The 139,883-nt window shown below is 36.4% G+C and overlaps 4 protein-coding genes and 2 long non-coding RNA genes across 11 annotated transcripts; 5 read left to right on the top strand and 1 right to left on the bottom strand.

Moving 5' to 3' along the window:
* Positions 1 to 25,549: 25,549 nt before the first annotated feature.
* On the top strand, positions 25,550 to 29,038 carry LOC128615890 (uncharacterized). Its single transcript, XR_008387310.1, has 3 exons — positions 25,550 to 25,804; positions 26,022 to 26,059; positions 28,983 to 29,038. It is a non-coding gene; the product is annotated as an uncharacterized LOC128615890 (long non-coding RNA).
* A 14,244-nt stretch (positions 29,039 to 43,282) lies between these two features.
* LOC128615770 (uncharacterized) lies at positions 43,283 to 64,832 on the top strand. The gene is made up of 17 exons (XM_053638092.1): positions 43,283 to 43,527; positions 43,629 to 43,742; positions 45,085 to 45,141; positions 45,322 to 45,441; positions 46,394 to 46,507; positions 47,942 to 47,986; positions 49,382 to 49,445; positions 51,554 to 51,669; positions 53,166 to 53,225; positions 56,455 to 56,580; positions 57,120 to 57,236; positions 57,786 to 57,842; positions 60,248 to 60,370; positions 60,877 to 60,990; positions 61,956 to 62,003; positions 63,358 to 63,405; positions 64,482 to 64,832. Exons 1-17 carry the CDS (start codon positions 43,390 to 43,392, stop codon positions 64,578 to 64,580), a joined length of 1,560 nt encoding a protein of 519 aa, XP_053494067.1. The 5' UTR covers positions 43,283 to 43,389; the 3' UTR covers positions 64,581 to 64,832.
* Positions 64,833 to 76,308: 11,476 nt separating this feature from the next.
* Positions 76,309 to 87,687, top strand: LOC128615272 (membrane-spanning 4-domains subfamily A member 4A). Of its 2 annotated transcripts, XM_053637211.1 has the most exons (8): positions 76,309 to 76,620; positions 79,046 to 79,233; positions 82,250 to 82,360; positions 82,537 to 82,593; positions 83,778 to 83,930; positions 84,196 to 84,309; positions 86,051 to 86,131; positions 87,005 to 87,687. In XM_053637211.1, the coding sequence occupies exons 2-8, from the start codon at positions 79,072 to 79,074 to the stop codon at positions 87,086 to 87,088; spliced, it is 762 nt and encodes a 253-aa protein (XP_053493186.1). In that variant the 5' UTR covers positions 76,309 to 76,620; positions 79,046 to 79,071; the 3' UTR covers positions 87,089 to 87,687. The 2 variants fall into 2 exon arrangements, with proteins under 2 accessions (XP_053493186.1, XP_053493187.1); XM_053637212.1 differs by lacking the exon at positions 79,046 to 79,233 and having other exon boundaries at positions 76,312 to 76,620.
* A 10,154-nt stretch (positions 87,688 to 97,841) lies between these two features.
* Positions 97,842 to 108,610, top strand: LOC128615273 (membrane-spanning 4-domains subfamily A member 4A-like). Of its 3 annotated transcripts, XM_053637214.1 has the most exons (9): positions 97,842 to 97,859; positions 98,262 to 98,439; positions 99,274 to 99,461; positions 101,186 to 101,296; positions 101,399 to 101,455; positions 102,299 to 102,436; positions 102,707 to 102,820; positions 104,640 to 104,720; positions 106,543 to 108,610. In XM_053637214.1, exons 3-9 carry the CDS (start codon positions 99,300 to 99,302, stop codon positions 106,624 to 106,626), a joined length of 747 nt encoding a protein of 248 aa, XP_053493189.1. In that variant the 5' UTR covers positions 97,842 to 97,859; positions 98,262 to 98,439; positions 99,274 to 99,299; the 3' UTR covers positions 106,627 to 108,610. The 3 variants fall into 3 exon arrangements, with proteins under 3 accessions (XP_053493189.1, XP_053493190.1, XP_053493188.1); XM_053637215.1 differs by lacking the exon at positions 97,842 to 97,859 and having other exon boundaries at positions 97,895 to 98,439; positions 101,252 to 101,296; XM_053637213.1 differs by lacking the exon at positions 97,842 to 97,859 and having other exon boundaries at positions 97,896 to 98,439.
* Positions 108,611 to 109,996: 1,386 nt separating this feature from the next.
* Positions 109,997 to 113,282, top strand: LOC128615278 (uncharacterized). Its single transcript, XR_008387180.1, has 3 exons — positions 109,997 to 110,698; positions 111,597 to 112,029; positions 112,159 to 113,282. It is a non-coding gene; the product is annotated as an uncharacterized LOC128615278 (long non-coding RNA).
* Positions 111,942 to 119,206, bottom strand: LOC128615271 (toll-like receptor 8). 3 transcript variants are annotated; one of them, XM_053637209.1, is made up of 3 exons: positions 118,846 to 119,206; positions 118,672 to 118,754; positions 113,882 to 118,087 (listed from the first exon to the last, which is right to left on the bottom strand). In XM_053637209.1, the coding sequence occupies exons 2-3, from the start codon at positions 118,672 to 118,674 to the stop codon at positions 114,977 to 114,979; spliced, it is 3,114 nt and encodes a 1,037-aa protein (XP_053493184.1). In that variant the 5' UTR covers positions 118,675 to 118,754; positions 118,846 to 119,206; the 3' UTR covers positions 113,882 to 114,976. The 3 variants fall into 3 exon arrangements, 1 of the variants encoding a protein (XP_053493184.1); XR_008387178.1 differs by lacking the exon at positions 113,882 to 118,087 and adding an exon at positions 111,942 to 112,021 and having other exon boundaries at positions 118,672 to 119,206; XR_008387177.1 differs by lacking the exon at positions 113,882 to 118,087 and adding an exon at positions 111,978 to 112,232 and having other exon boundaries at positions 118,672 to 119,206.
* Between the last annotated feature and the right edge of the window lie 20,677 nt (positions 119,207 to 139,883).

Raw genomic sequence — 139,883 nt, 5'->3', positions numbered from 1 at the left:
GTGAGAAAACATTTCACTAAGCAGAATAATGTAACAACTTCTTAGAAGTTTTCACCTCAGTGTTTTTATAAAGAAGCTGAAAAGCTGTTATGAAATGAGATGACAAAATCCTCCACTTTCACAGTAAATAGTGAAGATTAATTAAAATTCTGTAGGTCATTCAACAGAGAAATGGACTTATATTACACAAATACAGAAAACAATATAGTATGGTGACTGTTCATCTCTAATTCCACCTCAGCACTGTTGAATTCTGGACTCAGGCGAAGGCACGATCACTTGGATGTTGTTCTTATAGCAAAGGCCATGATTTAAAATGCTCAGTCGTTTATGGTCATGCAGAAAAGAGAAAGACAAAACAAAATGTTGTGCTCTTGCAAAATACAGAAAACAAACAGGATGCACTTTCCGCTGCATCCATCTCTGTGAACGTTCTGGAGCACATCACAAAAATGAACAGAAACTCAATATCTAAATATCTCTTAACGAACCAATTTAAATCCAAAACAAATATTCTCTGATTATGCAATGTGCATGAAACTAATGATAGGTGCACTTTTTCTGTCTACGCTCATTAGCGTGGATAGACACATCCACCCTATTCATTTGGTAATGACCCATGCGAGCCGAACAAACATGGTAAAAGCCCCCCATCGATGTGAAAAAAATGGCATCAAGCTTCATAAGATTCATTGACTTTTCCTCACTTTTGGATGATGGCACGCTACACAGTGAGGAAGCTCTCCAGATGGTCCTGGACAGTGAGGAAGAGTTTGATTATTCCTCAGAAGATGAACGGATGCATTTTGAAGAGCGACTCGACCCAGCGGAGGAAATAAATTTGAATGAGTAAGTCATTTATTCTTACTTACATTAGTTAACGTGTTATGTTTTGTTACGAAGCGTAGACGGAGACAAGCGCGGGCGAGCAGAGGAATGACGAGAGGAAGAATCCAGAACGAGAATCGAGTCGGGCCAGGACAGGTAAGCTGTGTATCAGGGACATAGGCAAAAGCGTAGTGAGAGACGAGCGTGAAGTCGAGCACTAGGGAAAACACTTCTAATGATATCGGCTTGGTAAACAAACAGAGACGAGGCTGCTGAGCGGTTACTTCGCAAGCGGCTCATTCTGGGAGGCCCTTATATAACCTTAGGTGTTTGCAGGTGTTCGTAATTAGAACTCCGGCGAACTCGAGCGCGGGTATGACTGGGAAGTGTAGTCCTCCTCAGCCACGTCCCTGGGCGGCACTACACTTTGTGAGCTGCCGCGCCGAGTTCGCCGTGTCGTAACAGTTTAGATAAGCAGGTACACATTTTACTAGTCAGGCTATTTCCCAAATATATTGCCAGACGGAAATCAGACGTTATTTCGAGTGAAATATATTGTCAAGGATATAGGCAACTTTTCATTACATCTAAATGTCATACAAAACCAGTATATAAATTTCATGCAGTATAATATGATAGAAATTTGATGATATGTAATATGATATAAAAATAATATGAATGTTTAAACTATATTTAATTGGCCTAGTTTTGGCTAGATTATGACCAGTGTTTACTGTGTTGCTTGCGCCAGGAATGGCACAAAGGTGTGTGACAGTGTGTTCAAATCTCTGTGCTCAAAAATGTGCCTTTGACCCATGGCCATAGCCTAGCATTACAGCCTCTCTAAAACAAAAAGTGTCACGCAAAAGTTAAATCAATGCCTTGTTTAATTGTGAATGGATGAACAGGGTGGTTTTCACAAAATGTTGTAGAAAAGACTCTGGCCTACATAATCCAGTACTCAAAAGTCTTGTGGAAATATATTTAAATATATTTGTGTTTATACTAACAAAGTTAAAACTTCCTATTTTAAACAAAATGTATTAATTTTTTTAAACAAAAGTTGTGCTGCATAATGCAATGAGACTTTTGGCATTAAAATGCTAAAATTGAAATAAGAACAAATGTCAGGGCATGTCAAAACATCTCCAGGATCCAAAAAATGCCTCTGACAGCTTTAGAAAGCCACTGGTGGTTTCTTTTTTTTTGTGGTCAGACTACAGCTTGCAGTTTTAACACACACTATGCTGAGAAAACATTTCACTACATGGAATAATGTAACAACTTTTAAGAAGTTTTGACCTCAGTTAAAAAGCTCAGCATTTTTATAAAGAAGCTGAAAACAGCAGTGTGATGAAATGAAGGTGAAAAAATCCCCCACTTTCAAAGCAAACAGTGAAGCTTTATTAAACATATGCAGATTATTCAACAGAGAAATTGATTTATATTACTGATATACAGAAAACAATATGGTTATTTTTGGTTGATTTCTAATTCCACCTCAGAAATGTTGAAATCTGGACTGTGATTGGTCAGGAAGTGTTGATTAATTTTCTATAAATTGACAGCATTGAGACAGGTTCCTAGCCAACATTGATATCTGGGCACAAAATGGGTTATGGGTTCCCATGTGGGCATGCGCTGAAAATGGGCAAATTATATGGGTCCGATATGGGTCAATATAAGTATGACCATGCTGGATGATAATATCGGTCCTTCATAGGATCTATGTGGGCAAAATGATTTTAGGGCTGCGACTAACGATTATTTTGATAATCAATTAATCGGTCGATTATTATTATTATTATTTTTTTTTTACGATTAATCCATTAGTTTGTTTAAAAGGCCAATTTCTATTTCCTGTATTTCTTCAAAAAAACACGCTATTTCACATTCTGCCCAATGTTGTCCTTCAAACATTGTACAAATTGAAGGCTATGAAAAAGGTATTAAATGTATCTATGTGGGCTATGCTGTGAATTGTGCAAAGGATTTAAAAAAAAAAATTAACATTATATTTTAATAAAACAAAACAAAAAAAAAACAGCTGATTGTCCATAAGCTTTAAAGTTAAATCACTACATTAAAAATGCTAAAAAAGAAAACAAAAGCACAAACGAAGTGTTAACGGGTAAGAGGCTAAATGTTCTGAAGTAACACACACATTCACTCATTTGAACACAGTAACATGTTGTACATTCTGGGGGGTGTAAATGCAGTGTAAGGACACATCTGAGAAAGTGCTGAAACTTACACCTTATTCTGGCACTGAGAAAAGCTGATGAACACAGTCTGGCTGAAGTTAGCCACTTCCCTGTTCCTTCCCTGCGTGTGTGTGTGTGTGTGTGTGTGTGTGTGTTTAAGAATCCTGCAGTGAGGGAGGGAAGGAGAGAAAAAAAGAAAAACACATCTCTGAAGCTCCTCTGACACTGTCACAGATTCAGCCAGCATACCATCAACACCAGGTCCTTTAGCGCCACCTACCCGTTCACAAGACAATTGCTGACCTTTACCTAATAGTAAAGTGCTTGTTGCTGCATCTGCTGCATTCCTTTCTTGTCACTACACCCTGGTCTAATTTACTCACGTTACAACCCGTTTAGGGGAGGGGGAAAAGGGTGCAACATGTGGGCCACCAGGCAAGACCTGCAGGTTGACATGGCTCAAGACAGCAATGTGTGAGTGGAGAGCTTGCCTTAAATAGATTCCGGTACATGTGGCGCTGGTTGCCACTGATTATAAGCTCGTCTAACAATGTTTCTTGTGTCTCTCTGCCTCCCTCTAGTGATGGAACCAGAACGAGCTGGCTGTCCCTTTACAATGCAATAAATTACTTACAATGTTCTAACATCTTTAGGCAACAGGTTACTCCTCCAGAACTCAACAAGAATCATGTGAGCTTTAACCAGTTTCAGAAAACCACTGGTGTGACTTACACATTATTATTATTATTATTATTATTATTATTATTATTATTAAGATTTTGTCAGGGCAAAATTTGCTGTTTGATTACACACCCTGCTGAAAAAAAAAATCACTAAACAGAATAATGTAATGTTTTTATTACATTTTTTGTTTGTTTTAATTTATATATAAGATTTCAGCTTAATTACAGCTTAACAGCTCAGCGTTTTTATAAAGGAACTGGAAACTCAGCTGTCATTTAGCATTAAATAATCTTGCATGCAGAAAGTGTCACTTTGCAGTGTGATGAAACGATGAAATGAAAAAATCGTCCACTTTCACAGCAAACAGGGAAGTTTTATTAAATATCTGCAGGATAAAATTAACAGAGTGAAATGTATTTACATTACAGAAATACGTAAAAAAAAAAACATGGCTACCACATAACTTGTTTCAAAAACAGTAAATGCAATTACAAATGGATAAAAAGTGTGATGTCATTCTTTAACACAAAATTGCAACTGTAACAAATTGCTGTGGTATAAGAAGAATCAAACACTTTGGGACGTGCTGTTATTAGAAACTAATCAGTAATCAGTGTGTAGCGGTAACTCCGCTGCGTCACACCACCCCGTCACTGATTATTTTACTACAACACCACCACACATGCTGTGTTTTATTCTTTACATCTCTCACCATTAAAGAGCTATACGATCCCTAAAGCACAAAGCAGGATAAGTGTTTCTACAAGCAAAGTAAAGCACACCAAAGCAGCTCTGCTTCATTAAAACGTTTTCATTGTTTTTGCTTTTGGAAGAAGTGGATGAAGCAGTTTTAGGTCTAACTAGAGAACTACAGGGAATGAGCTCGGACGGTATGAAGTCATACACAAACCGCCAAAAACACTGAAATCTTGTTTATACAATGTGCTGAGGCGTTCATTCAGCAAATTAACACTCATCTCACTTAATTCATAAGTCTTGTAGTTTGGTTCATTTTGCCGAGCGAGGTAGGCCTTTGAAAATCTTTCCTTCTTATTGATGTCACAACAGAAAGCAGTCCAGTAATAACTGGGAATGTTAACACCTTTGTCAATTGTTATAGGTTTATTTTTTTCAATTCTTGTTATGTTTATCCATGTATTTCCTGGAACCACTCCAGTCACTATATAGGCTGGTTTTGCACGATTTGGCCTGCACTTGGTCTCTATGTCTCTTATCATTGGTGTCTCTACTTGTTCTGCCCATTTGCCATTGCTATGTTGTGTTTGTGGTGCTACATTGGTAAACGTGAAGGTGGAATCTGCCTGATCCTCATCAGCAGCATACTGACGTGGAAACACATGACCTCTAGTATAAGAGATATTATTATTTCTGCTCTCTTTATAGTCTCTGTCCACAGCCTGGTGAACAAATTCGTTCATCTCAGCATCAGAGATCTTCTTCATTTCTGGACTGTTCTTATTGTTTTCCAGCTGTTAGGAAGGAAAAGAGAGTGGAAGGAGCTGTTAGTCAGAAAACCCATTAACATGTCCTTCATGGGAGTAGGAAACAATAAAATTTGCAGCACAGGAACGTTTTAGCTTTCAAAGAGAGTTTGTGAAAAAGGTTTTAACTGATGTTTACCTGAACTGAACACACACTGAAATGTGAAGTAGGAAATGAAATAATGGAATGACTCAGTGACTGATGCCGATTCATTCAACTTAGTGACTCATTCAAATGGTTTGTGAAGAAATTATGCATTATGATTGGATGTTTTTGAAAGGGCAGTCAAACTCAGCAGCTTCACTCACCTGAGGCTCATTTTTCCACTCTTCATTTCGGATATTTTTAGAAAGAGACAGATTCATGGACTCTTTTTGACCAGAGAATGTGTAGGCTGAGTAGACGGGGATCCTCCGCTCTGTGTCATAGAGTGTTGCAAATCTGTATTTGCTGTTCCAGCACTGACAAATCTGCTTAAACTGGTGCCCCTTGAAAACAGTCGGGGTGATGATGGTTTTTTTATTCGGTCTTCGGATGAAGAACTCAGAACACCTAGACCTGTCAAAACCCTTCACAACTTCTGACAGAGCCAGTGAGGAGAAAGCAGAGAGCAGGAGCACCAGAGCGAGGAGCTTCATCCTGATACACAGTGGAGGAGTGTGAGAGGAGTGTGTGAGGTGTGTCTGAGGTGATGGAGAGCAGAAATCTACCTGAAGACAGGAGAACACAAGAACCAACAATTTAAAGACAGACAGTTGTCACACTAAATATTGACTTTGTTTAGCTTAAAGCAGAAAATGTTAAATTGCATGATTTTGTTTTACAGAATTTCTTTACATGCACCTAAGACTTCTGTACAGTATACGTACATATATATGTATGGTTGTAGTTTAGTGAGTGGGACTTTCTAATTTTTGTTATGCACAAGCGTTTGTTGATTTAAATAGTGCATGGTGTTGTTTATGGGTATATTAGCTGTTCTTAATTTGCACTCATGCATTTCTTTTTTTCTTGTGTGATAAGTTTTTTCTCCCCACGAATGTCATGATATGCAGTTCATTCTGTACAGCATGTAAACAAAAACATGAAGGGATATACTGTATGTACTATTTGCAAATAAGGTCAAAGTTGTGATTTGTGCACTTGTTCATTATGAAGGTAATGATGTTGGTGTAATGTGAATATTGTGTTTGTCATGCATGCAGACACTTGGACTGCAAGGTGCTGTTTCTTACTGAGGTAAAGCTAGTTTCATATTCAGAGACTCTGTTTTTTGTGGTCAGTAGCTCACAGATGACACATCTAACCTATTCTAAGTTAGGAAACTTTTTCATGTGCTACTGGGTAAAGTTGGTTTCACATTTTGGGGTGTGAAAAAGGTTTCACGTTTTGAGATGTGAAAAGTTAACATGTGTAACTTACTTAATGCTACTTACGACCAAGACAATCATCTGAACTTATTTTCTCCACAACAATAATTGATACATTTTGTAGCAGCAAGGAGAGCGAAGGGAGCATCTGCAAATTACGACAGGCTTAATTTGATGTTAAAATCCTTAAGGTAGTGAAAGTGCTAAACTGGGCACTAGGAAATTAATCTGATTAGATATTCATCATGATGTAATCAACATGTACCCACTATTATGTTTTACAAGATTACAGCTTACATTAAATAGACTGGCTATTTCTATCTATATCTATATCTGTATCTTCTTTTATCTATAGTAATATACATATATTACTGCTGTGATTTATAGATACAATACAGGAAATTTCAAATTTGCAAATACTGCAAACAAACAAAATTCTGTGTAGATGATAATACACAGAAGTTATTATTTTTGTACAGACTCATTCTGAAACAAATTCCATACGCTCAAGTTGGTCCATAATACATAATCAAAATTACATAGTCTTAATGTAGCTGCTACTAAACTGCATATGTAGCCAATGAAGTGAAATAAAACACAAGCCACTACTACTTTACCATTAACCGAGGAAAACTTTGGGATTTTTTTTTTTTTTTAATGAGTCAGGAGTGAACTTATTGATTCCAATTAAAAACAAACAAGCAAAGAAATAAACAAACAAGCAAAAAGAAAAAAAAACTAATTTGACACTGAGAGTACTGTAATTAGCCCTTATGGTTTTTTCTTGCCCATTGTATTGAGAAGTCAGTAATATGGCATTAAATCTAATTATTATTATTATTATTATTATTATTATTATTATTATTATTAAAAATCCACATTAAATTGTTTTATTCAATTTCACAGAATTCTTGAGAAGGTCTTCAACAGATACTCAGTACATGACTTTCATATTTTTGAACTGTAGGAAATTAGAATAATGGGATGGCCCAATCTTCTAAAAATGACCTTTTATATCTATCTGTGTCGCATTTCAAACTCGAATCAAACTTGAACTGCAAATTTATTAGACTATTGAAGATGACTTAACAACTTGACATGACTTTCATGCTTTTGTATTTTTCAACTTGTATTTGAAAATATGGCATGGGAAAGTCCTCCATTAAGCAATAAAAGTCAATTAGGAACAGTCCTGTTTTTCTGAAACATTCTTACCTACACACAGAATTATTGAATGTTAGGGTAATATTGGTTTACAGGAGATCATGCCTTAAATAATTAAATGAAAAAATAATACCACAATTCTGCTACGGCCTGGCGTCCAATTAAACTGCATAAGCGCACCACACTTATTGATTTATTCATATAGATCATGCAGGGATATTATTTAACATATTTACTCATATCTTGAAATTACTTCCTGGTCAGCATAAAAAAAAGCATTGAAGCTGGAATTGCAATTGGCAGCCTGTAGGGTAGTCCACACGGTGTCACACACAATGTGCAATAATTATCTGTAAAAGTTTATAATCAGTACAAAACTGAGAGAGACACACACACACACACACACACACAGAGAGAGAGAGAGAGAGAGAGAGAGAGAGAGAGAGAGACAGAGAAAGAGAGAGTTTCTCACCACAAGCTGCTGGAACTTGATGTTGAAGTTCAGTAGAAGATGTGAGATGATCGCAGGAGATCTTAGTAGAGAGATCTTTATCTGTGGATGGACCGGCTGGTCTTTTGTTCTCCTGTTTCACACACTCACCTTTTTAAAACACTGTTGTCACATACACTTGTGGTCATTATTTCGTGTCTATCTAACTCCTGTAGAAGTTGTGGTTACTGCTAGAGCAGGTGAAACTGCCATCCTTCTTCCTTTTCTTTTTCTTCTGAATTGTGTGGAAGGTACTAAAATGAAATAATAGAATGACAGTGAACTATACTGAATCTTTCAACTTACTTGTTCATTCAAAAAGACTGAATTGTTTGTGAAAAATTTATGCATTATGATTGGCCGTATTTTGTTAAGGGCAGTCAAACTCAGCAGCTTCTCTGTCACACAAACATATACACTGCTTCACTCACTTGAGGACTATTTTCGCACTCTTTGTTTCAAATGTATTCCGAAAAAAAAAAAAAAAAAAACAGATTCACTGTTTCTTTTTGACCAGAGAAAGGGTGATGGTGATGTTTGTTTCTGGGTTTTGGATGAAGAATTCAGCACACTGGATCACCTTCATAAAATCCTTCACAGCCTCTGAGCTCAGGAGCTTCATCCTGATGCACAGTGGTGGAGGGTGTGAGGAGTGTGTAAGGTGATGGAGAGCAGAAATCCACCTGAAGACAGGAGAACACATGAACCAATAAATACCTGCAATACAGTTAACATGGAGGTGAGACCTGTCTGCTGCTCTTAACTATAGAGCGATAAGGCAGTTTTGTGGCTGTAGCTCAGTGCTAACCCTGTGAAACACAAATTTCTTGCTTTTGAATTGTATTAATTGAGTTTCTCATCACAAGCTGCTGGAACTTGATGTTGAAGTTCAGTAGAATATGTGATATGATCGCAGGAGATCTTAATAGACAGATCTTTATCTGTAGGAGGACTGGCTGGTCTTTTGTTGTCCTGTTTCACACACTCACCTTTAGATACACTGCTGTCATGCATATGTGTGGTCATGAGGTTTTGCCAACCTAATTTCAGTAGAAGTCGAGGTTACCACTAGAGCAGGTTAAGCCATCCTTCCATTTGCAACATTCTACTTCTTCTAAATAATATTTTTTCCCTACTACTACTACTACTATTATTATTATTATTATTATTATTATTATTATTATTATCTGGAAAGCAACTTGAACTTCAGTACAGAGAAAAAGTACGAAACAAAGGTGAAAGTTTTCTTTTTTAGAAGCACTGAACTGCAGACTGAAGTGAGTTTCGGTATGAATCATTTACGTGCATGAGAACAGATCAGATCTTTTCAGATGTGACCGCACTGACCAGGACACACAGGTTTGTGAGGTACATTTTAAGTTAGTGTTTCTCCTCTGCGGGGAAAAAAGTCCAGAGAAACAATTCATGTTAAACTACTTGTTAAAGTATGGAAGTGAGTCAAAATCTTATTTGATTCAAAGTAGAACTATTGAGCCAAAAATGAGTGATGCTCAAAAAGGATCAACATTAAAAGTATTGCTGCATGCGCGGCCCTGCATTGTATTTTGAAGCCACTGAAAAAAGCTGGTCATCTGTAACAGCAGCCACCAGTAACCCAGTAACTCTAAACTCCAACCACTGGGAGCCCAGACCCCAGGAACTCCAGCCATCTGTACCACAGCCACCCTCAAACATGATAAGATCACTGAAACACAAACCAAACACTAAATAAACCAGTGCTATGTCTGAAATTTGTCTCAAACTTATGCAATCTTCTAGACAATAACTGAGTAGTAACACTAACTGGTTTTCCTATTAGAGTCAGTGTTTATATAAAATTAAACCTCACACATCAACCTCACCTTCCAATCTACTGAAAAGTCTGGTTTGTGTAACAGTATTTAGGATTTTCTGGATTATTATTATTATTTTTTAAAATTTGATTTTATACACAGATCATAACAGCAATCATGAAAACAGCAGAAAGTTTTTTATTAGAAACAGAGCTGTGTATTTAACATTGCTGTGCATGAAATCACTAAACATTTTACAGTTCAATGGACAGGGATGTTTTAATGCTGTTCCACAAATTCACACTTCCAGACCTCAACAAGTGTCATTTTCACCTTTAACCAGTTTCAGAAACCCACTGGTGTGACTTACATAGAGTGCTATTTTACATTTTTGCAGCCTTTTCTTTATCAGGCCTTTGGAACACTGACCATGCTGAGAAAACATTTCACTAAACAGAATAATGTAATGGGTTCTTAGAAGTTAAACAGATGGTCCACATACATGGTCCAAAAACATGTGTGTAATACCCTGGTGGTCGGTGTGATGGAACTGAGGAGACGTGATTGCAGGCATGCCTTCTGCTGACTCCACCAACCAACCCTTTCTTCGAGAGAGAGGACATCTCTCACAGTTATCTGCACCCCGTACTGTAGATCAAATTAAATTAACTGGCTGAAGTGGCAGGTACCAAGGAATAATCCCTGCATTGACATCCTTCATCTGGTGGAACCACTGGAGTGAGGTGTGCTCCAAAAGAGGGCGAATGCCCACCTTATCAGATAGTATTGGAGAGTGAGGACCAGCCAGTTGGTGTTATAGTGCTATATCTTCCTTATGGAGAGTTTACAGCTGATGTACAGCATTGGGCACTCCTTCCCCCTGTTGATGTAAGAGTGGGCTACCATAAAGCACAGCTTTCACTAAAGGTCTATTAGCATGACTCCATCAACTGCATCGGGTTTGGTGCTCCCTTTTTAGTGAGGTCAGTCAGAGGACTGGGTACGTCTGAATTATTATATAGGAATACAATGGGATAATATCCCGGCAGCCCTTGTTGATCTTGGGTTTTGAGTAGACAGCAATCACTACTGGCTTGTAATTTTGGGGATGCACTTCCAGTTCCTGTTCAGTTCTTTGGCTTTGCTGCCTGTCTCAAGGATCCCAGGACAACCCTCAGATGTTAAATCACTGGGTCTGCTGCCAGCCCTTGCTATAATTTTACAGTTATCTAATATGGCCAATGCTTTTATCTTAAGCAAATTAAAATTGTAAATGGATACAGCTGAGCAGTGGAGAGTTAAGGGCCTTGCTCAGGGATCCAACAATGGCAGCACTGTGGTGCTGAGATTTGACCTCATGACCTTATGATTAGAAGCTCAGTAGCCCAATGCCTTAGCCACCACTGAGCTGCTATAGCCTTTAAATAATAATGTCATGCATAGAGAGGTATATGTGTGTCAAATTTAGACACCTCACTGATTTTCTAAAGTTCTCACAGAACTGACTGACCTGTCTGCTATGGGAATCAGAACAACAGGGCTAGACCACTCACTCTGGGACTCCTCAATTAAACCCACATTAAGACCCTATGATTGAGCTGTTACTATGGAAACAATGACGTATTAGAATGAGCGCATTAATATAAACCTGTGATTTGCAGCTGCACTAATTTCAGAGTTGCTGTCACCAAAAATTAAGCACCTTCAGCTTCAAGTTCTCAACAGCATTGTGGTAATATTAACATTAACAATTGTTAATCTCCAGCAGAAATAAACCCTAAGCAATGCTACAATAGAAAATTAAGCCATGTTATAAACATCAGTGTTAAAGAAATTTGTCTGTATCGACTGTTTATTCAAACCATGACAAAAAAAACAAAACAAAACAAAAAACGACATCATATTTCTAAAAGTTGATAATGTCCTGAAGGATGTAACTGAACCACCACTACAACATAAATTATGTTGACATGAACTAACAACTACAGTGTTATAAGTAGGCAAGGGTGATAAATCAGCCCTCCGGCTTGAGACAGTAGATCCACCCTAAGGGCTCAAATGGGGCACCCGAAAGACCTTCCAGGACCACAGAAGGTCCCAGGAAGGTATGCGCGGCCTGCAGATGGGTCTCAACCGTCTGACACCACGCATGAACCTCGAAGTTAGAGGATGTTGCCCCAGAGAAGCTCCATCAACAGAGGCATGGCTGGCCGAAACGGCGGCCAAGTAACCCTGATTGTAGAAGGAGCCCAGCCCACTGAGAAACATTCTTGTAAGAACTCCAGGACTGTAGCTATTGTGCAGTTCACTGGGTCTAGCTGACGTTCCTCACACCACAAGACAAAGAGCTGCCACTTGAGTGCATACAATTTCCTTGTGGATGGTGCTCTAGCATTTAACATGGTTTCAACAATCTCAGTTGTGAGACCAGAATCCATGAGCTGGTGCCCCTCAGGGGCCAGACCCACAGTTTCCGTAGTTCTGGCAGAGGGTGATAAATCAGCCCTCCGGCTTGAGACAGTAGATCCACTCTAGGGGCTCAAATGGGGCACCCGACAGACCTTCCAGGACCACAGAAGGTCCCAGGAACGTATGCGCGGCCTGCAGATGGGTCTCAGCCGTCTGACACCACGCATGAACCTCGAAGTTAGAGGATGTTGCCCCAGAGAAGCTCCATCAACAGAGGCATGGCTGGCCGAAACGGCGGCCAAGTAACCCTGATTGTAGAAGGAGCCCAGCCCACTGAGAAACATTCTTGTAGGAGCTCCAGGACTGTAGCTATTGCACAGTTTACTGGGTCTACAGTGGATCTCTGTGGACGGGAATCTCCCGAGGAGTGCCATCTCGTAGGAAAATTATCTCTCAGAACCAAGTTCGAGCGGGCCAAAAAGGTGCTACTAGCAGACTGTCTTGGCGAACTCTCGCTAGAGCTTGTGGGAGCAGAGCGATGGGGGGAGCAGCATACAGATGTGACCTCGGCCACATGTGTGGACTCCACCCCAAAAGTCTCCCAAGATCCAGCTTTATCTTGCTCAGTGTTGATAGGATTGACACTATGCATATTGGGGATAGAAATGTACTCATCGTAGTAGAATCATATAACCCCTAGAAAAGTTGTCCTCTGCACCGGGGAAAGCATACTTTTCTGAGATTCAACCTGAGCCCCAAGCTCTTCATGTGGGCGAGAACAACATCTCGATGTTGAACCACCAGCTCCCTGGATCATGCTAGAATTAACCAGTCGTCCAGGTAGTTTGGTACACAGATGCCCTGGAGTCCCAATGGAGCCAGAGTGACATCCATGCACTTTGTGAAGGTGTGAGGGGATAAAGCTAGCGATATTCCTACGTGGAAATATGAACCTTTTAGATCTATCACCACAAACCAGTTCTCGAACTGAATCTGTGGCACGATAAGTTTGAGCATCAGCCTCTGAACCTGTATGTCCGAAGAGTACGGTTCAGATGACGCAGATCTAAAATCGGCCGCATACTCCCACTTTTTTGCGGAACAGGAAATAATGGCTGTAAACCTCCCCCCCTTCGGGAACGGGGTACATGTTCTATGGCCCCATTGTCCAAAAGGGAACTTACTTCCTGCGCTAACGTCTGCCTCTGGTCTGTGCTGACTGCTGTGGTGAGCACATCTGTGAACGGGGGGAGGGGGGGGGTCGTCGAGCTATAAACTGTACCTGGTAACCCTTCCTACAGTAAACAGAACCCATGGAGACGCATTTGGCAGTAGTTTGCACGCTGCCCGATGGTCTTTTAGTGACGTTAACTATTCCACATTCTATTGGAGGGAAAGCATCAGATTTTCGTTGCCCTGTGACAGCTCGCTGACCAGAGAACACTGAAAACTCGGGGACCGCCTTGGCTAGGGGAGGCCCTACAGTCGCACTGGGGGCTACCTGCCCTAACAACCTGTCCCCAGATACATCCCTCCACGGCCCCTCAGGACCGCTCTTCTGTGCCTGCATGGCCTTTATGACCATTTTCAGATCAGGCCTAGTAGCAGACCGCGACTGTGGCCACCCGGTTCCCCTGGCTGTCTGTGGGGGTTGGCGGGCTGCCATACTCACCTTCTGGGTCTCCCTCACACTAGTGCTGGACCAGGCTCCATTCGTGGACGCCCGGGTGAGCTCGAGACAACAGGGAAGGAACTGGCTTTTTTTTGAATGCCGCAATATGTCGAGCGCACTCAGCAGGTCTGCTTGGTAGGCCTGCAACACTGTCATTGTCTGCAGTGACCCACAAGCAAGACTACTACTGCATAGGCTTGCCCACCAATGCCACGGTGGCCTTACATGGCTTGGATGCAAGCCGGCCCCCGTAATTACCTGCCGTCGGCTAAATAGCCATGCCGTTCATTCCCACAATGGCCGAATAATCCAACATCGTGGGGTTGTGAATATGGCTTATGCATGGTTTTCCCCCAGAAGCCTGAGATTTTGTCATGCCCTTCTGGAAGACAGGGGAGTTTCTGCAGTGTGAGGGATTTACTTTCACTGGGTAATCACTTCAAGCAGCTCTCTATATGCTGCTCTCAGCTTTTAACACATCCTTCTAACTGCTCGGAATCAGAGAGGAATTATTACCTTTTGGTGTTCCATAGAGGAAGGAGGAGTCGCGATGTGAGCTCCAAAACCCAGCGGAGAGCCGAACCCAGAAGACAGAGCAAGAGATAGAGCAGCGCTCATCTCCGGCTCCTCTTCCGGATCCATAAGAGATCTCCCGAACCTCAGACGGCAAGCTGCCTCGGCAGAGGCCGGCCTAGATCCGCGAGGCTCTGAAACCCAACTCGCTTCGGCATCCGAGAAGAGTGCGAGTCGAGCTGCTTAATGTAGGCGTTACAATGCGCAGCCTCTTGAGGCTGCCATCGCATGCTACACTCCTAAACACTTCACCCAGAAAGTGTGCACTTTTCCCCGTGATGAAACGGGAGCAAGCCGTAACACACTTCCTGAATTCTTTCTCGCTCATTACTCACCTCTCTTTTCCTCTAAAAAAAAAACATAAAAGTTAAGAGATTTTGAGAAAATATCGAGAAGAAATGAAGCTGCTTTTTTTTGTTTGTTTGTTTATTTATTTATTTTTTTTGGTCACACAAACAGCAGCAGTCTCGCTGAAGATAATAGAGTCTGGCAGCGTGGTTCACAGGTGCCATATATATCATGCGACGCACTTAATTGCCACATCACCTGATCATGGCAGGCCTATAAGTAGAGGCATGATTTTACACAAGCTTCAGATACCGGTCACGCGCGCTAGGCGTTCCCATACTGTTATGCTAAATGCAACGTCGAAGTTCCCTTTGAAAGGGAACTTCTTGTATTCAGAAAGTGTCACTGTGCCGTGTGATAAAATTATGAGGTGACAAAATCTGTTTTTTATTTCTGAAAAATAAAAAAATCTGAAGTTTTATTAAAGTTCTGCAGGATAATTAACAGAGAAATGCATCAGATGAGCATAGGTGACAGGTGTCTTTTTGTACCAGGATATAATACAGTGGGGGTTTTCCCCTATTTTTTTCTTGTTGCATAGATTTTAATCAGAAATAATTGAACAAAGCAGTTTTATGATATATATATATATATATATATATATATATATATATATATATATATATATATATATATATATATATATATATATATATATATATATATATATATATATATATATATATATATATTAAAGATCTAAATAATGAATTTCAGCTTAAGTAGAAGGAGCTTAGCAATCAATTCATTTTTTAAAAAAATCTGATTTCTAATCAAAAACATTAGCAATCAGAATCATTTTTTTTTTTTACAAGTTTTATTCTGGAAACACACTGAAATCCTGACCATACAATTTAGAGAGTCGTTAATTCAGTTTGTCAATGGTGGTTTGTCGGACATTAAAGTTCTCTAGCTCAGCCATATAGGCCCTCGATACAAGTATATTAATATTCAGAGACAGCTGGCCTATGTACAGAACAACTGAACTGTAGATCAGTGAGTTTTTATATGAATACATTTTATTAATAGATACAATCTGATCCTTTCACACTCACAAAAGACAAAAAAAAAAAAAAAAACGATTTGCTAATGGAATATAAAGCTCTAAATGCTTTAGCTCTGCCTTACCTCACTGATTATTACTGAGCATTACAGGCCATCTTTAACACTTTGTTCTGCTGAGGCAGATTTATCATAACACCTAGGATTAATCATAGCTCACCCAGAGTTAGATATTTTTTTCTTACATTGCACCTAAACTCTAAAATAGTTTTCCAGAATATATGAGAAATGCTGCCCCTATAAATGTCTAAATTTAAGTTTTAGTACCTTTAGATAGTTTTAAAAATTGTGAATTATATTATTGATGTTGTTATTTTAACTGTTGTACCAATATCGTTTACAATTTATCTTTACTGGGATGTGTTTTTTTTTAGAGATGCACCGAAACTAAATTTCCGATACCGATACCGATAGTTCTGCCTTTTATGCCTTCTTATAAATTAATAATAATTAATTCCACAATTCTGAACTAAATGCAAATAAAAACTTTATTCTCTCCATTTAAACAAGTTGTTTCACAGTAACTGGTCTCATAAACCGAAAACACATCACTCCAATTAACATTAACACATGAACTAAATTCTGAAGATTAAAGTAAGATTTCTTAACTTAGTGAATGTTATTAATTCATATTAACATTGACTGAATTCTAAAAATCCTCCTGTTAGTCTCACATTCACTCTCCACAAACAAAAGCATTTCTACTTCATCATTGAACATCAAACTGGTAATATATAATATCAACTTTTTATATATTAATATTAACTGGATATGAAATATATTACTCTACAAATATATTTTTCTGTGCAATATATACTTTTTTGTCAACTCATCTTCATTTAAACCTTTCAACGGTGTACTGGTCCTTTAGTTCAGCGTGAGCAGCTCAAGGAGCGCGGCAAAAAAAAAAAATTGACTCGACTCCGAAACTCCCACTTCACTGCTGCGGTGTCCGTTGTAAAATTTTATCAGTGCAGAGCTTACAGAGATTACAAACTGCAGTTTTGTCATCATTCCACACAAGAGACATCATCTTTAAACATAGCACGAAATTGATGTTTTCCCGCCCTCTTTTGATTGACAGGATATAATCAGCCCTGATCATCGGATGTTTTTAAACTATCGGCCAATGGCCAATAGCGTGAAAAATAGCCTTTATCGGTTGATGCCGATTATTGGCCGATACATCAGTGCATCTCTAGTTTTTTTTCTTACTATTCTCACTTTGTATGGAAAATTACTGGTAACACTTTATTTTAACATTCTTTTGACTTCCTTACTTTAGCATTAAATACACAATTAGGAATGCTATCCAAATAATTACCATCATATTAAAAATATGTTTGCCGTGTTTGTTTTTAGTCATTAGATTAAATGAAGAGTCAATGCAGGTCAAGTCATGTCAAGTGGTTTTATTGTCATTTCAACCATGTACAGCTGGTACAGTACACAGTGAAACGAAACAACATTCCTCTAGGACCATGGTTCTACATAAAACACCACACTAACTACATGAGATGACACAGAACTATATAAGACCTACAAATATTTACATGAAGTGCATATGCAAGCGTGTGCAAACAGCACAAGACAGTACAGTAACTACTAAAACAGGACAATAGACACAGTAAGTGACAGTGTAGCAGCGACCAGTACACAGTTCTAGTATGGAAGTGTCCAATATAAAAGGTAGTGCAAAAAGATAGGTGCAAAAGAGTAACAATATAATAAAAAAATGCTGTGAATGTAAACACAACATCCTATGACTTAGTATTCAGCAGATACATTAAACTAAATATGGACATAGCAGTTATTGCTGTAGCAGCCAGGTAAAGTGTATACTATTGACAAGAGGTGAATTTCATTTAGAGGTGAACATTTAAACAGACGTCAATTAATCCCCATGTTCATTTGTTAACATTACTAATGTTATAATCATGCTGAAGTTTAACATTCATTAATGCTAACTCATGCAGTGATATTAGTTAAGAGAATCTTAATGTATATTGTTACAAAATTATTTTTATACACTGGAAAGTTTCAGTTTTAAAATCTGATTGGTTTTTGAAACCATTGTAAAATTCCCGATATGTGCACACACATGAACTCATCAGAATAACTAATTTCTGCATTAATGCACCAGGTTTTAAACTAAAACTGTTACACTTAAATCATTCTGTACATAGAAAACATTAATCTCTGCCTAATTATTTACTCAACACTGGATTTTATCATATTGTTTTTCTTACCATGTTTTAAAAGCAATGAGTCACAGGAGGGCGTGTGTTACAGTGATATTATCACGAGTAAAAAGAGTTTAAACACACAGCTTTGCATCCTGCCTAAGAACACACTCACCCAAGATAAAATCAGAGTAAGGCACACTCCCTTGTGGCTCATTGCTTTAAGATCTCTGTGTGAAATTCAACTATAGGACATCCTAGACCTGTTTAAGGTCACATGACAGGCTCTAAAATCAAGACTCCTGAACTTGTGCATATTGGCCAGGTTAATGTAGATATGATGATCAAGTGGTGACACCAACATGGAGGCCGAGCAGCACAATATATACAGGAATAAACAGACTTGTACACGAGTGTTAGAAAACACATTCTTTAAACCTATGGACAAAAAACAGGTGAGTTTATTCCACAAATCAGGACTTAGTGCTCGATCTCCACTTGAATGAGCAGGAACAGCTTTTATGCACAACAATATCTGAACAGAGAAAGAATAGTTTCTTAGAGAAAGAAGAGTGAAGAAAGCCGTCATATCACTCTGAAATGAACAATTGCTGAACTTATTAATAACTTACAATGTTGACTTTCACAACTTCAGACTTCAACAAGCATCATGTGGTTTCAGGAAGCCAGTGGTGTGATTTACACATAGTTTCTTCTTCTTCTTTTTTTTTTGGTCAGGTTATAACACCATACTACGGAGCCGCTAAAGGAACATGGTGGTGTTCCCAAAAAATTGGGATGGGAGAATTTTATTTCTTTTTTTTTAAAGCTTTTGCGTTCTCTCGCAAAACTTTTGTGTTCTCTCGCAAAACCTGTTATGAGTTCAGTCAACCACTCCCTGTTTATTTTCCCGCTGGTAGTGGTTCAAGCAGCTCCGTAAGTTCACAATGGAGTGGTTCATAGAGTTTTATTTTGCACTTGGACTCAAATATAAAGAAATGCGGTCTGTGCTTAGTTCGAGGCATGATTTTGACGCAAGTGAAAGACACCTGGAAAGGATATTACACGAAAGAGCATTGTCTCGACGAAAAAAATTACTCAAGTGATGCTGTGTAGGCTATCTTTGCAAGGGAACGCAAGTTTCTTGGGGGATCATAAAAGTTTCTCGGGGAAACGCAAAAGTTTCTAGGGGGAACGCAAAACTTTCCAGGGGAACCCAAAAATTTCTTGGGGGAACACAAAAGTTTCTCGGAGAAACGCAAAAGTTTCTCGGGGGAACACCAAACTTTCTAGGGGGAACTCAAAAAATATATATATTTTTTCTCCCATCCCAAATTTTTTCCACCACCATGTCCCTTTAGGGGCTCTGTACCATACAGAGAAAACATTTTACTAAAGAGAATAATGTTCATAAAACCTAATTTCTTTAAAGAATCTGTCACTGCAGTGAGATCAAAAAAATTAGGTGACAAAACTGTCCACTTTCACAGCAAACAGTGATGTTTGATTAAAGATCTGCAGGATAATTAACAGAAAAAAATATTTATTTTAGAGAAATACAGAAAACAGCATGGTGACTGTCACATAACTGGTTTCAATATTGAATGTAACTATAAGTGGATAAAAAGTACATTGTGCTATAGGAAAGTCAGTATCAGCATGTAACAATAACTCCACTTCATCACGCCACCTGTCACTGATTATTTTCCTAAACAGCACCATGCACAGTGTTTTAATCCTTACACCTCGTATTCGGTCATTTTTTTAAAGTTGCTTATCATTAAGAAATATCCAATCTCCAAAGCATAAGAAAGTGTTTCTGTGAGTGAATTAAAGCATATTAAAGAATCATTGCTTGATTAAAAATGCTCAGTGTTTTTGCTTTTTGAAGAAGTAAGTAGATGAAGCAGTTGTAGGTCTAACTAGAGAATTAGAGGGAATGAACTTGGATGGAATTAAGCCAAACACAAATTGTTAAAAATCCTGAAATCTTGTTTATACAATCTGATGAGGTGTGTGTTCAGCATGTTAACACTCATCACACTAAATTCATAAGGACCAACTTCTGCTTCATTTTGCAGAGCGAGGTAAGGATTTGAAATTCTTCTGTTATCATAGACACAACAGAAAGTAGTTTAGTAATAACTGGGAATGTTACCAACTTGTTCATTTCTTTCAGGTTTATTTTTTCCTTTTCTTGTTCTCGGGATCCATTTATCCCCCGGAACCTCTCCAGTCAATATTTAAATGGGCGTTTCATTATTTGGCCCACAGTATCTCACTATCTCTCTCTTCATTGGTGTCTCTACTTATTCTGCCCATTTGCCATTGCTATGGAGTCTATCCTAGTAACACTGAGTACAAAGTAGGAATATACTCTGAATGGGAAATGTGTCGGTCGCAGGGTAGCATGTTATGTTACGCTTTTTGTTTCAAAATGTTTGTAGTTAGTAAATATAGTCAGTAAAATAAAAAAGAGATCAGTAACTTTTGATCATATGATATAGAAATATTTGTGAAGAAAGTGTGCAATAATTATCTGTACAAGTTTACAATCAGTACAGAACTGAGAGAGAGAGAGAGAGAGAGAGAGAGAGATTCTCAGTACAAGTTGCAGGAACTTGATGTTGAAGTTCAGTAGCAGGTGTGAGATGTTCGCAGGAGGAGATCTTTGTAGAGAGATCTTAATCTGTAGAAGGGCCAGCTGGTCTGTCACGCTCCTGTCTCAGATACTTATATAACACTGCTGTCACGTACACTTGTCACGTGACAAGTTTCTTCTGTAGAAGTGGTAGTTAACACTAGAGCAGGTGAAACTAACATTCTTCCTGTTTGCACTTTGACTGATTAAGGTTAATAATGGTACTAATAAATACATTACTAACATCATCATCATCATTAATAATAATAGAAAGAACATTTTCAAGAATAATCCTGGAAGCAAATATAATTTTATAGAAGAATCGAGGAAGTAACTGTATCCTCAACACACTGAAAAGAGGACATTTGAAACTGTTACTATGAAGGTTTAGAAAGGGTTTTCCTGTTCAGGTCCAGTGAAATGCATACAAAGTGATTATTGGTTTTTATAATAATAAGAAGAAGAAGGAGAAAAAGAAGAGAAGAAGTAGTCACTAACAAAAGCAAATACATCCTTCACTTTGTCCTCCATGTTTGTTTTTCTCACTCATCCCACAACTTGTGACTTGCCTGATCAGGATATAAAAAATAGTTTAAGTATGACAAAAAAGTCTACTTCCTGTAGAGTTCTCTATAAATGTCATGTATGTGTCACATCCAATTTTTTTAGTTGTTGGGCTCATTGCTTGTGCATATTTGTACTAATAGTGTTGGATAAATCTTATAAATATCTCCCTCACTTTCAGTAAATTTCAGTAATTGTCATGGTTTGGAGGCAGAGATGGATGCAAGTGCAGATTTTCAGTTTTAATGAATACCAAAACAAGGAAGCAAAACACTTAGGCAAGAATAAAACATTAACAATGATAATGAAAACAAAAACAGAAATGACAGCAAAAGAAACCCAAAACAAAACAAAAAAAAACAAACGCAAGATTAGGAGTGCAGTGCAAACTGTGGCTATATGCACGTAGGTGCTCGTTAAGTGAATGTGATTCGGGTGCAGGTGGTCATGTGACCGTGATGCATTGGGGTGCAGTGGCTGCTGAGAACTGTAGTCCAGAGTTCCTTCTCTGATATTACATGACAGTGTGTCTTTTTTTATACCTGCATATCACAGAGTAAAGTCTAATAATGAACTTTTATTGCATTGGTATTGTATTATTTTATCATATTATTAAATATTAATGTTTAGAGAAGGAAATTTTCCTTTTCAGCAGAGACAGCTGGCAAACCACTCTCATCCACGCCCATGTACAGAACCACAGAACTATTAATCAATGAGTTTTGGTATGAATAAATTTTGTTACAATCAGATCCGTTCAGACTCAGAAAGACAGACACACAGGACAGTGAGGTGCATTGTAAGTTGATATTTCTCTTATGAATGGTAATAGAAATTGGTACAACAATTAAATTAACAACATTAATTTTCATCTTGATTTTATTCATTTTTAGCTGCCTGTGTTACGACACGGCGAAATCGGCGCGGCAGCTCACAAAGTGTAGTGCCGCCCAGGGACGTGGCGGAGGAGGACTACACTTCCCAGTCATACCCGCGCTCGAGTTCACCGGAGTTCTAATTACGAACACCTGCAAACACCTAACGTTATATAAGGGCCTCCCTAGCATTAGCCGCTTGCGAAGTAACCGCTCAGCAGCCTCGTCTCTGTTTGTTTACCAAGCCGATTTCATTAGAAGTGTTTTCCCTGGTGCTCGACTTAACGCTCGTCTCTCACTACGCTTTTGCCTACGCCCCTGATACACAGCTTACCTGTTCTGTCCCGATTCGATTCTCGTTCTGGATTCTTCCTCACATCATCTCTCCGCTTGCCCGCGCTTGTCTCAGTCTACGCTTCGTAACAGCCTGTTAAATTACATTTAATTCAATTGCAAAGTTTCATGCTAATGACATTTTTTGTCTTGTGGTGTGAGGAACGTCAGCTAGACCCAGTGAACTGAGCAATAGCTACAGTTCTGGAGTTCTTACAAGAGCGTTTCTCAGCAGGGTGGGCTCCTTCTACAATCAGGGTTTACGTGGCCGCCGTTTCGGCCAGCCATGCCTCTGTTGATGGGTGCCTCTGTGGGGCAACATCCTCTAACTTCGAGGTTCATGCGTTGGGTCAGATGGCTGAGGCCCATCTGCAGGCCATGCATACCTTCCTGGGACCTTGCTGTGATCTTGGAAGGTCTGTCAGGGGCCCCATTTGAGCCCTTGAAGTCAGCCTCTGAGAAGCTTCTGACTCTAAAGGTAGCTCTTTTACTGGCCCTGACATCTCTCAAGCGAGTGGGAGGTCTACAAGCTCTCTCTGTTGCCCCTTCCTGCCTTGACTTTACCCCTGGATTAGCCAAGGCCTTCCTGTATCCTAGGCCGGATTATATTCCTAAAGTGCCTACATCGGCTGCCCACCCTGTAGTGTTGCAGGCTTTCTGCCCTCCTCTGTTCCTCACACTGGAACAAGAGAGGATGCACCTGCTGTGTCCAGTAAGGGCTCTCTGTACTTACGTCCACCGCTCCGGCCAGTGGCGTAAGTCGGAGCAGCTACTGGTTTGTTTGACAGCGACAGGAAAGGTGATGGTGTGTCAAAGCAGCACATCTCTAATTGGATAGTGGAAGCAATCTCGAGGGCTTACGACACACGGTCTCGCCACTCCTCTGGGCATAAGAGCTCATTCCACTAGGGCGGTCGCCTCCTCGAAGGCTTTGTCCAAAGGGGTATCCTTGCAGGATGTGTGTGCGGCTGCAGAATGGTCTACGCCACACACATTCATTCGTTATTACAGCCTGGATATTCATTCCACCCCGGGCTCGAGTGTCTTGCAGTGACCCTCGGGCTTGGGTATTTTTGAACAGGCCGTACCCTAGGTATGACGGAGTGGGTATTCCCGTTTCCACACTGTTATGCTAAATGCAACATTGAAGTTCCCTTTGAAAGGGAACGTCGGGGTTACGCATGTAACCCTGTTCTCTGAGAAGGGAACGAGACGTTGCATAGCACTGTCATACCAGGGCAGGCCTGTGAATTGCGTCTTCGCTTCAGATAATAGAGTCTGGCGGTGTGGTTCACAGGTGCCATATATATATATATATATATATATATATATATATATATATATATATATATATATATATATATATATATATATATATATATATATATATATATATATATATATATATATATCATGCGACGCGCTTAATTGCCACGTCAACTGAACATGGCAGGCCTATAAGTAGAGGCATGATTTTACACAAGCTTCAGATACCGGTCACGTACACAAGGCGTTCCCATACTGTTATGCTAAATGCAACGTCTCGTTCCCATCTCAGGGAACAGGGTAACCCCGACGTTTTAATGCTAAATGTCTGCTGAGTTTCAGCTCCTTTATAGAAACAGAGTTGTTAACTGAATGAAAACTTTTAAGAAGCAGTGAAGCAATTTTGCTCACTAGTGGTCAGTTTTTAATCACACCGAACACTAAAAGGATCATAGATGAACATACTGTTCTGCTCTAACACTATGAAATGGCTGATGAAAGCTGATTGGCTAAGGACAGTCAAGTTTCTTTAAGTAACTCAGTCATCATTAAAGATTATATAGATTCAGTGCTTGGACCCCTAATAACTATTCACTGACATTAAACATTTAAACACTGACACTCACATTGAAAGAATACAGAACCATCATTTACTTGTTTATATAATATTACATTTATATAGCTGTAATCAGTCATCAAAATATGAATTTCATTTTAAAAAACATTTTATTATTTATTTCACAATTTTATGGACCTTTATGAGTGTACATTTACACTAGTGAATTTATTTTGAATAGATTTTTTTTTCATAATCTACAATAAATGTTTCTTCTAAACAGCACATACAAATCAGACGCTGTAGTGGCCTATATGCAGGAAAGTCAGTGCAGGTAAACTGGTTGTCCCAGACAAGGTTATTCTTCTTTTTCTCACAGTATTGTGTGAATGTACAACACAATACATGACAGGAACATGGGCAATTAATTAATTAATTAATTAATTAATTAATTAATTGTCCTGATTTCATAAATAACTAGCCTACTGAAGCATGGTGGTGGTAGAACCAAGCTGGCCTTTTGGTTGCTTCTCTCTCAATATAATTATACAAAGCAATATAGTTTGCAAAACTATTTACAAGTAAATATTGAAACGTCTGTGATTGCAAATCAGAGTTACTGTCACCCCAGTTACTGTAAAACCCCTAAATTAGTTTCCATCAGAAGTGACATAATTAGTTGAATGGAGTCATCCTGAGTGCAATTAAAACGTCATGTGATCTCAATATAAATACACCTGTTCCTGTACGAACCCAGAGTTTGTCAGAGAACATAAACATCTAAATAAATAAAAACCGGGTTTTAAAATACAAACAGTGCGTAGAATCTGTTAAACCTGAGCGCATGTGAATGTTTGTCCAGTAGGGGGAGCTAGTGAGCTGTTATACTGTTAATCTGCTGAAAGATGGAGGGATCCAGAACCCCAACCTCCCACCCCCCCGCCCAACACACACACACACACACACACACACACACACACTCTCTCTCTCTCACGAGGAAATAAATGTAGTAAATAAGATGGGTCAGCTCTGGCAGCAGATGCTCTGTGTGTGTGTGTGTGTGTGTGTGTGTGTGTGTGTGTGTGTGTGTGTGTGATGTCAGTCTGGAGCAGAGGAGCTAATTGGAGTAGCCCGGGGAAGGATCAGGTGTCGAACAGAACACTACAGAAAATAAGCGGCGAACAGCTGTGTGTGTGTGTGTGTGTGTGTGTGTGTGTGCGCGCGCGCGCGCAACTTCATCACTATTCTGACTAATCCACAGCCATCAGCACGCTGGAAATGTGACGGTAAATGTGGCGTGAGTGTGATATCACACACACTCACATGAATTATTTTTATGTTCAGCTGGTGATTTTTCATTTCAAATTATTATTATTATTATTATTATTATTATTATTATTACTACTACTACATTTTTGACAGTTACAATGAAAAAAAGCATATAAATAAATATGTACATACATTTTAAAGAGTCTGTAATTGTGGATAATAAACACTTTTCAGTGATGTCTTACTGACTGGAGGAAATCATATGTTCTCTGGTAAGGAGATGTGCTGACAACAATAATTACACAATGCTGTCAAACTAGTGTTCTCTCTCTCTCTCTCTCTCTCTCTCTCTCTCTCTCTCTCTCTCTCACACACACACACACACACAGTTTCAGTTTTCATATGCTTTATTGGCATGACAAATAATTTGATTGCCAAAGCAAAAGCAAAGGAAGGCTAGTGCAAAAACAGGAGAAATAAAATAAAGAGATGAAACAAAACTAAATAAAATACTAATAGATTAAAATAAACTATTAAACAAATAATGCAAACGGTGTGCATAAATTAAAGACAAATAACGTAACAATTACATAAAACACAAGGGCGAGGCAGATCACTCACTGTCCCTAATATAGTGGCAGGCTGAGACATACTGTGCTGCTATTATTACAGCAGTCTTTATCTTCTCCTGGTGGGACAGGGAGTTTTTCACTGTTGGATCGGTTGTCAAATGTTTGGTGTGTGTTTAGTTTTGGGGAAGAATTCTTCTCTGTGTATTTTGTGTGTTCTGTTAGGAAGTGCAGCTCCGTCTCAGTTGTGTTTTAGTTGCAGTGTAGGCACAACCTTACTTCCTGTGGGAGCCATGTTTTCCTGTGTCTGCCCGTTTCTATCGCTAGGGCGCGTCCACTGAGTCTGTACCTGGTCAAGCTGTTTCTCAGAGTTTATCTGTCACTGTGCCATGGTGTCTCTTTAGGTCTAAATAGTGTTGCATTTTACTCTGTTGTTGTGTTTGGGTTTCCCAATAGGTGATGTAGTTTTCTTTCAATTGTGTTGTAATTTGGTCTAATCTGATGCGTTGACTTTGTTGTTCTGGTCTAAAGTGTCATTGTGGTGGGGATTAGTAGGTGCTGGTGATCCTTCAGGGCTAAAGTTTTATGGATAATTAAAAACGCAATTTTTTGGGAAGAAAAATCCTCTACAATGAGCGCACGAGATCCGCGCTGATATTTATTGATCCGGATAAAGAGGCGAGCTTTACCTTTCACTGATGCTCTATTTCCACATTTGCCAATTGATATGTGGAAGATTGTAAGCTCAGTGCTTACGAGGAGATCTCTGTGCAACATCCTCATAAATACGATCAACTGACAATCCTTAGTTAAAACTCAGATATGAGAAGCCTCCAGGATTGTGTGATGTCACAGAATGTCATATTCACCTGACAAGCTAAGCAATGGTACATGAGGAAATACTATTTAACACAGCTCTAGTGAAACCTAATATGCAGACATAGCACATAGCATGCTAAAATATTAGCAGCTAATTAGCCCAATTAGTTACATATTTGCATTTTTTAATCTTTATTTTGCATGGTGCATACTAATTTATGTACATTTACATTATATACAAACAAAAAAATAAATAAACCATCAGTTTACCAGTGGAATTTTCTATCTTAACCAGTACCAAATTGCATTCCCATTGGTTATGCTGAGACATGTGACAGCATGAGAGCAATGTGGTAAGATGCAATTTCCTTGACAAAAAAAAGGGATTATAAATATAAAATATGAATGATAAAATGTGGAATGTTTGTAAAATATTTCAGTATTTCAGTTGCTGTACATGATAGCTGATGTTACTGTACCTCTTTACTTTTATGATAGCTAATAAGCAAGCTAGCTAATTAGTTAGCTTGCAAGTTAGCATGTTTAGCAAGAATGTAATACAGTAACATCACCGTGCATGGGTCAAAGCAAACAAACAAGTCACTGGGGGAAAACAAATAAATAAAAACAAACAAGTTAATAAAGCAATTAATATGCAAACAAAGAAACAAACAAATAAATGAATGAATCATGTACAAACAAACAAACAAATTAACAGAAATCACCCATAACCTGAAACTGATTTTTTACACTGAGCTAAGCCACATTTTCACATTTTATAGGGCATTATGGGTAATAACCATTTATTAAATCACCCACATTCACTGAAGTCTGAATTTTACGAATGATCATAGTTCTCCACATCCATTAAAGCATGACTGATCAGCAGTAATTACTGAGCTAAGTCTTATTATAATTCCCACATGTCACCATCTTTCAAAAATCAATTAAACAAAGTTCTATTTCCTTTAAAAACTTTTTGCGAGATTAGATATGACAGAGGTGTATAATCTGCTGTGTGGAAATGAGATTCATGAAAAGTATGGAAAGTTCACAGGCGGTTCTGACAGATGTTGGATCAGTATGCAGTGCAGCGCTCCATCCTGAATACACTAAGCTCCCTTCTGTCAGAAGTGCACACTCCGAATCCACCTGAAGTGAGCTGTTCAAACCCTGCAGGGGGACTGATGGATTTAATTATTCCCAAAATTCCCTACTCACATCTTGTATATCTCATGTGAGACACAGGTCACTCTTTAGTTTACACACCTCGTACTACAGTATACAGTATATGCCAAAAAAAAAAAAAAAAAGGGACCAACCATGAAAATGCTGACAGGACACAACAACAATTCACATAAAAGAAACTAACATAAAGTAAACATAATAACTATAAAGTATAATAGTTAATTAAATGCCAGTATTATAATTAAATGGATATCGTGTTGTATGAAGTATCAAGATATAAAATAAACGCGAAAGTAAGAAAAAAACAAAACAAACAAACAAAAATGCTGAGAAGTGAAGACAATTCACATGAAATACAATCAAATTTAAAAACATTATTAAACTACATGTATTGTGAACATGTATATTAAACATCTTGTGAGTGTATGTGTGTGTGTTTTTCTTAAACATTTTGTGAGTGTGTGTGTTTTTCAACTTTATGCTCTTTCCATGCAGTGTATTGATACCTATTTCCTACATTCTTTGCATGTGCTTGTACATGTATATATGTGGATATATTTTTAGTGTAACCACTACTGTTTTATCTCATTTTTGTTCTTTCCCTATGATCTCTGTCCAGCTAAGCAAAGCCTTCATTCAGCTGGACCTTCTCTCTCTCTCGGCTGCTCAATCTCTCAGGTCTGGGTGAATATCTACATCATCAGCTGACACATTTGACAGTGGATGTTACAGCTCTGCTGGAACGTCTCTGCTCTTCACCTGTACCCCCAGGGTTTCCTCATCCTCCCGCTTATCTTATGCTCATGCTTCTACTCAAACTGAGGCTCAACTGTTTTCTGTAACCTCTGTGGAGGGCCTGTTTATTCTTTCCTCTGATGATGACAGTAGCTTTGCTACAAACACACCACCATATTACCTTTCACCTACTGATTATTCTCCAACAAGTCCTGTTCCCTCCCCAGTGTATGATGTGTATGATAGTGATTCTCAATAAACTACACATTCTGTTACCCTTGTGTTTTCCAGTGTCTTAAATTTATTCCCACAGTACACAAATGAATAGACGTATATATGAAAATAAAAATTGTAATAACTGAATAATATAATATGATTAAATGCTAAAGTAAAAAGGTGCATTTTGTACTGTATAAAAATATCAAGACACAAATATCTTGAACTGTACAAAAATGGCAATTTATATAAAATCATAAAATAAAATGAAAGAAAATATACACAAAAATTTAAGAAAAAAATCTTATTGGGATTAAATGCCAGAGTATAAAGCTTAGGGTTTTTTATACTGTACAACAATATAATAGAAAACAATATAAATATTTTTTAAATGTTTAACATATTAAATGGTTAATTTTTGTTTTCTTAATTTTAGCTCTAATATATAAGTTGTAATTCTTCTGCAAATTAATTTGATCCAAACTACTAGTTTTTGAAAAGAATTATTAAAAACAAAATATTTTAAAAGGTACGAATCACAAAGTATAGGTTCTGCATTACTGTATCTAGCTTTAGGCTGCATACTAGTTGGCTAATTAGTGGCTAGCTAACCCAAGGCGGTTGAGTAAATGCAGACAATTTTGTAGAATCAACCATTTAAATGTCTTCTTATGGGTTATTTGTGTTCTATTTCTTTTGTTGTTCTTTTACAGAAAGGCTCAAATGCTAGGAAACCAATTAGAACTGAATTCTAGCATCATAGATACAGTAGGGCAATAATATGTTTTCACTGAATAGAATTATAGGATTTTCTCACTGGTCTGTGTACAATTCAGTTTTGATGTATCAGCGAAGAAAGGTATGAAAGACATTTTAAAGAAATGTGTAAGTTTCTATTATAAATGCATACCTATGAGGCCTTTTAATCATTTATGTTTGGAGTGTGATTGGCTGTAAACCTCAGGAAAGGATAGAAGCAAAGGTTTGTGGAAAAAGGTTTTCTGACCCATGACCCTTCTGACATCCATCTTCTCACTGGACACATAATCAAGAAAAACACACACATGCTGAAGTGCTGCAGGAGAGCACAAGGTTTCTTCCTAGCTGTCATGGGTGACGGTGTCAAGGCTAGCTGTCGGGGATGGTGATGCACCTGACAGCAAAACTGTAAAATAAATAAATAAATAAATAAATAAATAAATAATAACATAAAATAATAATAAAAAGCTTGTTTTTGTGTTGACAGTGATACCCAATTCAATGTAATTCTCCTGGAATTTAAAGTAAAGGAAAAAAATACACACATTATGATCTACACCATGTTATAGGCATAGATTAAGACTCATTAGTTATTAGAAACTCTGTTTTAACCACTTAATAAAAGCCACCATCAAACATATACATATTCCATCAAAGATCATCATTCTTCTATTCATTTTCCATCAAACACCAATATTCACCATTAAAAAAAAAACAACCTTTGTCCCAAAACAGCATTTACCATTCAAAGTCAATGTATGTCCAACTAAACACCAAAATTTGTAATTAGAAATCACCCTTTGCCAATCAAACACCAAAATGCATCATTAAAGTCAAACATTGTTCAACAAATGCCAGCATTAGCTATTTTGATAATTTCCCCAAGAACACCAAATTCACTGTTTTCTTCACTGTCTTCACTGCTAAAGAATCAACTTTTATCCATCAAACACCAAAACGTCCCTTTTTGCACAATATAGACTAAAATTGGCCATATGTTTCACCTCAGAATGCTTTGTGTGTCATCATCCAGTATGTTTTTTATGCTTAAAAAAATAATGATTGTTTAGGGAAAAATATAAAACTCACAGTAGAACAATGGACACCAAACAGGATAACACACATTTTCATAAACAGCACAAATGCATTTAATAGAGCTGCAGCTTTAGGTTTTGTTTCTAATTCATTGTGGTCTGAGATTAAATCTTATGGGATGTAATTGCTATAGAGTGGTGCTTTATGTAACACACTACTTTCTCCTAATGATGGTGGAGTTAGAGTGGAGCAGGCTGGTGAAATTGCCTGAATAGTGCTGCTATGCAAGCACCCAGTGTTCTTTTCCATCATTCTCTTTCCTGAAGACAGGGCAGGCCCACAAACCTCAAACATAAGAATAAGCCTATACTGTATATTATTGTGATTCCTACTATTCCTGAAAAAGTTGAGATGAGATCTAATTGACCAAAAGTTCTGGTTTAAGCAGACTTACCAGCTTTTGCAAAGGAGCTGAGCATTTTAGGTTCAGAGTATGCTGCTATAGTTATCACTCAAAAATAATAAAGATGAGCCAATCAACATGTGAATCTGGAATGATAATTGCATTAGTGTTTTTACACTCTGCCCCCTTCTCCACATCTCACGTTAGTAATCTCTTGTCTCCTCTCGATTTTCCTGCTTGAAAGATGCCTTGACATGGCATCCTCGGTTTCTGTCACGGTAAACAGAGAATGTTTTGAGTTCATCAATGTGAAATAGTATCTATCAGGGTGTGTTTGACTGAGCTAAATTTAGACAAGTATATAGTTAATGATGGTTTATACATTTTTTAGGACGGCACCAGAAACTAGAAATTTTCATCAGGAAAAACCCCCCCAAAACTAAATAGATCCACAAGTCTAACAATTTGCAAATGAATTTCATGGCTATGATAATTAGATAGTGATTGTTAAAGGTTTCTAGAAGGGATATTAGGCAAGAGTCATCTGGAAAGCATTCATTTTTCATTCATAAAACATTACAGTTTTCAAACCTCCTTAATCAGGTTGTCAAATTTTTATGTTTTTTTTTCACAAAGTATTTGACCAGAACACACAAAAACAACTGTGTTACAGTACAATATACTCTTTATTAAGGTGATCTATAATGGAACATTCAATTGTTTCTGTGTTTTATTGATGTAAATGCACTAATTATGCTTTACAATAATTTATGCTTTGTTAACGCATTACAACTCTTAACACAATCAGTTGGTTATAGTCTGAGAACAGATCCTAGCCCTTGATGGATCAAATTGATGTACACGCATCCATTTTTGTGAATACGCCTCCTGTTTTGATCTTTTTGTAGATTTTTTTGAGCTACTGGACTGGATGTTCACTCCAAATGTGCACTTCAGATATCTTTTAGATATAAGCAGCACACCGTGTCTGTTCCCATTTAAAGCATAGACTCAGAGGTATTATCTGGGTCTCTGCTTTCCTGCTGTGAACACCTGGACCGCTGCTCGGCTAATCAAGTGATTGCAGCTGTTACAGGCTGAATTGACAGAGCATGGCAACTCAAATCATCTGCCCATGACAGCCAGCACAAAAGGTTTCTGATAGGTGCGCCTGCCTGATCTTCTCTTAGGGCTCTCTTTTTCCCCTCTGATGAAACTCTTTCATCATCGCTTTCTGAGCTAGAACAGGCTGAAAAAAAAAAAAAAACCCAAAAAACTTCTTGCCTCTGAAAGTCTCAGATATAACGATTAAAATTCAGGGAGCGGAGGGTCTTCTCTCCTCTGCCTGAGCGTAATCACTTGTCAAAGCCTGGTTCTGACACTTGCAATCATGCGTTATGGGAGCTGATAGGTTCAGACTGAGACGCTAATCACCCGGGTTTAGATGCAGCTTTCTGTTCACAGAAAGAGTGAGAGGAAACGGCAGATTAAAGAAAGACAGGAAGGGATTTTGTTTCTGCTCGGATGTGGGGTAGACTCTTGAACCAACACCAACACTTACCAAAAATGATCAATCGTTTAAATCTAATTCTATCCACAACACAATTAATCACAATCAATCTTAAACATTCAAAACTAACACCAAAAATGTAAATAAAAAGGAAATACATTTTACAAATAGTCACCAATCTACAAAACATTCGATATCTCCAACAAGGAGACGTTCCTGGAACATATATGGAAGGAGTCTCTAGTGTCAAGAGCTTTGTCACAGTCACAGGTAAAGGTGATGGAGGTCAGGCTTTGTGGCTTCTCAGTAACTGCATTTTCTGTATTTTCATTTCAAGAGAGAAGTAAAAAATGTCTGCCGCAGCAACAACTGTTTATCGTAGGTAGTATGTGAGAACAGGAACTAATTGTTTCACAGACATTCCACATCATTAAATGTAACTATAAATAAATAAAACTCCCACGTAATACTTTAATATGTAAAAGACTTGATTGTGACAAAGTTGCAGCTTTAATTTTGACTGTTACGAAGCACTGACAATGGAGACTCCTTCCATAAATGTTAAATAAATGTCTCCTTCACCATAAAATTATGTGAATATGAACTGCTTCTATTGCAACAATAAAGCATTTGAACACATGCATTAATATAAACCTGTGATATGCAGCTGCACTGTCAGAGCTGCTGTTACAGAGAATTAATCAACATCTTCTTTCTGTTGACTTTCTTATGTCATGATTGGAAGGTGGAGATGGATGCAAGTGCAGATTTACTTTTAATAAAATTCAAAACAAAACAAGAACTATGGAACTTGTGGCAAGGTACAAGGATAAGGAAACAAAGCTAGAGCTTAACATGGCAAAGTAAGACAAACGTAAGACAAGGAGTGCAGTGCAAACTGTGGCCATATACACATAGGTGCTCGTAATTCAGGTGCAGGTGATCATGTGACTGTGATGCAGTGAGGTGCAGAGGCTGCTGGGAACTGTATTTTAGAGTTCCTACGCTGTTATACATGACAGCTAATATGATGAAACGGATACACACATACATATCTGGTGAGATTTAGATTTTCATAGCCAAAGAAATAAAGAAGTTTATGTTTATTATTTTGTTAAAATATTACAGCTTTAAAGATAAAAGGTTCCTTGTGTTGGAACCTTTAAAGGCTCTTGTAATATTACCCCATATTGCCTCAGTCTGATCCAAGGAAAGAGAGACATATCCAGAAATATCCAGGCTAAAAATGATACAATGACTTCTGAATGCACAATATATTCAGTCGTACAATACAGAGTGAATCAAATCGACAGTTCTGTCTTCAGGTGTATGTTTGTCTACCAAAGACTCATCTGCTTTTGATACAAATGAGCATTGCATATGATTCCCTCATTAGCACATGAACTCCAGCTGGCAGTCAGACTTGTAAATCACGTTTTAATTAAACGTGAGCATGGTTTTGCAATTCGACTGCTGCAGAGAGGATGATGAAGTAGTCCATATGTCGCTTTTTTCCAAGGTTGGAGAACACTCCATTAAAATAGTCGATGCATAAAAATAAACAAGCTCCTTCACCAGTAATTTATTCTTGTTTGTACTCTGGTGTGTGTTTGCTGGAGGCACGGATGACACTTGTGGACATTCGATCAATATAAATATGAAAAAAGTGAGCAAATCTGCTTATTGTTTTATTTTTAACAATAAAAAAACCCAACCATGTTTGATTATATAACCTCCTAATGAACTCTTGAGGGGCTTTCCTGAGTATCAGGGCATTTTTTGTCTGTAGAATTGATATGTGTTTAAGGATAGTACGAAATGAATAAATCCCTGGGTTCTAAGCATATTAAATGTTTTATATTAAGTGACTTAGACCTTGTTTCATTTTCTTTCGGTGAAAATGGTTTTTGATAGTTCATGATATTCAGTTTCTTCTTCAGTTAAGCAACTCTGCCTTCGTTCCTCTGCTTTGTCCACTGATGTTTCATTTTCCTGATTGTTGTCATATCACAACAAACCAGTGACTAAATTTCCCAACCTGCACTGCGGCGTACAAACATGGCGGCCATGGACCGCAATTCCCAGAACACTCCCCTTCATTCCAATCACACACACCTATATCCAATTTCACACACAATCACAACCACACAAAAAAGAGACTGTATGAACACTAAGTTTTGGCGAAGTATATGCTCAGTTGCCTTCTGTCTCTGTCGTTACCAAGCCTTGATACCGTGTTTGTTTATTCTGGTTTTGACCTTGATCTTGTTTACGACCTTGCCTCTTTGCATTGCCTAGTTTGGACTGTTTGCCTGTTCGATTGACCCTTCCCTGTTCATGATTATTGTCTTCTGCCTTATCCTTTTGACTATTGTATTAAACTATCTAACCTGCACTCAGCCTCCATCACATGACAATTTTTCACACATGATACTTGTTTCCTGTGATTGTTTTTGTTTATCAGAAAAATGTTTGGTTCTGGTTTTAAAAAACAAATAGTATAAAATATTAAATATGAACACATCTCAATCACAAAAAAGAACTTGTACGGTTGAGGACAAAAATAACATATGATTAGTTTATTAATTTAAATCCTGCACTGTTGTGGCTTGTTGCAAAGTCCTGCCGTTATCACAAATCAGAGGCAGGAGGAGGTAAGTATGAGCTTAATCTTTATTAAACTATGAGTTGACAAGCAGAATCGTGGTCAAAAACAGACAAAGATCAAATGATCAGGCCAACAGAACAAAGGGAGGAAAGAAACAGGCATGTTAGGATGCTGTAGTGTTCAGGCTGAATTCAGATCAGGATTGAGAATGACACTGGACCTGGATGTGACAGTTATGCCTGTCCAGTTCAGATTTAAACGAAACATCAGTATTCAGTCCTCAGAGATTCAGACCAAGACTAACAGACTAACTAAGATCTATTCAGAAGTTCAGTGAAAGTTACGCACTCAGGACAGAGTTTGAAAACACACAGGCGTGTCTTGGCTATGTTTGATTATTGAACTCAAACAGTTAAGCCCTTTGTCCTTGTTGTTGATTTGTAAGTGAGAGACCATGCCCAGCACATGAACATTCAAGTCCCACCTACAACTAACACACAATACACAAGGCTTAGCCTTTTACATGGAACATATAGCAGAATGTGAACATTTACCGGTCCACTAACCATGCAAAGACACGGTGTGTTGAGGAGAAAATGTCCACTTGGGCTTTGCTTTCTTCTGGTGTGATTATAAGCCTTCATACTGCCTTTATTACACACCATGCAGAGATTCTGCAGAACTTATTGCACTAAAATCTAATTGAATAGTAACTAATGGTCTATTCGATATTTAACCCTTTGGAGTTTAAGATATTTTACCATACATATTATTTTCCTGCATTATATATTACCAATTTTATAATGTTTTAAACTCAAGTGTTTTGTACTTTTTTTTCCCAACAGAACCTCAGCATTTACAATTTATTATTTTTTTTAACTCTCGGATATTGAAAGTAAAAAAAAAAAAAAAATCTGAGTAATTGCATCCAGGCCATATTATATTTCATATCCAGTATATTTGAGATTTTTTTTAATTTTTATTTTTTTTATTATTATTATTATTTTTTTTTTAGATATTTCATTTGTTAAATATGGTGAAGATAGTATCCACAGAATTATTCTTAATTCCTAAAGTAACAGTTGCACAATGAGTGAATTATTTTGTAGTGTTTTCAAAATTATATATCTCCACTTCCTTTTGGTTTATGTTGGGATTTCTCAGTCTGTTTCTCTCCTGTCACTGTTTCTGAGATATTTGCGAAAATATGATGTGATGTGGTTTGGACGCTGAGACGTGTCCGTCGATTCCAGAGGGATTTCACTGTATTTATGAGAAAAAAAGGATTTCTGGACCTGAGACATTTTCAGAAAGGTCTTTAGGAGCAATCTAGGAGCTGAATTTCAGTGCCACTGAATAATTTATCTGGAATCGATCAGGGTTGTATTACATGCACTGACATTCAGGAAAATGTCTGAAATGATTTAATACAAAGGTTAACGTGTCCCAGACTCCTATTGAAACTCTAGCACTCAAAAATCACACAAAGAAGCCTTATATCGAGTTATCTGTACACATGTCCTGTTTCAAGGTGTTATATTTTATTCATTGTTACTGAACATGAAAGTAATTCATTCCCTCTCATTTACTGTTATTCATTTTTGCATTTAATCTGTTCAGTCAAAGGGGTTTGGAGTAGATACAGACTTGCACACCTGCCACAGGCCAGTGATCGGGTTTCAAGGTTGATATTACATCTGTAGTTTCAGTGGGTTTAGTTTACAATCAAATCTTAAACCCCCCCCCAAAAGCAAAGAATCTAAATTTCATTAAGAGATATTCTCACATGCGCGCTCCAGCCTTATATTCACCCATTTCTAGAAAACAAACAAAACAAAGATGAATAAATAATTTTGTTTTGAGGATCAGGCTTCATCATTTATGTGGTTCCTAGAGCATGAACAGCTAACAAACAAACAAAAAAAACCCACAAATGCTTAAGAAAGTCACTCTGCCAGTTTGTTTCTCTCATTTTAACCTGTCGTGACCTCCAGAGTAGCAGAGCGGCGCTAATCAGTGAACCGAGGATCAGGACTTGGCTGTGAGACCTACTGCATTATTCAACATGGATTATATATATATTTATATATATATATATATATATAGAGAGAGAGAGAGAGGGGGGGGGGGATACTGAAGTGAATTGAAAATTAAGAGAACGACAGAGAGAGAGGGAGGGGAGAGAAAGACAAGGCTATATGAAGACAGGGAAAAAGAGAGTCAGGGAGAGACCGGTAGAAAGAGCAACACAGAAGGAGGAAGAATTTGAATGAAAAATGAGAGCGAGAGAGAGAGAGAGAGAGAGAGAGAATATGAAAAGAGAAAAAGCCAGGAGAAATAGAGTCAGGAGAAATGAAGGAGAAAGTGATATAATGTGACAGATAGTTTTTGAAAGACAGAATGAACGACATGGAGTGAGACTCTAAAAGAATTATGTAAAGAACAAATGTAATGAGGGAATAAAGAGAGAGGGAGAAAAAGAGAAAAAAATAGCATAAAATACAGAGAGAGACAGAGTTTCACACCTTTATTTATACTTACACTGTATTAAAATACTTCATATTTATCTGAACATAATATGCTGTACATATCTTTAAAAAGAACCGTAAAAAATAATATCGACCTCAATCTCCAAAAAAAGAAAAAAGAAAACACTAAGGGAGAGAGAGAGAGTCAGAGAGAGAGAGAGTCCGAGAGAGCGAGAGAGAGAAAGCGAGAGAGAGCTGCTTAATCTTCAATAAGAGGAGGTGAAACTCTTGGGAACCGAGCTTTAACTCAGCCTCCTGTGCCACAATAAAAGCTCAAAGCCAAGTGGATGAATGTCAATAAGAATAAAATATTTGAAAAAGGGTCTCCTGTCTTTGTTAAAGCTCATTGTCTGAACTGTTGAGATTTTTAATGTGTTGTTGCCAACATGATCATTAACCTTTACTATCACATAAAATAATTTCGTTAATATCCCCTCTTGCCCAAGGCCACTGTACAATTGCGGAGGGTAAAAACATGCAAACACAAACCAGTATTAAAAACAAACAAAATCCTGATTTGAAGAAGAAAAACACAGAGTTCAAAGGCTGATTGAATTTCAAAGGTGTATTGTAGCTGATGTCGTGGCCACAGCACCACCGCTCTGAACACTACACTGGGGATCCACAGAGCTGTACATGCTCCAAACAAAGCAAACATATGTACTGTACATCATGCCACCCAAAGACCAATCAGCCTCGAGACCATTAGGAATGATGGCACCAATCCATCTGATGAACTCCATCCATTTCCAGCTTGATCATGGCTAGGAGAAGTCTGTGTGATTCTGGAGCTTTGGCACAATCAACAACCAGCAGACAAATTTGACCAAAATATTTAAACAATAAAAATGGACAGATCCCAATACACTAAATATCAAAGATCAGCCTAGAGTAGTTGAGTTCCTGCTCACTGGACTGTAGCCTAATGATTGATCACAATACACCAATGAAAACACTGAATAATACCCTGAAGGGATAAAGTGCTGGAGTGGAAATGAGCAGCAGGTTTGAAAAGGAAAAGCCTGCAAAATAAATGAGCAATATACATCCATAAATATAGCCTAGCTGCAGATTTGCAAATGCTGTTTGAATAGAACAAATACAACAAAGTGCTTTCCTATCACAGTCTTCCAAATCCAACCCTTTTTCAGATGCTAAGAACCCTTATTTATGAAGCACAACCTTGAAGACCTCTTTTTGTAAGTGTGTATGTATTAACCAGGTAAATGTAAGGTACCAATATTTCTTTTATTACATAGAAGCTGTCAGGAGTTTTACATTTTACTATACTGGTGCTTACTACACTCTGGAAAAACAACAACAACAACAACAAAAAACAATAACAACAAAAAAAAACCTAAAAAAGGGTTCTTGAAAAAAACAAAAGTCAGTCAACATACCTGGAGTCTCTAACCTACCATAATTTTTATTTATAATAAAAAAATAGTTTAAATTAAATGTTGATAATATTGATGGAATATTAATTCTTCTGCATGGCTCCATACAGTAATATGTTTTTTGTGGAATACTAATTCCCCTAAAGAATATCTCCTGAATAACTGCCTTCATTATGGTTAATTATAATGATAAAAAAGCTGGAACTCAGGCATTTTAAAACATGTAAAGCCTCAAAGAAACACCCCATGAAACAAGGAAAATTTCTGTGAAGCAAAATGGAAAAGGCCCAGAAACAGCAGTCAGCAAAAACATGGATCAAAAATCCTGCAACTCGAAATAAAAATTGCAAAACATGTGCTTATATAGTGCACAAACCAGGACGTAGTGTGAGTAGGAAACAGGAAATGAGCAATTGACTAGAATTCAGGAGACACTGACCTCCGCTGGAAGGGAGGGATACTGCCCTGGGCTGTTGTGACTGTGATAGAGCTCATGAGATTACTGTATATTAAACAGACAAAAATCCAGTAAATTTCTTTATTAGAAATGATTCACCAAAAAGATCACTGAATCCCAGACTTCCTGTTGAAGCAGTGAGCCTATAAAACTCCCACCCTATAAACCCAGACTTTGATATCAACGTACATAGTAATGTGTGTGAACTTTACCGGTTTTATGGTGTCACTTATTCATCTTTATATGTTCCTGGGGACAGAAATGAGATTATGATGGAAGATTATTGGCCTTTTCTGTCCAGGTGCTAGGAGTCATTTATCCTGATCGGAATAATTATTACAGTAAAGGTTTATTTTTGATCCTGTGAGTAGAAGGAGAAGAGTGTGAAGTGAGTGAAAGTGTGAATAGAGCTGTAGGACTCGAGTCTGGTTTTCTTGGACACCTTCATTGATCTCACTAAATATGGTCTTGGTCTTGACTGAAAGTTTGTAAAAATAATTTTTGTGTTGTTTTTCTTTTCTTATGCACTAATTTTGACAAGACATTGTTCCATTTTCTATAAAACAGCCTGATCACTGGTGCAATTCATGAATGAACCCAACTAGTTGAAGTAAAGGGCTCGAAAAGGATTTTAATGGTTTTCGGTCTTGATCTTGTCTTGATCAACACCCTTAAGACTCAGTCTTGACTCAACCTCAACTAGTCCGGGTCTTGGACTGTAAAATGCGGGTCTTGGTGAAACCCTAGTTACCCATAATCTATTACACACATACGTTATAAAAACACTCAAATAATATTTTCACTCAGATTGTAGTGATATAGTGCACTTTTATAATGCACATTATTAAAAACAGTAAATTCTTTTTTTTTTTTTTTTTTTTTTTTTTACCCTAATCATAACATAAGGATTATAAAAAGATACCATCACACAATCCATCATGCTTACAGCCAAGTCATTATTTTCCTGGCAGAGCACAGTGACCTCCTCTCTGACAGCCCAGGGAAGAAAATCCTAGCGATAATCACATGATTAAAAGTGAAAATCTGCACAGAGGTGAAAGAAAATGGAGGTAATAAAGCTGGTTAAATGGTTTTGGCTGAGGTTCTTCATCATGACTCCAGAATAGTAAGTGAGGGCCTTTTAGTTCACTATAGTGTAGCCAACTATCAGTCTCCCATTACCCAAAGAACTGAAATAAGAGGTGGAGCTGGAAGTGGAACTGGAACTGGAATAAGAACTGGAGGTGGAACTGTATTAGGAACTGGAATCGGAACTGGTGGTGGAACTGGAATAGGAAATGGAATTGGAACTGGAGGTGGAATTAGAGGTGAAACTGGAAGTTGAACTAGGAACTGCAGGTGGAACTGGAATAGGAACTGTGGATGGAATTGGAACAGGAACTGGAGGTGGAACTGGAATAGGAACTGGAGATGGAATTGGTATAGGAACTGGAGGTGGAATTGGTATAGGAACTGGAGGTTTGCTTGCAACACAGTTAAATCTAGGATGATTTAAATGAAGCTGTATTTATGGAACATCAGTAATTTTCTCAATGGAAAAAGATTTAATCAAAGTTTCTCGTCTTCAGCGTATCAAATAAAAACAATAAGGACAAATATTATATTTCTTTTCACAAAGGAAGTGGGTTTTATTTCAACTTTGGGACACACACACACACACACACACACACTGCTCATAACACTGCTCATAACACCTAAACTATTATATGATTATGATCATCATGATCACATGATCATTTACAACACAAAACAAAATTATGATACTCATGTCCTACAGTTCACTTTAAGTGTTGTTCATAATTTTATTCATGTTTTTTCCCCCCACTTTAAAAGGACACTACTATTAATTAATTGTCTTTAAAAATGTATTTAAAGCCCAAAACATATATTTTTAGTGTGACCTGTTGACATCATGAACATACCAGAAATCATTTTCTATCACTTCCTGCTAAATCCTACTTAATGATTCCAAAGGTCGTAGAAGCAGCTATAAAATGTCCTGCATTTTAAACACAAACAAGAAGAGAACGCAACAAACGTCTCCATATTACAGGTAAAATACCACATAATGTGCTTTCCGGTCTCACTCTAAAAGCTGTTAAATCAGTGCAGAACTTCACATGCTATTAACTACAGTATTAATTTAGTTATCTCCTGATTAAATGAAAACATGCCAATAAAAATTCATATTTCTGTATTTAAAAGCTTTGTTGTTGTTTTTAATTCAGCTCAAAATGTGTACGAGGAAGTTCAACAAATCTGTTCAACAGATCTGGCTATTAAAATTTAAAATCATCAATAGGTTATTCTACAAACATTATTTCCTGTTGCATGCTGAAAAAATATTTTCACATATAATGGTTACTGCAGAGTCCCTGAGGTGACATGGTGTTTTTTTAAAATAAGTTAGGAACTAAAAATGTCTTTGTACAAGAAAAGTCCTAACTTATTGTAAAAAAATAAAAATAAAAATGTATGAGGATAGAAGAAATATACAATGAATAAAATATAAAAATGATAATATTAAAACAATGAAACAACAACAACAACAACAATTGTATTGGCTCTGTACTTGTAGTCTGCACAGTGACAATAAAGTTGAATCTAATCTGATCTAATATAATCTAAACAAACACAATAACAACAGCAAAATAAAGAATCTCATTGGGCTTACATGGTAAAAGATTAACAAAATAATGCACAATTTGTACAACAGGACAGATCTACAATCTGCTGAGTTAAAAAATACAGTGTGTCTTTATGCATTAAGCTTGAGGTGTAACATTATCGATCATCTCCATGCTCTTTTTTATGACTGATTTTCATTAATTAAAACAACAACAACAACAACACAATATTTGCCATGAGTGAAGTACTGGAGATGGAGAACTGGGTGATATGACAATATAGCATCACATTTGTGATAAATTATATCATAATACACATTTCTGAATTATTGTGGATATTGTGGAATCCTTTCTTTAAATCCCCATATTGTTTTTATGTTTCAATAATTGCAAAATTATTGAAAAAAGAAAAAAAAGTTTTTTTTCTCCTATCAGTGTTAAATGTTTTCATTATTTTTTAATAAAGAAAATGCTATTTATTAAATATAAAAATTATTTTGTTTTTGTTTATATTATAAAGTATCACACCATTTTTTAAAATGCAACACTGTATTGCTAGGAAATTCATCTACATTAGAAAAGTCTTTGAGAAAGTCTATGAGGTGATATTTTTTGTCACATCATTGCCACACCTGTGCCACTAACTACCTTGTCACCTCAGCAGGTCTTCTTTATTGTTGTTGTTGATTTCTGGGTGAAATTAGGTTTGAACGCACCTCCGTTTAAGAAGATGAGTGAAGGCTTCACCATTGTGACCTACGTGCACCCATTACTGATGGGTCAAAATCCCCCAGCTGGCAATAACATGGGAAATGCATCCACGCCATCGATACTTCCGTTTCTGAAAGGCCATCTGAAAGCACTGGGGGTAAAACATGTCATTTTCTCAGTTATAGTCTCTAATATGTGGTATTTGTTTGCTTCTCAATGTAATATTTTTTTTTGTTGTTGTATTTTTTCCCCGCACAGACCATCCAAATAATGATTGGGGTGGTGACATTTCTGTTTGGAATTATTCTGGCTTTCAACTGGAATATACCCATTTCCGTTATTAGTGGAATTGTGTACTGGGGCTCGCTAATTGTAAGCTCTGACTTTATTATTATTATTATTATTATTATTATTATTATTATTATTATTATTATTATTATTATTATTATAAGGGCTATAATATATTGCATAATATTAAAGAAAAACACTTCATAGTTTTTTTCTTTTTATCTTTTTATCCCTTTCATGCAGAGTGTCCACACTTATGGACAGTCAATTCACTGCACTTTGCTTTAGGATAATATAAGATTTAAATCACCTCCAAATCATGTCAGCATTACTGTAAATAAAAAGTGAGCTCCTGTAACATTGTATCATTGCAATGTAGATGCATTAGCATCTGTAACATTCTACATAAAAAAGGGAAATTAAAAAAAATAAACAAATAAATAAATAAAGTACAAAAATGCTTTGTGTCAGAATCTATCGATCACCATAGATTTTTTTTCTTTGGTTGGTTGGTGTTAAATTGGTTGTTTTGGGAAATATGTTTATTTAATTTAATTTCATTTAATTATATAATCTATTTATTTATTCATTTATTACCTCCTTGTGTCATGAAACAGTCCAAAACTGTACATTTTGTAAGTTCAGAAGCAATTATTTCAGACAAACATGGACCATGAACAATTGTTTACTTTTTACTATAAGTAATATTTAGACAGAATCAATATTCATACATGCAATTTTAAAAAAAAAGAGAGAAAATATGAAAGAATATGCATGAAAGGGTTGAAACTGTTGCAATTCTCACTTACATTATAGCAGCTTGCTCCCTCACTACCCACACCTTTTGCCAAGAAAAAGGAAATGTTGCCAAGAAAATGGAAAGACATTAAACTCCTATGTCCTGAAGATGTCACAAAACGTAGAGTTACATCTTTACCTCTGACTGTTACAAAGTGCTGACACTGGAGAATGTAAAATTAATTACAGTAATCTTCACAGCATCAACAATTACACACATGACCTATTAGAACGTTAATATTCGTAACCCTGTGATTTGTAGCTGCGCTGCTGTCAGAGCTGATGTTATAGAAAATTAATCAACACATTCTGACCAATCACAGTCCAGAATTCAATGGGCTTTTAAAAAATAATAAGATGAACAAATAAATAAATATGTTGGATCACTGATCCGCATTCTTGCTCATATGAAATGCGTTTTGTTTTCCTAACAAACCTGATTTAAATCGTCGGCTTATTAAATGCTAAGATGTTCATCCATCATGAGGTTGAGTGGTGGTATCGGAGTGTTTAAGAGCAGACAAAAATACTAAAATGTCCGTACTGTAGAGCTGGATTAAATGAGCACAACAGAAGCAAAATATTTCCAGCTGAAAATTTATTTGTTGTTTTCTTTTCCCTGTCGCAGTACATCATTACTGGATCTCTGTCTGTCGCAGCAGAACCCAAACTACATCCCTGTTTGGTACATAAACCTCATCAACTCTCTTATAATGCTGTTAACTTCACAATGAACCATCGTTCTGCCTTTATTCCTCCTGTGGAGCTCACAGTCATGATCATAATAGCTGTTTATACTGCTTTGTAATCTGGTGTTAGTGATTCCAGCATCCACTCTGCTTTTCCTTTTTCTTCTGTCCTGAAGGTTAAAGGCTCACTGGGAATGAACGTGGTCAGCGTTGTAGTTTCAGGAACAGCCATCTTCATACTTTGCATCGACTGTTTCCTGCAATTAATATGCGAGTACTGCAGCACTGAAGAAAATGTGAGCTACATTTTATTTTAGTAACCGTTCACTTTTGCTCATAAGTAATACACATCCGTGTGTCATGTTGTTATAGGTAAACAATTAATGATGCACAGGACAAGTTACTTTTACAGCCCGGAAGTTGATTATGTTCCTATACATAGCTGTTTTATTCCTGTTATATTACAGCAATTTATTAACTTTTTAATTTATTTATGTTTATAGTTATTTATTTATTTATTTATTTATTATAGAACCACACATCACACTGTGTTTTTTTTTTTATCCATTTATCACATTTAATCTTGTGGAACATCAAGTTACATTATAGCAGCTATAAACAGTTGTTCCCTCACCTGCCTCTCTTTTTTCTCTATCTTGAAGCTAATAAGACAAAAAGAAAAACCCAGTTTGTCATGTTACTGAGAAACCGCAACGCGTAAACATCCTACATGTGTTGGAAAACTTACTGTTACAAGGCCCTGACACTGGAGACTCCTTCCATAAATGTTTCATAAATAAACATCTCCTAACAGAAAACCATATCGGCGATTACACAAATTGTCATTACTATATAAATGATAATGTACTAATAGGAATGCATTAATCTAAACCATTGCTGCTGTTATAGAAAATGAATCAGCTTCTGACCAGTCAGAGTCCAGAATTCAACAGAGCTGTGGGCTAAGTTATGGGATAGCAATATTTTATGTTTATTACTTCTTTTTAATCATCACACAACACCAAATTGAATATAACTGTTAGCTAGCTTATGATACAAACAATTCCCTTCCTTACATTTGCAGTTTGGTCCATCATGTTTATCAAAAATTCATGTAAATCTGGTCCCATAAACCTTTTGTGTCCAAAATAAGGAGCTTGGAGAGCACTAAGTTGTTTAAATTGCACAGGATTTATCTTATAATGACTTCTAATAAATTCTAATAAAATGTGTTACATCACCTCTCAGAGGGAGACGGTCAGAGTCACTGGAGTGCTGGCGGTTTTGTCTCTGCTTCAGTTCTTCATCTCCATCTGCATCTCAGCGTTCGCCTGTAAAGCCACCTGCTGCTCTGAACCGATGGTGAGAATCACAATGTGCATCCCAGAGTTAAAATATTGTTTAATGACAGTCTAGATATTTATTATCATTTCTTCCCAGCCAAGGTAAAAAAAAAAACTGGCTCACATTATCACTGAGAATAACAGCATGTCAAGAATCAGAAAAAAAAGACTATAAAGGATTCTTGTTAGAAGGAATTTGTTTTTTTTAAATCTCTCAATCAATCAAGTCACAGCTTGAGCAAGAAAAAACAACATAGAGGACAGAGTGTTAAAGAGCGAATATGAGGTGGTTAGCAATATAGTCGATCCGAGATATTTCAATGTTATTATTTTATTGCCTGATTAAAATAATTTTAAAAAACGTATTTTTTTTTTGTATCTGATGTGACGGACTAGTCTCACTTTAACGACACGCAGCACTGGAGAGCCTAAACTAATATATTTGAAGGAAATAAATCCTTCAAATCTGCCTATTCAGTTTGTGTTGAAATGAAAGAAACCATTTTTTCTCCTTAATTAGCGTTTTTCCACCTTTGTCTGTTGCTGGGTTAAAAATGCAACGCTGTCAGCTCTGTGATTGGTGGTCCTGCAATAAATTTACAGCGGGACAATGAGACACTAATTTCAAATGACAGTAAAATTGACCAATCAAATCTTCCCTCTAAATGGGTGGGGTTCATTATCACTAACTTATGACAAGTTCTGCCCGCTGTGGGGAACACGAATCATAAACAAGCATCAGAGAATTCCGTTTGAAACAACCGGGAAAAAAATCAATAAATTAGCTTGGTATTTAGCTTGTTGTAATTAGCTTGGTATTTAGCTTGTTGACCATGAAGGGATTTTGCTCAATTGAAACAAAAAGTGAGTATTTTTATTTTGTTGTATACATGCTTTGTCACAGATAGATGGCCACAATGGCAAAGAGCATACACTGCTTCTCCTTCATCTCGTAGGATATAATGCATATATACATGGTGAATTTTCTATAAGATTGCTCGCCCTCCAGAATGTTTTATTTTAGCAGCAAGAAAGCTGGTTTGTTGTCAAACGTGTTAGGCCACCCATGTTATCATAGCAACTAGTAGTAGGAACGCCTACCTGTGATTTCATAGTACAGCGACTGGCGACTTGCTTCGATTAAATCGCTGTATGTGTGAATGTTGCATTAGACTAAATGTTGAAAAATAAATCTGAAAATATTGGCTACTTAGGATGTTCTAGGAAGGAATGTGGGTAACACTGGCATAGTCACAGTCTGGCATCATGTGTGCCATTTCTTTATATCAGCACGTTTTCAGTTAAAAAAAAACACCTTGTATGAAAGAAGCTGTAGTGTTTGAGACAGAATGCACATCTCTTATATGTGTGAAAACTGTTATAGAAACTGTGTGTGTGTGGGTGTTTGTGTGTTCATATGTGTTTGTAAAATCCACATTTCTCTCTTTTAAAGGTACCTGTTGTAACTATCGCCCATCCTGCTCACATCAACCCACAGGTGAGAGAAACCTGTATGCCTCCATCATGAAAAAAGAGCAGGCTTTTTACACCATAATGCACACTGCAGTGGTGTTTAGGTTTGATGCACCACACTTCACAGTGGTGGAATTGCAGTGAGTTAAGCTTTGCACAGTATTATTCTTGCCCTCTTGGCTGTTTCTCTGACTAATCCATTCTTTAACAGGTCTCTGATTTTGGTGGATGAACTTTCATCCTTTCATGACCGCAGAGTCATGGCTGTGCTACATTCTTTCTGTTTTTTTATTTATTGTCAATCTGCTGGATGTTCATAGTTTGAGATAGTTCGTGGACTTCCACTTCTCGGTTGGTCCAGTCTTTTTGAATTTGTTAATAAGCTTGGTAACAGTGTTGTGTGTGATGTGCTCGCCATGTTTCCCATTAATGTCCATCGCAACCTCATGACAGCTTCCTGATCCAACCATGAGAATGATTTCAACACGTTCTTCTTTTGTCAAAGGCATTCTTAAAGGTTATCCAATAATAATAATAATAATAATAATAATAATAATAATAATAATAATAATAAGATAAACTAAGTATGAAAAAGTTTTGGAAGACATTTTGCTAAAAAGTGTTAATTTCCCCTACGTATGGAGAATTTTGGGACATCCTGTATTATAATCAAACCATGACTGATCTTATGGCTTTGTTTCGATAGCTCCTTTGTTTTTATGTTAGGTTCCAGGAACAGGTGTTTCTGTTGAGATCATATGGCACTTTCATTACACACAGGTTAACTCCCTTCAAATAATTATGTAATATATTTAATAATTATATAAATAATTATATGCCTTCTGATGGTAAATGGTTGCATCAGAACTAAAATATTTGGGCAGGGGCGTGTGTGTGTGTGACTATTTATACAATCACATATTTTATACTTATATTGCAATATATATTGTTTTTTCTCCCAATATTATGGGCAATCAGGACATTTCAGTTCTTGGTTGTGATACTACAAAATGTTTAGGTGACTTCACAAGGAATTGTATTCCAATATCAAAATGTGATATTGATATGTGCTTTCATTTATTCCCAGAAATAACTCCTAATTGTTGCAATAGGCCCTTAACTCATTCTGTTTATCCCAAAAACCCTAATTACTAATACATTAATATTAAACAATATATGAACTAATATATGCATATTAAACAATAAACAAATGTTAAGAACACATATTTCACAGTAACACACACCGAGTTGTTAGTAAGGGGTCATTACTGGGCGTCCTGGAGATATCACTCTAAACCGGTCCCTTCTCTCCTAATTCTAATCCTATTCAAGATGATAAACAACAATACAGAGATTATTATGGTTTTCAAAAATTTTATTTATTTACGATTATTTATTTTTTTTTACACATTTTTTACAGGGGATCAATGGAGTCATGTACAGTCCACCAACAGGAAGTCCTCCAGCGTACAGCATGGCAGAAAGCCAACTAACCAACTGATGCTAATTATTTGCTGCTTGTATGAAAATAAATGGAGAAGATTGAAATTAAATTACATTCATTTATGTGTTGTGTATAGATGTAAAGTGTTATAGATGTAAATGAAAATGAACAGTACCTACATTGGGCCTTTATAACACATTCATAATCTATGCATATTTCTTTTTTTAACTTCTATAGTTACTGTTGCCACCTAAAAGTTGATTATTTTCCTATAACAGCAAATGTTTAATCATGTTTATGCCACAGAAATTTGACAATGATTGTAATTTTTTGTTTATCAATGGCCAGTGTGTCACACTTTTTATCAATTTATAGTTACAAATGTTTGTATTTATATTTACAATATATTATATTGTGTATCGTCCAAGACTCTTCATATTTCTGTATATCCATGAACGTTATATTTATTACTGAGGTAGAGTTTCTGTCTGATTGTTCAGATGTTGGCGTGTGATCAGACATAAAGACAAGCATGTTGGGTAAATAAAACATTCTTTTGTTTAAACTGATAAAACCATTCTTCGGTTAAATCAGTTAACTAGAACCAATATAAGATGATTGTTTAAAAAATGTTCTATGGTTTATTAATATACTTCAGAAATATTTTTTTTCATGAATATGTAAATCCATTTAACATTTCCTGCTTGAAGCATCCATTTCCAGGATCCATCCATGTAAAAGAAACCTTCAAAAATGTTGATTGATGAGTCGAAAACATTGTTAATGGTTGTGAAATGCATGTTTTCCTAGGTTAAATGCATGGCAAAGAAAGCAAGAAACAGAGAGAAGCAAAAAAGTGGGTTAAAAGAGAGCTAGAGAGAGAGAGAGAGAGAAAGAGAGAGAGAGAGAGAGAGAGAGAGAGAGAGAGAGAGAAAGCAAGCATGAAGGATGAATTCGATGAATCACTGTATTGAAAGAAAAACAATAGGAATGTGTTTGACTCACAGATTCATGTATTTGACTCACAGAATCAATTATTTTGACTCACAGAATCAATTATTTTGACTAAATAATTTGCCGCGGTCACACTAGGCTTTAAGCATGTATTTTTGTCAGACACCGCTGAGAGTATGGAGAGAAACAGGATATGACATCATCATACTTCAGGGCACTGAAGTTTTTATATATATTTACATTCTACAGCCATAAAATGTCAGGCAATATTTGAAGCAATTAAAAACTTATTTTATGTTTCGATCTGTTAAATATACCATCTGTTCCTGTTTTCAATGACACCACAAACCAGGCACTCTCTTTTTACGTTGTTTTTATAATCTTTCAAAGATTTGTTGTGAAGTACAGGATAGCTCGATACCGCTAGAATTAGCACTTCCATTTTTTTACTTTATTTATTTGTTTAGTTTGTTATTTATTTTACTAAAAAGGTCATGAGGTGACGTCACGATCATCTATTGGTCACAGGTCTTCACGTGATACGATTACACAGGACAGAATTCACCAAATTTGAACTTTGAACCCAATGAACTTTCATCACACAGCATAATACAAAAATTCTATGCATGCTTTTCCGGTCTGCCGTTTTCGGATGCGTTTGAATAGAAATCAATGGAGCGCTAAAGCCTAGTGTGACCGCCGCCTAAGGCTTCATCCAAAATCGCGTACTGTGACAGTACCTATTGCATTCGATGCAGTACACTAATAAGTATGTGTGTGCAGTATAACTACAATCTCTCACATACTACATCCCCCATGTTGGCATTGTTATGGACCTTCGATGTCATTATAAACACAAAAATTTTAAAGGGGCCACCAGATTAAAGCAACCGCACTAACGGCAAAACGCACATCAGGAAAGTTAACTGAATTAGTAATGTAATGTGGGAGGGGATAATAGGCTAGGTAAATTCGTTGCTGTTAAACAAGATAACAAAAAAGGTTTCAAATGCTGTGACAACTGTTTTCTTGTTTAAACCATAAAGTTAACAATTTATTCTGGTATTGTTAAACAAGTCCTGTGAAACCAAGGTTTAATACTTAAAAAGAGCCGACGTGCTATCTTCCACCATTTTCTGTCTGAGCTTGTTGGCACCATTCCCATTGCATTATGGGAGTCTTTGTCTCGTATAGTGTCCATCAGTTGCACACTGCAAAATCTCGCCAGAAGCAGTATGCCATCTGGGTATTTCTCGCCTACTGAGAATTCGGACATACTACAGCTCTGGCATACTGCTTTTATGTGTAAAGTAAGATTTATTCTACTGTCATTACAACACATTGCCTTAAAAAAACTACAATTTCTATGCAATGCTGATGCAATTATTGTATCCTTCTGCTTACTGTTTGTATGTTATTTCCTTTTCAGTTAAAATCAGGATTAAACACACAAATGGCATCTATTGTACAAACTATCCCACCAGTGAAACGTGAAAAACGCATCCCCGCAGCAAATTGTTAACTTTCTGACAGGCCAGCCGAAAGCACTCGGGGTAAAACTTCATTGTTTGCTCAGTTATGACAAAATGTGCAACATCGTCAACATTCTTAATTAATCAATATATTAGATAAATTAAGTGCTATACTTAATATTTCTTGCATTGGCATCTTATTTAAGCTTAATCTCTGTTTCACCCAAAGCTTTTTAACTTGTTTTCATACAGTATTTTAAGCCTTTTTTGTGTGTATTCGACATGCTTTATGATCACTACATAGATTAAAGTCATTTTAATCACTAAATGTTGTGCCTGATTTTTTATTTATTTATTACTGAGAGATTTTATATCCACTCTGAAGCTAAACGAGTGCTCACTTAATAATAATTGATTGGGACTGTTTAGAATAGCTTAGAATATGATTATACTGCTGAACTAGCACTTGAGTAACAGATCAGCACACAGGTCTGAGTAGGTGTTGTGCATCCGCTGAAATGTAGTGTTAATGATGGGTGGAACTTGTTAGACTTCTCTCTGGAGTGCTAAAGTTCAGGACACACCCACTGATTTATGTTATGTTTCTTGGTCTAATTTCTGTAATAAAGAGATGACCACAGGGCACTGGTATTCATGAGCATTTTGTTGTTTGAATTTCATTTTGGCTTATGTTTTGGCACCACATGAACATATATAATCATAGGATTGTCTTTTTGTACTCTGTAACATTAAATACTTTAAATACAATGAAGCAGAGTTACTTTTACCACCACAAAGTATTAAAGATTATTTCCCTATAACAACACCTCCCAAAGTGTTTTATTTGTCTTACATCACAGCATTTTGCCAACTATTACAATTATTTGATTTATTAAAGAACAAATAATCACACTTTTTTCCATTCATATTTACATAGTTCTTGTTCTCACTTAAACAGTCCTTTCCTCAGCAGTCTCATTTTTCTCTCACTTGAAATTAATAAGACTTGAAGTAAAAACAAAGAAACAAAATGCAGGTTGTCATGTTACTGAAAAACCACAAAGCATAATCTCCTCTGTCATGAAGACATGGTCAGAAAAGTGCTGACACTGGAGACTCCTTCCATAAATGTTACATAAACATCTCCTCATTAAAAAAAAAACCCTTCAAAGTAGGATAATCAAGCAATGATAGGAAGGGGGCGGAAACAAGAATCATAAAGATTCAGAAAATGGGAATTTGTAACAAATAGGATGTACTGAGAACTTGCTTTTCAAGTCAACTGAATCATTAAATTCTCTAATTTGAGCTTTGACTTTCTCTCTTTTTTACAGAATGTGGTGTACATCCCTCAAGCCCAGGTGAACATGTACAAACCCGGCACCACAAAATGTGTACGAAAGGACAGACAGCACATAAATGAAATTTGAAATTAATTCTATTTGAGAATTTAATGTTTTGAGTCATGTGTCATGATGTATGTTTTATATTTGATGTTAACATGAGTATGACCATGCACTAGTTTATATATGTAATATAATGTCATTACTAGTGTGACAGTTATGTTTGAAATACAGTGTTGTGAAAAAGTATTTTCCCCATTCTGATTTCTTCTGTTTTTGTGTTTATCTCATGATAAAATGTTTCAGAAATGAAAACAAAATCTAAGTTAAAACAAAGGCAAACTGACTAAAGCACTGTAAATAAAAAACATGTACAAATAAATCAGTGATAAAAATGGGGTGTGTATATACAGTCAGGTTCATAAATATTTGGACAAGTTGAATGTGTAATGAACATGACCTCAATGTACAGACAGCTTTAATTTGAGGGTAGTTAAATTCAAATCTGGTGAATAGTGTAGGAATTGCAGCACTTTATAAATGTGGTCTGTGTGGTATTGTACGTCTTAAGAGACCAAAAGTAATTGGACATTTGGCTGCTCAGCTGTTTCATGGCCTGGTGTGTGTTACTCCCTCATTATTTCACTTACAAGTAAGAAGATGAAAAATCAAGAGTTGATTTCAAGTGGGGCCTTTGCATTTGGAATCTGTTGCTGTAAACTCTGTGCCAGTGAAGCAAGTGAAGATTAGGCTGAAAAATCAAGACAAACCCATCAGAGAAATAACACAAATATTAGGTGCGGCCAAATCAACTATTTGGTGCATTTATAAAAAGAAAAAACACACTGGTGAGCTCAGGAAAACAAAAAGATCTGGAAGACCACAGAAACCAACTGTAGTGGATGACAGAAGAATTATTTCCCTTGTTAACCAACTGTTAACCTGGTTAACAGTTAACCAGATCAAGAACACCCTCCATGAGGTAAGCGTGTCTGTATCAAAGTCACCAATAAAAAGAAGACTTCACCAGAGTAATATTCAGTTGGTTTACTAAATGATGAAAACTACTAATAAGCCTGAAAAAACATGAAGACCAGATTATATTCTTCTAATTTAAACATCTAAAAAGCCTGTACAGTATAGGAACAACATCCTATGGACAGATGAGTCAAGGATAAATGTTAACCAGAATGATAGGAAGAGAAGAGTATGGAGAAGCTGCTTATGATCTAAAGCATCTTATGGCATGTACGTGTATGACTGCCAGTGAAACTGGTTCTCTTCTATTTACTCATGATGTGACTGCTGACAAAAAGCAGCAGGATGAAGTGTATAGGGTGATCTTATCTGATCAGGTTCACAGTGCAGATGGATGTACAGTAGGGAAATGATGTATTTGGATTAGTTCAGAAGGGGAAATTTTTGCAAACTTAACATTGTAATAAATATATACATATCAGCGATAAGTTGAAATTTGTGCATTTATTAATGATGCATTAGGTATTACCTAATCGCCAGAATCAGTGATTTGACAGGTTTCTGTGGATGAAAGAGTTCAGCGTTTTCTTGCTTTAGAGGTCACAGGATAGCTGGGATTAGGCAGACACAAACAATTAATTGGCCACAGCAATTAACTGACTCCTCAGAGTCTGTGAGTGAGGACTCATTGTTTTATTTTTCCTGTGGCAATCTGAGTGAAGTTGTTTTGTAACATTTGGTTCACGTTTCTGTGATTTTGTTGCTGCCTGTTCACATAGAATCCTTACATGGACAAAGACCTGAAGTGTACTCTGAAAGCAACCCAAGACTTTTTTAAAGACAAAGAAGTGAAATGTTTCACAATGGCCAAATCAATCACCTGACCTGAATCTAATTTTACTTACTGAAGGTAAAACAGAAGACACAACACCCCGAGGACAAGCAGAACGTGAAGACAGTTGCGATAAAGACCTGGCAGAGCATCACCAAGGAAAAAACCCAGCGTCTTCTCATGTCTATGGCTTCCAAATCAAGTATATGCTGCTAACCTTGATTATGTAAAGGGAAAAACACATCATAATAATGCACGTTGGGAGGGTGTGATGCGGCACAACATGCAACTGCGAATATCCCAATAAAGTCCTCTTCATATGTAATGTGATGTGTGATGCACATCACATCACACATTTTAATACTTTATAGTTAGACTGAATATTGTGGAATGTCCAATGAGTTAGTCTTTGTTCTTATCTGTTCATTAAAATGTTAACTGTTACGAAGCACTTACAACTGAGACTCCTTCCATAAATGTTAAATATATGTCTCTTTAAAAAATGTCACCACATCAGTGATTAAACGTTTTACTTTGTTAAGCAACACGTTTTTTTTTATCCTTTTATTTTTAGTCTTAGATCCGGACCGCAGAATCTCTCACCATCTTCAAAAAACAGCTAAAGACCCACCTCTTCCGTGAACACCTCACCAACTCATAAAGAAAAAAAAAAAAGAAAAATTACATGAACACCTCTACTCTGTGCACTTTGCTTCTTCTGGAACTCAATTAATGGATCTTGTATGGTAGCACTACTTGTATTGTTCTGTGCTTGATATGTCGCTTTGCTTGTATTTTTTTTTCTCATTTGTAAGTCACTTTGGAGAAAATGCGTCTGCTAAGTGAATAAATGTAAATGTAAATGTAGATTATATGAAAAGTCCACTGTACACCTCCCTGTGTAGGATAAGGTCATGTAATTACGTGATCACAGTGCTTACTGTCATTTGCTACATAACATAGTGTGTAATAATTCCAAAGCCATAAACCTATAAACTCTATAGATAAAACTCTCTGCATGTGAACCGAGACTCAGACCACAAGGTGACACGGTGCTGTCTGAGCGGAGACGAAGGTGAGTTACATTTCAGGAGAAATAAAATGTAACCAAAGTGGAAGTATATTAGAGAATAAAATAAGAAGGCTTTTTAATTAACTTAACAGTTATGGTAGAAAAACAAACAAACAAATCTGACAGTCTTAAAACGTATACTATAATATAAAATAATATTTATTGGATAAATTAGAATTTTGCATGACTTAAATAGTTCTGTGTTTACATGCTTATTGAGTTGTATTAATTGTAATGATATCATACCTTTATAATAATCCATGTTTTATTGTACTATAGATGATTATATTTGTTAAATGATAAAAGATATATTCTACAGAATAACCTAAAAAATAATATTGCCATACAATGTGGCTTCTTATTGAATTATTCTGCTTGATTTTTTTGCCTTTTATTAGTTCAAATCTGGATTAAATACACAAATGGCTCTTACTGGACAAACCCTCCCACCTGGACATAATATGGCTAACACGTCCCCACCGCCAATTGTTCGGTTCCTGAAAGCTGAGCCGAAAGCACTCGGGGTAAATCACATTGTGATGATTTCCAAAATGTGATATTTTAAAAAAATGCATTTTAGTCATTTAGCAGTAAATATTGACTATTATATTCAATAAAGACAGAGCAGCTTGCTGCTGTTTATTAGAATTGTTGCATTATAATATAATTATATTGTTGAAATAGTGACAGATAAAATATATTGATAAAGAATTTATAATTGATAATGATTGATAATTGGGATATAGAAATCCTCTCTGGAGAGCTAGCATGCAGGAAACACCCACTGTTTAATGTGGTCTGTCTATAAGTTTCATTTCGGCCATAACGAGACAGAAAGTAGTTCCCTTCGCGATAAGCTATTAACGTGACTTTTTATTATCAATCCACAGAACACACAGAGAGACATAGATGTAATGTAATGCAATGCATACAGTAAAGACAGTTCAGTTCAGTTTGCAAATTATATGTTTACCATCAGTATTATTCAAATTATTTTTATTTATTTATTATTATTATTTATTTTTTGTAATTTTTTTTTGTCTGTTTCTTTTCCCCATCACAGACCGTCCAAATAATGATCGGACTGATAACTTTACTGTTTGGGATTGTGTTGGCGTCTGATTTTTCAGTTGCCCTAGCCTCTGTTTTAACCGGAAATCTTTACTGGGCCTCGATAGTCGTAAGTATACACTGAATAATAGTTTTTTTTGTTTGTTTGTTTGTTTTTTTTAAAAAGATGAAAAAGTTAAGCATGCGAGTTTGAATTCCAACAATGACACAGTCATCCATTGTCGGGAGCCAAGAGAGCAAAATTGGCCATGCTCTTTGGGAGGGAGGGGCATACTCCCTTTCCCCTGTCAATCAGAGTGTCATTAGCCAATTGCATGGGACTGTGAGCTCATGTGTGTGGAAGAGTGCAGATAGCGATTTTCTCTGAGTGTGTTACGCTGGCCTGTGACACATCATGAGCAACAGTGCATAAAAATGTGGTTGGCTGAATTCACATGTCTTGGAGGAAATGTGTGACATCCTTCACCTTCCCTGGTTGGTAGCTGGCATATGATAGGGGAGACCTGGCTGTTGGGTGGAAATTGGAAAGTGAACAAATTGGGGAGAAAAATGGGAGGAAATTTCAAAAAGGAAAAAATCATTTATACATGTATAATAATAATAATAATAATAATAATAATAATAATAATAATAATAATAATTCTTTACATCACTATAGTACATCATCGCTGGCTCTCTGTCTGTTGCAGCAGAAACCAAACTTCATCCTTGTGTGGTACGTAAACCTCATCAGTTCAGTTAAAAATAAATACATTAAATAATAATGAATTCTTTCATATTTATCACACATGTTTAGCATCATTATAATGGCATACTGTAAACAGCTTGTATATTGTGGCATCCCAGACTCACTTGTTTATAGAACCTTTTGGCTGTCGTTTTCTCCATATGATCACCATTTCCTGTCTGTCTTTTCTTTTCTGCTACTTTAGGTAAACTTAACCTTTGTTTCACCCTCACTGTTTGCTAGTTGTTTCCATTAACTTTAGAGTTTATTTTGTATAGTGCCTTCCTCAGACCCAAGGTTATTTTACACAGTATATACACATATATGCATCTGACCATATCCATATACATGGCCTCTATGGCCAGATGGTCAGACAGAGGCCATTAACTTTACTTAGAACAGCCTTTGTTCCAGTAATAAGGATTTCGGTCTTTTCACTGCTTGGTTTTAAAAAGGTAGCAGACATCCAGTGTTCAATATTGCCAATGCAGTTTATTATGGAAGAGGGAGGAAGTGAAGTAGAGGGTTTGGAGCTGAGACAGATCTGGTTGTCATCTGTGTAAAAATGAAATTGTAGACCATGGTAACAAATAATGAGTGGAAGCTTAGAGATAATAAATAAGAGTGGGCCTATAATGGCAGCTTTGGGAACTCCTTGACAGGTGATAACAGTGTGAGATTTGAATTTGCCAATAGAGATGAAATGCCTCTTTGTGTGTAAACCAGGCCAAAGCTGTATCACAAATGCCTAATTTAGACCAAAGGCAACGCAGCCAGATTGGGAAGGTTCATATAGACTATTACTGGATAGAGGAGATTGAAGTTGTGATGCAACACTTTTCTCCAGGAGCATAGATAAAAATGGAAGATTGGAAATAGATCTGCAGTTGCTAAGGACTTCTGGGTCCAAAGAGGGTTTTTTGAGGATGGGAGTAACTGTAGCAGTTTTAAGGGAGATGGGAACAGAACCTGTGACCAGAGAAATGTTTATGATATTAGAAATGGGAGAACTGGAGTAGGAGAGGGCTCAAGAGAGCAAATAGAGGTGCTGGATTTAGTGAAAAGGTCTCTTATGTCTGATGGATCAATTGGGGTGAAACAACATAAAGGACTAAGATGAGGGAGGGGGGTACAGATAAGTTGACTCTCAGATGAGGGATGAGGGGAATGTTGTTCATAAATGTTATCAATTTAATTCTGGAAGAAGGAAAAACATGGCAAAGCGAAACCGATAAGAGTGGAGGAGGGTGGTCGATGTATTTTATTTACAATTTTGAAGAGGCAGTTTGGTTTACCACTGCCTGCATTAGTGACGGAAAACGAGTAGGTCGATTTGGTGGCGTAAAGAACATCTCTGTACTGTTTCATCTGTTCAGTGTATGCTAGGGAGTGAACAATGAGGCCAGTTTTCTTGTGAAGCCACTCAAGACGTTATCCAGCATGAGAAGAGAGTCCATCTGAGAAGATTGTACATTATTACAACATTACATGAGCAGGAAGAATTGAGAAGTGAGGGGACATCAAGTGCATTGGAGAAAGACAGCTGGTTAATGGAGCTGCATTTGTGATAATATATATAACAGTTGCTTCGTTATGTTTGTGTGTAAGGGTTAGAAGGCTGAACTCAATAAGCATGTGATCAGATATACCTAAAAGAGTCCCACAGAGGTGAGAGATGTCTAAGCCAGTAGTACAAACAGTATCTAAAATATGACCCTTAGTGTGAGTAGGGAAGTCGACACATTGCCTAAGTTCAAAGCAATCAAGGACTGACAAAAATTTAAAAATGTACAAATTCATTTGTAAAGTAAGAGTTTCTCAAGAGCTCAGGCTTAGAAACCAGGAAATAACTGCTACAACATTGTTGTTGTGAAATAATAAAACAATACATAGTATCTACTAGTCAGGTTCCCTACTGATTTTAATTGGGTTGCTGTTGTAATCATGTGAGTCATGAATAGTTTGGTCTTCTTGTATCTTTTGCTTGGTTTCCTGGATTTTTATTACAGATCCAGCATTGCTCTTTATCTCTGCACAGTCACTGATCCGAATAACGTTCTGACGATGATTACAGGAAAAGCTCAAATAAAACCCGGCATTTCTCCTCAGTTACAGTCCTCCTGGTTACAGTAAACTATTTAGCATGCTACGAGACATACTACAGCACTGTGGAAATAATGGATTAAAGCAGTAAAATAATTTCTCTTCTAATATGTATTTTTGCCTGTAAATACTTTTATGAGACAGTAGTTTTTGCATATTAATATTTTATATAAATCATACACATTATATAATCTGATTTCAATGCAAAAAGCATCCTCAATATTATTTATGGGTACAACTTTTTCTACAAAGTCTTACATGTATTGTGCTCTGTTTCGTCTCTCGTGTAGGTGCAGGGCTCGCTGGGAATGAATGTGGTCAGTGCCATATTTTCAGCAGTAGGCATCGGTGTACTGATAACAGACTTTTTCTTATATTATAACTGCTACACTAGTGAATGTTACAGTTTTCAGGTGAGTTTTACAGGTCTTAATATTTGACTTGGTCTTGTAAAATAATTTGACATTAATTTAAGGTTAGCATGAAGGGCAGGGTTAGCTGTTTTGCTTTATTCATATAAAATATCATTTAAAAAAATCTAAGTACTAGTTAGAATCCTTCCTAATTTTACCTATTGTGCTATTGCGAGCAAGTTTGCTATTTAATTACCTAGATTTAGATATTTTACAGTATATGAAATAAATACACTTTGTCCTGCTTTTCTCGTTATGCTCTAATTATTGACACAACATGTGTTGTATGAATTTCTTAAAAAAAGAGATTTAAGTACTCCTTTTTGACTATGCCCACAATTGATTGTAAAAAAAAAGCAGCATGAGTCAATAGGTAATAGTTCTGTGTAACTTATACACCAGCAACTCACTATGTGCTGCTTATATTGCATTTATTACACAGAATCTCAATCTCAAACCTCTTTATTTCTTTCAAAAATGTATTAACATTTTTGATCTTGTATCAGGCACGGACTAAAGCGATCAGTGGAGTGCTGCTGGTTTTTGCTGTTCTTCAGTTCATCATCTCCATTTCTATCTCAGTGTTCGCCTGTAAAGCCACCTGCTGCTCTGAAACCATGGTGAGAATCACTGCTCTCTCAAAATAAAGTTCAGCTCTCAATATGAAAGGTATTTTAACAGGATATATGTTAGGAACACTTTACCAAAGCGAAAGTCTAACCCCGTAAGCACTGACCAATGATCATAGATATATCTATGGACAGTTACGCTTTACTAAGATTTTAATAGTGTATCATAAGTATAAACATCTAATCCACCCTGGATTTGACACCTATCGTGTCCCAGACCCTGTATACTCCTTTATTACCCTTTTATTTCCCAGTGTCTTCAAATATCTGTCTTTCCTTTTCTTCCACTTTATCCAAATTTTTATTTCACCTCTCATTTTTTGTAAAATATGCACATTAACCGTAATGCTACATTCATTACCAAGTGGGAATCTGAAAACTTTCCAACAACTATGGGAAATGGGGGAAAATATTTTTAGGATTACACATGCATTAGGATAACTGTCCTTTTTTGAGCTCTTAAAAATCAAAAAGTTTCACTCAGTTAGTTGTAGATGTCCCATAAAACAACAATAACATATTTTATGTTTACTTATGCTCACCCATTTATTAGCATCTAATTAATTCATGGCCAGGATTAGGTTCTTAGTTAAATAGTTAATTTATGCTATTAAATATTGTTATATTATATTAATAATTATAATATATCAGTAATAATTACTTTACCACATTTTCCACACACTATTTAAAATGTATATATATATATATATAATGTTACACTTGCTTACTAGTCTGATTAAAACACTAAAGATACATAATTTAATCCTGTAAAGCACACTTAACTGCTAAACACATATGACCTCTAGATATAAATGACAGATAACACATTGCACATTATGGGTAACACACCCACAGTATCTCAGATAAATCCACTTACAGATAACACTGATTCATAAACACAAATGTCCTGTAATAAATGCCACATCTCTCTCTCTTTTTGTTTTTTATGTTATAAGGTGCCTTTTGTAACGTATGCGAACCAAACTGTCACTGGCAACCCACAGGTAAGAGAAATATGTATGTCTGTGTGAAAAACCCCCAAAACAAAACAAAACAAAACCCAGACTTTCATTTTTGCTTATGGTTTACTGTTTATGTTTTATGATGATTTTCATATAACAACACCTCGCAAAGTGATTTATTCTTCTTATACCACAGCATTTTGCCAACAATTAAATTTTTAAACATGTATTAGAGAACAAATAACCATACTTTTAATCCATCTATAGTTATATTTAATGTTGCTACAAAAATGTTGAATCTTAGCTCCTGTTATCACTTCAACAGTCATTCCCTCAGCCTGTCTTTTTCTCTCAGTTGAAGTTAACAAGACAAAAAAAAACCCTGCAGCTTGTCATGTTCCCAAAATGCGCAAAGTGTAAACTCCTCTGCCTTAAAGATGCCAGCACAATAAATAAATAAATAAATAAAATAAAAACAGCTTTAGCGCTGACTAATTGCTGACACAAGACTTCCATGAATGTTAGATATATACATTTCCTTACAGAAAACTCCACTGTATCAACAATTACACAGAATTGTTAAAAACATTTATGTAGAGCATTGCTACTACAGAAATTACAACATATTAGAGTGAGTGCATTAATATACATATGTGGTTTGTAGCTGCACTGCTGTCAGAGCTGCTGTTATAAAAAATTAATCAACACCCACAGCTCAGTGTCATGGATATGACGGAATGAACTCTGGACTACAGTTCCCAGCAGCCACTACACCCACTGAATCACTGTCACATGACCACCTGCACCTAATTCACACTGATGTTAACGAGCACTCATGTGAATATATAGTCACAGTTTGCACTCCACTCCTTGTCTTGCGTTTGTCTTTCTTTACTGTTGTTTCTGTTGGTGTGTTTGTGGTCTTTATCTTATGTTTATTCTCAGCCTTGGTGTTTTTGCCACAAGTTCCATAGAACTTTATATAGAAAACATAGTTTTGTGCTTCATTTGTATTTTTATTAACCTAATCTGCACTTGCATCCATCTTCGTCTCCAATCATGACAATCAATTGGAAATTTTATTCTGAAACAGTCCAAAGATACAATGAGATGGTGGGGTTTAAATAGACAACCTCATCATTTATTAACACAAAACAGGTAAACACTGTAAGATAACATTACAATGACAGGATGGGAGCAGAGAGGTACTTCAAAAATTTTATATCTAAACAAGCCAAATGAGTGCAAGCTTACTGTCAAAAACTGCCTTTGTTTAGCATCTGCTCACAATGCATTATGGGTAACACACATAGTTCCTCAAATAAAGCTGTATATGGGTAACAAATTAGCATATAAACAAAGTTCCTGTGTAATCTTCACATCTCTCTATTTTTAGGTGCCTGTTGCAACCTTTGCCAACCAGGCAGTCAGAGGTAATGCACAGGTGAGTTAAGTGTGTACATCTGTGTGAAGAAAAAAACAAAAAAAAAAAACAAGAGAAATTACATTTTTGCTTTTGTTTTGGCACCACCTGAACTCCATTTATTTATGTGATTGTGTTTTTTTACTCTGTGACATTAAAAGAACAATGAAGCAGAGTTACTTTTACCACCACAAAGTCGAGTGTCTTCATATAACAGCACCTTCAAAAAGTGTTTAATTCCTCTTATACCACAGCAATTTGCCAACAGTTATTATCATGATTATTTTTTATTTTATTTTTTTACATTTTATTAAAGAACAATTCATTATACATTTTATCCATCTATAGTTTAAATGTTATTATGTCCATGAAATGAAACATGAAATGTTATGGAATGTCCATGAAACAAATTAACTCCTGTTCCTCACCAACATCTCTTTTTCTCTCCGTTGAAGTTAATAAGACAAAATGAAACAACAACAACAAAAAAAATGCAGCTTGTCATGTTACTGAAAAACCACAAATCGTAAACTCCTCTGTAGTGAACATGCTGGAAAGTTACAGCTTTACCCCTGACTGTTACAAAGTGCTGACACTGGGGACTACTTCCAAAAATGTTAGATATACACATTTCCTTACAGAAAACTTCACTGTACAAACCATTCAACACATTTTTAAATTCATTTATGTGGAGCATCCATCATACAATTCCTTGTGAATGAGCTGTTACTACAGAAATGAAAACATATAAAATGAGTGCATTAAAACAAAGCTGTGGTTTGCAGCTTCATTGCTGCCAGGGCTGCTGTTATAGAAAATTAATTAACACCCTCATATCATTTTGTTGTTTCATTTGGCATGACATGACCAATCAGAATTCAACAGTGCAATGATACAAAAGAGTATGTACACAGACAAAATCTAATAAACAAAACACAGTAGGATAACAAAGCTATAACAGGATGGGTATGGAAAAAAAAAAAAACATTCAGGGAGTGGGAATTTGTGACAAACAGAAAGTATTGAAAACTTGTTTTTCAAGTCAACTGAATCATTAAATTAACTAAGTTGAGCTTTGAATTTCTCTCTTTCCACAGAATTTGGTGTACATCCCACAAGCCCAGGTGAACATGAACAACCCGGTGCAACAAAACCACCCGGTGCAACAAAACATCTATGATTGGCCCGGTAGATAACTATTAAGTTATCAAAACAAGCAAAAAAGTTATTTTAATTCGACCACACACTAGTTTCTATACACAATATATCATGTCATAGCTAGTGTGATGGTTAAGGTTTGAAATAAATAAAAACATTTACAAATAAACCTCTGATAAAAATGTGTTCAGTTCATATACAGTCAATTTCATAAATATTTGGACAATAGCAAATTATTGTTATTTTTGCGGTCTGCCACAGTTGAATTAAAATTAAATAAGCCCAAAGTGCAGAATGGTGTAGGGATTACAGCATTTTTTATATGTGGTCTGTGTGGTATTATACTTTTTTTTAAGGGAACAAAAGGATCTATGTGGTCAAATAAACTCTTTGGTAGATTCTTAACCAGCGAGAACACACTGGTGAGCTCAGGAATACCAAAGGCCTGGAAGGCCACAGAAAACAACTGTGGTGAAAGTCAGTCCTTTCAGCCTGATATTTCACTTAACTCTTAGTTCTGTGCTATGAGCGAGGAAGTGTGGTTTACCGTAGAGCGTTCAGGCCTGGGGGGTCTAAAATGGACACACACTGACACACTGCTGTTCACAGAGACATCCTGTTTATTTCGTCTAGAACAGAAGTATTTATACAAATTGATAACAGTATTGCGTAGTAGGCGGGTTTCTGCTTGTGCAGGTGCAGACAGATTTAGACAAAAAACACAGCACACTACGAAAATAAGTCTTTTCAATATATAGAAAATACATGTGTCAGCTATAATAAAAATGGCAGATGATCAGCTTATTCAGAAGAGGTAATTAAATGAATACATTCATCATAGGTATTTGATAGCACCGAGACACACAAACAGAAACTATAACCCAGTTTTCCCCATATCTAAGGTGTCTTAAAAGCAGTTCATAATATAAGAGAATACATGATATAAGAGAATTTCCTTTCAATGACAAAATAATTTTTTCCCTGGTGAATAAAAAAACCCCTTCACAACAGTTAGCTAGATCAAAAACACCCTCCAGGAGGTAAATGAATCTGTGTTAAAGTCAACAATAAAAAGAAGACTTCAACAGACTAAATACAGATGGTTTACCACAAGATGTCATCTACTGGTAAGCCTCAAAAACAGAAAGACCAGGTTATAGTATTCTAATCTAAACATCTAAAAAGCCTGTACAGTTTTTAAACAAGATTGTATGGATAGATTAGACAAAGATAAACTTGTACCAGAATGATGGGAAGAGAAGACTATGGAGAAAGGAAGGAACTGCACATGATCTAAACTCTACTACTTCATATTATGGTGTGGATGTGTGCGACTGCCAGTGGAACTGGTTTACTTGTATTTATTGATGATGTGACTGCTGAAAAAAAAGCAGCAGGGTGAATTCTGAAGTGTATAGAGTGATATTATCTGCTCACATTCAGCCAAATGCTTAAAAGGTCATTAGACGGTGCTTCACAGTGCAGATGGACAATGACCTGAAGCATACTTTGAAAGCAACCCAAGACTTTTTTAAGGCAAGAAATGGAATGTTCTACAATGGACAAGTCAATCACCTGACACGAATCCAATTAAACACGAATTTTACTTACTGAAGGCAAATGCCTCGAGGCCAAGCAGGAAGTGAAAACAGCTGTGGTAAAGACTTGGCAGAGTGTCATCTGGGAAGAAACCCAGTATCTGCTGATGTCTATGGGTTCAAGACTTCAGGATGTCATTTATTGCAAAGGGTTTGTTATGTCAATGGTCAATAGATCTGGAGATGTAATTGCATAATCACATGGTTTACTATCAATTGCTACATAAAATGGGTGTAATGATTCTAGAGATCATAAATCTGTATGTAAACCTGCCTGCATGTGAACCATTTAACCAGATTAATTAATTAACATGGACACTGCTCAAGTCAGATATGAACAGCCATCAGACCATCACACAGGTCCATTGTTAGACGTTATAGACGTAGTGCAGAGATGGAAAGTAACAAAATACATTTACTCGCGTTACTGTAATTGAGTAGTATTTTTGTGTAGTTCTACTTTTTAAAGTAGTTTTTAAAATCTGTCATTTTACTTTTACTCAAGTATGTTTTGTTTGAAGTATTGTACGTCACTACATTTTAAATCACATTCATTACTGAGTAAAACAAAATGTAAATAAAAAATGCAAGGAAAAAATGGCACGATTTGAATGATGGGCAGGAGAACAAACTGGTGCTTAAATCACAGGAAAGATGGAGATGGACAAGTCAGACACCAGTGGTGCAGACCCAGCTGAAAGTGAAAACCTGTCGAATTCTGGTGAAGCTGAACTCGAAAGAAATGAAGTGACCCCTGGCCATTTTTAAACGACCACTTCAGCTTCAAGCACAAGAAAGGCAACAGTTTTATTATGCAGTGTAAACTGTGTTTGCCCAGAGAGACGGAACTAGCAGCTTATAAAGAACTTGACCTCAAACCTGCACAAGCACACTACTTGTACTGTTGCATTGTTAGTTAAAAAGAGGCTTTGCTTAAATTAGCCAAAAAGACATTGTTGCATGGCATGGCTAATGTTGATTGGCACTAGCAGTGTGCTGGTAACTAGTTATTAATTATGCTTACGTTAATGATGTCCCATTAAAATGACCACCTGTTTGAATGTAAATAGAAATATGACTTCATATACAGTCACACAAAATTAACAACTGTGTCAATGTTAAAGTGAAACTTCAGTTGATTTGAAGTGAGGTTGTATGAGGTACTATGCCTAGTCAGTGTATTACCTGCCATAGACAGCACTCAGCACTCTTCCTCTTTGGAGGATCAGAGAGATACAACACAGCAACAAATGCGTCTTCTTTTAGGAGGATAAAGTATGTTTTTGTTGCTGTCCCTGTGCTCAGCAGTCTGTCTTTCTCGGCTCCTCCAAACAGGCAGCACTAAAATGACACATTAACCCTCCTGTCACGATCTCGCCGGCAGATGGCGCTGTGGCGACAGCGTGCACGAGCGGCTTCAGAGCGTGCACGAGCGGCTTCAGAGCGTGCACGAGCGGCTTCAGAGCGTGCACGAGCGGCTTCAGAGCGTGCACGAGCGGCTTCAGAGCGTGCACGAGCGGCTTCAGAGCGTGCACGAGCGGCTTCAGAGCGTGCACGTGCTTGAAGTGCGCATGGTCGCTAAAACTGTGTCAAGTGTTGCCAGCTGTCCGCAATTAAGAGAATGCTGACTGGTTATTTAAACCCCTGGTGTTGCTGCGCACGGTGCGCGGCATTAAAATAAAGTAGAGAACGGAGAAGAAGATGGAATGAATAGTGGTGCCAGGTTGTGATGTTACCATGCTCTGGCTGGTTTCTTGTTCCTTAGCGTATGCCTTGTTAAGGGTGTTTATGCCTTGCCATAGTTAAGTGTTTGTCCTTGTTTAATGAGTATTCATGCCTAAGTTAAAGGAGTGTTCTTGTTCTAGTTAAATGAGGTGTTCATGTTTGAGTTAATTGAATGTCTCATGTCACGGTCTGGTTCTAAGTTTGGTGCTTCCTGCCGCATTTCTAGTTAAAGGAGAAATGTTTAAGTTAGTTAAATGTGGTCATTTCCACACCAGTTCTTAGTTTGAGTTTTAGGTTTAGGCCTTGTTTCCTGCCTCTGTGTGTGTGTTGACTTAAGTGGCAAAGACTGTACTCCTGCACTTACTTCCTGTCTTGAGTCCTGTGTTGCAACACCTCCCTAAGTGTTTTAAATGTTGTGTTGACATGTTTTATTTTGCTATTGCACTTTAATTTGTAAAGGTGTTCCTTTAATTAAAAACTTGAGATTTATATCCCTTGTCCTTTTTGCACTACACTGGGTAGAGATCCCCACCCTTCTGCTGTTAAAGTAACTTTTACCGAGTACATTTTTAAATTAGCTACTTTTTACTTGAGATTTTTAGACCTGTAATTTTACTTGTACTTAAGTAAAATTTCAAAGTAATACTTTTATCACAAACTTGGGGAATGTTTGGGAGCATTTTGATTAAAAATAACATTAAAAATGACCTAAGGGATAGAAGGCTCGAACTCAAAGAAGCCTGGAAAGTGACACTAAGTCTGGTCTTCTCTGGTTTTGACCCCTATCATATCTCAAGCTCTGTACACTTTTTTTTTTTATGTCCCTTTTCTTTCCTAGTTTCCCCTTATGGTCAATACTTCCTGTCTGTTCTTTTATTTCTGTCACTTTGTTTAAGCTTCAGTCTTTGCATGAATTCTTTAGGTTAATTCTAATTGTATATTCCTTGCCAAGTAGGAATATATAGTGGAAGTGTACAAAAAAACATATGAACAGCTGTGTTCCTGTTTCAGAGGTTGAAGAGGTTCTCAAAAGCTCAAACATCTCTCTCATGAAGACATCTAATTTGGAAAGCAAGAACAAGAAATAGTAAGGTATTTTAGTTTTAAAAAAAAGGATTCTTGTGTTAAACAGTTCTGTCATGCATGTAGCACTCCCCACATTCATCTAGTCTGTCACATCTTGCTTTTTATTTATTTTTTATTTCTACTTGGAACCTTGCCTGGTTTCTTGAATAGTTGAGCCAGATCCAGCACTGTTTTGTCCCTGCTTGTTCACTGACCTCGCATGGAAAAAGCTGGATTATGGGAAATGCTCAAGCCACACCTTTCTCCTCAGGCCTTCCCTTTTACAGTAAACTTATCATGTTTCCTGACATGCTACAGTACTGCAGTTTTTTTTTTTTTTTTTTTTTTATTCTGATTTTGCTGATATGTTGAAATCTAAAGATTTAAAAAAAAATAAATTATGGAAGTGTCCTTGCTTTGTAAAAGTCAGAGGTAAATCTGTACATTTACCAACATCTTGGAATCAGGACAGAAGTTTTACTACTTTGTGGTTTCTTGGTAACATGACACATTGTTTTTGTCTTTGAAAAAGTATGGCTTGTGATGAAACAACTGTTTACAGCTGAAGAGTTATGGGAATTTTATTTTCACAGCATTGTATGAGGAAAAGAGGAATAAGATGAACAAAACACTGTAGGACATGCTGGCATTAGGAAAAAAAACAACTTCAAGGTGATATGAGGAAGGGCACTGGATGACACAAAAATTATTTTAATTTTTGCCATGCTTCTCTAAATTTTCTCAAAATAAAAAAACATACTCCATAAGGATATTTTGTCCCCTTTTAAAATACTCATCCTAGCAGAATAATATCTTACACAAACTTTGCACAGCCTTGGTAAAGAGGACATTTTGGTGGTACACAGTGTACAGTGGCAATACCCATACTGTCAACTAATATTGTGAAAATAGGAGAGTACTGTCTGGGAACTGCAAAAAACCTAACTAAACTGAAGTGATAACTAAACTAAATGATAATGTTGATAATGAGTCTTTATTGGTCACATATACAGTAAAGCACAGTGAAATTGTTTTCTTCGAATACCCCCACCTGTCCGGAAGCTGGGGTTAGAGCACATGGTCAGCCATGATATGGCACCCCTGGAGCAGAGAGGGTTAAGGGCCTTGCTCAAGGGCCCAACAGTGGCAGCTTGGCAGTGCTGGGGCTTGAACCCTCGACCAGTAACCCAGAGCCTTAACTGCTAAGCCACCACTGTCTGGGAATATAGATTAGGGATGTAACCAAATATGAATACATTATTCAGATTTAAGCAGATAATGTGTCCTAAAGAATATGATCACAGACCTGAACAAAGGTGTACTTATTTATTTTTAATTAATTTATTTACTCTTGAGAAAACATGCAAGAAAGCTTCAGCATAGATGTGTATTGGGATCCCACAGGACGAATCAATAAAAAGTTCAATTAGCTCGTAGGGAGGGTTGCCAAGTTTTGGTAACATTTTCATTCCAACTAAACTTAAAATCTGCACAAAGACTAGAAAACTATCCCACAATGTTTGGCCATAGGGCAAAAAAACACATTTTTCTTCTTTTTCTTCTATTGTCAACATTATGAATTGTGATATATATATATAATTACACCTTTTATGAGTCATGCCCTTAAGTAGGGTGAATATTTGGGTATTGACTTAAAGCAGCACCGTGCATATCATTCAGCTAGTGGTGGGGTGGTAGAGAGAGAACATGGGACACTAAAAAACAGACTGAGCAAATGCTGTTCTGAAACAGACTTAGTATGGGCTTAGCCCATTTGGGATACAGTTTGGGAGACCTCCACACCCAGGAATTGGACCTGTGACAGCTCCTCTTCCCGATGCTGCAGCATGTGATGATGCAATGTTAAATTACTGTGCAATCCTGTCCTCTGCTCTGCACTCTATCCACAAGCATGTAAAGGCAGCGCTTCAAGCTCCAGCCATGGGTCCGCTGCATGATCTGAAGCCCAGAGAGTGGATCGTGATCAAGGACTTCCGCAGAACCAGGTGGAACAAGCCACGGTGGTCGGGCCATTCTAGATCCTTTCCGTCACTCCTTCCATGGTAAAGGTCAGCCAGAGAGCAACGTGGATGCATGCCAGCCACTGCAGGAGCGTGCCAGAGCCGAGGAATGAGCTGGAGGAGACGGGACTGCAATAGGAGAACTAGACCGTAATTCTCTGTCAAGAGGCCTCTAGGAGGACCGACACTCACGACTGATGATCTGCATATACACACCCTCACACATGACACACTACACCCTGACACATCAACACACCAATCCCACGTGACTCCACGATAGACGGTCTTAAGTGGTATCTAGTAGCCTGCGAAATCACGGACATGTAGTTTTTGGAGAAAATGTTGACGACACGGACACTGTACTCTTAGGAGGACTGAACTTCATTAGTGAGTACTATATAGCCATGTGACCAGGACAGAGGTTAGACGACATGACTTTGCTACCTCACCTCTTACGCCCCAAAGTTCCCTGACCACAGAGTACTTTTGCAGAGTAGACACAAATCATTAGATGTCGACCTGCACATCCACTCATACATACAAACCTATTCCTAATCATGCACCCTTCTCCTGGTATAGGTGGTATATATATATATAGCTAAATATATACAGACTTACTAAAGCATTTTAACCATTTCTCAAGATTCATGTGCTAATGAAAACATCCTCACTGGGCATATATTGTGAACTGGAATGTGTTTACCAGCGCAAAGCTTGCTGCATTTCTCTACTGGTTATCCATGAACTAATTATTTAATTCATGTAAAATATTTAGCAAAACTTGTACATTCATTGCGCATGTTATTCATCATTCCTGAATGATTTTCATTGCTATTAAAAAGAAAAATCATTCAGGCATTCACCCCATTTTGTCCCACATCAGTGCTGTAAGTGTGTCCCAGATGAATAATAGATTCTGATCACATGTTCAGCGAACTTTTCTGAACTTTCTGGACTCTAACAAAAGTAGTCAATCTTTCCAGAAAGTTCCACAGGGTGTCTGGCTCTGGAATGGAATAAAGTTACAGCTTGTTCTGCAAATTGTTGTTGTGAAATAATTTGTGAAAGAAAATGTCTTCTTCTTCCAGCAGCTCAATTTTTCAAAGTATTCTATTGTTTCTAGGGAGTACTGGTAGGGTTAATATATTTTAGCTAGTTTAAATCTAAATATGAAAACAGATCATTTCAAGGATCCAAGCACTAAACAAATACAGACAATGGTATCCTGTTATTAACCGAATTAAATGCTTTGATATGTAATGACCAAAATCCCATGATGACGCCATGAGCTCAGTGATTAGAGGAAGTAAAAACTGCAACATCGGAAAAAGATTTTTGAGAAACAGGATATTTATCAGCACTTTGTGTACTACTCTGTATAAACATATAAGCATGTAGGTTTTAAAAGTTTTTCATTTTAAACACTGTGTACTGTATATACAACATAGGGGGGTGCACAGAACAACTTAACCCGGGTCAAAATGTAACATGGACATTTTATGTTATTACACAAGGTCAATCAATGTGTACTTCTGGCCAAATTACCATATTCACTAGCAACAGTCTCCAGTCAAGTTTCTGAATGATTCACCTGTGTGCTTAAGTCAAAGAGTGTTATTAGGACATATGAGTAATTTTTTTTTCACCACAAGTGAGCTATGTGTGTAAATTACAGAATCCAACATTATATTATTTGATATGTCAGTTGGCTAGAAAATATATTTATTTTATACAACACAGAATTGTTCTGAATGAACTTTGTTGGCACTAATTTATCAGGCTTTTGAAAGAACTCCACCCATTACATATGAACGGAAGGTGCTAGAAACAAAGTTCAGTTGTCCATTTGTAGCAGAGACATATACATTCTTAGTATAAAAAACATGATTATTCTAACGTAAATATTTGTTGAATTATTTTGCGTTTGGTTGTGCCCTCCTCTCCCTTCCCATACCAAAAACAAAAAAAACAATGATAATGACAATAATAATAAGTTTTATATACATATACCAAATTTGGTAGGCATGCAGGTCTTCTTAAGACAAACAATTTTAACAATCATATCCATTAACTCTGCCAAACAGGAAGTCAGCCATTTTTGATTTTGTGCATTTTGACAGGTATCAAACATTTATAATCCTGTATAATCCTAAACATGTATAATCCTTTTAGGGAATTCATCAGATTCAAACCAAATTTGGTCAGCATGATGAGAAGAGGTCCACAATGACAACTAGACAAAAACAAAACAACAAAAAAAAAGCTTTAGCTCTGACAAATTGCTGACACAAGACTTCTTCCATAATTTTTAGATATACACATTTCCTTACAAAAAACTCTGTATCACTGTATCAATCGTTCAATCACATATTTTTAAAATACATTTATGTGGAGTGTTCACCAAACAAGTCCATGTGACTGAGTGGCTTGTACAGAAATGACAACATATTAGAATGAGTGCATTAATATAAAGCGGTGGTTTGCAGCTGCACTGATCTCAAAAATTAATAAAAAATTAATCAACACCCACTGTTCAGTTGGAACTTTCATTTTGAAACAGTCCAAAGATACAATGAGACAGTGGGGTTTAAATAGACAACCTCATCATTGTTTAACACAAAACAGTTAAAAACAGTAGCATAACAAAGCAATGACAGGATGGGAGCAGAGAGGTACTTCAAAGCTTTTATATCTAAACAAGCCAAATGAGTGCAAGCTTACTGTCATCGTTTGTAAGTCACTTTGGAAAAAAGCGTCTGTTAACTGAATAAATGTAAATGTAAATGTCAAAAACTGCCTTTGTTTAGCATTTGCCCACAGTGCAATATGGGTAACACTCATAGTTCCTCAAATAAAGCTATATATGGGTAACAAATTAGCATATAAATGAAGTTCCTGTGTAATCTTCACATCTCTCTATTTTTTAAGCAACGTTTGCAACGTTTGCCAACCAGGCAGTCAGAGGTAACGCACAGGTGAGTGAAGTGTGTACACATTCTGTGTGATAAAAAGCCAACAAGAAAACAACAAAACAAGACAAATTAAATCTTTTGTTTTTTGTTTTGGCACCCCATGAACTCCATATACGATAAAGATGCAGGTGCCTGCTTGCATCTTTATTCAGAAGAAAATCAGAAATTACTTCACAGTCCATCAGGTTGCAGAAGAAATACCAAGTTCATAAACATGATACTAGCGGAAGATGTACAGTACTGCTGCATTTTAACCCAACCTAAACACTGCCATTTGTACCATATTTCTGTACAAACAAAAGAAATATGCTTTCATAATGCTGCTGCACACAGAGCTGCATTTCTCTCCTGGTTATCCAGAAATTAATTATTTAAACCAAATCAAAACTTGTACGTTTATTGTGCATGTTTTTCATGGTTTTCAAAATGATTTTCCATTGTTATTTAAAGAAAATCATTCAGGCATTATAATGAAGTGCAGCAGGACCCATTTTGATCCACAGCAGCGCTGTAAGTGCCAGCTTTATAATAGATTCTGGTCACGTGTTCAGCGAACTTTTCTGATCTTTCTGAACAAAGTGAATCTTTCCAGAAAGTTCCACAGGGTGTCTGGCTCTGGAATGGAATAAAGTTACAGAATGTTCAGCAAATTGTTGGTGAGAAATAATTTGTGAAAGAAAATGTCTTCATCTTCCAGCAGCTCCATTTTTTAAATGTTTTCTATTGTTTCTAGGGAATAGTGGTAGGGTTAATATATTTTTAGCCAGTTTAAATCTAAATATGAAAACAGTTCATTTGATCGAAGCACTAAACAAACACAGAGAATGGTATCCTGTTATTGCTCCATTAAAGGATTTGATATGTAATGACCAAAATCCCATGATGACGCCATGAGCTCAGTGAGTTAGCGGAAGTAAAAACTGCAACATACGATAACGATTTTTGAGAAACAGGATATTTATCAACACTTTGTGTACTACTGCAATTTTCACCTCCTCTATATAAACATGTAGGTTTTAAAGGTTCTTAATTTTACACACTGTGTACTGTATATATAATATAGGATCAAGGTCAATCAATGTGTACTTCTGGCCAAATTACCACATTCACTAGCAACAGTCTCCAGTCAAGTTTGAATGATTCACCTGTGTGCTTAAGTCAGAGCGTTATCAGGGTATATGAGTAATTTTTTCACCACAAGTGAGCTGTGTGTGCAAATTACAGAATCCAACATTATATTATTTGATATGTCAGTTGGCTAGAAAATATATTTATTTTATACAACATAGAATTGTTCTGTATTAACTTTGTCGGCACTAATTTGTCATGCTTTTCAATTAACCCCACTCATAGCATATGAACGGACGGTGCTAGAAACAAAGTTCAATCGTCCATTTGTAGCAGAGACAATAGTATAAAAACATGATTATTCTAACATAAATATTTGTTGAATTATTTTGTGTTTGGTTGTTGTTCCCTTCCCATACCAAAAACAAAAAAAACAATGATAATGACAATAATAATAAGTTTTATATACATATACCAAATTTGGTAGGCATGCAGGTCTTCTTAAGACAAACAATTTTAACAATCATATCCATTAACTCTGCCAAACAGGAAGTCAGGCATTTTTGATTCTGTGCATTTTGACAGGTATCAAACATTTATAATCCTGTATAATCCTAAACATGTATAATCCTTTTAGGGAATTCATCAGATTCAAACCAAATTTGGTCAGCATGATGAGAAGAGGTCCACAATGACAACTAGACAAGTAATTTTTGATTTCATAAACGGTGTTGCCATGGCGAGGCAGTCAGTTAACGTGTTACCCACACAAACATGTAGTGCAACATAAATCTACATCATGCTGTGTTGCTCAAAGTTTACACTGATGTACAATGATGGGGCACAATCACATACGCATACACACAGTGATTCATTGTGATAGCACCCCCAACTGGCAACAGGAAGTGAGTCTTATAAACCAGTGATTTAATTCTCCTCCTAGACGATTTATCAAAGTTTATCCTCAAACAAATTTGATCAGCATGATGTCAAGATTTCCACGATGAAAACTCTGAAGGAATTTTATACAACTTAGACTGTGTTGCGAAGGTGTAGTGATTAATTAACATTTCACATCATACAATCAGGAAGGGTCACAAAATTCCACTGCACATGTATATTCAGTGATGTGACATAACATCCACATGCTAACACTTGCTGATGAAACAGGCATTGCTGCACCTTTGGTGCTTGGGCCCACAAATCGCTGCTTGCAGCTATATTTATGGTTGCTGTTACTGTTTGTTTAAAGGTTACTCCAGGTCAGGTTTCTAGGCAGAGCTGATCGTATTAATTTCGTCCTGCTGGGAATACTTCAGCTCTGTGAGGTGGAACAAAAACAACAGCAGGCTGTGCTCCACTGCTCTCTGGAGCTCTGTTTAATGTTCAGACATCACATCTGGTTGCACAACAGCTTTGTGGGTGATTTTTTTTTCATTCTCATCTTAGACTTGAGGTAGGAAATCTACGTCACTGGAACTGGAAACATCCTATCCGACAAACAGGATGACTTGCAGATAACAGCACACAGAAGAACCGAAAGCGTTTAGTAGAGCGAGAGAAAAACACACGCACAGAGAGAAAGAGAGAGAGAAAAAGAGAGAGACTGCACTGCTGAAAGGACGGGAGGTAAAGGATTGATTTCTGTATTTTTACAGACATTTTTTTTTTTTACAGTAACAGGATAAGTGTTTGCTTTAAGGAGTGTTTAAGGGTTGAAAATGCTTTAAAATGGCTTCCTTTTGGGGTTTTGCCTTGCAAATATTTTGACTTGTGTACCATTTTACTTTTTAGATTTACCTGAAATGTCAAGTTCGGTGTAAATGAAATTATTATTTTCAGGGATGGACAAAATACTGAGAAATGATCCTGAAGTGAAAATATAAATTATGAGTCAAAAAATGTATTCCAGTGAGAGTCAAAAAGTTGTTACCATTAAATGCATTCAGTTATAAAAAGTAAATGTTTTTAACCCCTTTCCCCCCCGACGCTAGCGTTCATTCCGCTAGCGGAATGGAAAACAACTTATCGGACATTTTCAACTAGTATAAACAAATTAATTATTGTATCACGGCAGTACCGGTATAAGATTAGTCAGGACACTTGTGGCTTTCTGTGTGTATAGTTTTATGTCTGTGTGCTTAACTGCTGGTGAGCAGGGGGATGGGAAAGGGGCGGAGTTTGAGCTCCCTGCTGGGCAAACAATTCACACCGCTCCACGAAAACATTGAGACAGCGATAAATCGGAGAGCACGACTAAAGCTTTTTTGATAGTAAAGCACCGTATACAACTGCCACAATAAAATTATAACATTTAAACCCAAGATCGGACTTGTATAAACGTTTACTACCTTACATTACCTACACAGACGAAAATCCAGTTCGCTCGCGGATTTATAAATCATGCATATTTCCATCGGTATAAAGTCCATCCGCTTTATTGAAGAAAACAAATGCAAAGTTCCATATCTAGTCACAAATGTCCTCTTCAAAATGCATTAAGTGTTTTGGTATCCCACCCCTCTGGAATTTAGTAATTAGCCATAAACTAAACTGAGACACCATCTAAAAAAAAAGCTAATCTGCTTTGGCTATGCTGAACAATCCGCCTCCTAAATTATAATTGAGCAGTCTAACTTGATTGACACCCACTTGGACCAATTGTAGATACTTCTAGCTTTCGAACAAGCCCAAACTCGACATGATTGACTACTCAGAGGCTGGGAAAATCAAACGTGTAATCAGCACAACTAAACCTTTTACGCATGCGTCTTGAGTTGTGTGTCAGCGGGTACAGGCCAATCAGCAAAGCGCTACAGGGCCGTGCAGAGAAACTATCAGGAAATGGCAGCTCCGCTCTAGCGGTCTTCCTGCAGAACTTTATACAGCAGAGTTTTTGCATGTTTGGCAGATTTTTCTGATCGCTAGTTTTCTCCTGGTGTTCGCTCAGCGTGCGATTTATCGGCGTCTTATAGCGGCGGCGTGCTCCCGAAAAAGCCTGAATGCGTCACAGCTTCTGGAGCAGTTATTTCTGAGTGGCTCTTTTTTTGAAGGAAGACTATGTGGATTGAGTTGAGGGGCTCTATCTACCCCCAGAGAAGTCAGATGAGAGGGGTCACTCGTGTGTCTGTCATTTCAGCCATTCGGAGAGCAAGTACTCCTTTACCTGGGGCTCTGGCACTATTTTTAATAAACATTATATTTTATAAGTATGTTTCAGACTTTTTTGTGTGTGTGTGAAATTACACATTGTGTAACAGAGTTCATGCTACTGCCATTTGTTTTCATTTTGTGCCATTTGGAGAGGTTTGGTGCCATTTGGAGAGGTTATTTTGTGCCTTTAAAAAAAATGTTTGCTATTTCTAGAAGTCTGCAATATTTAAAGGCTTTGTGCCATTTTTTATAAGCTTTGTGCCATTTAGAGAGGTTGTATGTCATTTAGAGACGTTTGGTGCCCTTTGGAGAGGTTTTGTGCCATTTTGGTGAGGTTTTAACCTGTGTTTGGATAACCTTACACACAATTTTAGTGGTTAGAGATAACTTCCTTATATTGTGGGTGTTCATGGACAAGTACTTGGGGCATCTTTGAGACCAGGAATGGGGTTGATATCAACATTTGCTGTGAAGATATAACATTTGTGTTAAAAGTAAATATATTTTTTTAAAAAATTTAAAAAAAAAAATTCTGAATATATTGCCCCAGGTAGGCTAGGTCAAAGAAGAAATACTTTAAATAACTGCTAATTTTTAAAGTCTTAAGTGTCTACTTTCATATGAGCCATTAACCACTACTGTGGTGTGTGAGATCACAAAACAAATCAATGCTGAACACAGGTACCCCCAAAACAGACAAAAATGCCATTTTTTGGCTACCGGTAAAAGAGGTTTAACTGATGAAATTAATGTAATTAATGATTGTTAACAAAATCATGGAGCAAATTTAAAAAGCTGCACAAAACCCATAAATAACATTGTAGTGATGTCACCATTTGTACTCCTATTTCATCTCACATTATTCCATCATGCTGATAGTGAAAGTTGTTTTTGTTCACAGATTAAAAACCCAGACGTGCTTTAAAGATGGCCAGCGCTCCTATACCCCTCACTAATGTGGGAAGTGGCTACACCATCGTCACTCAAGTTCTTCCCTCATCAACATCCTCAAATACAGCGAATCAAAATTCCCTTCAGACGCTCGACCCACTGCGGAAATTCCTGAAAGGAGAACCTAAAGTGCTGGGAGTACGTTTTCACAGAGAAAATAATAATAATAATAATAATAATAATAATAATAATAATGTGTGGCTTACATATTTTTCTTAAAAAATCTAAATGTTATTAAAAAAGTCCCCTACATTATTTAATGAGAAAATAATAATTAGAAATAATAATATAAATAATAATTCACTTAATTTAAAAGACATTCATTTAAGAATTTTGTGTTGTGCTTTTCTTAGTATTTTTCATACTAAATTACTTAATAAAGTATTTTTAACCTCTTTAATGAATAAGCAAATAAATGTATATAATAATATGGTTAATATATAATAATGAAATAAATATGAATATATTAAGAAATAAACATGAACGTATAACTAAGTACTAAAAAATAAAAATAGAGTCAGTGTAACCAAAACATCAACAATAATAATAATGAACACAAATTTTAAATATTTTTTAAACCTAAATGAAATGAATATATTAATAAAATATTTTATTACATTACTAAATATTAATTTAAAATATAAACAATATAATATTTTAATAATGTTTTTCTAAGAGTACTTAATGCCTACTTTCATATTATTTTCTTACCCTAAATGAAATGATATTATATATTTATATTTTCATGTTTATTATAACAAAATAAAATCTACACCAATGAGCTACAACTTTATGATCACATGCCTGATATGCTGTTGGTCATCTGCGTGCCACCAAAACAGCTCTAATTTGCTGAGACATGGACTCTACAAAACCTCTAAAGATGTCCTGTGGTGTCTGGCACCAAGACATTAGTAGCAGATCCTTTAAGTCCTGTAAGCTGAGAGGTGGAGCCTCTGCGGCTCGGACGTTGGAGGCCACGACAGCACCTCGAACTCTTCAGCATGGTCCTCAAACCATTCCCAAACAATGTACATATTGCAGCAGGGTGCATTATCCTATGTGGAATACCACTACCATGTAGGGTGGTAGCTGGTCTGCAGTGATGTTCAGGTTGGTGGCACGTGTCAAATTGATGTCCATGTGAATGCTGGACCTCATGGCTTCCCAGCAGAACATTGCCCAGAGCATCACATTCCGTCCACTGGCTCATCTTCTACCCACAGTGCATTCCCATACCATCACATCCAGGTGATGTGAAAGAAAACATGACTCACCAGACCAGGCCACCTTCTCCCATTGCTTCAAGGTCCAGTTCTGATGCCGATCGTAGGTGCTTTCACGGCATACAGGGGTCAGCATGGGCACTCTGACCGGTCCTGCAGATATATAAAATTTTCAGTAGCCCTCTTGATGGTTTGGACAAGACGGGATAGCATTAATTGCCCTCGCGAAATGTTCGCCTAACACCCTGCCCCACATCCAACCCACAAACTACAAGAACCGACTGTTCTTACCATCTAATTTATCTCCACACATTGACACATGCTGTTGTTATAAGACAATCAATGTTACTCACTTCATCTGTGACTGGCTATAAGGTTTGGCTCATTAATATAAATGTGTGAGATCATTTATTTGTTCTCCATTACAAGTTCTTTGCATAAACATGAACATAGTTTGCAAGTATACAGTATCAGAGAAAACAACCTGAATTCGAAAAGAGTTGGGACGCTGTGTAAAATGTAAATTAAAACCGAATGCAATGATTTGCCAATCTCATACCCCATATGTTATTCACAATAGAACATAGAAAACATATCAAATGTTTAAACTGAGGAAATGTACAATTTTAAGGAAAAAATAGGATAATTTTGAATTTGAGGCCACAACAGTTCTCAAAAAAGTTGGGATGGGGGCAACTAAAGGCTGAACAGTAAGTGTTACTAAACAGAAACAGCTGGAGGAACACTGCAACTAATAAGGTTAATTGGCAACAGGTTAATAACATGATTTTGTGTAAAAAGAATATCCTAGAGAAACAGAGTCTCTCAGAAGTAAAGATGGGATGGAATCTGGATGGATACGTATGTTGCTCTAAAACCTGCATATACCTTTCAGTATTGATGGTGCCCTTCCAGATGTGCAAGCTGTCCATTCCATAGGCACTAATGCACCCCCATACAATCAGACATGCAGGTTTTTGAACTGAGCACTGATCAAAATGGTCCCTCTCCTCTTCAGTCCTCTTTAGTTTAGACGATGCGGCGTCCATGGTTTCCAAAAAAAAAATAAATTCAAATTTCGATTCGTCTGACCACATAACAGTTTTCTACTTTGCCTCAGTCCATTTTAAATGAGCTTTGGCCCAGAGAAGATGGCTGTGTTTCTGGATCATGTTCACATATGGCTTCTTCTTTGCATGATAAAGCTTTAACCAGCATTTGTGGATGGCACGGTGAACTGTGTTCACAGACAGTGATTTCTAGGGGTGTTTCTGAGCCCATGCAGTGATTTCTATTACAGAATCAAGCCTGTTTTAAATGCAGTGCTGCCTGAGGGCCCGAAGAACACAGGCACGCAATATTGATTTTCACCCTTGTCCCTTGTGCACAGAGAATTCTCCAGCTTCTTGGAATCTTTTGATTATATTATGTGCTGCAGATGATGAGAAATTCATAATCTTCGCAATTTTACGTTGAGGAACATTATTCTGAAATTGTTCCACTAATTTTAGGCTCAGTTTTTTTCCAGATAGGTGAACCTCTGCCCATTTAATTATGAAAGACTCTGCCTCTCTAAGATCTTTTTATACACAATTATGTTACTGACCTGTTGCCAAATAACCTCCAGCTGTTTCTTTTTAGTAACGCTTACTGTTCCAGCCTTTTGTTGCTTTTTTAAGATGTGTTCCGGCCATCAAATTAAAAAATTACCTTATTATTTTCTTGAAATGGTACATTTACCTCAGTTTAAACATTTGATGTGTTTTCTATGTTCTATTTTGAATAATATATGGGTTTATGAGATTCGCAAATCATTGCATTTTGTTTTTACTTACATTTTAAATAGCGTCCCAATTTTTTGGAATTGAGGTTGTATTATTTATTTAAAACTATATTTTAGAAGTTAATGTGTGTGTGTTTTTAATTAGACCGTCCAAATAATGATTGGTTCGCTGACGATATTGTTTGGCATCGTGATGGCGATCTACCCTCAGACCATCAGCGTGTACTCTGGAGTCACGTTCTGGGGCTCGCTGCTTGTAAGTGTTCTTCAGTTTTATTGACTTAAATATATATATATATATATATATATATATATATATATATATATATATATATATATATATATATATATATATATATATATATATATATATATAATTACATTATTCAGTGTCAGCTTCAATAATAATAAAACAAAATTCCACACTTGCAGCACATCGCTGCTGGTGCTCTGGCTGTTTCAGCAAGCAACAAGCTTAATGCCTGTGTGGTATGTAAACACCAACCGTATTTTAACCCCAACTCTTTTAGCATGGAAATGCACACATGTTTCTTTTCATCCATTATTTCTATTTGTCTTAAGAGATAAGATATAGAATTTTTCTTTATTTGTTGAGTGAATTTCATTTCACTTCAAATCTATACTTTTATTGCATTTTTTACTTTGCTAATTAATCTTGTTATTATGTTAACTGTTTAGTCATGTTTAAACAAGCCACATAGAAATGAAGAATGTGCATGCTACTTTAATAGACATAGTCATGTTTCCTGCGTCCACCTACCTCCACTAGTTCTTCAATATCACAAGACAGAAGTCACAAACAACATTTATTGAATATGAAATGTACAATTGTGACAGTAAATAAGGAAATGAAACCAAATTTCCAGAAAATGTACCATGTAAAATTGTAGGAACTCTAATAAGGATTTCATTAGGATGTATAATGTTGGCTTTTAGAAGAAAAAAATCATAGGTAAGTATTGATTGGTTAACATTTGGATATGAAGCGTGAAAATGAGCCTGAATACTCTCGCTTATTAGAATGCATAAAATTTGGTGATTTATATACACTCGGTGTGAAATACTATAACTTTGTAGTAACTGTTAAGTGAAGCATCTTAAGGTTCTAGAGATACAGAACATTTCAGATAAAAGTCCAACATTTTCTTCATGTTTATATTTCAAATCGAAGGTGTAAGACGGTAAATAGAGGTAATAAAATTAAATAGTACACAACATTTCCAGAGAAGCAGGATACTTCAGACAAACGTAATACATGTATTATGATTATTATGATTACTTATTATGATTAGTAATAATAATAATAAGAAGAAGAAGAAGAAGAAGAAGAAAAAAAGAAGAAGAAGAAGAACATTATAATTTTCCATCAGTGAAGCTGCTTTTTTTATGCCATGAAGTACATTGATAAAAATCACTTTATGATTACTTTTCTAGTGTTAAGGGGAAAAAAAAATGTTTACTATCGACAATGAAAATGTACAGACTGAAATGTGTGCAAGCCGACTGCTGAGTAAAATTCTGAACCTTCATGTTAAAAGTTTGCTCTTGTAGCTTCAATTAGAATTTTTTTTAATAGAATTCTTATGGATGCTGATTGACAGTTGGTTTGGATCTGACATCTGTGTTTTTTTTATTTGCTGTTTTTCTCTCAGGTGAAGGGTGCTATGGTGGTAAATATTTTTAGCACGTTAGCTGCAGGAATCGCCATCATCATGCTTTCCCTGGATATGGTGTTTGGGACATTTTACAGACCCTGCTACTACTATGACTACAGTTCTGCATGCCTTATAAACTATATCACAGAGGTATGATTTCTTTATTTGTTGTTATTTAAGCATGAGGTGTGTAAGGGTAAAAATAAAAATACAAAAAAATAAAAAACAATACAATAAAAATGAATAAAAGAAATATGCTAAATAAAACAAAAAATGTGCAAATATATTTTCTGAATATTTTAGTACAGAAAATAGTATTAAAGAGTTAAAACAAATGAACAAAAAAAGAGAAGTTACTTTAAGTGGCAGGACTTTCTGATGTGTGTATTTTGATGATGGTGGATCTTTATTTCAGAGCCGTACCAGTGGAATCAGTGGTGTTCTGCTGGTTTTCTCTCTGCTCCAGTTCGCCATCTCTATCGCAATATCAGTCTTCACCTGCAAAGCCACCTGCACCAATGAACCTACCGTAAGTACTTTTAAAAAAGGTAAAAAATATAATATCTTCATGCGTGTCACAGCTTTATTCTCAGGAGATTGCAAGTTGATATCTGAATGCATAATTTGTCCTGCTGTTGTCTGTTCACAAAACACTAGTTAGAAATCATCTCCAATCTAATTCAGCTGTCTTAACACTCAAGCCACATCTTACATGAATTAAATCCACCAGCTGAAAAAGCCTTCACGGGAATAGAAGGTCAGCTGTCACCTTCTGAAACGTTACACCCGGCACCACAGATAATCACTTCATTTCAGTTCAATATTCTAAGTATAAACAACAGACACTGTAAAAAAGCAGAAAATGTGGGTATAGATTCAGATCCCCACACATTACAGGAAGAAAGTTCTTATCAAGTTACCTTGTAAGAACCTGTGAGGACATCAGGAAGCGTGAAAATTCCTGTAAAACTTTAGTGTGATGTCAGCGTTCAGCTGAGGAATCTTAAGCATAGTGGAAATCATCTAACCTCCTTGTTACCATACTGCAGTAGCCGAGCTGAGCGCTTCCTCCGTCAGCAGGTTGAAACTGTGTGAGGTTCTCTCCTACCTGGAGAAACATATGGAGTGTTGCAACAAGAAGCGTTTACATTTCCATCCAGATCTTCGGCACACTTTTCCAGTCAGGCTTTGAGAACTGAAGCATGATAAGCAGGTGCAGATGAGGGGTGGATTCATCCTAGAGGAAGGGGGTTTGCTAGCTGACTTTACAAAACATTGATTATTTGCTAGCTGTTGTTATTGTTTGCTGATGTGGCAGCCTTGTATCGTGAGCGCCTGTCACAGTTTAGGCAGGCCTGCTGCATCCACAGAAGTCAAAGTCTTCTGACAGGCAATAGAGACGGATTCAAGTGCAGGTGAACTTTATTTCAACGAGTTGATAATCCAAATCATAAAATAAGGACGTAGTCGAAAACAGGTGTTGGTCAGTCAGTTCACAGAGTTATTGAGAAAGCAAACATGAGATGAAAAGGCCGATGGAAAGTTCTGGGTTATTTATAGCAGTGTGTGACATCTGGGACCAGGTGTGCGTAATTATACTGTGTTCATGATCAAGTCAGAACTTGGAAATTTCTGACCTCCCAGGAGGAAAGATCCGGCTTTCTGACTTATAATTCCGACTCTGAAAGTCAATGTTTTTTTAAGAGCTCAGACTTCTCCTAACGTTTTTTGATTTTTGCATTTCTGTTTACTTTTGAAATCAGAAAATCCTTTCACGCTATTTTCGGTGTTATTAACAGTGAATAATCACAGCTACTTTAAAAATAAAACAAGCACTAACCAAACCACTCTTTAATTCAAGTTTTTGTAGACAGCTTAAAGTGAATATTCATTTTTTTTACGACTTCAGACGCCTGAGTTCGTGTGAACGCTCTAGCTTGTATCGAATTGGAAAATTTCTGAGTTTCCAGATGTTTTGAAGGCAGCATTTTAAGTGCGGTGACCTTGAACGAGGAAATGGCTGTGGCTGATGGGAAATGGAATCTGGTTTGGCCATATTGTGAGGTTATGAGGAATTCTGTGAGTCAGAGTTTATGACAGCAACCAGTGCTAATGTGACATTAAGTAATGTTACCTTTATCTTTAGCTAGGATCAAGAGCAATCTAGAGTACTGTAATTGTAGTGAACAATTTGGAGTGCTGTTACGATTCTAAACATGTGTATATATTGCTATGGTGTAACTATGAAGCTCTGTGTATGTGTCATATAGCTGAACATCATCAGTGTGGTTGCAAACCCTGAGGGATGTGTTCCTGTGGTCAGTTCCTTCCCAGCTCATCATGCTCAACCGGTAAGAGAAACCTGCAGGATGTCGTTATGAAGCTCCACATCACTGAATAGTCCATATTCATATTTACACGGAAACCATGTTTGAGATTTTGGGTTTTTTGATTGAATAAAGTGTTGGCATTCATGTTCAACTGACCTCATTGTCGCCAGAGCCCTGCAGCTCTTGCCTGGTTTGCCACTGAAGCTAAGCAGGGTTGAGACCTCCTGGGGAAAACTAAGGTTGCTACTGGAAGTGGTATTAGGGTGGCCAGCAGGGGATGCTCACCCTGTGGTCTGCGTGGGCCCTAACATCTTTCGGATGAGATGTTAAACCCAGGTCCTGACTCTCTTTGGTCATTAAAAATCCCAGAACACTTCTCCTAAAGAGTAGGGGTATAACCCTTGCATGCGCTAAATCTTCCAGTAATTCAGCTCAGCCATTTCACTACCATAGACCCACACTTGACAGCGTTGTCTGAATATATAATTGAACTAACTCAGCGTCAGTGTTTACATGATTTGAAGTCAATCAAGGTTCATATAGGTGAGTCTCCTTTTATGTAAATTTACACAAAGTCAGGAGTGATATGAAGGAAATTAATGTTTTTCCAACCAACTGGCTTTTCATCGACACCACATTTAAATATACTCACCACATAAAATACTCGTATGAACAATTTCCAAATGAATTCTTTAGTTTGTCTCCCGGACGATAAATGAGGTCAGTTGTGGTGAGTAACAAATGAGCTGTACAGATGAGATGTCAGTAAATGTACACCTATAATGTCAGTAAATGTCAGTAAATGTATACATTTATTCTTTAGGCCATTACCAAGCATACAGTAGCTGAGAATAAACATAATTATTTTTAATTTTCATTTTATTTTTTATACAGGGGGACAGTACAATGAATGCTTTAGCCATGAGCAGTGCCCCTCCAGCGTACAGCGAGAAAAGCCAACCAGGCAACTCAGGATAATTCTAAATAAGAAATTATTCTTGTTAACTGTTAAATAACACTGTTACTTAACACAAGATGGAAAACAATCACACTCGAGTGCCTACTACACATGACACTGCTTACTTTAACATGTACACACATTCAACATTTAAATAAATTCTTATCTGTTTCGCAAAGGAATCTGTGTACATTGAACACACGCACAAACATTATATATATATATATATCTATATCTATATATCTATATATATATATATATATATATATATATATATATATATATATATACACACACACACACACACACACACACACACACACACACACATTACATCATATTTCTACAATAGTATCTAACACTCATAGCTCTCCTGTAAGGAGAATTCTGCAAAGATAAAATAAAGGCATTTTTAAATGTAAACTATTATTTTAAATAAAGTTTTGTTTTTTTTTTTAAAAAAAAGTGAACTAAAGCAATATGTCATCTTTTGATTCTGTTAACATACATAGCTGTGCAGATTTATTTTATAAAGATATTGACTGGATTAAAAAAATAAAAAATTTCGTTAAGAATTCCTTAAGATTTGTCCCAGTCCTTATACAACTTTTTTTTTTTTTTAAATAAAGAACTAACAAAGAAATCAATGTATACCACAGCTCTGTTCTGGGGGGTATTTCAAAAAGCAAGGTTAACTTATCATTGACATGCAGAAGGGATGGGGGGCTATTGGGGCTCGAGCCCTTGCCCTTTTTCTAAATTATTTAAAAGTCCCCCTCTCAACATTAATTAAAAAACATTTATATTATGTAAAAAGCATTTTAATTCAAATTAACACGAGAGTGTGCACAAAACAGTAGCAAATTAATCACAAGAAAGTCGGGGGATTTTTCCTATTTATTTGTCCAATTCGAGTCTGCCATCAGATAGTCTCGTTGTCATGATGCAATCGTGATGCGTCTCGCTTCAACAGGCAGACAGGTATGCTGAAAGCACTAGCTCTTCTGTTAACCTTTTCCTCATATTCGCAGCATTTTATATGCTTATTGCCGGTAGTTTTCAAATTGATTTAGAGGGAATGTGTTGGTAAGTACTAGCTACTTAATTTCGTTAAAATTCCAGACATACAAGTAACCTTGTAATATTATATGTATGTTATATAGTCATTAAAGGCACAATGCCAAACAGACAGAGATGGCAGAAAATTTAAGAAAAACTGAAGGAGGAAGTGAAAGGGACAGCTTCCTTATCAACATGGGTGAAAAAAATGAGCTAATATGAGACAGATAGTTGCAAAGGCATCATATGTTTACAAAGAGTGAGTCGGTGTGTTCTGTTCAGTGTGTGGTGATCTGTTCGGCTATACACCGATTACCCTTGCCCCCCACGGCACCACCTCCACTGTCGTATTGCTTTTTTATATATATATATGTATATAAATAAAAACCATTTAGTTCAGTTGGAGAACATTCACCAGATGCTACAAACTGAAAGCATCTACTCCATTCAGCATGAGCTGCAGAGTCACAGCACAGAATAAAAATGAACCCACTTTTCAAGACTGCGAATATAGTTAAATTATATATAACTTTTCCCTTGTTAACTAAGATGGTAAATTTAGTCCTGTAGCCTAAGTGATATGAAAAAATGTGATATAAGATCATTAAAATCTCAATTTATCTTTTGAAAATAAAATTTAGAAGGCAAAAATGACAAACTTTGAGACTAAAAAACAATATTGCAACATTGCAGTTTTTTAAATTTCATAATGTTTAAATTTTCTTTTAAAGATTCTTTGGATTCATCTCTCCACTAAAAGTTTCTTTTTTGTTGTAATTATTACTAGGAATGTAAAAATATAATACCATTAGTTTATATTAGTAGTGTCATTCTCATATTCATTATTGTGACCACACACACAATCTGTTTACACTGTCTACCAGGGTGATAAGAATATTTAGTTAAATTAAAGTTAGTAAAGTAGTTAAAATAGTAAAATTAGCTCTTTGGTAATATAGACCTTTTTTTTCTTATTTTTTTTTTCTTTTCTTTGATCCCCTGCCCCTGAGGAACTCTCTGCATGTCCCTGTAACTTACCGTCACATAAACCCTGAACTCTTGGTTGATGTATGTCGATTCCAGAACACCTGTGAGATTTCAGTAGGAGTAAATTCAATTAACCTCCAATTGCTAACTCAGAGTTAACGCACGCGCATGGTGAGTATATAAAGACATTCTCAATGGATCACCAATTTCAGGAGACACAATGGAAACCAAGGGCGAGGTTTTAATGCATACTTATGAGGAAAAAAAGCAACTGCTGCATCAGACAGAGAGTTGGCTTGGAAAAAGTCCCTTAATCCCAATGTCCCTTAATCAGTGGGGCAGTTCATTAGAGTCAGTTACCTCCCATGATATAAGTGGCTTGGTAAAATGTATGTGTAGCATATTTGGACTTTTTTTAAAAAGGTTTAAGTGACTTATTCTTAAACAATCAAGATGACAATACACACTGCCACAGTCTAAAAAATAACTCTTTAATGGCAATGTTTCACTTGTGTATTATGTATGCTTATTTTATTTTACTGCATATGGTGTGTACTGTAATCTTAATTGTAATGCCCCTACTAGATGTTCCTTATCTCTTTGTATATTAGTTGTATTTGTTTGAGAATGTACATTGAGCGTCTGATTTCATTTTAGTTGCTGATGGACACATTGTATTAACTGACCCTTCTGCAACAGCACATCCTGCCACAGTTGAAAGTGATTATTGCCTTCAGGTATTGTTCCTGTTTGCTAGACCAAACATCATTAGTAATTTGCACTGCAGGATGAAGATGAAGAGACCACCTCTGCTGTGACAGAGGTACAAAATGAAGATGATGGGAGGCCCACAGAGGAATAGCATATAATGCATTCCTATTTTTTATTTTTTATTTGTATTATTATTATTATTATTATTATTATTACATTTTTTTTTTAAACATGTGTGATTATTAAAACTTTGTCAATGTCCCCTTAAAGATTATGGCTGAGGATTCCTGTACAGCGAATCTTGGCAGTGTATCTGCACAGCAAATCTTGGCAGTGTAAAAAATTGTTTGCAGTTGTCCTGATTAAAAATATTTGGTCTGTATGTATTACAGACATTTAATATCAATTATATTGAATTATCATTCCTTCTTCCTGCAAAGGAGCTGTATAAGGTCCATCTTCAAAGGCAAATTAGAAAACAGTGACATGGAGATGGACCTTCTACAACTTCAAATGGAGGGGAAAAAAGCTGCACATAAAAAAGGACAGACTTAAAATTTAATTGCTGAAGCATTGGTTAAAGGTGGACAAAGTATTTGCCTAATGATTATTATTATTCTGTCAATTATTGTTGAATGATAAAGCAATAAATTCAAATGTCTTTTTCAATTACAGAAAATACTGAAACAATGAACCACACTCAACTGTTCACATTGTGCATTAGTCATTTAATTATAAGTGATTTTGGCAGATCACATCTCAACAACACCGTTTGAGTGCAAGGCATACTGTATGAACGGCCCTACACACAGTTGCCTTAAATTCATGCTCTGCATCACCCACGTTATATACAGAAAACTCCCTCTGGTCAAAAAAAAAAAAAGCATAAAATGTGCTTGGTGTTAAATGCTGATCCATGCTGTGCCACCTTGTTGATGTGAAGTTTCAAAAGGTTTGTTAAATAAATTAACGATCCATGTGAAAAATGGTAACGCTCTTGAAATATTCATTTGGATATGAAAACACATATATACATGGTCTTATCCCCCTCTCACGATGAAAAGGTTTCGTATAATCTGTGCTTCCTCATCCACTGGATATTCTTCAAAAGGGAACGCTATGCTCCACAGCTTTCTGAAACAATATAACCTTGGAACATAACCTGCTCAGACCAAGTTATGTTCATAAAGTAAGTTACTATGGCTACTTACATACCCTGAAAGTTAGCTCCGAATTTGAAAATTGAGGTTATATTAACTCTGAGTAAACTTACCCAGGTAAGTCGCATAACCTGCTTTTTGGAATACCCCTCTGGTGTCATGTTATGACTTTAGGAGACGGATGCAAATACAGTTAAAGCTTTTATTAAAGAGACAGGCATACAAATCCAAATGATGGGCATTCCCTGGGGGGTGCCCCCATGTCAACAAGCTTGAACCCCCCTCTGGCACCCCTAAATTTGGAATTATATCACACGAAACAATTTAGGGTTCAATATGCAGTTTGTCCTGTGGGTGGCAGTAATGGAAAAAAGAAATTTATTGTGCCATAACTTTTATGCCAAAATAAAATTACTCAAAGTGAGACCGCATGCAGAGACTGCACGCTTCAGAGAGAAGGAGCTTCACATGTTCATCAGATCTACACCAAAAAAAGATACAGGTAACAAAAATATTTAATTTCAGTCATGTTCACGTAGTGAGAAACAATATTAAACTATCCAAGTGTCCACTATTGCTTATATTAGATGTTATATTAGACATAGCAGCAGATGTAACACGTTAAAGAAATGTAGATTTCAGTCACGCTTATATAACAAGGTCATATTTTACTTATATTGTCCGGTTTTGCCTACATTAATTGTTTGCCTTTTTAGTAGGTGATTTGAAGCAGACGTGACTGTGCAAAATCTGGTAAGTCTTTTATTAATTATGAAGGATTCGTCAATCACTCAGTGAATGAGATGTTAAGTCCAGAATTTAGCTTTTAAGGAATAACCTGACCAAAGTTTAAACGTCATTCGTCTTCTGTGTTCTGCCATGCTCAAACAAAGGACAAAGTATCATAAAATAACAGTAAAGGTAATAAATATGACTTATTCTATACTGTATATTGATTATTTGTGGGGGTTTTTTGTTGCCTCCTTTTTTAGCCTGACAGTCCATCACAGTCAGAATCAGTATTTCCTTTTATTTTATGTTTCTTTTCATTATAGAAAGTCAAATGGGTTTGAAACGGCTTGTTAATAAAGACTGGATTTTTGAGTGAGCTTCTCTTTTCATGTCGACTTTTTTTTACGAATTTTACATTTCCATCCTTTTCCCCTTTGTAGTTAAAATGAAGAGAAAATCCAAAAGGACATAATGTCTTTCTTTAATAGGAAAAAGAAAGATGATGGTCAGTCAAGACTGGAGAGAGAAGATGCTACAGAATACAGCTTTTATGAACACATGATAATGTTACAGATTATCATAAACACATTTTCAAATGACTGCCTAAGTTGATTTGTGGATATGTTTGGTTGTGTTATATAGCTACGTGTGTCATATAGTTTACAGATGCAGAAAAGTGCCTAGATGTAAGGCATCTAAGTGCCTTAGATGCTAAAAAGATGTTATCATTATTGATCATTATCACACTACAATATAGAATTACTTGTCAAATAAATGAAACATGAAAAGCCTATTTCTAGAGATTGCAGTGATACATGACATGGTGAAAAATGACTTGAAATAATCCTGAAAGCAGGTTAAGATAAATGTTTAAAGTGTGCCCAATAAAAGCACAAGTGGCCCCTGCCTGGACCCCCCGCAGTTACTGTGGTTTAGAACCACCACTGATCCAAATCAAAAGGCAAAACTGTGGTCAAGAACAAGCAAGGAGTCAGGTGATCGTCAAACGGGCATAAACTGGGCCAGGACAAGAATGGTGAAACGCTAGGCTTTAAACAAGATCAAAAACCAAACAAAGAAACGATACTCAAAGGGCTTGATATGGCAGAAACTCTCGTAACACATACTTTGCACTGAACAAAAGACACACGAGGGGTTTAAATACTTAACTAAATCAAAGGTAAAACATAAACAGCTGTGAATAATAATGACATGTGAGGGAGACATCCAATAACGTATCAGGGATGGAGACTAGGGATGAAACGGTTACCGGTTTCACGATAAACCATGATAAAATTCCCCGACGGTTAGTATTACCATGTCACATTTTATTATTATTAAAACCGTACGCGATTAACGTGATTCGTAAAACTCACGGTAAATGTTGTCCACACACCCAGCATGAGTCTGACACAGGCGTAGCATGCACCGTTGTTTTTTGAGCGTGAAAAAAGACACTATAGTTAAAAACTGAACAAGTCTGCTCAATTCAGCATGAACCGAATGAGTCAGAGATCAGCAGAAGGCAGATTACACTTATCGCTTGAAGAAAGTGAGACGAGCTGACTGACAAGACGATGGCTGAAGATCTGGTTTAATATAAGCAAGTTTGTCATTGTATTGTTTTGTTACTGTTGTGTTTTTCATTCAGAATAATAATGAAACCACCATTAAAACAATTTCCACCCCCAAATTGCCTCTACTTTGAAAGCGAGTGTGAAATTAAAAAGCTATTTAAAAGCGAGTGGGGAAAGACTGTCATAAAATTGGCTTGACATTGAAGGTTTGATATTTGCAAATTAAGGGACCGTCTCTAAAGTTACATATGACATTGGTGTACACGTTTCTAATTTCAATAGCATTTGAAGAGAAGAACTTACAGTCATAAAACCAACTGTGAAGTGTTCATGTAGGTGTCAGCTATGATGCACACCTTATAGATTTTTGATATTTAATAAAATAAACTATAAAATCATGTGTAAAACTTGGCATGTATTTCACTACAGAATGGACTCATACACAAAATATACCATACTTTAAAGTTCAATAGCATTTGAGGAGAATGTCTTACAGTCACAAAACCTCTTGGAAGGTTGGAAATTATCCCGAGCATTGTCACTGCCTTCCGTCAGTGAACTCTAACTGAACTAAATGATTTTATTACTATAAAAAAGCAAAATGACAGTGGGGACGGTGCCACGGTGGGCAAGTGATGTAATCGGTGTGCGGCCGAACACCGTGTAACACCGGGAACACCGACTATCACAGTGAGCATAGTGACAACCATCCATCACTTTATAGTCAAATATAAACCTGTTTAAATGATTTCAGTGTGTGTATCAGTACTTTTTGTACATTTTCAGCACATTTTAACAATAACGTGATAATACGGATAACTGTGATAGTTTTCGTCACAATAATCTGTGAAATGAAATTTTCAAACCGTTACATCTCTAGTGGAGACAATACATAAACCATAACAAAACACACGTGTAGAAAGTAAATAAAGTTAACTGTAATGCTACATTCATTACCAAGTGGGAATCTGAAAACTTTCCAACAACTTTGGGAAATGGGGAAAAATCTTTTTAGGATTACACATGCATTAATATCAATGTTCTTTTTTGAGCTCTTAAAAATCGAAAAGTTTCACTCAGTTTGTTGTATATGTCCCTTAAAACAACAATAATAAAATTTAATTTATTTATACTCACTCATTTCTTAGCATCTAATTCATGTCCAGGATTGTGTTCTGCTATTAAATATTGTTATATTATATTTATAATTATATTATATCGGTAATAGTTACTTTACCACATGCCTAATGGTCTGATTGAAACACTCAATACATGTAATTTAATCATGTAAAGCACACATGACTGCTAAACAACAACAGCAACAACAAAAACAAAACAAGACAAAACAAAACCCAGAGTTTCATTTTTGCTTATGCTTTACTACCACGGTTGATTATTTTCGTATAACAGCACCTCGCAAAGTGTTTCATTCCTCTTATTCCACAGCATTTTGCCAACAATTAAATATTTTAATATGTATTAGAGAACAAATAACCATACTTTTAATCCATCTATAGTTATAGTTTAATGTTGCTTCATGGGTGTTGCATGTTAGTTCCTGTTATCACTTAAACAGTCGTTCTCTCACCAGCCTGTCTGTTTCTTTCAATTGAAGTTAACAAGACAAAAAAAAAAAAAAAAACCTTGCAGCTTGTCATGTTACCAAAAAACACAAAGTGTAAACTCATCTGCCCTAAAGATGCCAGCAAAAAAACAAAAACAAAACAAAAACAGCTTTAGCTCTGACAAATTGCTGACACAAGACTTCTTCCATAATTTTTAGATATACACATTTCCTTACAAAAAACTCTGTATCACTGTATCAATCGTTCAATCACATATTTTTAAAATACATTTATGTGGAGTGTTCACCAAACAAGTCCATGTGACTGAGTGGCTTGTACAGAAATGACAACATATTAGAATGAGTGCATTAATATAAAGCGGTGGTTTGCAGCTGCACTGATCTCAAAAATTAATAAAAAATTAATCAACACCCACTGTTCAGTTGGAACTTTCATTTTGAAACAGTCCAAAGATACAATGAGACAGTGGGGTTTAAATAGACAACCTCATCATTGTTTAACACAAAACAGTTAAAAACAGTAGCATAACAAAGCAATGACAGGATGGGAGCAGAGAGGTACTTCAAAGCTTTTATATCTAAACAAGCCAAATGAGTGCAAGCTTACTGTCATCGTTTGTAAGTCACTTTGGAAAAAAGCGTCTGTTAACTGAATAAATGTAAATGTAAATGTCAAAAACTGCCTTTGTTTAGCATTTGCCCACAGTGCAATATGGGTAACACTCATAGTTCCTCAAATAAAGCTATATATGGGTAACAAATTAGCATATAAATGAAGTTCCTGTGTAATCTTCACATCTCTCTATTTTTTAAGCAACGTTTGCAACGTTTGCCAACCAGGCAGTCAGAGGTAACGCACAGATGAGTGAAGTGTGTACACATTCTGTGTGATAAAAAGCCAACAAGAAAACAACAAAACAAGACAAATTAAATCTTTTGTTTTTTGTTTTGGCACCCCATGAACTCCATATACGATAAAGATGCAGGTGCCTGCTTGCATCTTTATTCAGAAGAAAATCAGAAATTACTTCACAGTCCATCAGGTTGCAGAAGAAATACCAAGTTCATAAACATGATACTAGCGGAAGATGTACAGTACTGCTGCATTTTAACCCAACCTAAACACTGCCATTTGTACCATATTTCTGTACAAACAAAAGAAATATGCTTTCATAATGCTGCTGCACACAGAGCTGCATTTCTCTCCTGGTTATCCAGAAATTAATTATTTAAACCAAATCAAAACTTGTACGTTTATTGTGCATGTTTTTCATGGTTTTCAAAATGATTTTCCATTGTTATTTAAAGAAAATCATTCAGGCATTATAATGAAGTGCAGCAGGACCCATTTTGATCCACAGCAGCGCTGTAAGTGCCAGCTTTATAATAGATTCTGATCACGTGTTCAGCGAACTTTTCTGATCTTTCTGAACAAAGTGAATCTTTCCAGAAAGTTCCACAGGGTGTCTGGCTCTGGAATGGAATAAAGTTACAGAATGTTCAGCAAATTGTTGGTGAGAAATAATTTGTGAAAGAAAATGTCTTCATCTTCCAGCAGCTCCATTTTTTAAATGTTTTCTATTGTTTCTAGGGAATAGTGGTAGGGTTAATATATTTTTAGCCAGTTTAAATCTAAATATGAAAACAGTTCATTTGATCGAAGCACTAAACAAACACAGACAATGGTATCCTGTTATTGCTCCATTAAAGGATTTGATATGTAATGACCAAAATCCCATGATGACGCCATGAGCTCAGTGAGTTAGCGGAAGTAAAAACTGCAACATACGATAACGATTTTTGAGAAACGGGATATTTATCAACACTTTGTGTACTACTGCAATTTTCACCTCCTCTATATAAACATGTAGGTTTTAAAGGTTCTTAATTTTACACACTGTGTACTGTATATATAATATAGGATCAAGGTCAATCAATGTGTACTTCTGGCCAAATTACCATATTCACTAGCAACAGTCTCCAGTCAAGTTTCTGAATGATTCACCTGTGTGCTTAAGTCAGAGCGTTATCAGGGTATATGAGTAATTTTTTCACCACAAGTGAGCTGTGTGTGCAAATTACAGAATCCAACATTATATTATTTGATATGTCAGTTGGCTAGAAAATATATTTATTTTATACAACATAGAATTGTTCTGTATTAACTTTGTCGGCACTAATTTGTCATGCTTTTCAATTAACCCCACTCATAGCATATGAACGGACGGTGCTAGAAACAAAGTTCAATCGTCCATTTGTAGCAGAGACAATAGTATAAAAACATGATTATTCTAACATAAATATTTGTTGAATTATTTTGTGTTTGGTTGTTGTTCCCTTCCCATACCAAAAACAAAAAAAACAATGATAATGACAATAATAATAAGTTTTATATACATATACCAAATTTGGTAGGCATGCAGGTCTTCTTAAGACAAACAATTTTAACAATCATATCCATTAACTCTGCCAAACAGGAAGTCAGCCATTTTTGATTTTGTGCATTTTGACAGGTATCAAACATTTATAATCCTGTATAATCCTAAACATGTATAATCCTCTTAGGGAATTCATCAGATTCAAACCAAATTTGGTCAGCATGATGAGAAGAGGTCCACAATGACAACTAGACAAGTAATTTTTGATTTCATAAACGGTGTTGCCATGGCGAGGCAGTCAGTTAACGTGTTACCCACACAAACATGTAGTGCGACATAAATCTACATCATGCTGTGTTGCTCAAAGTTTACATTGATGTACAATGATGGGGCACAATCACATACGCATACACACAGTGATTCATTGTCATAGCACCCCCAACTGGCAACAGGAAGTGAGGCTTATAAACCAGTGTTTTAATTCTCCTCCTAGATGATTTATCAAAGTTTATCCTCAAACAAATTTGATCAGCATGATGTCAAGATTTTCACGATGCTAAACTCTGAAGGAATTTTTATATAACTTAGACTCTGTTGCAAAGGTGTAGTGATTAATTAACATTTCACATTGTACAATCCGGAAGGGTCACAAAATTCCACTGCACATGTATGTTCAGTGATGTGACATAATAATATCCACATGCTAACACTTGCTGATGAAACAGGCATTGCTGCACCCTTGGTGCTTATGCCCACAAATCGCTGCTTGCAGCTATATTTATGGTTGCTGTTACTGTTTGTTTAAAGGTTACTCCAGGTCAGGTTTCTAGGCAGAGCTGATCATATTAATTTCGTCCTGCTGGGAATACTTCAGCTCTGTGAAGTGCAACAAAAACAACAGCAGGCTGTGCTCCACTGCTCTCTGGAGCTCTGTTTAATGTTCAGACATCACATCTGCTTGCACAACAGCTTTGTGCGTGATTTTTTTTTCATTCTCGTCTTAGACTCGAGGCAGGAAATCTATGTCACTAGAACTGGAAACATCCTATCCGACAAACAGGATGACTTGCAGATAAAGGCACACAGAAGAACCGAAAGCGTTTAGTAGAGCGAGAGAAAAACACACGCACAGAGAGGAAGAGATAGAAAAAGAGAGAGACTGCACTGCTAAAAGGACGGGAGGTAAAGGATTGATTTCTTTTTCTTTTTTTTACAGCTATGTACCAAGATAAGTGTTTGCTTTAAGGAGTGTTTAAGGGTTGAAAATGCTTTAAAATGGCTTCCTTTTGGGGTTTTGCCTTGCAAATATTTTGACTTGTGTACCATTTTACTTTTTAGATTTACCTGAAATGTCAAGTTCGGTGTAAATGAAATTATTATTTTCAGGGATGGACAAAATACTGAGAAATGATCCTGAAGTGAAAGTATAAATTATGAGTCAAAAAATGTACTTCAGCGCTGCAGTATTGCAGTGTGCTCGGAAAACCGAAGCTCATGCTCGTGCACGAGCCAGATGCGCAAGCGCATAGCGAGCACACTTTTCGGTCGTCAATGACAGTGGTTTTGTTTATGATGGACACGTGCTTTTATTATGGTCATGTTCTGTCTCCGCCCCTGTGTAGTCATTGGTTGTTTTCTGAATGTGTGCCATCATTGTTTTCAGCTGTCACATTATTTACGTGTTTAACCCATGATTAAGTTTGTCATTTAAACCCCTCATGTCTCTGTGCAATTTTGCGTAGTCTTGAGTTTATCTCTTTACCAAGTGGTTGTTCTTTGTTTCTGGTTTCTCATTTTGATTCGTTATTGACCTTGTTTCTCATTTTGATTCTAGCCTTACCCTGTTTATGCCTGTTTGTATATTGCCTATATTAAACGTCTTTTACTGCACTTGCATATGTCCTAAACCTCCCTTGCGTAAATATTGTGACAACTGTAGTGATGTCATCATTTGTACTCCAATTTCATCTCACATTATTCCATCATGCCGATAGTGAAAGTTGTTTTTGTTCGCAGATTAAAAACCCAGACGTGCTTTAAAGATGGCCAGCGCTCCTATACCCCTCACTAATGTGGGAAGTGGCTACACCATCGTCACTCAAGTTCTTCCCTCATCAACAGCCTCAAATACAGCGGATCAAAATTCCCCTCAGATGCTCGGCCCACTGCGGAAATTCCTGAAAGGAGAACCCAAAGCGCTGGGAGTAAGTTACACAATTACATCATAGAGAAAATAATAATAATGATAGTAGTAGTAGTAGTAGTAGTAATAATAATAATAATAATAATAATAATAATAATAATAATAATAATAATAATAATGTGTGGCTTACGTATTTGCCCTAAAAAATCTAAATATGTTATTAAAAAGTCCCCTACATTATTTATTGAGAGTGCAATAATTCACTTAATTTAAAAGACATTCATTTTAGACTTTAAGGTTGTGCTTTTCTTAGTATTTTTCATACTAAATTACTTAATAAAATGTTTTTAACCTCTTTAATGAATACGCAAATAAACATGAATATGGTTAATATGGAATAATGAAATAAATATGAATTATTGAGAAATAAATATGAAAATATAACTAAGTACTAAAAAATAAAATAAAACTGAAGCCAGTGTGACCAAAACAACAACAATAATGATAATTAACACAAATTTTAAATATTTTTTACCTAAATGAAATGAATACATTAATAAAACATTTTATTACATTACTAAATATTAATTTAAAATACAAACAATATATTTTAATAATCTTCTTCTAAGACTACTTAATGTGTACTTTACATAATATTTTCTTAAGCTAAATGAAATGATATAATAAACATGAAAATATAAATATATATTTTTAAAAATAGGATAAAATCTACACCAGTGAGCTACAACTTTATGATCACATGCCTGATATGCTGTTGGTCATCTGCGTGCCACGAAAACAGCTCTAATTTGCTGAGACATGGACTCTACAAGACTTCTAAAGATGTCCTGTGGTGTCTGGCACCAAGACATTAGCAGCAGATCCTTTAAGTCCTGTAAGCTGAGAGGTGGAGCCTCTGCGGTTCGGATGTTGGAGGCCATGATAGCACCTCGAACTCTTCAGCATGGTCCTCAAACCATTCCCAAACAATGTATATATTGCAGCAGGGTGCATTATCCTATGGGGAATACCACTTCCATGAAGGGTGGTAGCTGGTCTGCAGTGATGTTCAGGTTGGTGGCACGTGTCAAATTGACGTCCATGTGAATGCTGGACCTCATGGATTCCCAGCAGAACACTGCCCAGATCATCACATTCCGTCCACTGGCTCATCTTTTCCCCTCAGTGCATTCCCATGCCATCACATCCACGTGATGTGAAAGAAAACATGACTCACCAGACCAGGCCACCTTCTCCCATTGCTTCAAGGTCCAGTTCTGATGCCCATCGTAGGTGCTTTCATGGTGTACAGGGGTCAACATGGGCACTCTGACCAGTCCTGCAGAAATATAGCCTCATATGCAGCACTCTGTTGTGACACATTCCTTCTAATCATCATTAATCATTCAAATTTTCAGCCCTCTTGATGGTTTGGACTGGATGGGATATCCTTAATTGCCCTTGCGAATAGTCCGCCCAGCACCCTGCCCCACATCCAACACATGACTGTACTCTTACCGTCTAATATATCTCCACACACTGACATGCGCTGTTGTTACAATGAGTGTTACTCACTTCATCTGTGACTGGTCATAATATTCTGGCTAATTGATATAAATGAGTGTGATCATTTATTTGTTCTTTAAACATGAACACTGTTTGCAAATATACAGTATACAGAAAATAGTATTTGTTTAAAAAGTTAAAAGTTAATCTGTTAACTAAATTAAGTTAATTTGATATTTTAAAAGTTTTTATTATTATTATTATTGTTATTATTATTAGACTGTCCAAATAATGATTGGTTTGCTGACGATATTGTTGGGTATCGTGATGGCGGTCTACCCTCAGAATATCAGCGTGTACTCTGGAGTCATATTCTGGGGCTCGCTGCTTGTAAGTGTTTTTCAGTTTTGTTGACTTAAATAAATATATATCATTACATTAAATTATTCAGTATCATTTTTAACAAAAACAAAAAATATTCAACACTTGCAGCACATCACTGCTGGCGCTCTGGCTGTTTCAGCAAGCAACAAGCTTAATGCCTGTGTGGTATGTAAACACCAACCGTACCCTCCCCCCAACCCCCCCCCCCCCCAACTCTTTTAGCATGGAAATGCACACGTTTCTTTTCATCCATCATTTCTATTTGTCTTAAGAGATAAGATATAGAATTTTTCTATATTTGCTGAGTGAATTTCATTTACACTTTGAATCTACACTTTTATTGCATTTATTTACTTTGCTAATTAATCTTGCTATTATGTTAGCTGTGTAGTCGTGTTTAAACAAGCCACATAGAAATGAAGAATGTGCATGCTATCAATCATTTCAATATCACAAGACAGAAGTCACAAAAAACATTTATTGAATATTAAATGTACAAGTATGACAGTAAATAATGAAATGAAACCAAAATTCCAGAAAATGTACCATGTAAAATTGTAGGAACTCTAATAAGGATTTCATTAGGATGTATAATGTTGGATTTTAGCAGAAAATTTTCATAAGTCAGTATCAATTGGTTAACATTTGGGTAAAAAGCATGAAAATGAACCTGAATACTCTCGCTTATTAAAATTCATACAAATTTGGTGATTTATACACACTATCAATGAAGCCACTTTTTTGTTTTATGAAGTACATTGCTAAAAATCACTTTATGATTACTTTTCTAGTGTTAAGGGGAAAAAAATATTTACTATCGACAATGAAAATGTACAGACTGAAATGTGTGCAAGGCGATTGCTGAGTAAAATTCTGAACGTTCATGTTAAAAGTTTGCTCTTGTAGCTTCAATTAGAATTTTTTTTTTTTATCGAATTCTTATGGATGCTGATTGACAGTTGGTTTGGTTCTGACATCAGTTTATTTTATTTGCTGTTTTTCTCTCAGGTGAAGGGCGCTATGGTGGTAAATATTTTTAGCACGATAGCTGCAGGAATTGCCATCATCATGCTTTCCCTGGATTTGGTGATTGGGCCACATAGATTCTGCCTCTTCTATGGGTGCGGTAATGACGTTATCGCAGTGGTACGATTTCTTTATTTATTTTTATTTAAGCATGAGGTGTGCAAGGGTAAAAATAGCCAAATAAAAATACAAAAAAATATCAACAATACAAGGAATAAAAGAAATCTGTAGCATAATAAAGCAAAAAACATGCAAATATATTTTCTATTTTAGAAAGTGTATATTTTAGTACAGAAAATAGCGATAAAAACAAACAAAGAAAAAGAAGTTACTTTAAGTGGCAGGACTTTCTGATGTGTGTATTTTGATGATGGTGGATCTTTATTTCAGAGCCGTACCAGTGGAATCATTGGCGTTCTGCTGGTTTTCTCTCTGCTCCAGTTTGCCATCTCTATCGCAATATCAGCCTTCACCTGCAAAGCCACCTGCACCAATGAACCTACGGTAAGTACTTTTAAAAAAGGTAAAAAATATAATATCTTCATGCGTGTCACAGCTTTATTCTCAGGAGATTGCAAGTTGATATCTCAATGAATAATTTCTCCTACTGTTGTCTGTTCACAAAATACTAGTTAGAAATCAGCTCCAATCTAATTCAGCTGTCTTAACACTCAAGCCACATCTTACATGAATTAAATCCACCAGCTGAAAAAGCCTTCACGGGAATAGAAGGTCAGCTGTCATCTTCTGAAACGTTACACCCGGCACCACAGATAATCACTTCATTTCAGTTCAATATTCTAAGTATAAACAACAGACACTGTGAAAAAGCAGAAAATGTGGGTATAGATTCAGATCCCCACATATTACAGGAAGAAAGTTCTTATCAAGTTACCCTGTAAGAACCTGTGAGGACATCAGGAAGCGTGAAAATTCCTGTAAAACTTTAGCATGATGTCAGCGTTCAGCTGAGGAATCTTAAGCATAGTGGAAATCATCTAACCTCCTTGTTACCATACTGCAGTAGCCGAGCTGAGCGCTTCCTCCGTCAGCAGGTTGAAACTGTGTGAGGTTCTCTCCTACCTGGAGAAACATATGGAGCGTTGCAACAAGAAGCGTTTACATTTCCATTCCAGATCTTCGGCACACTTTTCCAGTCAGGCTTTGAGAACTGAAGCATGATAAGCAGGTGCAGATGAGGGGTGGATTCATCCTAGAAGAAGGGGGTTTGCTAGCTGACTTTACAAAACATTGATTATTTGCTAGCTGTTGTTATTGTTTGCTGATGTGGCAGCCTTGTATCGTGAGCGCCTGTCACAGTTTAGGCAGGCCTGCTGCATCCACAGAAGTCAAAGTCTTCTGACAGGCAGTAGAGACGGATTCAAGTGCAGGTGAACTTTATTTCAACGAGTTGATAATCCAAATCATAAAACAAGGACGTAGTCAAAAACAGGTGTTGGTCAGTCAATTCACAGAGTTATTGAGAAAGCAAACATGAGATGAAAAGGCCGATGGAAAGTTCTGGGTTATTTATAGCAGTGTGTGACATCTGGGACCAGGTGTGTGTAATTATACTGTGTTCATGATCAAGTCAGAACTTGGAAATTTCTGACCTCCCAGGAGGAAAGATCCGACTTTCAGACTTATAATTCCGACTCTGAAAGTCAACGTATTTTAAGAGCTTAGACTTCTTCTAACTGCCATGTTACATCACTGAAACATGGTGGCGCTCAAAATGAAAATTAAGAACAAGAAATAACAGCATGATTTAATGTTAATAAGCAGGTTTTGTTTTTTTGCATTTCTGTTTACTTTTGAAATCAGAAAATCTTTCACGCTATTTTCGGTGTTATTAAAAGTGAATAATCACATCTACTTTAAAAAATTAAAACAAGCATTAACCAAACCACTCTTTAATTCTAGTTTTTGTAGACAGCTTAAAGTGAATATTCATTTTATTTCTGACCTGAGTTTGTGTGAACACTCTAGCTGCTTCCAAATTGGAAAATTTCTGAGTTTCCAGATGTTGTGATGGCACCATTGGAAGTGTGGTGACCTTGAACGAGGAAATGGCTGTGGCTGATGGGAAATGGAACCTGGTTTGGCCATATTGTGAGGTTGTGAGGAATTCTGGGATTCTGAGTTTATGATAGCAACCAGTGCTAATGTGACCTTAAGTAATGCTACCTTTATCTTTAGCTAGGATGAAGAACAATCTACAGTATTGTAATTGTAGTGAACAATTTGGAGTGCTGTAATGATTCTAAATATGTGTATATATTGCTATGGTGTAACTATGAAGCTCTGTGTATGTGTCATATAGCTGAACATCATCAATGTGGTTCCAAACCCTGAGGGATGTGTTCCTGTGGTCAATTCCTTCCCAGCTCATCACGCTCAACTGGTAAGAGAAACCTGCAGGATATCGTTATGAAGCTCCACATCACTGAATAGTCCATATTCATATTTACATGGAAACCATGTTTGAGATTTTTGGGTTTTTTTTTTTTAAATAAAGTGTTAGCATTCATGTTCAACTGACCTCATTTATCATCCTGGACATGACCTAACTAATTAATTCGTAAATTGTTCGTAGGATAATTTACATAAGAAATGTGGTGTAGACATCACATTTCAATAAGCAAGAGAAGGGCTGAAATATCATTCATAATTTATTCTAGTTGTGTAAATGTTTTTACCCAAACTGAACAAAACATTCTTGAGAAACATAACAAAAAATATTTAGCTGATTTTCTAGCTGCTCATGTGCATATGTTGCGAAACCTCAATCAGCCGTAAATTACCAAGTGTGTTCCTGGTATGTTTTCATTTAGCCACGCCCACAAAAAATACAAAGCTCACAGAGAGCTGAAAGAGATTGCCTTGAAATCTTAAGTTAAGTCAATGTTTATTCTTTACAGTGCATGCGCTAAATCTTCCAGTAATTCAGCTCAGCCATTTCACTACCATAGACACACACTTGACAGCGTTGTCTGAATATATAATTGAACTAACTCAGCGACAATGTTTACATGATTTGAAGCCGATCAAGGTTCATATAGGTGAGAATCCTTTTATGTAAATTTACACCAGAGGTTCTCAACCTCTTGTAACTAAAGCCCACCCAAGCCTCCCCTATCATGTGTGTATATATATATATATGTTTTTGATAGATAGATAGATAGATAGATGGATTTTTTTTTTACTTTTGTGTTTTTGTACTTTTTTAATTTAATTACTTTTCATAACTTTTAGGATTTTTAAAATAACTTTTATGACTTTTATAAAACTATATAATGGACAGGTATGGAACATGAATGATCAAAAATGTTTCTGAACACTATAACTGCTTTGAACAAGAGAACTATGCTGTATTAACGTGGACTATTTTACATGTAAAACATGTCGCATTACATTCGTCTTGCATTCTAAAAACATTCCCATAAGAATGATGTAAATTGGAGGGGAGGGTGAGTCTCGTTATCCATGACATTGTTAAATCTCCGGCTCTCAGACTCTCACTGAACAAAGCAGACGCAGAGAGAGGTGAGAGTGCAGCGGGAAAGCAAGATCTCACGCTTGCAGGACAGTACTGGTGACATTTGGAAAGTTGCTACGGTTTGTCCAAAAAGTCACTGGATTTGTCGCTAGGCGCTTTTTATTTGTTGCAAAATAAGTCGCTAAAGGGGTCTGAAATGTTGCTAAGTTGGCAACACTGGTCTGCACTGACAGCTAGATAAAAGGCAGGCTAAGCTCTGCCTCACCCCAGCAAAAAGAAAATACAGAAGTAGAGGGAACGTGGGGTTTTTCATTTATGCACATTCTATTTGAAAAGCAATAAAATACACCAAATACCCAAATGATGCCGTCTGTTTTTTTCTTGACAAAAATTTGCACCCCGCTTCTGATCTCTCCGCACCATCAGGTTGAGAACCACTGATTTACACAAACTCAGGAGTGATATGTAGGAAATTAATGTTTTTATACGCTTATGAACAATTTGCAAATGAATTCTTTAGTTTGTCTCCCGGACGATAAATGAGGTCAGTTGTGGTGAGTAAAAGATGAGCTGTACAGATGAGATGTCCGTAAATGTACACCTATAATGTCAGTAAATGTCAGTAAATGTATACCTTTATTCTTTAGGCTATTACCAAGAATAGCTGAGAATAAATACACTGTTTTTTTTAAAAATTATTTATATTTTTATTTTATTTTTTATACAGGGGGACAATACAATGAATGCTTTCACCATGAGCAGTGCCCCTCCAGCGTACAGAGAGAAAAGCCAACCGGACAACAGAGGATAATTCTAAATAAGAAATTATTCTTGTTAACTGTTAAATAACACTGTTACTTAACACAAGATGGAAAACAATCACACTTGAGTGCTTACTACACATCACACTGCTTACTTTAACATCTACACACATTCAACATTTAAATAAATTATTTTTGTTTCTCAAAGGAATATGTGTACATTGAACACCCCCCCCCCACACACACACACACATTATCTATCTGTCTGTCTATCTATCTATCTATCAATCTATCTACAGTATCTCCCAAAAGTGAGTACACCCCTCACATTTTTGTAAATATTTGATTATATCTTTTAATGTGACAACACTGAAGAAATGACACTTTGCTACAATGTAAAGTAGTGAGTGTACAGCTTGTGTAACAGTGTAAATTTGCTGTCCCCTCAAAATAACTCAACACACAGCCATTAATGTCTAAACCGCTGGCAACAAAAGTGAGTACACCCCTAAGTGAAAATGTCCAAATTGGGCCCAATTAGCCATTTTCCCTCCCCGGTGTCATGTGACTTGTTAGTGTTACAAGGTCTCAGGTGTGAATGGGGAGCAGGTGTGTTAAATTTGGTGTCATCGCTCTCACACTCCCTCATACTGGTCACTGGAAGTTCAACATGGCACCTCATGGCAAAGAACTCTCTGAGGATCTGAAAAAAAGAATTGTTGCTCTACATGAATATGGCCTAGGCTATAAGAAGATTGCCAAGACCCTGACACTGAGCTACAGCACGGTGGTCAAGACCATACAGCGGTTTAACAGGACAGGTTCCACTCAGAACAGGCCTCGCCGTGGTCGACCAAAGAAGTTGAGTGCTCAGCATCATGTCCAGAGGTTGTCTTTGGGAAATAGACGTATGAGTGCTGCCAGCATTGCTGCAGAGGTTGAAGGGGTGGGGGTCAGCCTGTCAGTGCTTAGACCATATGCCGCACACTGCATCAAATTGGTCTGCATGGCTGTCGTCCCAGAAGAAAGCCTCTTCTAAAGATGTTGCACAAGAAAGCCCACAAACAGTTTAGTGAAGACAAGCAGACTAAAGACATGGATTACTGGAACCATGTCCTGTGGTCTGATGAGACCAAGATAAACTTATTTGGTTCAGAAGGTGTCAAGTGTGTTTGGCGGCAACCAGGTGAGGAGTACAAAGACAAGTGTGTCTTGCCTACAGTCAAGCATGGTGGTGGGAGTGTCATGGTCTGGGGCTGCATGAGTGCTGCCGGCACTGGGGAGCTACAGTTCATTGAGGGAACCACGATTGCAAACGTGTACTGTGACGTACTGAAGCAGAGCATGATCAGTATGCAGAATTCCAGCATGATAACGACCCCCAAACACACCTCCAAGACGACCACTGCCTTGCTAAAGAAGCTGAGGGTGAAGGTGATGGACTGGCCAAGCATGTCTCCAGACCTAAACCCTATTGAGCATCTGTGGGGCATCCTCAAACGGAAGGTGGAGGAGTACAAGGTCTCTAACATCCACCTGCTCCATGATGTTGTCATGGAGGAGTGGAAGAGGACTCCAGTGGCAACCTGTGAAGATCTGGTGAACTCCATGCCCAAGAGGGTTAAGGCAGTGCTGGAAAATAATGGTGGCCACATAAAATATTGACACTTTGGGTCCAATTTGGACATTTTCATTAGGGGTGTACTCACTTTTGTTGCCAGCGGTTTAGGCATTAATGGCTGTGTGTTGAGTTATTTTGAGGGGACAGCAAATTTACACTGTTATACAAGCTTTACACTCACTACTTTACATTGTAGCAAAGTGTCATTTCTTCAGTGTTGTCACATGAAAAGATATAATCAAATATTTACAAAAATGTGAGGGGTGTACTCACTTTTGGGAGATACTGTATATAACACAGTATATCATATGTCTATGATGGTATATAACACTCATAGCTCTTCTGTAAAGAAAATACTGATACGATAAAATGCTTCCAAAAATAAAGAGATTTAAATAATCTTTTGTTTCCGCGAACATACACAGCTGTGCAGATTTATTTTAGAAACATATTGGCTGCCTTTTTTTTTAACCAAGAATTCTTAAACATTTGTCCCTGTCCTTACATAATTTTTTTCTGTAATTTGATTATACAAAATACCACAAACTCTGTTGAATTCTGGATCATGATTGGTCAGAAGGTGTTGATTAATAATTCTATAACAGCAGCTCTGACAATACTGCAAGGCTCGGTGCACTCACTTGTGGAAACAAAGTCCCTTTTACAACTACTTCCCTCTGCCTCATCAACTGTCTCTTTGGGAAACCTTCTGTGTGAGAAGTTAACTAGCCAAATAACTACAGTAGGCTAAGATTCACAATATGTCAGTCGCTCAGCCAAAAGGAGGAGTTTGTCTTAAAAGTAGGTTTGGAGAAAAAAGGTAGTATAGATGAAAATCTCGATTATGGGCAATTTAGTTTCTAATATAAACTGGGACTTATTACTGTTACCCGGACCAATATGGTGGCGATGTTGACATATGATCCAGTGGCCAATGTGGCGTCTAGTTATATGTCTATGATCACACAGGAATCATGTATTATCGAAGCCCTGTTTAAATACACGGTCAGGCCGTATCCCAAACACCTTTCCTATTCACTGAACATGGACCCTATTAAGGATGTAAAAATAATGGTGTTCTAGAACCTACGTCGTGCTCGATATGACTGTTAGATTCAGCCGTGACAGGAGTGACTTCGATAAACGCCTGTTTGGAAATCGATAACAAGCGAGATTTAAAAATCTAAGACAGAAACGTTTGTTATCATTTTATATATAATGAGATAAATGATACATAATTTTCAATTCATAGACTATTACCATATGTAAAGTATGTATTAAATGACAAGCATTTATTCAGGCACAATACAGAACCACTCGTTAAGGAGAATCCTTACTCCCTTAGTGCGTGGCTCACATTTAGGCTCGGCTCGGCTCACTTGGAACCTGGACTGAGGGGGTACCACAAAATAAATAAATAAATACAGGTACTATCCACAGTGGAAAGCCCCCAAAAGCGAGAAAAGTCGAGCCGTAGTGCGGTGGACAAGTACCATGACTGAACTCGTGCAATTTCTTTGGGGTGGTGGTGACTGGTTGATGTGGGATTGAGCCTTCGTGAATTGGACAGATCCACTAAGGACTGTCAGGTCCCTCTTTTATCTTTTGCTTTCTGGATGATCTGTGTGAGGGTGCTGGTACGCTCCACAAACTCTGATATTCCTGGTATTCCACATTTTTGTACCACTGTGCCAATGTATTCATTCTTCAGAATACTGTAGGGCTTCGATTATGGCCAAAATGATAATCACGATTATTTTGATCAGGAGAAGCAGGGATTTCATAAGAACACTTTTGTTTATTAGAATTCATACAAATTATTCTTTAGTGTTTAGAATATTTGTATCTATTTTCTTATTCAGATGTTAACCAGATGTTTGTATGGTCTGTACCAGATGTTGTTGTTGTTAACCCTATCATTATGCCCTAGAAAAACTCCCAACCCAGAAATAGGACTACTGGAAAATGGTCGTTTTCATTCAAAAAGAAAAAAGAAAAGAAAAGAAACAACATCATTTTATTTAACTCCTGAACCAGACACCTTGTGGAACTTCATTTCTAATGTGACTGCATACAATTTCCAGAGAAACAGGATGCTTTAGACAGAAATTCTTCATCAGCTGTGCAAGCAAATATTATAATTAGGGATGCACCGAATGTACGGCAACCGAAATCATTCGGCCGAAAATAATTTAAAAAAAGCATTTTCGGTGTTCGGCCGAATAAGTGAAAAGGCTGAATAAATTTGACCGAACTATGACGTGTTTGATGACGCACCAAATAGCCTAGCAACCACAGTGTGATGCGGGAATTTCACGACCTCCACTTCCGGCAGCGCTCTTGGAGCGATGAGCGGGTGCGCGCGTGCACGATTGTGCACAAGCGCATGCTCTTCGGATGTTGACAACCGTGACATTGTTGACACGTGCACGTTTGTTTTGTTTCTGTTCCGGAGTATTCCGTCACGTCGCGAGACGTAAGGGAGTAGAGTACGGAAGCAGGTAAAGACGTATTTATTTAAGGAAACATAACATTAACAATGTATCTAACTATCCTATATCTACTATAATACTCCGCGAGGTGTACAGGGACGCAAGCGGTATATATCCCCAATATAATCAGCCGTATAGAACCGAATATAACCATTTTTGCACTCTTGTCAATGCACTTTTTAATGCACTTTTTAGTTGTAGACTACAGAATGTTCCATTCTTTCAGCAGTCAATTATAGGCCTAACATCGGCTATACAAGGGGGGCTCAAAGATGACCACACAAAAATATTTTTATTTTACTAATTTATTTATTTAAAGTTATATTGTTCCTTGTTGGTAGCTTATGCCTGCTGGAATGAAAAAAAAAATCTTCAGTGTTAAATAAATATTTTGAAATTGTAGTTTTTGTAATTGATTTTTTTCTTTGAAAAGCAAGGCAAAATAGTAAAAAGCACATTTTGACTATTTAATTCATGTAATGGTGAAAAAAATGGCAAAATAAATGGAAAAAACGCTAAAAAAAAACGTGTTCGGTTTCAGCCTTCGGCTTTCGGCCAAGTTTTTCATCATATTCAGTTTCGGCTTTGGCCAAGAATTTTCATTTTGGTGCATCCCTAATTATAATATATAAACACTTCACTTTTTCTCTTTATCCATAAACTACATTTAGAAAATCACTTTTTTATTTTAAGACAATGATATAAATTGTGTTAAATATCCACTCTTACTGCTTCTTCATTGAAATATTAATCAAGTTGTGGAAGCCAACTGATGAGTAAAATTATGAACATTCATGTTTAAGGTAAAGGTCAGAGTTCACTCTCAGAGCTTCAGTGTAATGTATAGAATGGATTCTGATGTTTCTGAAGTCATGATTTTGACTTTATTTGCTCTTTTTTCTCCCAGATGAAGAGAGCTATGGCAATGGATATTCTAAGTGCGATAACTGCAGCAAGCAGCATCATATTTATCCTGTTTATGAGGAAGAACTGCTATGATTTTAGATGTTGTTATATAATTATGGTATAGTTTATTTATGTATTTATTTTCAGCATGAGAAAATGAACATCACTACACAATCAAGGGTAAAAATATCACCTTTTTAATTAATATACATTTTATATTAATTTTTCAGCAGATAGTTTATCAGGTTTATAATAATAATCATCATCATCATGGGTGCACGGTGGCTTAGTGGTTAGCACGTTCGCCTCACACCTCCAGGGTCGGCGGTTCGATTCCCACGGCTCTGTGTGTGCGGAGTTTGCATGTTCTTTGCATGTTGCTGTTGGGGTTTCCTCCCCCAGTCCTGGTAGGCTGCATGGTACATGCTACAAGGGTAAAAATATCACCTTTTTAATTAATATACATTTTATATTAATTTTTTTATAATCCATGCTACATGCATGGTAGGCTGATTGGCGTGTCCGTAGTGTGTGAATGTGTATGTGATTGTGCCCTGCGATAGACTGGCACCCTGTCCAGGGTGTACCCTGCCTTGTGCCGATGCTCCCTGAGATAGGCTCCAGGTTCCCCGTGACCCTGAAAAGGATAAGCGGTATAGAAGATGGATGGATAATCATCATCTTAAAAACTTAGGACATAACATGATAATATATATTAAATAAAAATCATTAAGAAACTACATTCTGTTATTCTGTTATAATAACATTGTGTTATTGTGTATATCTCATACTAAATAGTTTTAGATAAAATACAATATAAAACAAAGGCAACCTGAGTAAACACACAATACAGTTTCATTTTATTTATTTATTTATTTTTGAGTTTACAGATGTGACTCCAGGTTCTTATGGTCAGTGACTATGCTTATATCCACATCAATATTCCAATATTAATCAGAATTTGTCAATTTTCTAATTAGTATTCAGCCATGTAAATGCCGCAATCCGATTGCCCAATTCAGATTAAGACTATATTCTTATTCCCAAAAGTCTGATTCCTACCCCTGCAATATGCATGCTTTAATTGGAAGTTTGTTGCATGTAAATCCACTGAAAGGAGATATATGCGCATGCTCAGTCCGCTAGTGGTGCTAACAGAGTAATTGTCCAAATCACATCCCTCCTGTAGACTGCAATAATTCATGCACCTTATAAGGACCAGTGGTGTATTCAGAGCCATACGCACATATATGCCGTATGCTTACTTTTTCCCAAGGGCTGTTTGTGTATAACGACTTCTAACGTTCAATACTAGTGTATACCCTTGGTATACTCACTTGTTTCTACTTTAACTCTATCAGGTGTTTTTGTGTGTGTGTGTGTGTGAACCTCGCGATTCTTTGTTGTAAGTGGTGCATTTTTATTTGAATTCCACCTTTCCCTGCCCCTGACAAGTGCAGTCAACCGTTGTCACTGCCATCTTTGGCTGAAGACATTGTCTATCTGAAGCAGCCACATAAAATTAATAAAAGTGCTTGAATTGGGCTTGAAGCAGAGATGTAAACTCGAGTCTGCAACTTGGACTTGAGTCACACTTAAGTTGCAAAAAAAATTACTTGCGACTTGACTTGGACTCGTGAACAACTGACTTGAGACTTGAGACTCAAATCATTTTGGTTTGTCATTCCCTATTACGTTCACTCTTAACTGACAGCATCAAACACTACATTTTTATATTCATTCCTCATTCATTCATTCCCTATCAGTATGTGCTGCAGCAGCAAATATCACAACAATTCATCTCTAAACACACCAATCCAGCATTATTATTTACATTATTTATGTGACACATCTCAAGTCACATGTTCATCACCCATTGGAAAAGCGTTGTTATATAAATGAACAACAAACAATAACAACATAGTGTTACACAGCTCTTATGTGCATGCTTGCTGTCCATTTTCAAGAAGTACAAATGTTTTCCTGTCCTTATTTATTTATTTATTTATTTATTTAATAAACTATACATTAATTATTTAAGTGAAACCATGTGTGCTTTATTAGATAATTTTTAATAAATGAACAAGACATTCTGTAGAAGTAATCAGTTTTAATATTTCAAAATTGATTTAGTCTAATACACTGTTAATTACAATAACTAGCTGAAAGAACTATTGATAAAAATAGAATAAAGACATGAGACTTGACTAAGACTCCAACTCAAAGACTTGAGACTTGACTTGGACCTCAGGGACTTGTGAACATGTCTGGCTTGAAGTGTACTCAGTGCTCACTGGTTCATACTGAGAATGATTCTACTTTCTTCTGTCCCTGCTCGAGAGAGATTGACTCTGAACTCGCAGATTCACTCTTTCTCTTGTGTTGATTTAATCATGAACCATTTATGATATTGCGGTGCATCACGATTTATTTATATATCTATAGCAACATTTATTACTGGCGTTACAAAATTTACATGACAGGCGATGAAATGAAACACTTCAAAAAAGCATTTCCATTTTATAATCCTTCTCTTGGAAGGCTCATGGGTTGGAATCCTCTTATGGCAATTTTAGCAAAGTTTTCTCTGTATCTCCCTTACAGCTGTTTTGTAATGCCCTTACGTCGTTTTATTCTATATTTCAATTAAAGTATTTTTCACAACATTTTCTTTATGGGCTTATCTTTTCTCCAAACTGATTAACAAGTAATCAGTAGTTAAATATTGACCCTGAGATATTGTGCTGGCAAAGTTACAACTAAATATAAAAAAAATCTGTATTGAAATTACTGACTTATGACCGACTACTGACTTACAACTTTACTTATTTCAAACCATAAATTTAAAAGGGAAAACTATTTTAGAATTTAGATAGCATAGCAACCACCTAGAAAACCCTAGCAACTACATGGGATAGTATAGCAACCACCTACCAACACCCTAGCAACCATCTAACAACACCATAGCAACCCCCTGGCATAGCATAGTAATCATCTAGCAACACCCTTTAATATCATAGCGACCCACTAGCAACATTCTAGGAACTACAAAGCAATACCCTAGCAACCACCTGAAAACACTATAGCAACCAACTTGCTAGAATACTAATAGAAAAAATCTAAGAAAGCCATGTAACTACAGAAATGAGTTCTGGTGAGCCATGAACACGACTATGACTGTTAATTAGAAAAGATATACAAAAGAAATGTTGGCTGTGGGACAGTTTGCACTGCAATATTTTCACACTTGAATGTTCATTCTTATTAAGTCAACAAAATCAAGGTAATAATAATAAGAATATTGGGTTTGTTGAAATATATGTTGTATAGTAAATATTTGTAATATGAAATATATATACAGTATATCATGTGTCATGTAGTTCATTCTTTCTCTCTGGGTCTGTTTTTGATAGGAACGTATCTGGAGTAGATGGTGCTGTACATGACCTTGTTCTCGACCCGAATTGCATTTCTCAGACACTGCCAGAACCAGGGCTCTGCGGCAGGCGTCCGGGGCCACTCGAGCACGCTGTGGCTGCAGAGGCGCCTTCGCAGGCGCAGGAAATGCGAGTTCTGCAGTACAGGATCAAGTAGCAGCAGCACGATCACATCCTCACTTTCATCCAGCAGACGCTGGTGCGCCAGGTACATAGCCATCTTGAATGAGCCGCTCTTCACATAGGAATGAGTGAGGACAAAGACAGTCTTGCGACTCTGGCGAATGCTCTGGGTCAGGCTGTCCAGGATGGGGCAGCCAGGCAGCCAGTCACGTTCTTCCAAACAGACTGGAAGGAAGTGATCACCTTGTTCTTCAAGCTGAGCCCGGAGATGGTTCAGGACCCACTCGGAAACCTGTGAGTCTTTGGTGTCGTATGTAACAAAGGCACCGTAGACATTATCTCCAGAGCTCAAGTGCTGGTACCCTTTGAATTTGGCCTTCACATAGTAGAACACATATGAAAAGTCCCAGTAGAACATATGCATTAAGGTTGCCACAAAGGTGACACCCACAATGAGCAAAGTGGAGAAGAAGTAAGCCAGGAAGGCGACTTGGCCATCAATGCATTCCCTGATGTCAAAGAATATCACCCCTTTGCCCTTGGTTGCTTCAGGGACATTGCATTTCACCATAGTGACCAGATGGGGGATTTTCACGTCGCTTTCAAAAATCCAAAGGATAAAGTCCATTATGTCACATGTGCAACGATAGGGGTTGTTATGGAGCCACAAAGTGTTCAAATGATTTGTGTCCTTGGATGGGAAGGTGGATTGATTAATGGTGCTTAATTTATTATTACTCAGATCCAGCATTTTAAGATTGACAGCACCTTGGATAAATCCAGTGGCCAGCTGAGAGATTCTGTTATGGCTCAGGTCGAGGTAACGCAAGGACGGGATATTCTGGGTTATGTTTCTAGAGGCATACGTCAAGCTGTTGTAGCCAAGAATGAGCTCTTCAAGCTGTGTAAAGTTCCTCATCAAAGTCCAATTAAGACTCGTCAGGGCGTTGCCATTCAGTCTGAATCTTTTTATTGTGATAGGCAAGTATTTGTACACTTCTGTAGGGATATTCTTGACATTGTTGTATGATATATCAAGATGTGTCAGATTTGTTAAGTTCCAGAAAAGTTTAAAATACGTTTCGTCTTTCTCTTTCCAAAGCCTCCCCAGTTGATTATGCTGGAACTGGAGCTCAGCAAGCGAGTCGCTGCACATGTGCTTAGTTGTTAGGGTAAAAATGCTGTTGGAACTCATATTTAATACTCTCAGCTTAGGCAAATTTTTTAGGAACTTCAAATTATGAGTTACCCCAGGCACACGGAAATAATGTTCATTAAAGCTGAGGTCAAGCACCTCCAACTCTATTAATTCGTTAAAAGCATAATCGTAGGCCAAATCAATCTTGTTAAAAGATAAGTCTAAATATTTTAGGCTGGGCAGTGATGTGAATTCTGTTCCATTTAATGCTGATGCGAAGGCATTTCTGGACAGGTTGAGACAGGAAATGTTTTTATGTCCCTCGAATTGCTTTGGGGAAATGAAAAACAGATTATTTCTGCTCAGATCCAACACATGGCCAGCAGCGAAGCATTCTGGTTTGATAAGCCCTTTGTTAAGCTGATATGGGTCTAGTTTCCTTTTAGAACTAGAATATGTCAGCTGAGGTAGGTTGAAGAGTGGAGGCTTTATGTTATTATCTGGCTTACTAACATCAGAGTTAGTGATAGGATAGAGACGGTTTTCTGACAGATACAGCAGTTTTAAATTATGAAATTTGTTAAATATACCTGAATCCACACTGACAATAAAATTTACTCCTAAATCTAATGTGGACAGATTTTTCAAACCATAAAGAGATGCCAATGAGTTGTTTTGGATCTTTTTGAAAACCAAACCTTGGATATGCAGTGTGCGGAGACTGAACAAGTTGGCAAAGGTTGGTGCTAGGTGCACAGTTTCTGGATAAGCTTGTAATCCATAATTAAATGAGAGATCGAGTTTTTCCAGAAGCCTTAAGTTACTCAAAAATGCTCCATCCTTGATCTGTCCTGTAAGAAAATTGAAGGAAAGGTAGAGTTCCCGCAGATACAGAGTTTTCTCAAACCAAACTTTCTTGATGATAGAAATAGAATTCCCAGCAAGATGCAGTAATTCAAGGTTTCGAAGTTGGTTGAAAGCTCGTTCATGGATATCGATAGAACCATTGGAACATGGAATGCAGGGATATGGAGCATTGTGACAGCGTGGACAATTTCCCTGAATTTTAAGGGTTTTGAGATTTCGGAGCTCTTTAAAATCATCTTCTCCAATGAACGATATATTGTTGGAAGCAAGTTCAAGTGTTACTAAGGAGACAGGCAAATCTCTGGGAACATGGGAAAGGTTATTATATGACAAACTCAGATGTTGTAATTTGTGCAAGCTTGAAAATGTTCCAATTTCAATCTCAAAATTAATCAAACAGGGATTCCAATAATAGCAATTTTTGGATAGATAAATATGGGTCAGGTTTTTTAATTGTGAAAAGTTTCTGGGACTTAGTGAGAAAATTTTGTTCTCGTCCAATCTCAGTTCTTTCAGGGACTTCGGAAGCTGTGCAGGTACCTCCTGCAGACCCAGTCCATTAAGCCTCAAGTGTTCCAGGTTTGTCAAATTTGCAAAAACCCCCTCAGTGATGTTCACATGTTGATTATGGTTCATCCAATTTAGATTTAGATTGATCAATTTTTGCAGGCCTTTCAATGAGTCCAGTGTTAGATTCTTGATTTCATTCTCAGATAAATCAAGGCTGGTGGTGTTCTCAAAAACCAAGGGCACGACTCGTAATTGTCGTCCACGGCAGTCAAACTCAACAGTCCCGGTAGTGGTATTCTGGTGGATGTCACATGGCTGTGTCCTCAAGAATTTTATATCTAGTGAGCACACTGCCAAGCCAAATACAAATGTGATTATCACCCAGCATACTAGCATTAACCTGTGTTTGGCATCCTCCTGTAAAATAAAAATTAGCAATTCTAAATATTTCAACCAAATATATATAAAAATATATATATATATATATATATATACAAAATTTGTATTTAAGTGTCTAAAATGTAATTGATTATTTTTAGATAAAGAAAAACAGCACAAAATTACCCTTGACTTAACACAAGTATCACAAATGAACATTTATAAAAAATGCAAATTTGTAAACTGAACTCAACTCAATTTTATTTATATAGCACATTTAAAAACAACAAAGTGACCAAAGTGCTTCACAACCAGGAAATCAAAAAACAGTAATATGACAAACACCAACACGCAGACGGACACACACACACACACACACACACACACACACACACACACACACACACATACCACTACAAACTCCAACAAGAACTGCATATACAAATTGTGATGAATATAAGAACAAATATCTCATGTACTCAGGGTTCCCCCAATTCAAATGCCAAAGAATAAAGATGTGTTTTCACAATACAAAACAAGTGTGCGTGTCATTCTGTTTAAAAATAACACTGTCATTAAAAAGGCAAAGAGCAATTCTCTTATGTATAAATCTTTTTTCTCACCATGTTAGCAATATTCCATAAATGGTTCTTTTAAGAGCTGTCAGCCAAAGAAGTGTTGTTGAGCAAGTCATACAGAGTTGCCACTGTGGGAAAAAAAAGGAAGTTTTGTTCTAACTGCTAACCAGCACTGTTTCTCCTGTGGTGTGTTATAATAAGTACTGAGGTTTTTGCCACCTGCCAAACTTATATTAGATCTTCATTTTCCCTCACAACCCTACACCATTTACAAATGTTCTGTTCAGATCTGTTCTGTCTGGCCAAATCAATACATGAATTTTGCCAGTTGCCGAGCTATACCTCAGAGGCTACTGTTTTATTTGAACACCCCTGAGTCCAGGGAGAAAATGCTGAAGATTCACTTCCTGTTTTTGTGTTAGTCAGCTATTAGACGGTGTACATATAAAAGAACAAAATAAGAACACCCGTTGTAATGGGGGTTGGGGTTTCCAGTGTTTGTCAGGCTGTAGTGGTATATTTGATATACAGTGCCCTCCACTAATATTGGCACCCTTGGTAAATATGAGCAAAGAAGGCTGTGAAAAATTGTCTTTATTGCCAAACAGTTTGATCTTTTGTGAAAAACAATTCACAAAAATGCTCTGCAATCATGGATATGAAACAATTGAAAACACAACACAGGATTATCAAAAAATATCTTTGTTAAATATAGGTGTGCAACAATTATTGGCACCCCTGTGAATTCATATTATAAAAATATATTTGAAGTATATTCCCATTGATATTACACCTGATAGTACTCCTGGGTGACTAGGAACAGGAAATTATTCAACCATGATTTCCTGTTTCAAAGGGGTATAAATATGAGGTAATACATAGGACAAATTTTCTTAGTCATTCATAACGATGGGTAAGACCAAGTAATATAGCAGTGATGTGCAGCAAAATGTTGTTGAGCTTCACAAAATGGGAAGTGGCTGTAACAAAATTGCACAAGCATTGAAAATGCCCATTTCCACCATTAGGTCAATAATTAAGAAGTTCCAGTCAACTGGAAATGTTATGAATCGACCTGGCATTGGACGTGTGTCTATATGTCTCAACGCACTGTGAAGAGGATGGTTCGAGTGGCCAAAAAATCTCCAAGGATCACAGATGGAGAATTGCAGAAGTTAGTTGCACCTTGGGGACAGAAAGTCTCCAAAACTACAATCCGAAGTGACCTACATCACCACAAGTTGTTTGGAAGGGTTTCAATAAAAAAGCCTCTACTCTCATCCAAAAACAAACTCAAGCATCTTCAGTTTGCCAGACACTACTGGAACTTCAAACGGGATCAGGTTCTATGGTCAGATGAAACCAAAAGAGAGCTCTTTGGCATTAAACACCAGAGGTGGTTTTGGTGCACACAGAGAGGTAGCCATATGGAAAAGTACCTCATGCTCACGGTTAAATATGGTGGTGGCTCTTTAATGTTTTTGGGCTGTTTTTCTGCCAGAGGGCCTGGACATTTTGTTAGGATACATGGCTTCATGGACTCTATCAAATATCAACAGATATGAAATGAAAACCTGCCAGAAAACTTAAAATGGGCCATAGTTGGATCTTCCATCAGGACAATGATCCAAAAGATCCATCAAAATCACCATAAAAATGGTTTATTGACCACAAAATCAAGGTCCTGCCATGGCCATCCCAGTCCCCTGACTTGAAACCCATAGATAATCTGGCGGTGAACTGAAGATTAGAGTCCACCAGCGTTTGAAGGTTCGGGAGAGATTCTGTATGGTCTCAGATCTCTCACCATGTATTCTCCGACATCATCAAGCATTATAGGAGAAGACTCATACCTGTTATCTTGGTAAAGGGAGGTAGCATAAAGTGTTGACTAAAAGGGTGCCAATAATTGTTGCACACCTATATTTAACAAAGATTTTTTTTTCATAAACCTGTGTTTTGTTTGCAATTGTTTGATATCCATGACAGCAGCGTTTTTTGTGATTTTTTTTAAACAAAAGATCAAAAGTTTAAACAGTAAAGACAATTTTTCATAGCCTTCTTTGCTCATATTCACCAAGGGTGCCAATATTAGTGGAGGGCACTGTAAAAAGAAAGAAAGAAAGAAAGAAAGAAAGAAAGAAACTGGTTTAGGACACTCCCATTTCAGGTTTAAATAGAAATGCAGATATGGATATTCAGGCCACTAGACAGCCAGATGGAAATAATGTCAGTCTGTTACACCCCAACAACACACTCAAGCACACAATATTGTTTATTTTATTGAATAATCTGTGCTGTCTGCATTGTAGCAGAAAAAACTGTGGAATGTAATTTAAACATCAGTGCTGTTGAATAATGGATTGTGATTGGTCAGAAGTAATGGTGTATTCTGGGCCATACACACGTATACTCCATATGCATACTTTTTCCCCAGAACTGTTTGTGTATAATGACTTCTAAGGACCAATATTAGCGTATACCCCCAGTAATCCCACTTGTTTTGCTGCTTCAGAAGTCCCTAATCTACTCTTGTGTTAGCTTCCCCGTTAATAGGCTTTTTTTTTGTGAATCTTGTGATTCTTTGTTGTAATTGGTGTATTTTTATTTCAATTCCACCCTTCCTTACCCCTGACAACTGCAGTCATCCACCGTCACTGCCATCATTACCTGAAGACATTGTCCTGCTGAAGCAGTTAGGTAAAATTAATAAAAGTGCTTCAATTGGGCTTGAAGCATACTCAGTGCTTACTTTACAAAATCAATACATGACAGGCAATGAAATGAAATGATTCAAAAAGCACTTCCATTTTATAGGCCTCCTCTTGGAAGATTAACAAGTTGAAAAAATAGCCATTTTAGCAAAGTGTTTAAGTACAGCTGTTTTGTAATGCCATTCATTTTACTCTACATTTAAATGAAGGTATTTTTCACAACATTTTCTTTATGGACTTATCTTTTCTCCCAACTGATTAACAGCTAATCAGTAGTTAAATAATGGTAAAAATCTTGAGGCTATATTGTGATGTATCATAATATGTACTATACCATATATGAGGAAGCATTGACAGAGTAAACAGAAGACAAATTGTACTGTAAATGCTTTTTAAGACGTCATTGATAAGATTTCACATTTTTAGATTTAGAGTCAACTTTATTGTCATTGTGCAGAGTACAAGTACAGAGCCAGTGAAATTCAGTAAGTGCATATCTTATGCAGCAATGCATAAGACAAGAAAGCCTTAGTCAGCAGGCTAATGACAGACCAAACAAACAAACTGACTTTTCTGATCTTAAGCATTATGTCATCTTTTGATTTGGCTAACATACACAGCTGTGTAGAATTATTTTAAAGATATTGGCTGTTTTTTTTTTTTCTTAAGAATTCACTAAGATTGGTCCCAGTCCTTTTTTTGTTTAATGGGAATCTAAACTGTGTTATTACAAAATACAAAAGAACAAACAAATAAATAAATGCATACCACAGCTCTGTTGAATTCTGGATCCTGATTGGTCAGAAGGTGTTGATTAATTTTCTATAACAGCAGCTCTGACAGTAGCGCAATTATTCCTAGCATACCGGATGTGTGGCATGTAACGACAGACAAGTAAAGCAAAATGAAATTATCTAAAGGCAGAAGAGAGAGACAGACTGCACAGCTAAAAGGAAAGAGGTGAAATAAGCTTTTTTTGTTTTGTTCATTAAACTAAAAGCTTCTTATAAAAGGATCAATGCTGGCTTTACCAAGTTTTTGTAAATGGTTCTTTTTCAAATGCCTTCATTTGATCCCTTTTGTTTTTGCTTTCTAAATATTGTGGGGTTTTTTTTGTTTTGTTTTGTTTTGTTTTTTGATAGCTTTATAGTTTGTCTTGCATACCATTATGGAGCACTTTGAGATTTGCCTCAAATGTGAAGTGCAGTATAAATAAACATAAATATTATTAGTGGCAGACAAAGTACTGAAAAAAGTGAAAGTATAGATAATGTGTCAAAATTTTCCTTCGAGAAAAGTGAAAGTATGGAACCATGAAATGTGTTCAGGTGAAAGTTAAAATGACACAATATCCAAACTTATTCAAGTACTAAAGCATAAGTTAAAAACAATATCTTGTTTTCATGTGAAAAAGAAAATATTTTGTTTTTACACAACTACACCATTTTGGCTGAAAATATCTCTGCAATACTTACCATTAGCTACAATCGGATGCTATATTATTATTATTATTATTATTATTATTATTATTATTAGCAGCAGCAGCAGCAGCAGCAGTAGTATTAGTAGTAGGAGGAGGAGGAGGAGTAATATTAGTAGTAGTAATAGTAGTAGTAGTAGTAGTGTTATTGTCATAATTTATGGCTTAAGCACTTAAAATAAAAAAAAGCACCCACAACCTGTAACATTGAGATTGTTAAGGTTAGCATGGTGTAACAGCTGCAACATAGCTCATAATCAGGTGATCCCCTCCATCATCAGCTGTTTTAGCACCATCATGACATCTTGTAGAAGGTGTGGTTAAACCACTTCACAAGACTCTTGACTTATCACCAGTCTTGAACCTTTTGTCATTGTCTACTCTGACCATTCTCCAGGACTAAGCTTCTTGACTTACTGCATTTAAAGCTCATGCTTGCCCTGGATCAGCATCCATTTGCCTTCTACAACCATGTTGTAAGGTCATCCATGACAGCTCATGCTGGTGGTTGGTGCATGTTTGACTTCATCACTGGCCCATAGCTTGGTCTGTCTGCAGATTCCACATGTAGATGGACTGCAGCAGTAAACAATATGCCTGAACTCATGCAGCCAATCATAGTCCCTACTTCCAACTGCTGCCATTGTGTGGTTAGCTGAGTAGCTGCCTACTGTGAATCTAATCTTGAATCTCTCAAAGTAGTCACTCAAGTGTTCTTGTACCTTCCTGGGCAGGTGAAAATTCTTCATGGTGGTGGTGACCAGTTGATGTGGGATTGAGCTTTATAGAATTGGACAAATCCAAAAAGGACTGTCAGGTCCCTCTTTTATTTTTTGCTTTCTGTATGATCTGTGTGAGGGTACTGGTATGCTCCACAAACTCTGATATTCCACATTTTTGATACAGTGGTACAAGTGTGAAATGCCAGAAATATCAGAGATCATCTACCACTTGATCTTAATCTCTGCAAATGTTGGCAGTGTAACTAGAAACAAGAGTAAACAATAATAATAAAAAACTTAAAATATCAAATAAAGCACCATATAACATGCAACAACAGAATATGTATAACTAAAATTAAAAATAAATAAATTTAAATTTTAAAATTAATATGAATGTTAATTCATTGAATGTCAATACTAAAATAATTAAATTAAATAAAATAGAAAATATGCCCATATTACATAAACACTGATATAGTTCATGCACAAAGTACTACATAAACAGTAAAAAGGTTTTTATTCGTCCCCGTCCCCGTCCCCCCCCCCCCCCCCGACACACACACAGACTGTCCAAATAATGAACGATTTCGTGATCTTGTTGATTTGTATTGTGTTACTGAGCTACCAATCCAGCAATGTGTACTTCGGATTCTCGTTCTGTGGCTCATTGATTGTAAGTGTTCAGTTATATTGACTTAATTATAAACAGTAATGAAACAATTAATATAACTTCACTTATTATAGAATTATACATTATAATCATATATACTGTATAAATACATTCCAAAGTTACAGCTAATATTTTTTTCCCCTTACTCTTAGAACATCATTGCTGGTTCTCTGGCTGTTTCAGCAAGCAACAAGCTTCATCCCTCGGCAGTACTTAAACACTTTTTTTTTTTTTAGATTTCTTCTCAACTCTCACAATTCTATCCCTCAATTCTGTAGTATGTTTACTATGAATCTTTCTCTTTTCCTTATTTCTTGGGTAATATAACATCCATGTTTTGAATAATGCACTTAAGTTGATTTTACATGAAAATCTGATTAAATAGCAATTTATAGTAAAATAAAACCTGTAGGAAGTCTAACAGGGATTTCTAATGTTAGAAGAATTTTAGAATAATAAAAATAAGTAAACTAATGAATATTGTGGTGAGTGGTGTCATTTACATGAACACTGTTCATACACAATTTTGTTTAGAGCTTGAAATATTTGTATCTATTGTCTTATTCAGATTTAATGAGATGTGGGTGTGGTCTGTACTGGATGTTGTTGTTGTTAACTTTACCACTATGCCCACAAAAGAATAAATAAATAAATAAAAACCTCATAAATTGGGCTGCTGGAAAATTAAGTCATTTTCATTAAAAAAAAAAAAAAAAAAAAAAAAAAAAACTATCATTTTATTTAACTCCTGAACTCCACGTAATGGAGGCTGAGATAGAAGCAAGCGCAGGTATGGCAATTTAATCAGACAACAAGAAGTCCAAAGGATCAGGCAGAAATCAATGTACACAGGCAGGCAAGGGTCAAACGATAAGGCAAACGGGTCAACAGAGAAACAAAGTAAAGAACTAGACAAACAAACAAGATACAAGGCATGGAATAATGACAGAGACTAAACAACTGGGTATATACTTCACAAAGATTAAGTTTTTGAACAATCTCTTATATGTGTGGTGTAATTGTGCGTGTAAATTGGATGCAGGAGTGCAGGATTAGAATGAAGGAGTGTTCTGAGAATTGTTGTTCATGTAGGCCGCAGTGCAGGATGGGAAATGTAGTCACTGGTTTGATGTGATATGACACTGAATCAGACACCTTGTGGACCTTTCTGGAATCTTCATTTCTAATGTGATGGCATACAATTTCCAGAGAAACAGGATGCTTTAGACAAAAATTCTTCATCAGCTGTCCAAGCAAATATTATAATATCTAAACACTTCACTTTATGTCTTTTTATTTTAAGACAATGATATAAATTGTGTTAAATATCCACTCTTACTGCTTCTTTACTGAAATATTAATCAAGTTGTGGAAGCCAACTGGTGAGTAAAATTATGAACATTCATGTTTAAGGTAAAGGTCAGAGTTCACTCTCAGAGCTTCAGTGTAATGTATAGAATGGATTCTGATGTTTCTGAAGTCATGATTTTGACTTTATTTGCTCTTTTTTCTCCCAGATGAAGAGAGCTATGGCAATGGATATTCTAAGTGTGATAACTGCAGCAAGCAGCAGCATCATATTTATCCTGGATTTGATGTATGAGTTGTTTAGAGTATTATTTATTTATGTATTTATTTTCAGCATGAGAAAATTAACATCACAAGCAAGGGTAAAATATCACCTTTTTAATTTACAAACTTCTACAATCTATAAGTGTTATTTTTTTAATGTTTTTTTTTCCAAAATATTTTATCTGAGAGCAGAATTTGGTTATGTATTAAGAAACAACATGAGAAAAACAGGAAGAATGAGACAATACAATAACAATTAAAAAGCAAAACATTCTACAAACATAAAAAGATTATTAAAAAAGTGGAGGAGCTTTTTCTTGCTCACCATGTTTCTCATAAATGAAAAACTAGCAGCTTACTGGCTAAAGCTGGCTGATCCTGCCAGAAACATGTTAGAAATTAGCTTAAAAAATTAAAAACATCCAAGAAGTTGGATGCAGATTTAGATCCCAGACGTTAAGAATGTTCTCATCATGTTGCCTTGTAAGAACTCTATACTCTTATAAGAACTTCAGGTAATATAAAATAATGCTACATTTGCTGGTGATACTAACTTAGCTAGCAAACTAGCAAAATTACAGTGCTGCAGCAGCCATTGGTCAAAAATTAGAATAACTTAAGCAGTATGTGCTAATTGTACTGAAAATATTAGACAACTTTATTTCCCCTTTTTATTTGAAAAATAGATGTTAAAGGGTAGTTTAGTTTATAAAAAAAATAATAAAAATAAAAAATAAAAAATAAAAAGCTTAAAATGGAATGTAATTTCCAGAATTATGGCTTTTTAAATATTAATTTATTCATTTTAACTCAAGTGCTCACATTACAATAACTAATGGTACCATCTCAATATTCAGTATACCATCCCACCTGTAGGACATCCTCCAGCATACAGTGAGATAAAAAAGCGAATCAGACAACTGAAGAGAATTTCATAAAGAATTACAATAAATAACAGTAAAATAGGAAACAGTAAAATAATATTTTACATTTTCTCACATATGCACTGGTGAAGAATTATTTTTAAGGAAATTAATTCGTGTGATTTTGTTTTTGTTTTACTTTTTGTTACAGTTGCTCTACACAATTTTTGGGATTTTTTTAGATTCAAATTTTGGGAATCTAAATTGTACTCTTTTCTACTTTTTCTTCTAAAATAATAATAATAAAAAAGTATACCTCAGTGATGTTAAATTCTGGATTCTGATTGGTCAGGAAGTGTTTATTAATTTTATATAGGTTAATATTAATAGGCTTATAAAATGCTATTGGTTCTGGGCAGGACATCAGCTTTTCCATTTTACATCCTGGTGTGCTACATATCCATATGAAATGAAATCTTGTGAAGAAAAGGGCCCACTTTGGCGAGGGTTTATTTGTTTTACAGACTTGACATACTCCAGGCTCTTATGTTCTATTTAAAGAACAGGGGTCTATCAGAGTCTGAATTTCACAACACATGTTTGTGGAAGTGTATCATAGCATGAACAAAGATTTCTGCGAACCTCAGAAAAAGGATTGTTGTTGCTCTTCAGGCTGGAAAAGGTCACAAACCCATGTCTAAAGTGTTTGGACTCATTGCCCAAGAAACTGAATCTGTGGTGAGCTGTTATTGCCAACAACAGCTTTGCAACTAAGTACTAATGTTGTTTCCTGACATTTAATGAGTAATTTATTCCATAGTGCTCTTTTTATAACGAGTGTAGATAAAAATGAATGTTATGTTCTTTGTTTTACATTAGATGAGTAGAATCAGCACTATTGCCACTGGTCAGGAGGTGTTAATTTTCTATAACAGCAGCTTTGACAATATTGCAGCTGGAAATCACAGCTTTATATTAATTCATCCGTATGGGAAGATAGCATTAACCATTTAATGTTGAATGTTGTTTTATATGAATCAGCACCCCTAAACTTTCACTCCTATAGTTAGCTAAGAAGGCAAAGCTGAGTAGCCAATTACAGGAGCTACCAGTGAATCCCACTGGCTAATCTCTAAGTAACAAATCAAATGGCTCAGCCATTTTGATTTCAGCTTTCATTTATTATCTCCAAAACAGCAAATAGTCAAGGCAATAAACTCAAATATATTGGTCAATATACTTTTTTGTAAATGAGCTTTTTAAAGGTTTAAAACTTAACTTAAAAAAACAAAAAACAAACTTTGAGCAGCTCGCTTTCTTAATGTGCAAAAAAATAAAAAAAATAATAACCTAAATTGGTTTGGTTTATTGCTTTACAAATCAGAACTATTGTATAGAAATAAAAAATAAATCCTGGATGTATAGATTAATATATATATATATATATATTTTTAAGTATTTGTAAAAATATGATTAATAATAAATTAATCTAAGGTGGGTTTCATGCCTTTTGATGCAATTCCTTTTAGTTTCCTCCAATTGAAATGTGATCAACTTGGTTCAGTATCCTGGGTTAACCTGCTGTTAATTTATGAATGCAGATAATGTAGAGTAAGGTTATTTTAAAGGTATCTTATTAAAATATATTTTAAAAGTATTTTAAGAGCTACAGCAAATCACCTTGCAAACTAATTAAATTATATACACATCAGTTTGAAAATATGTAATATCAATTATTAGGACTGCAAAAACAGAGTGCTGGTGTCACGTAATGGAGTTGAGGACAAATGCAAATGCAGATAAAAAGCTTTATTATGTGAGAGACAGGCAGACAAATCCAAATCGTGAAACACAGACATGGTCATAAACAGGCAATAGGTCAGGCAATCAGCAAACGGGCATAAACGAGGCAAAACAAGAATCAAAAAAGAGGGCTAGAACAAGATCAAAACTAGGACAGAAAACACGATGATCAGTGGCTTGGTATACGGATGATACACGTAATACTTCGCAAAGACTGTTTGAACAGCCTCTTATATAGCGTGGAGTGAGTGAGTATGAGATTGGCAACAAGTGTGTGTGATTAGAATTCTGGAGAGACTGAACGTGTGTCTGGGAAGTGTAGTCCTCTTCGGCCATGTTTGTAGTTGGTGGTGCATCCTGGAAAATGGAGTTGTTGGTTTACTGTGGTATGACAGCTAGTGGTCATGTAAAAAAAGAAAAGGAAAAAAGTTGGTTGCATTTATTATAATATACCAAAAAAACAAAGACTAAAAGATTGCTTCAGTTTTCAAAGTGAGTAACTGAATGTGTGCTCTGCTGTGTTGCAATGTTACATGCCATTTAATGTTGTCCTCTTGTGTCAGATTGTGTCATTTACTTAATTCAACTTTTCCTGGTTTTGCTCCTTATTTTTAGACTCTAAGTAGTTGCAGCATCATTGAAAAGGTGAAATCTCTAACTTTTTTTTCCAGTTGAGCTGTTACAAAAGATCTTTCTATGTTTTGCTATTTAAAACCACAGACTTCTGACTGGTAAGAAGAAGTGAAAAACGTGAATAGAGAACTGAGTCATTCCTACTGCAAAGCGGTACACTGTTCACTTAGTCTTTGGTGACCCTCTAACTGCTCACTTTTACTGAAAACACACAGGTCAGTATAACTGATGCAATTTATCTCATGGTTATATTACATAAAATCTTCAGTTAGTCATATCTGCTGCTTAGGATTAAAGGTTAAAAATAACTGATTTCAAAAACGGATGTGCAAAATGTGTCTTTGTTGAAAAAGCTACTGTATATCAGTGAACATTGAATGTTATGAATATTAATGACTAGTGGCCGGGGTCAATACAAAGGCAGACTTCAGATTTCTTTCATACACACTTATTAACATCTTCCATTTCCGCTCCTTTACTGTCACGTTTTCAGACTTCATGAAGTGCCTTAATCACACACACACATGCACTTACTTCACATATTTACATTACAATCAGATTAATAAAGCCAGTGATGCACTAGCAGAGATGTTCTAGCAGCTAGAACATTTCATTGCTTGTGCTTGTTGAAAATCTCATTCCAGATGTATTCCTGAGAAGGATCGTATTTCATTGTCATTTGTATGGTCTTGAGAGAAAAAATCCTTTGTCACAGTTTCTGTTGCACTTCTCAATTCTTAAATCATACTCTTATTTATTCACTCCTCCCCAACCTGAAATAAATCCCTTGCTATGCCACTATACACTAGAATGGCAAGGACAGTTATAAAAGAAAGCCCAAAAGCACTGGGGGTATTTTTTCTAAAAGTTTTTTTTTCTTTTATTGTTATTTATAGTTCTAGTCATAATTCCCACATTACCCTCCCCCCCCCCCCAAAGAATGCGTGGTTACGCCCATGCGAACACCTGTGCTTCATCATAAGTTATAAAAGGCCTTGTTAAATTCAGTAACTTTACAGTAGCTTTACATCTGACGTTCACCAAGACTTTGTCTGGGTTTCGGAGTGCTATGGTTTTGGGATTTATCGCCTGCATTTGGATTACGTTTCCCTGCCTAGCCCAGTCTGGATTGTTCACCCGATCACCTGACTACTGCTTTCTTCCGTGGTTCGTCTTCCGCCTGATCCTCGCACTCTAGTCCTGTCCGTCCGAGCTTGCTTCAAGCAAGGTATCATAACACTTCCTAACTAAACCATAACCAGAGAGATTCACACTGAACTCACAGATTCCTTATTTCTCTTGCGCTGCTTTAATCACGGTCCATTTATGATCTTGCAGTGCATCGCCGTTTATTTATATATCTATAGCAACTTTTATTACTGCCTTTACAAAATCATTACATGACAGGCAACGAAATGAAATGATTCAAAAAAGCATTTCCATTTTATAGTCCTCCTCTTGGAAGGCTAACAAGTTGAAATGAAGGTATTTCTCACCACATGTTCTTTATGGGCTTATCTTTTCTTCCAACTGATTAACAGCTAATCAGTAGTTAATCACACTGAGCTACTGTGCTGGCAAAGTTATAAATAAATATTAAAAATCTGTATTGGAGTTACTGGCTTATGCTTTTCTATAGTTGGTGTCAATTGCATGAGAAAATTAACATCACTACACAGGCAAGGGTACAAAATATTTTTTACAAAATATAATTTTATCTGAGAGCAGAATTTGGTTTGTATTAATAGTTTATAATGTTTATGATTTTTTTATTATTATTATAAAACATTTGGACATAAGTGTCACAGCTCAGTCAGATCAGAAATCAAATTCCCAAGATGCAACACTCACTTCTCGTGCACGCATGCGCTCACCATCCCTGGAGTTCTGATCAGACACACCTGGCACCAATCACACACACACACACACACACACACACTCTCACCTCTAGTACTTAGGGATGTCATTCACCCAGAATCTATCCGAAATATACGTTCAGTCAACTCGTTTCTCTGCATTACCAAGCCGTTCTAGTTAGTTTGTCTTCTCGTGATCCTCGACCCTTGTTTCCGGTTTCGACTACGCTCTCTGCCTGACCCCGTTTGTGTTGTTCGTCCGATCGCTTGACCTTTGCCTGTCTTACGACTACGTTACTTGTATTTCCCGATACGACGCTCTACACCTGCCGCCCGCTCCTGCTTCCGTGCTGATTCGAGGTTCGTGGCAATAAGCAGCAATAACAATATAATATATTAATACAATTATTAAGAAACATGAGGAAAAACAGGAAGAATGAGACAATACAACAACAATTAAAAAGCAAAAGATTCTACAAACATAGAGATTATAAAAGAAAAAAAAACACCAAACATCATACAAACAAAAAACCCAGAAAGTTACTTTAAGTGGCATGACCTTTTAACCTGTGTATTTTGTGATATTGGATCTTTTTTTTTTTTTCCCCCCAGACTGCTGGAATCAGTAGCATTTTTCTGTTGATTTTCTCTCTGCTCCAGTTCGCCGTCTCCATCGCCATCTCGGCTTTTGCCTGTAAAGCCACAGCCTCAAATGAGCCTACTGTAAGTATTAACAAAAAAAATCCAAGACATGCGATATTAATTTTGTCAGCTTTATCCTAATGCATACTTCACCCTGTTTTCTTTTGAAGAAGCGTCAGTCTGTTCATTGGTCTTCAGACTGTCTTAAGACTCATGAATCATACACACAAAATCCACCTGGTGAAAACTCATGTGGTAAAAGAATGTGGTTACTTTCACATCCACCTCCTTTGATTTCGATTAACCAGAGTTCATCGAGATGAAGTTAAACCCATGAATCTGCCACGTATCCTGGAAGAGTGTGCCATTTGCAAATGAGAATAGGGCTGTGGTCCGGTCTTTCTGGAAGATTTAAAATGGAGGAGCTGCTTATTATTTCTATTTCACAATGGCAAGAAGCTTTTTCTTGCTCATCATGTTTCTCATAAATGGAAAAACTAGCAGTTTACTGGCTAAGGCTGACTGATCCTGCCAGAAACATGTTAGACCAGCAGCACATTGTCACAAATGTCATGATGTTCTCATGTTGCCTTGTAAGAACTCCATACTCTTATAAGGACTTCAGGTAACATAAAGTAATGCTATGTTTGCTGGTGATACTAACTTAGCTAGCAAAATTAATTATCTTAGCTTGCTGCAGTAGCCGTTGGCCAAAAATTAGAATAACTTAAGCAGTAGGTGCTAATTGTACTGAAAATATTAGACAACTTTATTTCCCTTTTTTATTTGAAAAATAGATGTTAAACGGTAGATTAGTTAGAAAAAAATAGCTTAAAATGGCTTTTTACATATTAATTTATTCATTTTAACTCAAGTGCTCACATTACAATAACTAATGGTACCATCTCAATATTTGGCTAGGATCAAGGTGATTTGGAGTACTGTAACTGTTCATGGTAGTGTTCTGTTTTTAACATAAAGCATTGTATATGAACATGTTGAGTAAACATTATTATTGTGTAACTGTGAAGCACTGCATGTGTGTTGTATAGCTGAACATCAGCAATGTGGTTCCAGATCCTGAGGGATATGTTTCTGTGGACAACTACTTTCCAGCTCATCATGCTCACCCGGTAAGAGAAACATGCAGAATGTCATGATGAAGCTCCACATCCACATTAAAACCAGATTTAAATAGTTAAAATCTTTTTAATCAGATTTTTAGTTCTTTACTGAATAAAGTCTCAGAGTTCAGACTGCATTAAGATTATTGTGAAATTAATTGAGCTACCAGTTATTTAGCACTATAGATTTATGCTTGGATCTTCTTTGTTTTACAGGGGATCAGTGCAATTAATGCTGTTGCCATGCCTGTAGGAAGTCCTCCAGCATACAGCGAGATAAAAAGTGAATCAGACAGCTGAAGAGAATTTCAAATAATAAGGAATTACAGTAAAAGAACAGTAAAATAGAAAACAGTAAAATAATATTTTCAATTTTCTCACATATGCACTGGTGAAGAACCATATTATAAGGAAATTAAATCGTGTGGTTTCGTTGGTTTTTGCTGCAGTTGCTCCACATGTTTTAAATTTTGGGAATCTAAATTGTACTCTTTATTAATAATACTCTGTATTATTTTCTTCTAAAATAAAGTATACCACAGTGATGTCGAATTCTGGATTCTGATTAGTCAGGAAGTGTTCATTAATTTTAAATAGGTTAATATTAATAGGCTTCTAATATGCTATTGGTTCTGGACAGGGCATCAGCTTTTCCATTTTACATCCTGGTGTGCTACATATCCATATGAAATGAAATCTTCTGAAGAAAAGGGCCCACTTTGGTAAATGGTCTGAACATATATACTGCGCTTTCCCCCCCCCACCCCCCCAAAAGTGCTTTACACTGTCAGTATGTTTACATGGACAATAATAATCCAATATTAACCCGATTAAGACAGTACTCTGGTTAAGAAGCTACCATGTAAACAGCAGTTTTTAATTAGCCTACCTTAATCTGATTAAGGTCACAGTCGACATAAACACAAATCAAATTAAGACATGTGGAGTACTCCTGTTTTAGTTGCATAATTTTCTACGACAGCAGCTTTGACAATATTGCAGCTGGAAATCACAGGTTTATATTAATTCATCTGTATGGGAAGATAGTATTAGCCATTTAATGTGAATGTTTTATATGAATCTGCACCCCTAAACTTTCACTTTTGTTAGCTAGCTAACATTTCAAAGCTAAGTAGCCAATTGCAGGAGCTGCCAGTGAATCCCACTGGCTAATCTCTAAATAACAAATAATCCAAATCAAATATCTCCACAGTAGCAAATGGTCAAGGCAATAAACTTAAATATGTATAAAATGTATATTTTTATTAATATAGTGTGTGTGTGTGTGTGTGTGTGTGTGTGTGTGTATATATAAATGTGTGTGTATGCATATTGGTCAATATACTTTTTTTTATTATTATTATTTTAAATGAGCTTTGTAAAAGGTTTCATAAAGGTATAGCCACGTTTTGCAACTTAACCCTCTTACCCCTTAGTTCTCACAGTATTATGTCCCACAACCCTATATTCCCCATAGAAACAGCACGCCAACCCTGAGTTCCCAGGCCAAAATTGGCCCCAAAATCAACATTTTAATTTTAACATTTTTAGGCCTTGAAACAACTTATAATAATGTATTTGTGTAATATTATTTTGAAAATGAAGCAGTTCAGTGTTTTTACTCCACTTGGAGCACAATTCTTAACTAGAGAAATGACGAAAAATGCTCGCTAAAATCCTTCTACTCCTTTAGAAGTACCATACGAGCATCAGCGTGGTCAATGCCTTTGAATAAAGTCAAGTAAATAATAAATAAATAAATAAATGCATTTTAGCGCCAAAAGTCAAGTTTCTGGTGATAATCAGACCAGCAGGTAGTGTTTTCACGAATGCACAGAAATGGTCCCGTTATGACTCCAGACCCCTACAGTGTCAGTCGCACTGGTTGATGCTGAAGATGAAGACTGATCAGGGTCTGAATCAGTTTCGGTTTCAACATTGCCTGAACTTTCCCTGCTGTCACTATCTAGAATCCTCGCTCTTGCCTGTGTGACTGTGTAAGTTTTCTTTATTTTTCACTGTTTTAGATGTACCTGTGTTCACTGTAGGTGTGACTTTAGCTGGAACACGATTACTTCTTGCTTTGGCATTTTTAGTTCACTTCTACTATTACGCCAATATTCACGGTTGGATCTTCATCGTAATGCCGGCGTAATAACGTAATTACGTCATGACATCATCAACCTTCCGGGTTAAAAAATAATAATTAAATAACTAAGGAATCATAGCAGAGTAATGCCGGTACACCGGCCTTACGGGGATAACGTTTACACTGTAAAGCCGCTATATCGGCCTTATGGGTATTTGGCATAGACGACCAAGCCGGTATATCGTCCTTACGGGCAAGCCGGTTTTTTGGCCATACGGGGTAAGAGGGTTAACTTAAAACAAACAAACAAACAAACAAAAAATCTGGGGTTGTGATCCCCACATTAAGTCAGCCACAGACCAAATTGCCAACATAACCATGAGTGACTTCCGGTGAATGAAGAGCAGTAAAGCTGCAGCAGAGGAAGTATGTTTTTTATTACCAGGAATATACTTATTTTCTTTTGCTCTGGATTCCCTCTGAAAATCTGGTGTTTTTTTTTTGTTTGTTTGTTTTTTGTTTTTTTTTAAACTTAATTAAATTTTCAGAATTTAACTTTAAGCAAATGTGTAATTTTGATTAACTCCTTTCTACAGAAGATGCAATTTTTTAAATATTAATCTTTAAATATTTAATGAAAATTCATATTTATATTCCATATAGTTGTCATATCACAGCAAACCAGTGACTACATTTCCCATCATGCACTGCGGCCTACAAACATGGCTGCCATTGGACTGCAATTCCCAGAACACTTATTCATTCTAATCATGCACACCTGCATCCAATCTCCCACACACTCACAACCACTGTATAAAGAGGCTGCTTGAACACAATTGTTTTGCGAAGGATTGAGTGTTCTCACCATACCAAGTGTTTGTACCCGTTTCCTTGTTTTGTTTTATGTTCATAGGTCTTATTTGTTCCTCGTTTTTGATTTTTGCCTTGCCTAGGTCATGCCTGTTTGTTGATGGCCTGACCAATTGCCTGTTTCTTGACTGCATGACTGTCTCATGATTTGGATTTGTCTGAATGCCTCTTTTATTAAAAGCTCTTATCTGCAATTGCGTCCATCCTAACCTTCATTACGTTTTATGTGACATTATGCTCATAATAGAATTAGTGAAGAAAAATTAAGTTAGAAGAGAGCGTGAAATATTTTAAACAACCAAATGGTGAATTAGTGTGCATGTTGAATAATTGTACATCTAAATGTTAATAAAATGAGAGTAAATAATAAATATTGTGTTGTGGATTCAAGAAGATAAATCTAATAAATGTTCATGTTAAAAGACACTTTTTTTTTTTTTTTGAGTAAAGCAACCTAATGATTTAGGATTATTAAAACAGGAAGGAATTAACTTTTTAATGATGGTTATACAATCACTTCTTATTAAACTCCATATTGCTGAAAAGTGAGAAACCTTTGAGTGCTGTCTTAGATTCCAGGTGTGCTGTTACCAGCCGTTTGTTCACACTGAATAACCACAGAACATTTCCTGACAGTTGATTCTCTGCAGCCACTTTGAACAGCTCGCTTTTTTAATGTGCAAAAAAAATAACAAAACAAAAAAACACTAAGATGGTTTGGCTTATTTCACAAGCTTCACAAATCAGAACTATTATAAAGAAATAAATAAATTCTGATTGCAAAGATTAAAAAGGTTTTTTTTATATATATATAAAAAAGACATTGTCATGAAAAGATAAACATCAAAAGCTGAAGGATAGGAGTGATCCTTTAAAAATATAATAAATTAATCTAAGGTGGGTTTCATGCCTTTTGGTGCAATTCCTTTTAGTTTTTTCCAGTTGAAATGTGATCAACTTTGTTCAGTATCTTGGGATGTCCTGCTGTTAATTTATGAATGTGGATAATGTATAGAAAGGTTATTTTAAACGTATCTTGTTAAAATATATTTTTAAAGTATTTTAAGAGCTACAGCAAATCACCTTGCAAACCAATTAAATTATATACACATCAGTTTGAAAATATGTAATATCAATTATTAGGACTGCAAAAACAGAGTGCTAGTGGTCACGTAAAAAAAAGAAAAGGAAAAAAAAGCTGGTTGCATGGATTATAATATACCAAAAAACAAAGACTAAAAGATTGCTTCAGTTTTCAAAGTGAGTAACTGAATGTGTGCTCTGCTGTGTTGCAATGTTACATGCCATTTAATGTTGTCCTCTTGTGTCAGATTGTGTCATTTACTTAATCCAACTTATCCTGGTTTTGCTCCTTATTTTTAGACTCTAAGTAATTGCATCATCACTGAAAAGGTGAAATCTCAAACTTTTTTTTCCAGCTGAGCTGTTACAAAAGATCTTTCTATTTTTTGCTATTTAAAACCACAGACCTCTGACTGGTAAGAAGAAGTGAAAAGCGTGAATAGTGAACTGAGTCGTTCCTGCTGCAAAGTGGCACACTGTTCACTTAGTCTTTGGTGACCCTCTAACTGCTCACTTTTACTGAAAACACACAGGCCAGTATAACTAACTGAAGATTTTAAGTCATGTAACCATGAGATAAATTGCATCAGTCATTTTTTCTGCTCAGGATTGAAACGTCAACAGGTTAAAAATAACTGATTTCAAAAATGGACGTGCAAAATGTGTCTTTGTTGAAAAAGCTACTGTATATCAATGAACATTTAATGTTATGAATATTAATGACTAGTGGGTGGGGTTAATAAAAAGACCAAATTCAGATTTCTTTCATACACGCTTTTACATTTACATTTATTCATTTAGCAGACACTTTTATCCAAAGCGACTTACAAATGAGAAAAATACAAGCAAAGCGATATATCAAGCAGAGAACAATACAAGTAGTGCTACCATACAAGATCCATTAATTGAGCTCCAGAAGAAGCAAAGTGCACAGAGTAGAGGTGTAAGTGCAATTTTTTTTATTTATTTTTTTTATGAGTTGGTTAGGTGTTCACGGAAGAGGTGGGTCTTTAGTTGTTTTTTGAATATGGTGAGAGATTCTGCGGTCTGGATTGAGATTGGAACTTCATTCCACCACTGAGGAACAGTTAGCGTGAAGGTTCTGGAAAGGGACCTTGCGCCACGCTGAGTGGGAACTAGTAAACATTGGTCGCTAATCGATCGCAGATTGCGAGAGGGAATGTAGGCCTTCAGGAGAGTGTTGAGGTAGGAGAGTGCTGTTCCTGACAAGGTCTTGTACGTGAGCACCAAGGCCTTGAATTTGATGCGGGCAGCTACAGGAAGCCAGTGGAGGGAGATGAAGAGGGGTGTGACATGGGTTCTCTTTGGCTGGTTGAAGACGAGCCCAATCTATAAATGAGCCTAATCTATAAGTACCATAATGGGAGGGTTCAGCCATTTAGATTTTAGCTTTCATTTGTTATCTCCACAGCAACAAATTAAAAATAAAGTAAATATGGTCAGTAAAGTATATTGGTCAATAAGGCCAATATATAACATTTGGTTGAGATTTGCATGAGATTTGAAAGTTTTGCTGTGAGACCATAACATGTGGCACAGTGCACAAGTCTCATGATCAGTGTGCGTGACAAGAGGTATAGCAACGTATTGTGCAAAAAAAAACAAATCTTGGTCCTGATCACTGCATTTAAGTCAGCCACAGACAAGACTGCCAACATAGTCACCAGTGACTTCCTTTGAGTGAAAATTTTCCTTGAATTTGAAAATTTAGATTTAAGCAAATTTGTGATTTTGATCAACTCCTTTGTACAAAAGATCACATTTGTCTTGTAAACACTTAATGCAAATTCAAATATTCATAAGACTCTGTTTTCAATTAAGTTGTTATGCTGATAATATATGATAATAAAATAGATATTAAAAATTATTATTATTAAATATTAAATAGTAAAAAAATATGAGTGATTTAATGTGCAGGTTGAATAACTGGGCATCTAAATTTCAAAAAGTGTGTGTGTGTGTGTGTAAATAATAAATATTGTGTTCATTTGCTCACCACTCAAAACAATTCAGCTGGCATCAATAAATGTAACAAAATGTGGTGATGTCTGCATTAAGAATGTTAAAACGTTTTATTTAGAAAGAACCTTATTCTACATTCCCACTGAATACAATGTTAATATAATATGTAAGCACTTTAACACTCACTGTGTCATGCTGTTATAGTATAATAATCAATGATGAGGTGGTGTGATGAAACAGAGATACTGAAATATTTTATTCCCCGTATACAACAGCAATTTGACAACAAATATATTATTAAGGAACAACACATCATAATTTTATCTGTTTATAAGTACATTTAATTTTATGGAACAACTAAAAAACTAATTACTTTCTGTTCTCAGTTACATTGCAGCTGCACTACTGTAAGAGTTTTCTGACCAATCAGAATCCAGCATTCAACAGTGCTGTGGTAGTACATGTAACATTGCTCTTCTTTATTGACATAAATGAAGAATTTAATTACAGTCAGTGTGTATTGAATTAGGAATGTTTCTAGAAAGTTATTTACAAAAATTTTTGGTTAAGCAATCGCTTCTCATTAAACTCCACACTGCTGAAATGAGAACGCTTAGCCGGAAATTTGTGGGGGTGAAACTGTGTGAAACTGCTGAATACTGCTGTCTTGGACTCCAGATGCGCAGTTACCAGGTTTTTCTTTTCACACTTAAAAACCACAGAGCATTTTCCGAAAGTTGTTTGCTTTGGTTTACTTCACAAGCTTTTCAGCTCAGTATAGTACATTGATATAAAAGTCCAGTGGGTTGCATGGCTTATAATACATGAAATGATGATGTAGAAAAGGATTGCTTTCAAAGTATCTTTTAAAAGAATTGTAAGAGCTACAGGCAAATCACCTTGCAAGCCTGTTAAATTATTTACACATTAGTTTCAAAAGATGATTTTTTTTTTTTTTTTTTTTTTTTTACAATCCAGTTGTTTGCCCATTTTAATAATAATTGTTTTATGGGGGTTGTGTCAATTCATCTTACTCACTGCTTTTAAATCATCAGTCCAAATTGTCCCCTAAAATTAATAATGGTAGAAGTAATTTGGTTGCATGGATTTATATATGTATATATATATATATATATATATATATATATATATA

Source organism: Ictalurus furcatus, chromosome 12 (genome assembly GCF_023375685.1).
Source record: "Ictalurus furcatus strain D&B chromosome 12, Billie_1.0, whole genome shotgun sequence".
NCBI lineage: Eukaryota > Metazoa > Chordata > Actinopteri > Siluriformes > Ictaluridae > Ictalurus > Ictalurus furcatus.
Note: the sequence above shows the minus strand (reverse complement) of the source record. Positions and strands in the feature narration are given on the sequence as shown.

Bases quoted from the DNA above. Each gene is read 5' to 3' on its own strand.
- LOC128615770 (XM_053638092.1), top strand. From the start codon at position 43,390: ATGAGTGAAGGCTTCACCATTGTGACCTACGTGCACCCATTACTGATG. The intron at 56,581-57,119 runs GTAAATCACATT...TCCCCATCACAG, and splicing joins CTGAGCCGAAAGCACTCGGG to ACCGTCCAAATAATGATCGG. The intron at 60,991-61,955 runs GTGAGAATCACT...TTATGTTATAAG, and splicing joins CCTGCTGCTCTGAAACCATG to GTGCCTTTTGTAACGTATGC.
- LOC128615272 (XM_053637211.1), top strand. From the start codon at position 79,072: ATGGCCAGCGCTCCTATACCCCTCACTAATGTGGGAAGTGGCTACACC. The intron at 82,594-83,777 runs GTATGTAAACAC...TTTTTCTCTCAG, and splicing joins ACAAGCTTAATGCCTGTGTG to GTGAAGGGTGCTATGGTGGT. The intron at 84,310-86,050 runs GTAAGTACTTTT...TGTGTCATATAG, and splicing joins CCTGCACCAATGAACCTACC to CTGAACATCATCAGTGTGGT.
- LOC128615273 (XM_053637214.1), top strand. From the start codon at position 99,300: ATGGCCAGCGCTCCTATACCCCTCACTAATGTGGGAAGTGGCTACACC. The intron at 102,821-104,639 runs GTAAGTACTTTT...TGTGTCATATAG, and splicing joins CCTGCACCAATGAACCTACG to CTGAACATCATCAATGTGGT. The intron at 104,721-106,542 runs GTAAGAGAAACC...TTTTTTATACAG, and splicing joins CAGCTCATCACGCTCAACTG to GGGGACAATACAATGAATGC.